This window comes from Bombina bombina, chromosome 3 (genome assembly GCF_027579735.1).
Source record: "Bombina bombina isolate aBomBom1 chromosome 3, aBomBom1.pri, whole genome shotgun sequence".
Lineage (NCBI taxonomy): Eukaryota > Metazoa > Chordata > Amphibia > Anura > Bombinatoridae > Bombina > Bombina bombina.
The window spans coordinates 550,725,229-550,868,582 of NC_069501.1; the positions used below are offsets into that span (position 1 = coordinate 550,725,229).

The following is a 143,354-nucleotide window of genomic DNA, read 5'->3' on the forward strand; positions in this document are numbered from 1 at the left end:
TCCACTGCTGCTGTCACAAGTCCTGAAGAGTATTGGAAAACTTCAGTTGGGAGAACAGTTTGCAGGCTAAGCTGCATATGAGGTATGTTCAGTCTATATTTTTCTAGACAGACTGTGTTAAATCTAGAAAAGGCTGGCAATATCCCCATGAGGGAAGGGTAAGCTGTATTCAGATACTTTAATAGGAATTTCAGCTTGCTTGAAGGGCTCATTAGTTACTGGTGAAACTGTTAGGAAAAAACATTTTATATTTTGATGCATTTATTACGTTTTTTGAAGGGACTAAAGGGGTCATTGTGGCTTGGTTTTGAGTTTTGTAACTCACATGGTTAATTAAGAGACACTCTGGTATTTTGGGGCCTATTTTCGCGCCTCAGTTGCGCAGTTTTCTTTCCTCTGAGACATATCACTGCTTCTCCTGTTGTTTCTGCTGTGTTTGAGGGTTGTTAAAGACATTTTTTCCCCCACAAATCGTTCTGAAGGGCAGGTAGGAGCCACAGCAGAGCTGTGGCATGGTGCTGAAAGTCTTTTTTACTGGTTTTAACGTTTTTTCAATCCGTTTTTGCCATTAAAGGGTTAATTGTTTATTTGCATAGCTGTGCAAAGTTACTAAGCCTTTATAATGCTACTGTAAAAATTTCTTTAAGTTTACTGCTTTTTTACACTGTTTTGCAGAACTGGTGCAGCTTTTTTTCTCTTAAAGGCACAGTACTGTTTTATTTCTAAGTGTTTTTTACTTTGATTACAGTGTTTTCCAAGCTTGCTCGTTACATTACTAGCCTGTTTAACATGTCTGACACCCCCTCTTAGAATGTGTCCCAATTGTACTGATATATCTATAAACTATAAAGAACATATAGCACTTAAAAATAGAGCAATAGATGATTCTCAGTCAGAAGTAAATGAGGGTTCGCCATCTAGCTCTCCCCAAGTGTCACAACCAGTAACGCCCGCACAAGTGACGCCAAGTACCTCTAGTGCGTCAAATTCTTTTACTTTACAAGACATGGCCACAGTTATGAATACAACCCTCACAGAGGTTTTATCTAAACTGCCTGGTTTACAAGGAAAGCGGGACAGCTCTGGGTTTAGAAAAATGCTGAGTCATCTGACGCTTTAGTAGCCGTATCTGATATGCCCTCACAATGCTCTGAAGTAGGGGTGAGGGATTTGTTATCTGAGGGAGAAATTTCTGATTCAGGAAAGACGCTTCCTCAGACAGATTCTAATCGTCATATTAAGCTTGAACACCTCCGCTTATTGCTCAGGGAGGTATTAGCGACTCTAGATGATTGTGACCCTATAGTGGTTCCAGAGAAATTGTGTAAAATGGATAAATACTTAGAGGTTCCTGTTTATACTGATGTTTTTCCAGTTCCTAAGAGGATTGTGAATATTATTACTAAGGAGTGGGATAGACCAGGTATTCCGTTCTCTCCCCCTCCTGTTTTTAAGAAAATGTTTCCCATATCTGACACCATGCGGGACTTGTGGCAGACAGTCCCTAAGGTGGAGGGAGCTATTTCTACTCTGTCTAAGCATACAACTATACCTATTGAAGACAGTTGTGCTTTCAAAGATCCTATGGATAAAAAAATAGAGGGTCTTCTGAAGAAAATTTTTGTTCATCAGGGTTTTTCTCTTCAACCTATTACGTGCATTGTTCCTGTAACTACTGCAGCTGCTTTCTGGTTTGAGGCTCTAGAAGAGGCTCTTCAGATGGAGACTCCATTAGAGGAGATTATGGACAGAATCAAGGTCCTTAAGTTGGCTAATTCTTTTATTACAGATGCCGCTTTTCAACTGGCTAAATTAGCGACGAAGAATTCAGGTTTTGCCATTTTAGCACGCAGGGCGTTATGGCTTAAGTCCTGGTCTGCTGATGTGTCATTGAAATCTAAACTTTTGAACATCCCTTTCAAAGGAAAGACCCGGGCCTGAACTGAAAGAGATTATTTCAGACATCACTGGAGGGAAAGGTCATGCCCTTCCTCAGGATAGATCTAATAAGATGAAGATAAAAAAAAAAAAAAATTTTGTTCCTTTCGGGAACTTCAAGAGTGGTTCCGTTTCGGCTTCCTCTGCTGCAAAGCAAGAGGGCAATTTTGCCCAATCCAAGTCAGTCTGGAGACCTAACCAGGCTTGGAACAAGGGTAAACAGGCCAAGAAGCCTGCAGCTGCCTCTAAGACAGCATGAAGGGGTAGCCCCCGATCCGGGACCGGATCTAGTAGGGGGCAGACTCTCTCTCTTCGCTCAGGCTTGGGCAAGAGATGTTCACAATCCCTGAACTTTAGAAATTGTGTCCCAGGGATATCTTCTGGAATTCAAAGACTCCCTTCCACGGGGGAGATTTCATATTTCTCGATTGTCTGTAAACCAGACAAAGAGAGAGGCGTTCTTACGCTGTGTAGAAGATCTGCTTACCATGGGGGTGATCCACCCAGTTCCAAAAGAGGAACAGGGACTAGGGTTCTACTCAAACCTGTTTGTGGTTCCCAAAAAAGAGGGAACTTTCAGACCAATCTTGGATCTCAAAATTCTAAACAAGTTCCTCAGGGTTCCATCATTCAAGATGGAAACCATTCGGACTATTCTGCCTCTGATCCAGGAAGGTCAATATATGACTACCGTGGACTTAAAGGATGCGTATCTACACATCCCTGTTCACAGAAATCATCATCAATTTCTCAGATTTGCCTTTCTAAACAGGCGTTACCAGTTTGTGGCTCTTCCCTTCGGGTTAGCCACGGCTCCAAGAATTTTCACAAAGGTGCTAGGGTCCCTTCTGGCAGTTCTACGACCTCGGGGCATAGCAGTGGCGCTTTATCTAGACAACATCTTAATTCAGGCGTCGACTTTTCAGCTAGCCAAGTCTCACACGGACATCGTGTTGGCTTTTCTGAGATCTCACGGCTGGAAGGTGAACATAAAAAAGAGTTCTCTCTTCCCTCTCACAAGAGTTTCCTTTCTGGGGACTCTGATAGATTCGGAAGAAATGAAAATATTTCTGATGGAAGTCAGAAAATCAAAACTCTTAACCACTTGCCGAACTCTTCATTCCATTCCTTGGCCATCTGTGGCTCAGTGTATGGAGGTAATCAGACTCATGGTAGCGGCAATGGACATAGTTCCTTTTGCCCGCCTACACCTCAGACCACTGCGACTATGCATGCTCAAACAGTGGAATGGGGATTATGCAGATTTATCTCCTCAACTGCATCTGGACCAGGAGACCAGAGATTCTCTTCTCTGGTGGTTGTCTCAGGACCACCTGTCTCAGGGAATGTACTTCCACAGACCAGAGTGGCTCATTGTAACGACAGATGCCAGCCTGCTAGGCCGGGGTGCAGTCTGGAACTCCCTGAAAGCACAGGGCTTATGGTCTCGGGAGGAATCTCTTTTTCCAATAAACATCCTAGAACTGAGAGCGATATTCAAGGCACTTCAGGCATAGCCTCAGCTTGCTGCAGCCAAATTCATCAGGTTTCAGTCGGACAACATCACGACTGTAGCTTATATCAATCATCAAGGAGGAACAAGGAGTTCTCTAGCGATGATGGAGGTAACCAAGATAATCCAATGGGCAGAGGATCACTCTTGCCATCTCTCAGCAATCCACATTCCAGGAGTAGAGAACTGGGAGGCGGATTTTCTAAGTCGTCAGACTTTTCATCCGGGGGAGTGGGAACTCCATCCGGAGGTATTTGCTTAGCTGATTCAGCTATGGGGCACACCAGAATTGGATCTGATGGCGTCACATCAGAATGTCAAACTTCCTCGTTACGGGTCCAGGTCCCGGGATCCCAAGGCGGTACTGATAGATGCTCTAGCAGTACCTTGGTCCTTCAATCTGGTCTACGTATTTCCACCGCTTCCTCTCCTTCCACGTCTGGTTGCCAGAATCAAGCAGGAGAGAGCTTCAGTGATTCTGATAGCACCTGCGTGGCCACGCAGGACTTGGTATGCAGACCTAGTGGGCATGTCCTCGGTTCCACTGTGGACCCTGCCAATGAGGCGGGACCTTCTAATCCAAGGTCCGTTCTCACATCCAAATCTAGTTTCTCTGCGTCTGACTGCTTGGAGATTGAACGCCTAGTTCTATCAAAGCGTGGGTTCTCTGAGTCGGTCATTGATACCCGGATTCAGACTAGAAAGCCTGTCACCAGGAAGATCTATCATAAGATTGGCGCAAATATCTTTATTGGTGTGAATCCATAGGTTACTCATGGAGTAAGATTAGGATTCCTAGAATATTGTCTTTTCTCCAAGAGGGTTTGGAGAAGGGATTATCAGCTAGTTCTCTAAAAGGACAAATATCTGCGTTGTCTATTCTACTACACAAACGTCTGGCAGATGTCCCAGACGTTCAAACTTTTAGTCAGACTTTGGTCAAAATTAAGCCTGTATTTAAGCCTGCTGCTCCGCCTTGGAGCCTAAACTTAGTCCTTAGAGTTCTTCAAGGGGTTCCGTTTAAACCTATGCATTCCATAGATATTAAATTTCTATCTTGGAAAGTTTTGTTCTTAGTTGCTATCTCTTCGGCTCGAAGAGTTTCTGAGCCATCTGCTTTACAGTGTGATTCCCCTTATCTTATTTTCCATTCAGATAAGGTGGTTTTGCTTACCAAACCTGGTTTTCTTCCTAAGGTTGTTTCTAATAAGAATATCAATCAAGAGATTGTTGTTCCTTCTCTGTGTCCTAATCCTTCATCAAAGAAGGAACGTCTGTTGCACAATCTTGATGTGGTTCGTGCATTAAAGTTCTACTTACAAGCAACCAAAGAATTCGGTCAAACATCTTCATTGTTTGTTGTTTATTCTGGTAAGCGGAGAGGCCAAAAGGTTACGGCTACCTCTCTTTCCTTTTGGCTGAAAAGCATCATCCGTTTGGCCTATGAGACTGCTGGACAGCAGCCTCCTGAAAGAATTACTGCTCATTCTACTAGAGCTGTGGCTTCCACATGGGCTTTTAAAAATGAGGCTTCTGTTGAACAGATTTGTAAGGCGGCGACTTGGTCTTCGCTTCATACTTTTTCCAAATTTGATACTTTTGCTTCTTCGGAGGCTATTTTTGGGAGAAAGGTTCTACAAGCAGTGGTGCCTTCCGTTTAAGGTCCCTGTCTTGTCCCTCCCTTCATCCGTGTCCTAAAGCTTTGGTATTGGTATCCCACAAGTAAGGATGAATCCGTGGACTCGATACATCTTACAAGAGAAAACATAATTTATGTAAGAACTTACCTGATAAATTCATTTCTTTCATATTAGCAAGAGTCCATGAGCTAGTGACGTATGGGATATACATTCCTACCAGGAGGGGCAAAGTTTCCCAAACCTCAAAATGCCTATAAATACACCCCTCACCACACCCACAATTCAGTTTAACGAATAGCCAAGAAGTGGGGTGATAAAAAAGTGCGAAAGCATATAAAATAAGGAATTGGAATAATTGTGCTTTATACAAAATCATAACCACCACAAAAAAAGGGCGGGCCTCATGGACTCTTGCTAATATGAAAGAAATGAATTTATCAGGTAAGTTCTTACATAAATTATGTTTTCTTTCATGTAATTAGCAAGAGTCCATGAGCTAGTGACGTATGGGATAATGACTACCCAAGAAGTGGATCTTTCCACACAAGAGTCACTAGAGAGGGAGGGATAAAATAAAGACAGCCAATTCCTGCTGAAAATAATCCACACCCAAAATAAAGTTTAACAAAAAACATAAGCAGAAGATTCAAACTGAAACCGCTGCCTGAAGTACTTTTCTACCAAAAACTGCTTCAGAAGAAGAAAATACATCAAAATGGTAGAATTTAGTAAAAGTATGCAAAGAGGACCAAGTTGCTGCTTTGCAGATCTGGTCAACCGAAGCTTCATTCCTAAACGCCCAGGAAGTAGAAACTGACCTAGTAGAATGAGCTGTAATTCTCTGAGGCGGAGTTTTACCCGACTCAACATAGGCAAGATGAATTAAAGATTTCAACCAAGATGCCAAAGAAATGGCAGAAGCTTTCTGGCCTTTTCTAGAACCGGAAAAGATAACAAATAGACTAGAAGTCTTACGAAAAGATTTCGTAGCTTCAACATAATATTTCAAAGCTCTAACAACATCCAAAGAATGCAACGATTTCTCCTTAGAATTCTTAGGATTAGGACATAATGAAGGAACCACAATTTCTCTACTAATGTTGTTGGAATTCACAACTTTAGGTAAAAATTCAAAAGAAGTTCGCAACACCGCCTTATCCTGATGAAAAATCAGAAAAGGAGACTCACAAGAAAGAGCAGATAATTCAGAAACTCTTCTGGCAGAAGAGATGGCCAAAAGGAACAAAACTTTCCAAGAAAGTAATTTAATGTCCAATGAATGCATAGGTTCAAACGGATGAGCTTGAAGAGCTCCCAGAACCAAATTCAAACTCCAAGGAGGAGAAATTGACTTAATGACAGGTTTTATACGAACCAAAGCTTGTACAAAACAATGAATATCAGGAAGAATAGCAATCTTTCTGTGAAAAAGAACAGAAAGAGCAGAGATTTGTCCTTTCAAAGAACTTGCGGACAAACCCTTATCTAAACCATCCTGAAGGAACTGTAAAATTCTCGGTATTCTAAAAGAATGCCAGGAAAAATGATGAGAAAGACACCAAGAAATATAAGTCTTCCAGACTCTATAATATATCTCTCGAGATACAGATTTACGAGCCTGTAACATAGTATTAATCACAGAGTCAGAGAAACCTCTTTGACCAAGAATCAAGCGTTCAATCTCCATACCTTTAAATTTAAGGATTTCAGATCCTGATGGAAAAAAGGACCTTGTGACAGAAGGTCTGGTCTTAACGGAAGAGTCCACGGTTGGCAAGAGGCCATCCGGACAAGATCCGCATACCAAAACCTGTGAGGCCATGCCGGAGCTACCAGCAGAACAAACGAGCATTCCTTCAGAATCTTGGAGATTACTCTTGGAAGAAGAACTAGAGGCGGAAAGATATAGGCAGGATGATACTTCCAAGGAAGTGATAATGCATCCACTGCCTCCGCCTGAGGATCCCGGGATCTGGACAGATACCTGGGAAGTTTCTTGTTTAGATGGGACGCCATCAGATCTATTTCTGGAAGTTCCCACATTTGAACAATCTGAAGAAATACATCTGGGTGAAGAGACCATTCGCCCGGATGCAACGTTTGGCGACTGAGATAATCCGCTTCCCAATTGTCTATACCTGGGATATGAACCGCAGAGATTAGACAGGAGCTGGATTCCGCCCAAACCAAAATTCGAGATACTTCTTTCATAGCCAGAGGACTGTGAGTCCCTCCTTGATGATTGATGTATGCCACAGTTGTGACATTGTCTGTCTGAAAACAAATGAACGATTCTCTCTTCAGAAGAGGCCAAAACTGAAGAGCTCTGAAAATTGCACGGAGTTCCAAAATATTGATCGGTAAACTCACCTCCTGAGATTCCCAAACTCCTTGTGCCGTCAGAGATCCCCACACAGCTCCCCAACCTGTGAGACTTGCATCTGTTGAAATTACAGTCCAGGTCGGAAGCACAAAAGAAGCCCCCTGAATTAAACGATGGTGATCTGTCCACCATGTTAGAGAGTGTCGAACAATCGGTTTTAAAGATATTAATTGAGATATCTTCGTGTAATCCTTGCACCATTGCTTCAGCATACAGAGCTGAAGAGGTCGCATGTGAAAACGAGCAAAGGGGATCGCGTCCGATGCAGCAGTCATAAGACCTAGAATTTCCATGCATAAGGCTACCGAAGGGAATGATTGTGACTGAAGGTTTCGACAAGCTGTAATCAACTTTAGACGTCTCTTGTCTGTTAAAGACAGAGTCATGGACACTGAATCTGTTACGGTTACCCTTAGTCTCGCTGAGAGATGGACCGCTTAGTAGCCTGGATCCCTATTGCTAAAGAGGGGAGAAGCTGCTTTCCATAGTATTCTATATGAGTCTCGCAAATATAGAATAATCTCCCTTAGCTGTAGTACAGCTAGGATACCCTTCTGCCCACAAAAACGAGTCAACGCTGCGATTGAGGGTCAAACAAGAACTCAGGACTGGGATGCCCAGCCTGCTTTTTATTAAGGTTACATGCACACAGGGCACTCCCAGGGGGAGAGGGGGGGAAGCACAAAATCCCCCATCACACATTTAGATAGAGAGCACTGTCCTTTGACAGGCCACAATAGGATTACAGTACTTAAGATAACAAGTTTACAAGTTCATCTTATCAATTAGCAGTCTGGCTCCGGAGGTGATTAGACAATGGGATTGGTTATCTCTAAACTTAGAGCTGAAGCCAGCAAATGTGTATTTAGGCAATAGTTTCTAAAAGCTGAAAAAAGTTAACTCTTTATGAAATGATACTTGTTACGGTTTTCTTGGAGCCCTTCTTAGGCGCTGGCTTGCTGGTTCAGGCATTGCTGCTGGGAAATAAGCTCTTCACAACAAAATAACTAATGCTTCTGTAACAGTGCTCCCTTTCTGTGGAACACTCTGGCAGACACGGTCTGCCCCCTTTTCGGGGCAGACTAAGGCTGTCCAGACCGCTGGTTATGCGGGGCTGAGGTCGGTTTGTCTGGACAACCCGTCGGCGTTGCCATTCTGTTTCCCAGGTCTGTAAGTAATGGTGAAATTGAAGGGTTGCAACGATAAGCTCCAACGTAATAGCCTGCCGTTATCTCCAGAGACCCGGTTCAGCCACACCAACGGGTTATGGTCGGTGACCAGAGTGAACTCCTGCCCATATAAATAGGGAGTCAATTTCTTTAATGCCCACACCAAAGCCAAACACTCCTTTTCGACCGCTGCATAGCTGACTTCGCGGGGCAGGAGCTTCCGGCTGATGTAGGCAACTGGATGCTCCCCTCCATCTTCGCCTACTTGGCTGAGGACGGCTCCCAGCCCAAACATGGAAGCATCTGTATGGACGATAAAACGTTTGTTAAGGGCTGGGGCCGCCAAGACAGGAGCGTTAATTAGAGCATTTTTGAGAGCCTGGAAAGCCGTTTCACAGTGGGGAGACCACAGGACCTGTCGAGGTAAGTTCTTCTTGGTCAAGTCAGTCAGGGGTTTGGCAAGTGTGCTGTAGTCTGGTACGAACCGTCTATAGTACCCTGCCGTGCCCAGGAAGGCTAGGACCTGAGTCTTAGTGATGGGGGTGGGCCAATTGGCGACAGCTTCTATCTTGGCCGGCTCTGGTCGCTGCTTTCCACACCCCACCCGGTGACCCAGGTACTGTACCTCGGCCATCCCAAAGTGACATTTTTCTGGCTTCAGAGTCAGGCCAGCAACCCGGATCTGATCCAGAACCATTCCTACATGAGCTAAGTGGTCCTCCCAGGACTCACTGTGGATCGCTATGTCGTCCAGGTAGGCGCAAGCAAAACTCTGGAAGCCATCCAGGAGCCTATCCACCAAGCGCTGGAATGTAGCTGGGGCATTCTTCATCCCAAACGGCATTACCCTAAACTGATATAAGCCGAATGGGGTGACGAATGCCGACTTGGGGATAGCCTCCGGGGCCAGGGGAATCTGCCAGTAACCTTTGCAGAGGTCAATAGTGGTCAGGTAATTTCCCCTGGCTATACGATCGAGTAGCTCGTCTACCCTGGGCATAGGGTAAGCGTCCGTCACGGTTTTTTCATTGAGCCTCCGATAGTCTATGCAGAACCGGGTGGTCCCATCTTTCTTGGGCACCAAGACAACTGGGGAGGCCCAGGGACTATCGGAGGGCTCAATTACCCTGAGCTGGAGCATCTCATCGATCTCCTTCTTCATTCCTGTCCTAACTGCTTCGGGGATTCGGTACGGAGCCTGGCGCAAGGGAGCTTGTCCCGGAGTATCTACCTGGTGGGTGGTTAAAGTAGTGTACCCTGGCTTCGGGGAGAAGGTGAGGTGTTTGGACTGGAGGAGTTGGCTGAGCTGCTCCCTTTCAGTGGGGCTAAGTCGGTCTCCTATCTGAACCTGAGCCACTATTCCGGTGGGGAGACTCTTTTCTAATAGGTCTGGAATGGGTAGACTGTCTGGGTCTTCCTGAGGGGAACAACATACGGCCGTCACGTTCTCTGGTCGCTCAAAATATTCCTTGAGCATGTTTACATGGAATGTCTTTCTAAGATTGTTGTCATGGCAGCTAGCTATCACATAAGTGGTGTCTCCCCTTTTCTCTACGATCTGGTAGGGACCCTGCCAGGACGCCTGCAATTTGTCTGTCTTCACTGGCTTAAGTACTAGCACCTTTTGTCCTATGGTGAAGATTCTCTTTCGGGCCCCACGATCGTACCATACTTTCTGTCTTCTCTGGGCCAACTGGAGATTAGCCCGCACGGATTTGGCTAATTGCTCCATTCGGTCCCTGAGTTCCAGCACGTATGGCACAATGGGGACACCGTCAGCCTCCATCTCTCCCTCCCAGTGCTCCCGGATCAGGTTGAGGGGTCCCCGTACCTTTCTTCCGTAGAGCAACTCGAAGGGAGAGAACCCTGTCGTTTCCTGGGGCACCTCCCGATAAGCAAATAGGAGGTGCGGCAGGAAGCGTTCCCAGTCTCGGTATTCCTGAGTGAACGTCTTGAGCATTTGCTTGAGGGTCCCATTGAACCTCTCACACAGCCCGTTCGTCTGGGGGTGGTATGGGGAGCTCAGGAGGGACTTAATTTTGCAAACCTGCCAGAGTTGTTGGGTCAATTCAGCTGTAAATTGGGTGCCTCGGTCGGATAGGATTTCTTTTGGAAATCCTACCCGGGAGAACACCTGTACTAGTGCATTCGCTACCGTATCCGCTTGTATGTTGGATAGGGCGACAGCCTCTGGGTACCTGGTAGCGTAGTCCACTACGGTAAGAATGTAGCGCTTACCGGAGGGACTAGGGGTAGCCAGTGGTCCCACTAGGTCAATAGCAACCCGGCTGAAGGGTTCCTCTACAATGGGCATATTTACTAGATGGGCTTTAGGGTGATCGCCTCGCCTTCCTACTCGTTGACACACATCGCAGGTGTTACAGTAAGTTCTAACGTCAGCGTGCACCCCTGGCCAAAAGAACGTGTGAGTAATGCGGTGTAGGGTACGGGTTACGGCTAGGTGGCCTGCTAAGGGGATGTCCTGGCCTATTTTGAGGATTTCTTGACGGTATTTGTGGGGCACTACCAGCTGTCGCCTACGCTGTCCCCTTTTCTCTGTCCAGCGGTATAGTTTCCCTTTTTCCCATAAGAATGTTTCGTTATCTGCCCCGCCCCCTCCGGTCTCTGCTCGTTCCCGGTACTTTTGTAAGGTCGGGTCAGTCTTAGACTCTGCCTCGAAAGCATCTGGGGTGTCCCAGGGTATGGGGCCTAACCTGTCAGGCAAGGTCGGGGTAGGTCTTACCTGTGTCTCCCGCACTGGTGAGAGCTCTCGCTCCGTCCGGGCTTGGGCCCGTGTAGTCACTGGGTCCGCCTCGTTGTTGCATACTGGAGCATAGGCAGAAGTCATGGGGCCCAAATCGTTGCCCAGTAGTACTTCGGCAGGTAAATTATCCATTAGGCCCACGTTCACAGCCCCCTTTCCCGCTCCCCAATCAAGATGCACTTTAGCTGTTGGAATTTTGTACACATCCCCCCCCGCCACTCTAACGGCCACAGTCTGTCCGGATCGCTTGTGCTCTGGCACCAAATGACTCTGTACCAGCGTGATAGTAGCCCCTGTGTCTCGCAATCCCTCGGTAGATCGCCCCTCGAGCCATACCCTCTGCCGATGGTGCTGGCGGTTATCTGAGGCAGCATATACAGGGTCTGCCTCGTGAAGCGGCCCCACATATCCCTCCATAGGGGCCTCTTGGTTAACACAGAGGGCCCGGGCCGGACGATAGGACCCAGAGGGGTAATTGTAATTCCTGGGTGTCTGGTGCGTATTAAGGGGGCAGCTAGCCATGAAATGCCCTGGTTGCTTGCATCGGTGGCAAGTCGGTCTGGGACGCTCAGAGCTGTTATTGGGTGGTCCTGAGTGTCGGACGGGCCCTGTGGGCACTGGGGCTCGAAATTCAGCACGAGGGGGTGCACGGTAAACCTCTCTGGGTTCGACCCGTGCTGGAGCTCGGTAGTTCATGGGTTCGTGAAGACGGGAGTCATAATGTTCATCGGCCAATTTGGCTGCTTCTTCTAAGGTAGAAGGCCGCCTGTCTAGCAGCCATTCCTTCCCTTGCTGTTCCATGCCATTATAAAAATGTTCTAAGAGAAACAATTGTAAAATTTCCTCACCAGTCACCGCTTTACTTCCGCTCAGCCAGTGATTTGCCGCTCTCCGCATTCGGTGCGCCCATTCCATATGGGTATCGTTAGGCTTCTTTTTCATGCCCCGAAACTGTCGGCGATATGTGTCCGGAGTTACAGCGTACCGTCGCAACAGTGTCTCCTTAACTAGCTCATACTGTGTCACTTCCTCAGCACCCAGAGTACGAAAGGCTTCCAGGGCTCGCCCGGATAGTTTCCCAGACAATATCGTGGGCCACTCTCTGTTGGGAATCTGGTGCAGGGCACATTGCCTTTCGAAGTCCGACAAATATTCATCAATCCCTGTCTCGCTCTCTAGGAAGGGTCGAAATGCTGCATAGGGTATCTTGGGCCTCCCAGCATTTTCGACAGGGATGATTACCTGCGGGGCTTCAGCATTGCGGTGTGCATTCGCTAGGTTGAGTTCGTGGGCTCGAGTCTCTCGTATATCCTCATCCGCCTCCGCCATCAACTGCTGTACCAATTCCATGGAGGGGTTCGGCCCGTATAATGAGAGCCTTTCCCGAACAATCCTGGTTTTTTCGTCACTAATCGTGGTCGGTGTTTCCGCCATTGTGAAGCTCTGATCCAGTTCGGTCAATTCTGTGATCAGCTCTCTCCTCGGCCGGTTGCTGGCGTACCCCCCTCTGCTTTCAAGTAAATCCTTTAGGGTTGTACGCTTCAATTTTTCGTAAGCGCTCTCCATCCGTTCTGTACCTCTCCTAGGAAATCCAGGAAAATCCCGCCGCTGCCGCCAAATGTTACGGTTACCCTTAGTCTCGCTGAGAGATGGACCGCTTAGTAGCCTGGATCCCTATTGCTAAAGAGGGGAGAAGCTGCTTTCCATAGTATTCTATATGAGTCTCGCAAATATAGAATAATCTCCCTTAGCTGTAGTACAGCTAGGATACCCTTCTGCCCACAAAAACGAGTCAACGCTGCGATTGAGGGTCAAACAAGAACTCAGGACTGGGATGCCCAGCCTGCTTTTTATTAAGGTTACATGCACACAGGGCACTCCCAGGGGGAGAGGGGGGGAAGCACAAAATCCCCCATCACACATTTAGATAGAGAGCACTGTCCTTTGACAGGCCACAATAGGATTACAGTACTTAAGATAACAAGTTTACAAGTTCATCTTATCAATTAGCAGTCTGGCTCCGGAGGTGATTAGACAATGGGATTGGTTATCTCTAAACTTAGAGCTGAAGCCAGCAAATGTGTATTTAGGCAATAGTTTCTAAAAGCTGAAAAAAGTTAACTCTTTATGAAATGATACTTGTTACGGTTTTCTTGGAGCCCTTCTTAGGCGCTGGCTTGCTGGTTCAGGCATTGCTGCTGGGAAATAAGCTCTTCACAACAAAATAACTAATGCTTCTGTAACAGAATCCATCTGGAAACCCAGAAAGGTTACCCTTGTCTGAGGAATCAAAGAACTTTTTGGTAAATTGATCCTCCAACCATGATCTTGAAGAAACAACACAAGTCGATTTGTATGAGATTCTGCTAAATGTAAAGACTGAGCAAGTACCAAGATATCATCCAAATAAGGAAATACCACAATACCCTGTTCTCTGATTACAGACAGCAGGGCACTGAGAACCTTTGTAAAAATTCTTGGAGCTGTAGCTAGGCCAAACGGCAGAGCCACAAACTGGTAATGCTTGTCCAGAAACGAGAATCTCAGGAACTGATAATGATCTGGATGAATCGGAATATGCAGATATGCATCCTGTAAATCTATTGTGGACATATAATTCCCTTGCTGAACAAAAGGTAAGATAGTCCTTACAGTTACCATCTTGAACGTTGGTATCCTTACATAACGATTCAATATTTTTAGATCCAGAACTGGTCTGAAAGAATTTTCCTTCTTTGGTACAATGAAGAGATTTGAATAAAACCCCATCCCCTGTTCCGGAACTGGAACTGGCATAATTACTCCAGTCAACTCTAGATCTGAAACACATTTCAGAAATGCTTGAGCTTTTACTGGATTTACTGGGACACAGGAAAGAAAAAATCTCTTTGCAGGAGGTCTCAACTTGAAACAAATTCTGTACCCTTCTGAAACAATGCTCTGAATCCAAAGATTGTGAACAGAATTGATCCAAATTTCCTTGAAAAAACGTAACCTGCCCCCTACCAGCTGAGCTGGAATGAGGGCCGCACCTTCATGTGGACTTAGAAGCAGGCTTTGCCTTTCTAGCTGGCTTGGATTTATTCCAGACTGGAGATGGTCTCCAAACTGAAACTGCTCCTGAGGATGAAGGATCAGGCTTTTGTTCTTTGTTGAAACGAAAGGAACGAAAACGATTATTAGCCCTGTTTTTACCTTTAGATTTTTTATCCTGTGGTAAAAAAGTTCCTTTCCCACCAGTAACAGTTGAAATAATGGAATCCAACTGAGAACCAAATAATTTGTTACCCTGGAAAGAAATGGAAAGTAAAGTTGATTTAGAAGCCATATCAGCATTCCAAGTTTTAAGCCATAAAGCTCTTCTAGCTAAAATAGCTAGAGACATAAACCTGACATCAACTCTGATAATATCAAAAATGGCATCACAGATAAAATTATTAGCATGTTGAAGAAGAATAATAATATCATGAGAATCACGATGTGTTACTTGTTGCGCTAAAGTTTCCAACCAAAAAGTTGAAGCTGCAGCAACATCAGCCAAAGATATAGCAGGTCTAAGAAGATTACCTGAACACAGATAAGCTTTTCTTAGAAAGGACTCAATTTTCCTATCTAGAGGATCCTTAAACGAAGTACCATCTGACGTAGGAATAGTAGTACGTTTAGCAAGGGTAGAAATAGCCCCATCAACTTTAGGGATCTTGTCCCAAAATTCTAATCTGTCAGACGGCACAGGATATAATTGCTTAAAACGTTTAGAAGGAGTAAATGAATTACCCAAATTATCCCATTCTTTGGAAATTACTGCAGAAATAGCATCAGGGACAGGAAAAACTTCTGGAATAACTACAGGAGTTTTAAAAACCTTATTTAAACGTTTAGATTTAGTATCAAGAGGACCAGAATCCTCTATTTCTAAAGCAATTAGGACTTCTTTAAGTAAAGAACGAATAAATTCCATTTTAAATAAATATGAAGATTTATCAGCATCAACCTCTGAGACAGAATCCTCTGAACCAGAGGAATCATCAGAATCAGAATGATGATGTTCAGTTAAAAATTCATCTGTAGGGAGAGAAGTTTTAAAAGATTTTTTACGTTTACTAGAAGGAGAAATAACAGACATAGCCTTCTTTATGGATTCAGAAACAAAATCTCTTATATTATCAGGAACATTCTGCACCTTAGATGTTGAAGGAACTGCAACAGGCAATGGTACTTTACTAAAGGAAATATTATCTGCTTTAACAAGTTTGTCATGACAATCAATACAAACAACAGCTGGAGGAATAGCTACCAAAAGTTTACAGCAGATACACTTAGCTTTGGTAGATTCAGCACTTGACAGCGATTTTCCTGTAGTATCTTCTGACTCAGATGCAACGTGAGACATCTTGCAATATGTAAGAGAAAAAACAACATATAAAGCAAAATTGATCAAATTCCTTAAATGACAGTTTCAGGAATGGGAAAAAATGCCAAAGAACAAGCTTCTAGCAACCAGAAGCAATAAAAAATGAGACTTAAATAATGTGGAGACAAAAGTGACGCCCATATTTTTTCGCGCCAAATAAGACGCCCACATTATTTGGCGCCTAAATGCTTTTTGGCGCCAAAAATGACGCCACATCCGGAACGCCGACATTTTTGGCGCAAAATAATGTCAAAAAATGACGCAACTTCCGGCAACACGTATGACGCCGGAAACGGAAATAGAATTTTTGCGCCAAAAAAATCCGCGCCAAGAATGACGCAATAAAATGAAGCATTTTCAGCCCCCGCGAGCCTAACAGCCCACAGGGAAAAAATCAAATTTTAAGGTAAGAAAAAATGTTAAATTAAAATGCATTATCCCAAATATGAAACTGACTGTCTGAAAATAAGGAAAGTTGAACATTCTGAGTCAAGGCAAATAAATGTTTGAATACATATATTTAGAACTTTATAAACAAAGTGCCCAACCATAGCTAGGAGTGTCACAGAAAATAAGACTTACTTACCCCAGGACACTCATCTACATATAGTAGATAGCCAAACCAGTACTGAAACGAGAATCAGTAGAGGTAATGGTATATATAAGAGTATATCGTCGATCTGAAAAGGGAGGTAAGAGATGAATCTCTACGACCGATAACAGAGAACCTATGAAATAGACCCCTTAGAAGGAGATCACTGCATTCAAATAGGCAATACTCTCCTCACATCCCTCTGACATTCACTGCACGCTGAGAGGAAATCCGGGCTCCAACTTGCTGCGGAGCGCATATCAACGTAGAATCTAGCACAAACTTACTTCACCACCTCCATTGGAGGCAAAGTTTGTAAAACTGAATTGTGGGTGTGGTGAGGGGTGTATTTATAGGCATTTTGAGGTTTGGGAAACTTTGCCCCTCCTGGTAGGAATGTATATCCCATACGTCACTAGCTCATGGACTCTTGCTAATTACATGAAAGAAACATAATTTATGCTTACCTGATAACTGTATTTCTCTTGTGATGTATCGAGTCCACGGCCCGCCCTGTTTATTACGACAGGCATATATATTTTTATTTTTTAAACTTTCAGTCACCACTGCACCCTATGGTTTCTCCTTTTTCTTCCTAGCCTTCGGTCAAATGACTGGGGGGTGGAGCTAAGGGGGGAGCTATATAGACAGCTCTGCTTTGGGTGCTCTCTCTGCCACTTCCTGTAGGGAAGGAGAATATCCCACAAGTAAGGATGAATCCGTGGACTCGATACATCACAAGAGAAATAAATTTATCAGGTAAGCATAAATTATGTTTTTATCAGATTAATTTGTTCATCTCTGGTTGATAAGATGAAGTTTTTAGGAATACCTCTCCTTCTTCTTATGTGTTCTTGTTCCTGTAGATGGTTTATGGTATTGCAAGGGGAAAATGTTTGATCTATCTCAGATGTGTTTTGAGGTTTTGCAGTTCTATCATGATTCTATTGCGACTGGTCATGGAGGTATTACAATTTTTTTATTTGATTGCCCACACATTTTGGTGTCCACAAGTTTGTCGTGTCTTGTAATTCCTGTGAAACACTCCTTTTCTTCCCCTGCTGATTCCTGGGAGTCCTTGGGATTGTGTTTCGATGGACTTTATTGTTGATCTCCCTCCTTCTGATGGCAATGACACAATTTTGGTAGCTGTGGACCACTTTATTCTTCCTCTGGTATTATAATCTGCCAGTACTACAGCTAATTTGTAAGGAAGATTTATTTTCCTTTGCATGGTCTTCCTCAGGATGTATTATCAGGCAAAGATTCCCAGTTCCTCTGCAGATTTTGTAACTATTTCTTCTCCAGTCTTACCCTTTGAAGGTTTATGTCTTCTAGGTACCTTGCTCAGACTAATATATTTGCACTTATTTTCAAGATAACTGGTTACGTTTACTTCATGCTGCTGAATTTGGCACTGATAATCAGATGCATTATGATGTTTCAGATTTTTGCCACACGTTTCCATCCTACTGTTTTTCCTGGTCTTCCTGTTTCACCTTTCTCAGATTTGAATCAGAGGTTGTATCTTCTCGCTAAGAATTATAAAATTTTTACAGAAGATTCTGCTCATTGCTCAACAACATCAAAAGTTTTTTTGCAGATAAGTCTCATTCTCCTGCTCTTTCTTTTCTGACACATGCATCTACTGTACATATCGCTACACTCTTAAAGAGGACATTTTTAGGATTAAAGTATTCTGAACATACTCGGATAATGTATCCATTTAGGAAAGAATGGTACTATCACCAAAATTAGAATACAAGTGTTCACATATCTTACACTTTATGACAAATATTGTTTGTAAACTGAGTATGGAGCAAGCTTATTCAGTTATGTAATTACCTAGGGTTGCATGGAAATTAACAATTATATGGAGACATAGTTTGGGGTTATCATAACAGTTATATTGTGTTTGATTCTGGGGATGTTATATTCATTGTGTAAATTGATCAACATCTGTAACTGGAGTTTGTTGACATGACATGAACTAAGGGGAGTGAAATGCAAATGCAAATGTTTTCCAATACCAAGAATTGATGGGAGGTATTTACATGCATGTGCATTATAGAGGTTTAATACGCTATAAATGTATATAAAGTTTACTGCTGCAATAGATCATTTTTTTTAATTTTTTTTTAAAAGCTTTATTGAAGTAAACAATTATACAAGACCCCACTAGGAGGGAGCATAAAACATACATCACATAAAAAAAAAATACAATACAGTGGCGTTATAACAACAAAAAAAATGTTATACACTTCTATGTGATAAAATCTCACTCTACGTTGCAGCGAGAGCGAGACAGTACAAGGTAAATAATTTTCCAAATGGAAAGAAATTTTTGTAAGAACGATAAATTTTAATCTACAAATCCAGATGTTATTGTCTTAGATATTGAAGGGGAGAAAGGAAAAAAGTAGAAAGTAAGGGATGTGGGATGGGGTTCAGAGAGTAATGGGAAGGGGACGTGGCAAAGGGGTGAAGGGAAAAAAAAAAAAGGGGGGGGGGGAAGGAGGGAGCCCACGATAGCTTCAAGTCTATTGCTCATTATTTCCTATAGATTAGATAGTACCATGCCAGTACGCTTTTATCAGCTCATATGTTTCTAGCTTGTGAATTTTCAGGTAATGGTATCTTTCCATGAGAAGAATCTCTTCTACTTGATTAAACCACTCCTCCAGAACAGGAGGGTCAATCGTTTTCCACTTTTTGGGTATTAATCTCTTTGCACTTGTGATCAAAATTAGTAATAGAGCTAAATGTGCCTGACTATGTACCTTTGGTAAATCCAGGAAAAGCAGAATCTCAGGCATGTGTGGAATAGTAACACCCAGAATCTTAGAGATCCTATCCAGGACCCCCGACCAGAATGGTTGTAGCCGTGGACAGGACCACCAGATATGTAAGAGTGTGCCATGCTCCCCACAACCTCTCCAGCACATCGGACTCAGAGAAGGGAATATTTTGTGTAGCCTGTGGGGCGTCAGGTACCATCTGCTCATAAATTTTATATGAGACTCTTGTATAGTCGAGGACACAGAGGACCTTTTAGTATGACCAAATGCCTTCATCCAAGATTCAAACTCTATGTCGGTACCAAGGTCCTTCGACCAACCAACCACATACGATGGTAGTGATTCAGCTTCCCGTACTGTCAGTAGCTTGTATAATAAAGAGATCAGGTGTCTCGGGACCCCGCCTCCCACACAGAGATTTTCAAAAGGAGTAATCCCCCTAACCAGGTCTTGTTTGTGTTTATGTTTAGATATGTAGTTCACTAGTTGGTTATAGTGCAACCAGGAATTAAATATGAAGGGCTGCCAGTCCTTCAATTTATCCTGAGAGACAATCCTGCCTCCTTCGACCACTCCACAGACAGACCCCCTATGTAATGGATAAGGTTTAATTCTACGGAAGCCTAGCATATGGTATGGGATCTCAGGGTTTTCAAAGATAGGTGTAAGTGGGGAGTGCCTAGAGGAGATGTTGGAAGAAGTTGCTATTGTAGCGTCCCAGATATGCAATGTTTCCTCTATTAGATGGTATTTAGAGATAGTCTTAGGTCGTTTTTGGGGCGGTAACCATGCTAGTATACCCATGTTATTCAGTCTGAAGATTTGTCTGTCCAGCAAGATCCATGCCTTATGTTCTATGTTTTGTGACCATTCTACTACCCTCTGTAGTCCCACTGCCTGTTTGTATGAGGATAAATCCGGTAAGCCCAACCCGCCTCTGATTCTCGGAAGGTACATGGTGCGTCTGGGCACCCTAGGTTTGGTGTTAGCCCAAACAAATTGGTTTATCAGGTTTTGTAACTGAGAGATATAGCCCTTGGGGAGTGCTATAGGTAAGGTCTGAAATAGGTACAGTATTCGCGGTAAGATATTCATCTTGACCACACCTATTCTCCCCAGCCATGAAATGTATTTGTTTTTCCAAGAGGAGAGGTCAGATGCAATGTCATTTTTAAGGGGGATGTAGTTGTGTTTATAAAGGTCGGTTGGGTCTGGTGTTAGATAGATCCCTAGGTATTTCAATTTGTTCTTTGCGATGGAGAGATTATAGTCTTTTTGTATGGAGTGGATTAGGTCTGGACTAGTGTTTATGTTTAGCAACTCCGATTTATGAAGGTTGAGAGAGAAATTCGAGACCTTACCATATTCTCTAAGTTCCTTGAGTAGTTCAGGAATAGATTCTTTCACATTGGTTAGTGTGTAGAGAACGTCATCAGCATATAATGCCTGTTTATATTCCGTTCCTTCCACATCAATTCCTGCTATATTATGGTTTAATCTAACCTTGTGGGCCAGGACCTCGATGGAGAGGGCAAAAAGTAGGGGAGACAGGGGACAGCCCTGTCTGGTCCCATTTTTTATGTCAAATGGCTTCGATAGTGTTCTATTAATTCTAATTCTGGCATTAGGGTTGGAGTATAGTGCAAAGATGGTGTTTATAAACGCTTTCCCCATGCCCATTTTTTCCAGCACGCGACGCAGAAAAGGCCAACTCACCCTGTCAAAGGCCCTCTCTGCGTCAGTGGAGAAGAGCACTAAGGGAATGTGAGAGGCTCTGGCATGGGAGATCAACTGTGTGACCTTGACCGTGTTGTCCCTGGCCTCCCGGCCAGGGACAAACCCAACCTGATCATTGCAGATTAAGCTTGGCAAGTATTTGTTAAGTCTAAGTGCTAGAATCTTAGCCAATAACTTCATGTCAGAGTTAATTAGGGAGATGGGTCTGAAATGACCTGGGGTGTCAGCAGTTTTCCCCGGTTTGGGGAGAACCGTGATGTGGGCTTCTAGTAAGATACAAGATAGATTAGGGCGATCCCTAAGCTCGTTAAAAAGGGCTAGAATCGGGCCTGCTAGTATGTCCTTAAATTTTTTATAGTATACAGAAGAAAATCCATCAGGGCCCGGGCTTTTGCCATTCGGGCAGCTCTTTATAGCATTGAATAGTTCCTCTGTTGTTATTGGGGCGTCTAAGAGTTCTGCGTCCTCTCTGGACAGCTGGGGAAGATCAAGATTGTTCAGATAAGAGTCTATAATCGATTCATGTGGGCCATCCATGTCATCCTGGGAATCATGGACTATGTTATCCTGGATATTATACAGAGAGTGATAGTATCCATGAAACTCGTCAGCGTTTTTTGTAAATCACTGATGATGAGAGGGTTGTTTAATATAGTATCGTCTAATCTCCAGACTTGGCTTATGATCGGGATATCCGGCCATAACACCGCACATGAAACTGGGGCGTGGTCTGACCATGTGATGTGTCCTATGGTGCTCTGATGCGTGATTGACCACACGCATCAGTGTATATGTAATCGATCCTGGAGTAACTATTGTGTGGTATGGAGTAAAATGAGTAGTCTCTTGAGGTGGGGTGAAGCGAGCGCCAGATGTCGTGTAGTGCTGTATGTTTAAGGGTTTCATTAACCCGACTAATTGTGTTGGAAGGTGTACACGTGACTCCTCGTGAGGTGTCCAGCACAGGATCCGCGACCAGATTTAAGTCCCCAGCTAGATAAGTGATCCCCCTAGAGTGTTCCAGTAAGAGGTCAGAAACTGTATTTATAAAGGATTCTTGTCCATGATTGGGAGAATATATAGAGGCTAGTGTGATATAGTGCCCAAAGAGGGTCCCTACCAGTATTAGGAAACGTCCGTCAGGGTCCTTCTCGATGTGTGTCAATATAAATGGTATTGATCTGTGGAAGAGTATGCCCACCCCCCCTTTTTTACTCTGGCCCGAGGCGAAGTATGCTAAGGGAAATGAAGAATTATGCCATTTGGGCTCCCTGCCTTTTTTGTAGTGCGTCTCTTGAACCAAGATTATGTGGCTCCCCAATTTACCCAGTTCTTTAAATGCTATGGATCGTTTTCCTGGATTATTTAGGCCCTTCGCATTAATAGTGGTAATATTAACAGAGTGATCCTTAAATTTACTAGACTTAAGATGTGCAGCCATCATGGGGGGGAAGGGAAAAAAAAAAAAAAAGAGAGGAGGGGATAGGTTAGGGGGTAGGATTTAGTAGGTAAACTGGAGGAAGGGGGGAAAAGTAAAAGAACGATATCAGAAGATAATACTCAAAAGGCAATGAAACAAGCAAGATTAGAGTAGTGTAAAGTATAAAATTTAGTATAGAAGTGTTCTTACAATTACCTTCTAAAAGGGGAAAAGCCCCTATGCTGATGTAGGTTATACAAACAATAGTGATTTATGTAGCACCTGATATGTATGATCTATTTGGTTTGGCGACAATGATAAATCAAGAACCTGGAGACAGTATATACATAAATGTTGGAAGATTTAACTTTCAATAGATGGTAATCTATAATATTCTATGCGTTAACTTAAACATAATTAAATGCCATCTACTCTGAATGGAAGCGAATAAACCATTTTAAATATAACCCTCCACAGGTGAGGGAGTGAAATAAACCCCCTAATTCAAACTGTCCCAGCTGCCTTCGACCCATAGAATCATGGTTATTGTAAGCCTGGGGGAAATCATTTCAGTGGTATTAAATCTTAGCTAAACTGATCTGAAAAAATTGTAAAACATAAATTGTATTTCAGTGAATAACATATATCACATGCAAACAAACGTAACAGAATGAATTATGCTATTAGCCATTGCTCCATAAGCACCCCTCAATATCCCCAGTGGGGGCAATGATATCGGCTGGTAATGGAGGGATTGCAATCTGGAGCAATTGACCTATGGTACCTTTACTTTTAGCAAAGCAAAACAATAACATTCAGTGCGTAGCTGTAAAATCTGCAGTCAGTAAAATTGAGATTATGGCAGCCTGAAGCAACTGATCTATGGAACTTTAGCTTCAACACAATAAAACAGGAACTTTTAGTACTTTAATGTGTAAACTGCAGATAGTAAACTTTAAACCCGGACATTCTAGAACATCCAACTTGTGTAACCTCCACTTTAGTGTATCAAAACAGAAACATTTAGTACATTAATGTTTAAGCTTCAGTCAATAAACATGAGTCCAGGAGTCCTGCCACAGTCCAGCAAAGGGCCAGCTAGGAGACTCTTAAAATAAACATAAAGGCAGTACAGTACATTACCCTTGCGCCTCTTCTGATAAACTGGTACTTGGTCGGCTCTGTGGAGGTGTTCCAGCACCTCGCATGGGTCTGCTAGAATCCCTAGGTTGGAGAGATAAGGATTCAAAAAAGACCTTTTCGTCCATTCCTGGTCTGTATATGGCTGTTTTGTTGTTATTGGAAGCTATAATAGACACGGGAAACCCCCATCTGTATTGAATCCTATAGTCCCTCAGTACGGCGGTGATGTGGCCCAGATCTCTGCGCTTCTGCAAAGTTAATGGTGATAAATCAGAGAAGATTTGTATCTCCTCGCCCACGTGGGTGATGGGGTGTTTTTTGCGGGCGCCCTGCAGGATCTCTTCTTTGTCCTTATAACTAAGGAACCTAACAATAATGTCCCTTGGAGGGGCTTTATTGGGGGGTTTGGGTCTGAGGGCCCTATGAGCTCTCTCAATTGGAACATCAGGAGATGAGGGGGAGTCTTTTATAATCCTAAACAGCGCTTGGAGGTATCCCTCTATGTTCTGTGGGGCTACAGACTCCGTGACACCCCGAAAGCGCAAGTTGTTCCTGCGGCCTCTATTATCTATATCCTCAAGTTTATCATTGAGATATTGTAAATTGTCCGTATGATTTTGTATATCCATGGTATGCTGTTTCAGAGTAGAAGTTGATTCAGTGGATGTTGCTTCTACAGATAGAACTCTCGTCTCCAGGGCTGAAATGTCTCTCCTCAAATCTCCAAACAAGCTTCTCATTTCAGTAAGCACACCTTGTATGTCTGCTTTAGAGGACAGGTGCAATATATCCTCTTTCGTGATGAATGGAGGATGAGAAGTGTTGCTATTCTCCGCTGTTACTCCCTGGTTGTCATGCAGGTCAGCCATAGCTCTTTCTGTGACCTCTCTATGTGGTTCAATAGGTTTCAGGTATTGGCTCATGGGTTTTTTGGTGCCTGATTTCTCACCCTTCTGTGATTTCTTAATAGGCATGCCCTGACAGTTATGGGGATGAGCTCAGTGGAACCAGATATATTGATGCAGGAGTAGAATACAACACTACAGGCTTTAGAACTGGTATATTCTAGGAAAGTCCTCTTCCAGCCTGCTAGAGGAAAAACACTGACCAGCAGCTACTGTTTGCTTGTGCACGGGTTGAAAGTTTAGTTGTTGTGTTTAGGCCCAAACAATCAAAGCACTCTCTCCTCTAACTCCGGTTACACTTTAAACATTAGAACCCAGATCTGCTGTGGCTGGTAAAGAGATATGGGCCAGGATTCAGTCGTGTTTGGGAGATGTGCTGCAGTTGAAATACAAGAGGACCTTTACAATAAGGGTAGCGTGCGTGGCTGATATGAGTTTTTCCTGTTAGATAACCCCTGTGTTCCCCCCACTGCAGTTCAGATATGAGTGAACCCCTCCGGTGAACTATTAATTAGAGTCTTTGAAAGTCCAAGTGGACCGGTGATAGGAGTGGTTATAAATGTGTGCACAAAACAGCTTACCGGAGCCTAAGTCTTCCGAAGCCCATCTGCAGATGCCCAGCGCAGGTTGATCCTGACCGCAAGTGACTTGGTCTTAGTGGCTATGCAATTCGTGGGCCACGTGGGAGGGCTGCGGCGCTACAGCGCTCCTCGCTTCGTTTTCGGCCTAAGGTGAGCACTGCGTCTTCTGCCAAGCCTAGGTCTCCGGCGCTCTCAGGTCCGTGTATTAGGACCCCGGTACCCAATCGGTCATCTAACTTGTGTCGGTGGCTCTCCGATAGCCGAACCCTTGTCTCCGCTATCACTTGGTGAGGTAGTAGGCCCAGCACTAGGGCTCCATGTGGGTCTCAGGTATAATTATGACGGCCGCTCCACAGACAAGAGTATTTTCTCCTTCATTATAAGAGTGATAACCCTTCAGTCACGGATGTTTATCGCCAAGTTATCCAAAGGTTTTAGGTGCTAAATAGCTAATTTATCAGCTTAGGTTGCAGGAGCCCTACTAGTGTGCGACCATCTCCCTGCGTGGTCAGGCTCCGCCTCTAGATCATTTATTTTTACCTGATGAAACGGTTATTATAAACCAACAAACGTGTTGTGCTAAAAAAAATTGAGACTTTTTAATAAATAATTGTTTTTAGATTTTACAGCATTTGTAAGATCGTCCTTTCTCCATTTTGGAGTCATTCTGTTTGGATATCAGACATATATTTTTATTATATTTTGGCATGATATAGATCTGAGAGATCAGTGTGTAAGCAATGGCATTACAATATGGGGAAGGTGTGGAAGAGAGCTTGTTGGATGGCTTCTAAAGGGGCAATATAATAGTGTTTTGAAAAGTGTGAATGCGTGAATTTTTATGTGAATACATTATTTACAGAATGGGGGCACAACATTTTTATTAATGTTTTCGGACTAATTTTACATAGCCAGGTGGATTTGAAGATGTGCTGCATGGATCATTGGGACCTTTTGGTGGACATCTGAAAATTAAAGATATTCTAATGGACATAGATATTTCAAGTATTTAAGTCTTGATTGCCTTTGACTCTCATTAATACATATGAATAGTCCATGACACGTGTTGTAGAGAACTCTGTTTTTTGCCTGCTGTCAGGTTTTGTGAATAAATGCTGTGATATGGATAGTTCTGTGTTGGAGGGGGGATGCGCTAAGGTTAGCACTGCAGAGACTTGTTCTCCTATCCATCCTCATTCAGATTTTGGAACCTGCACCAAGAATATTGTTATTTGTACTCTCAATATCAGAAATAACCCTGTAGCTCTCTTGGTGCCAAACCTGCACAGGAAGTGTTAAAAGGCTCCTGATATCATTTGTCTGTGCTTGGTTATTTTCTTAAAAAGACCCATGCAATTATATTTCTGTTTTTACCTCAATGTTATGACCCCTGCTTAGTATTTGAACTACGTTCTTGGCATTATCCCTAGTGTTCTACGAATTTGGGACTGATTGCTCTGTTACTGACTTCTGGCTATTGTTACCTGGATTATTCGTTTGCTGACTCCTGCTACTTTGTCTAGATACTGCTGGATATCCTGATATTTGACCTTGGCCTGTCTCCTGACTACTCTCCTGCCTATATCCTGGACATTGACGAGTTCCTGCTCCTCTAAGATTATGGCCTGGTCCTGACCAGTGTTTCCTCTAAGCCCAGTTTTGTGAGCGGCCCAGCAGTGAAACAGTTTATAAGGGAACCACGCCTTGCAGTCTGCATTGTGTAGTGTTTGCTAATTGCTCTAATTAACATTTTCACTGCTGGGCTGCTCACAAAACTGGCCTGCAAGGGAAAACTGGTCCTGACTACTACTTATGGTTCATCTTATGCTATATGGGTTCCAGCTACAAACAGTTAGTGAGGTAGTAAACACATGGGACTGGAAAAGGTTGGATTTCAGAATAGTTAGGCTTTTGGAATATTTGCATCTGTTAAATGGGACAGTATGGAGAGAGAACGGATAAACAACAATATCTTATGTCATTTAGGCAATATTTACATGTATTATACAGTTTATACATGCAACCTAAAGGTAGTTTAATATCATTTTTAATACTTTTGTATACATAGTACCCAAAGAAAGATAGTATAGTACTGTAATCTAAATGGTAATATTTGTTGTTTTAAATCAATTTAGACTACTATTTTCATTTTAGAACACAAAAAAACAAACCAGAGATATAGGCAGAGAAGATTGTGACATACAGGTGGGGAAAATAGTCATTTTTGATCATTTTATTTTTAAAAAAATATTAATTAAAAAGTTTGGATTTCAGAATAATTTAAGAAATTGGAATTCCGGATTTTGGGTTTTGTACCTGTACTCCATTTTATGCCTTGTTATACCACTGTGGGACTTGCAATCTGCATCACAGGACAGTAGTTTATCTTTATTTTGTAAAGCATGTTAATTTACAATATTTTATTTGCCTTTAACTGAAAAAAAATATTGCAAAAGAAAAAAAGAAAACACAGGATTATTTATTGGTAACTAAAAATATCTGATCCAAAAAGCTTTTATGTGTAAAGATTATAAGAAAGAAAGAGGTCACCTGCGCTAAAATCTAGGATATGGGAATTTATATCTTACCAAAGGAAAAGAATTCAGGTATTTGTAGAAATTTCCCAAGTGATAATGCTTATAAGTAATATGAATTTGGTCAAACTTGGTATAAGTTTAGCGTGCTGCCTCTATATTGAAACAGAGTACCCCTAACTCTGTAAAAAAGTGTATAGAAAGAGAAGATTCAATATGAAGGTAGAGGCGCTCAGCTATATAATATACACTGTAAATATGAGTACATAAAATGTTTTTTAGTAGTCTTTTTGGTGAAATTCTTCACAGTTGTTGGAATCAAGTAAGAAATTTCTGCTTACCAGCTGTTACCTCAATCATATGAGGTAAGGAATGCGCCCAGTTTTAAAGGTGATTCACTGTAATGGACCTTCTGTGTCCTGGTGTTGTTCCTGGAAAATTGTTGTTGAAATCTGTCCCTCCGTTAGGATTCTTGATCTTATAAGAATGAAGATCCTGGACTCTCTTTAGGTAGAGGGATGTAGACTGTAACCCGTCTGTTATATCTCTCTTCAATGGTGGTAGGAATACATTATCCTTTTTGCACGATCCTTAGGAAGATGTGCCCTTGGGTGGTGAGAATCTCCGTCTCCTCAGGATGTAGTAATTTCCTCAGCTCACCAGAGTAAGTCCTGTGTAAAAAGTTACACTTCAGCAGGTGTTCTGTGGGGGTTTTAACTGATGAAAAACAAGTTGTAACAATGCATGGGCAGAGCTGCTATTAGCTTTGGTCGTGGAATAAGCAGTATGTGCAGAAGGTTGATTAAGCAGTGTAACCAGCAATCTCTGCGATGCAGCACATTCACAGGATTTTCTGTGAAAAGATTAGTTGGTCTAAAGAGATGGCTTCTAAATAGTGATGTCGCGAATAGTTCGCCGGCGAATAGTTCCCGACGAACATAGCTTGTTCGCGTTCGCCGCGGCGGGCGAACATATGCGATGTTCGGTCTGCCCCCTATTCATCATCATTGAGTAAACTTTGACCCTGTACCTCACAGTCAGCAGACACATTCCAGCCAATCAGCGGCAGACCCTCCCTCCCAGACCCTCCCACCTCCTGGACAGCATTCATTTTAGATTCACTCGGAAGCTGTATTCTTATTGAGAGGAGGGACAGTGTAGCTGCTGCTGATTTAATAGGGAAATCGAAAGCTAGGCAAGTGTATTCAGTGTCCACTACAGTCCTGAAGGACTCATCTGATCTCTGCTGTAAGGACAGCACCCCAAAAAGCCCTTTTTAGGGCTAGAACATCAGTCTGCTTTTTTTTTTTTCCCCCCTGTGTAATCTAATTGCAGTTGCCTGCCTGCCAGCGTGTGTGTCAGGCTCACAGCGTATACTGTGCCCACTTGCCCAGTGCCACCACTCATATCTGGTGTAACAGTAGTGTACATTTAAAAAAAACAACACTTGGGGGGCGGAGTCTAGCCACGCTGGAAGATGGCTGCTAGTTACGAGGGCTCCTATCTTCCACACCGACTATAAGCGTTTTTAGATGGCAACAAACACTTATTTCCCTTCCTCTCCTGCTGTCAGGATTTTGGCATGTGATTCTATACCTTTAAGAGTTTCTAACCAATAGTTGTATCACGCCCCTTATAAAACACCTGTTCACACCTAGAACCTTGCTTAGTATTTTGTGAACTTCCTGTAGTCACTCACGCCTAAGCTGGAGCTAATCTTTGTTTCCTCTCAATTCCAGTCTGTTTTACTTCTGGATTCACTTGTCTGTTTGTGTGTGCTAAAGGAATCTCTAACCAGCTATTCTTTTCACAGACTGTCACCCTCTGCAACAGATACATTAAGTGTCTCAGAACCGCAACTCATCAGAGCAGTCAAGTAACTTTCAGACCAGAAAACTTCTAACCGAATTCTCAGGATTTTATTCACCAAGGTATCCCTTGCTTTACCTCTATTGCAACCATCTCATCTCTGCTTAATCTCATTCTGCAGCTCTCCCTCTCGGCATCTACTGCTTGCAGTGTGACATCACACGCTGAACTCTAACTCGAGCGGTCTCTCTGCTGAGTCACCTCCCCCACTGCCTTCAGTGCCGTAAGGAGCTGCCGTTTACACCGGACTGCACATTTACCTCCTGAGTAAGTTACTATTTCCTAATTATACCAGGACTGATTTAGCTTTATCTAAAACTGAACCTGCATTTACCTTTGCTCTGCAGCAACTGTTTCTTTTGATATTATATGCATTACTACCAAGTCAGAGACTGTTTACTTTCAATTATGAAGTATCACATTTCTTATTAACTCTCCTTGTCTACTAATACTACCTGCTTAAAAGTCTGCTGCAACTACCAGTTTTGTCTGCAGAATCTGTGGCTTGCTTTAACTGCTGACAAGAAACTAAACATTCCACTGACTGTTAAAGAAACAGTGCAGTGTATTCCTACCTTAAATCTTATCTAAAAAATACACTAATTTAAAGGTGGCACTTGCTGTAGTGCACACTCTAGAGTTTGGTGTGACAAACCACATATTTTTAGTATAAGATTTGCTCCTCATTAATTACTCCATAATCCTAAAAAGTATTAGGATTATTACACCTGCAGAGGGGATTCCGCCTGGGGCCCTCCTCTGCGGCCGACACACGCAGCCTGATACTACGAGCACGATGGAGGCCTCCCTGAGTCCACCAACAAAGGATAGAGTATAAACGCCCTCACGGAAGGTAGCGACCCAACTTGATCGGCAGCAGCAAAGAAGTAAAGGAGAGAGCTGATCCGCAACTTCTACTTACATCAGGGGTGCCATTACGCAGACTACTATAGGCCTCATTGCAAACATTGGAGGGCTATACATTAGCTGCGCACATCTACCAACTTGAGCCGAGACCAGGTAAATTGCCAGAGTTCTTAGCTAACAGCGGATATCAGCACTGATACGGGCAAGCTACCTATCTCACACTCCACGCACCTGCAGAAAGAGTCCCGCCTGGGGCCCAATCCCACGTCACATACCCGAGGCCTACCTGCCTCTGCCAAAAAGGACAGTTTGCAAACGCCACCGCGGACAGAGGTGGCCCATCAGGACTGACTATGGCAGAGACTTGAGAGAAGGAGCTTGACTCAGTTGCTGTGCAGCTCAGAGGCGCCACTGCACAGAACGATCAAGGCCTCATCGCTTACAACCACAGCACTTCTCCATATAGAAGCTGGGATCAAAAGAGCTACCGGAGGTGAGTTAGCTATAAAGCAATATTGGTATCCGGCTCAGGTTAGATTGTGTGGTGGCTTACCCCTGGGGAACCAATGTTACAGGGAGCTTAATAGTAATACCGGGCCCACTCTGTAATTGTGCCCTATAGGCTCTAACTAAGAGATATAATTTTACTAGTCCTGCACAAAAGGTCTAAAACTTTGCATACTGAGTCTGCTTGTTCACTCAAAGATAAGACCTCTTCGCCGAAAGCTCCCTCTTGCACAGAAATCTGATTCCCTCATTGAAAAATTATTAAACCCACACCTGATATCATAACAGACTTTCTTACCTAAGGTGCCTTAAAAGCTTTTTCATATACAACAGACCCTGGCCTTTTCTGCCTGTTGCCCTCCTGAATTCTCATCACAAGCAGACTCCCACTGATAAACTAACTTAATATACCTACTTGGGTGAGTGTGTAATGCCGTGTAAAAGACAGCATAAAGGAGATAAACCCAATCCACAAAGCCGCTAAGCCAATTTTTAAAGCCTAGAGAAACACAGTCTCCCCTTGGCCCTGAGACAGTCATGGAAATGCAGGCCCCTGCAACTAACCCCTCTCTGCTGATCACACCCGACATGAGCTCCTTTCTCACAAAAAAAGATATCTCACACCTGTCATCAAAAGACGACATCAAAGTTGTCCTACACGAAATGAGGACCTTATTCGGTGATTTAAGAAAGGATCTAGGAGCCATGGAAAAAGAGTAATCTCTCTAGAAAATGCACAAGAAGCCACTGCGACTGAAGTCCAATCTAACTCCTCTAACATCCAAGACCAAGGACTCAAATTGCAATCATTAGCTGAAAAATTAGAAGACCTGGAAAACAGGACTAGACAAAACAATCTCAGAATCAGGGGAGTTTCTGAAAACGTCTTCCCCCCAGCAATTGAAGATTACCTCTAAGCACTATTTAGGGTTATTAAAGAGAATCCATCAGCTGAAGACATACAGATAGAACGAGCACATCGGGCCTTACGCCCCAAGCACCCACCCAAAGCCCCCCTGAGGGACATAATAGTGAAGTTCCTTAAATATAAGAATAAGGAAGATCTCCTTCGCTGTGCTAGAGAGAAGCACCCTATCCTACATATAGGTGAAGAAATCCAACTATTCACTGACCTGTCTCCGACCACCCTTCAAAAGAGAAGAGACTTATCTCACATTACTTCTTTCCTGAAAAAGCATAAAGTTTCATACAGATGGGGCTTTCCGGTCTCACTGATAGCATCAGCTAACAACAAAAAAGCGATCTTTAGACTGGGTACAGACCCCAACCAATTCTACAAAGAGCTGGCCTTAATGCCTTTCAATGAATCGGAAGAACCAACAACAGCTTACAGAGGACATACAGTAAGCACAGACCGGTTGGACAATAGCTCTACCTCAAGTTGACATTAATCATTTTGTCTCTCTTGCCCCTCTAACGAGGACACGTTTGCAGAGATGAGCCACCATGAGCGTTTCTAGTACCCCGGACCTGTCTCCCACCACCCTTCAAAAGAGAAGAGACTTATCTCACATTACTTCTTTCCTGAAAAAGCATAAAGTTTCATACAGATGGGGCTTTCCGGTCTCACTGATAGCATCAGCTAACAACAAAAAAGCGATCTTTAGACCGGGTACAGACCCCAACCAATTCTACAAAGAGCTGGCCTTAATGCCTTTCAATGAAGCGGAAGAACCAACAACAGCTTACAGAGGACATACAGTAAGCACAGACTGGTTGGACAATAGCTCTACCTCAAGTTGACATGAATCATTTTGTCTCTCTTGCCCCTCTAACGAGGACACGTTTGCAGAGATGAGCCACCATGAGAGTTTCTAGTACCCCGGACGCTGAGATGAGAAAGTAAGTGTCTGGAAAGAAGCAGCGGGCTTTTGGCGGCACACAAGACTTTGATTATTTTTACCCCTGCTCTAACGGTTAAAAAGTTGTTTGTTAATATAAGACAGTACCTTTGTATTTTACTCAACACAACAATGTTTATGCCTGTATCTATGTCTTATCTGTTACCAATGTGATACCCTCCGGATAACGGAGCATACCTAACTAATTACATTTCTTTTGGCAGATATATGTTCTTTTATCAAACTAGCCTAATTTTAGGTTATTACCCCTGTGACCTGGGCACTTCCCCCCCCCACCCCCCCCCCCCCCAACCCCCCCCACCCCAACACCCTACCCTTCCCTTACCTCACCTTTCCCCCCTCCTAACCACTTCTATCCCCTTGTCCTTAAGGTCCCATTTGTAGCCTCCCCCTTGATACCCTAATCCACAGATATATAACTAGAGTAACCCTCACTTCTCTTTGTCAATCACCCATTGAGGATAAATGTTATGTAGGGATTGGCTGCCTTATATAGTATAGGGGTGGTATGTAATAGATTACTGCTATGTTTCATTTCAGGTACCTGCCTCCCAATTGGAGGGGCAGATTAAAATTACCCATTGTTATTAGCTGTTGGTTTATACATATGTTTATGTACATTATAATGTTTATGGTTTATCAATGCGTAACTAAGGGTGAATTGTGAGATATTCTTCCCGACTCTGGATTCATCTAACTTGACATCTTTCTCATAACGTATATCTGCTCACCTCTTTGCATAACTAATCCCCCTACTTATACCTAAACACATGAGCGTCCCCTGAAGCCCGCCCATTCCTCTCCCCTTCAGACCTTTTTCTTTCCCCTTACCCCCCCACCACCTCTCCCTCTCCCCCCCACCCTCTATTCCCTTACCCCCTTCTTCCCCCTTTTAAACCCCCCCCAACCCCCTTGCCATCAAAATACTCCTTTTTAAAATCACTTCCTCCACATAGTCGTTAGTGGGGATACTTCCCCACTGTAACCTTTGTTTAATTTTCTTCACACCTACTTAGGTCTCTCCCGAAGACCTCTGAGAAGCACTAGTTCTACACATTGTTCTCTAATTCCCCATGATTCTTCCTTTCCCCACTAATTCTTCTTTTCCCTACACCTTCTACTTACGCTTTAGTACCCCCCTTCTCTATCTTTTTTTTTTTTCCCCAACATGCCTAATAATCACAGTAGATTTCAGGAAACGCCAAAGGACTCAACAACCCGGGTAAAAGGTCTATTGCACTTAGGGAATTAAATAAATTAAAAAGCTAAATTATAATGTTGCAAGAAACCGACTTTCAGAAGGGAAGGGAACCACACTGGTCACCCATGCACTTTACGACATCCATCTTTGCTTTGGGCCCAAATAAAAAGGGGGGTGTGGGTATACTCATCCATAAATCACTACCCATCCAAACAACCTTCACCTATAAAGACCCAGAGGGTCGTTTTGTCCTCTTAATAGGTACACTATTTGGCCAATCTCTTACGTTACTGAATGTATATGCCCCTAACCAGGCTCAGAATACATTTTTAAAAAAAGTTTCCAACCTACTTCTCGACCATGCTAAGGGGGTGACCTTTCTAGCTTGGGATTTTAACATCTTATTGGACCCAGGTTTAGACTCCTCAAGAGGAACAACTAATGTCCCCAAATTAGTCCTGAAATCAGTAAAGAACTCTCTGTCCAACCTTGACCTGCATGACACATGGAGATCGCTACATGCAAACGTAAAAGACTACACGTTTTATTCCCCTCCACACAATTGCTATACACGGATTGATTATATTATGACAGATTCCCACGGTCTTTCCCTCACTCACCAAAGTGAAATAGGCAATATAACATGGTCAGACCACGCCCCGGTAACATGCTCCATATTATGGCCAGACCTACCAATCATTAACAAATCCTGGAGAATAGATGACACACTACTAGACAACCCTTCCATTTTGGAAGAGGCAGAAAAGTCTCTCACTGAATATTTTGTAATTAACGAAAGCACATCCTCTTCCTCTCAAATGGAGTGGGAGGCTCATAAAGCGGTGATTCGTGGTCTTTTCATTAAACATAGTGCGAGACTGGCTAAAAAAAATAAGCTATCTATCTATTTTTGACAGAATTAATTCACTAGAAAGGGCACACAAACAAGACCTAGCTAATGAAACTCTCAAACTGAATTTGCTTGCTGCTAGAACAGAGTTAAAGCAATTCCTCATAAAAATGCACCAGCGCAATGCGCTATATCTTAAACAGTACTATTATGAAGGGGCAATAAACCTGGGAAGATTCTTGCAAGATCTCTTCGCAGGAAACAACTCTCGACATATATTCATTCTATCAAAACTAAAGACGGTACCTCAGTATCTAGCAGCAAACTCATAGCTTCCACTTTCAGAGATTACTACAAATCTCTGTATAATATAGAGGATTTGACTAACTTAGCAAACATACACACTGAACCCGAAGCTTTCAAAGGCCACATGGACAACTACTTCAAGGATATTAATCTCCCCTCCCTAGATGAGAAGGCGAAATCTCATCTAGCATCCCCTATCACAGTAGAGGAAGTACAGATAGCCATCCAGGACATGCCTTCTGGCAAAAGCCCTGGCCCAGATGGCTTTACCCCCAGATACTATAAAATGCTTAATAAAATGCTCTCACCCCACCTAATTAGGCTTTTTAATACTTTAAGAGATTCCCCTACCCTGTCGGGCCCACTTTTAGAGGCTCACATCACTGTCATCCCTAAGCCTGGGAAACCAGCTACACGATCAGAGAATTTCAGGCCTATTTCACTCATAAACACTGATATGAAAATACTGGCTAAAGTCCTCGCCAACAGGCTTAATAAATATCTACCAAATCTAATTGCCACAGACCAAGTTGGCTTTATACCGGGAAGGGAAGCCCGCGACAACACTGTTAAAATATTGCAGTTGATAAACTATGCCAAAGTCACAAATACCCCCTTCGCTCTGTTCGCAACAAATGCAGAGAAGGCCTTCGACAGAGTTCGGTGGGCCTTCCTGCGTAGGACTATGATAGAACTGGGTATCCCCCCGCCCTTTCTGAACATATCCATGGCCTTATATTCCTCCCCTAACGCTAAAATTAGGATAAACTGTACACTCTCAGAGTCATTCAAAATGAATAATGGAACCAGACAGGGCTGCCCCTTATCCCCTTTGCTCTTTGCCATGTCCATGGAGGTTCTCGCCCAAAAAGTTAGAAATAATAAAGAAATAACCGGTTTGGTGGTGGGAGATGTGGAGCACAAACAGGCCCTCTACACCGATGATGCACTATTCTCATTAACAAATGCTGAATCTTCTATCCCTGCTCTCCTGGAAGAAATTAGAAAGTATAGCAAGGTCTCAAACTTTCAACTAAACATTACAAAATCAGAACTCCTTAACATTAATGTTAGTCCAACCCATATACAGCACTTAAGTAACAATTTCAACATCCCCATTGCCCAACATAAACTAAAGTATCTAGGGATTTATTTAACCCCCTCCTCTCAAGATTTATATAAGCTAAACTACCTTAACATAAAAAACGAGATAGTCAGAGATTTATCATCCTGGAAAAACAAAAAATTGTCATGGCTTGGAAGGATTGGGGTCTTTAAGATGAACGTGCTCCCCGCATCTTGTATTTGTTCCAAATATTACCTATCCCGCTCCCGGAAAGTTACATAACCCAAGTACAGAAAGCTTTTGAACAATACATATGGGATAGTACTAGACCTAGAATCCCAAGAAAAACAATGTATTTACCCAGGGATAACTGGGGATTGGGGGTCCCATGCTTACAAAACTACAAAAACGCAGTAGCACTACAACACATAGTTGAATGGGCACACAACTCCAACGACAGAGCCTGGATTCACATTGATAGGCATATCTTCAAAATAAATAATATGGCGACGGTAGCCTGGAGCCCGCATTCAAAGAGGCCTAAACTAATTAATAACTACCATGTCACTGCTGGAATACTCTCAGAATTGGACAAAGTTTTATCGACTAGCACCCATATCTCCTCAACCTTTGCCCCACTTACACCCATCCTGGAACACACCAACCTCCCATACTATCGGCTGGGATTCACAGCACTTCAACCTTATAGCCTTAGGACAGGTTCCGTACACTTTATATCAGACGAGGGTAGACTAAAGACTCAAGGGGAACTAGAAGAAGCACATGGGGGGATCTTCTCCTCGTGGCTTCATTATCACCAACTGATACACTTCCTCTCCCATCACAAGCACAAAGAGGACTTTGGAAGGAAGCTTACGGCCTTAGAATCGCTTTGTACTTCACCTACAGCCCCCACACATCTCATTTCTAAGCTTTACAAAATAGTATCTGGAGGCGACTCACTAAATCTCCCTTCTTATACACACGCCTGGAATAGAGACTTGGGCTGTGAGATTGATGAAGATGCTTGGCCCAAGGCCTTTCGTTTGATTAAAAGGTCCTCAGTCTCGGCCACAATTCAAGAAATACATGTAAAACTTTTGTATAGATGGTACTTAACCTCTTCACGCCTACACAAAATCTTTCCTGTGCTAAATAATACTTGCTGGAGAGGGTGTGGAGAGGAAGGCTCTCTCCTTCATGTTTGGTGGTCATGCCCCATGTTGAGGGGTTTCTGGACATCCATTTTGTCGGAGATATCCGAGATCCTAGGTACCTTGATATGTCCTAGTCCAAACACAATTCTGCTTCTTGACCTCCCCAAACTAGCTGGAGTGGGAAAACAGCCATTATTATTATTATTAATCATGCTTACAGCAGCTAAAAAACTTATACCAAAACACTGTAAAAGTCAAACAATCCCATCCATAGATGAGTAGAAAGCGACGGTCTCTGACCTTCTCGCTCTCGAGAGATACCATTACTTCAAAACACATACACTAGAGATACACGAGATGATGCTTGCACTCTGGCAAAAAACTATATAGTTATAGTTTCCACTCTACCTTGAATTATTCCCTCAAAGGTAAATGGGTTGGATATGAGGATTGTACTTTGAATTTAGATCAATTTGTTTTTTTCTTTTTTCTCTCTCTCTCTCTCTCTCTCTCTCTCTCTCTCTCTCCCCCCTCTATCCCTCTCTCCTATTCTCCCTCTTTCTTATTCTGCTCTCTTTCTTTAACCATTGTTAAGTTTGAAAATTGTTTCAAAAGGTCTAATTTATCCTTGTCAAATATTTGAAAAATATGTAAAACATACTAAGCTTCATGAGACAATCTATCGCTGACTCCAACGCTAGTTTATAGCCCATAATCTCTCATGTATTCTTATGTCCTTTTGGAATGGTACACTTTGTTTGCTTATGTATAAACTTGGTGAACTTGATTCAATAACTTCACAATTCAATGTGTAAAGTTTTATCACGTTCTTCTATATGTTTGTTTGAATATGCAACCTTGTTATCATTCTCAATATCTTAATAAAGATTTATAAAAAAAAAAAAAAAAAAAACTTTTTTGACTGTGAAATAATAGCAGACAGCTGCCAGTACCCAAGATGGCCGCCAAAAAGGCAGATGGGGAGGGTTAGAGAGCTGTTTTGGGGGGATCAGGGGGTCTGATGTGTCAGGTGGGAGGCTGATCTCTACACTAAAGCTAAAATTAACCCTGCAAGCTCTCTACAAACTACCTAATTAACCCCTTCACTGCTAGCCATAATACACGTGTGATGCGCAGCAGCATTTAGCGGCCTTCTAATTACCAGAAAGCAACGCCAAAGTCATATATGTCTGCTATTTCTGAACAAAGGGGATCCCAGAGAAGCATTTACAACCATTTGTGTCATAATTGCACAAGCTGTTTGTAAATAATTTCAGTGAGAAACCTAAAATTGCGAAAAAATTTAAGTTTTTTTTAAATTTGATCGCATTTGGCGGTGAAATGGTGGCATTAAATATACCAAAATGGGCCTAGATCAATACTTTGGGTTGTCTACTACACTACACTTAAGCTAAAATTAACTCTACAAGCTCCCTACATGCTCCCTAATTAACCCCTTCACTGCTGGGCATAAAACATGTGTTGTGCGCAGTGGCATTTAGCAGCCTTCTAATTACCAAAAACCAACGCCAAAGCCATATAAGTCTGCTATTTCTGAACAAAGGGGATCCCAGAAAAGCATTTACAACCATTTATGCCATAATTGCATAAGTTGTTTGTAAATAATTTCTGTGAGAAACCTAAAGTTTGTGAAAAAGTGAACATTTTTTTTTTATTTGATCGCATTTGGCGGTGAAATGGTGGCATGAAATATACCAAAATGGGCCTAGATCAATACTTTGGGTTGTCTACTACACTACACTTAAGCTAAAATTAACTCTACAAGCTCCCTACATGCTCCCTAATTAACCCCTTCACTGCTGGGCATAAAACATGTGTTGTGCGCAGTGGCATTTGGGATGTCTTCTAAAAAAATATATATACATGTCAAGGGATATTCAGGTATTCCTGACAGATATCAGGGTTCCAATGTAACTGCTATTTTAAACCACTTTTTTCAAAATGAGCGCTAAAGTGCTTCTTGTATTTATTTCCCTATAACTTGCAAAAAAAAGCAAAGAACATGTTAACATTGGGTAATTCTAAACTCAGGACAAAATTTAGAAACTATTTAGCATGGTTGTTTTTGGTGGTTGTAGATGTGTAACAGATTTTGGGGGTCAAAGTTAGAAAAAGTGTGTTTTTTCCTCATATTTTATAATGTTAGGTGATTTATGCCCTTTATGGATTAAAACCAGACTCTGCATCATATGTAATTTTCCATGGGAGTTTTGCCATGGATCCCCCTCCGGCATGCCACAGTCCAGGTGTTAGTCACCTTGAAACAACTTTTCCATCACCAGAAAGAGTCCCTGTGTGTTTTAAAATTCGCCTGCCTATTGAAGTCTATGGCGGTTCGCCGGGTTCGCCAGTTCGCGAACATTTGCGGAAGTTCGTGTTTGCTGTCCGCGAACGAAAAATTTTATGTTCGCGACATCACTACTTCTAAATGGTAGGCTGCAGTGAGGCATAAAACTGTCCCCTTTTAATGTTGTATTGTAAATGTAACTGTTTCCAGAAAATTGTCATAGATGTCCCACATAAATAAAATAATGGTCTAGCATCCAGAAAAGCCTGCTTACCCTGAAATGTGTTTACCCTCAAACTATGCTCAGAGGAAATTATTTATAACAATCCTTCAGCCTTTTAAATTCCCTCGCAAGATTGTAGAAAAACACTAGGGGCATTTCCTACATTTCTGGATGACATAAGGATTTAAATGCCCTATCCTCCTGTGTCTTGCTGAAACATTAAACATAACAGTCATAGAACTGACTGAACTATAACCAATAACGATTTATTTAAATAAATACAGGACACCAAAGTGTGGGAAAAGACCCGTAAGTCGAGTTTATTGCAGAACACGGAGAACCGTCTGGAAGCAAACAATCAAACTACACCGGGTGGTGGCAATCTAACTAGGAGTGTAAGCAACCTCTGTTTGGAAGATTTACCGCGCTCGTGAATGCCAACCACAAGCGGAGCTCAGCTGCACGCAGATAGACTTAGGAAGTTCCCAGCAACTCAATTGGGGGAGGGACTTCCAGGCAGGCACCTGGGGACTTCGCCCTACCCCTTGCACAGCCACCACTCTACCTCCTGATGGCAGACCAGGGCATGGACCAACCACCACAAGAGATAGCCCAACAGGTAAAGTGTAATAAAATAGCCTGCCTCAAATTACATATGAACAGGTCAATGCCCCTCTTGGTGAGGTGCACACCCTCCCTCCTGTAGAGGCTCTCCTCAGCCATTAAGATGTTCCCATGCTCTACAACAAAACCTATCTGGGACAGGCAAATCCTGACATCCCTGTTTAGCTTCTTTCTGAGCTTGAAGGCTGCCCTGTGGGATTGCATATGCCTCCACTCAATCTTAGGGATGTTGTTCAACCACGCTATCCTAACATTGGGGACCCATGTGCGAAATGTACGTAGATCTGACTGGATTACTGTACTGAGCTGCTTGCACGGTAGGAGCCCCATATAATTGCCACAGGCATGAATGATAAGCACGTGAGGCATCTCCCACTGCCGCAACGCTTCCTGCAGCAATTCAGGAAGACCTGCCCACTGCAACCCCCTGCGCCCCAACCATATGACAGTGTCCCAAAAAGAGGGAAATCCTAGCTGGCATTCGTCTGGTCTGGCTATCGCCCTCAGCACTGCCTAATGGATGTAGGAATGTCCCATGATCTACACCCTCAGTGGACCTGCTCCCTGTCCTGAAAAGAAACAAGAGTTAACAAAAGAACAGCGCTAGGCAAAGCATTACAATTACACTATCAATGGCCTAACATACAACAGATATCTCTGAGATTTCCAACGCCCCAGAGAGCGGATGCAGTCTGACGACCATCCTAACCCTGCAGCTGTGGTAGCCGCTCCAACCCTGAATGAGTAAGGTGCAATGACCTTAGGGTCAAGCCCCGCCCGAGTCCTGCGGGAACCAGGAATCCCAAGGGGCTCATCGGATGCACATCCATGTAGGCCCCCACTAAGCTGACTGGGCACCAAGCCGTGCCCGGATGGGTTGGTGGCGAAATTCACGCTCCTTTGCCCTCCTGATCGGTCTTAGATCTGGGCACGAAAAGAAGTATGGCTTTGTTGCCGACACGTACATGGGCAGCGAGAAGACCACCCGGTTTATTTTTAGAAAGGGGTACTAATTCTCCCACCCTAAAGGCACCATGAAAAGCAAGCCCAAATGCAGAGTCAAATAGTGCGGCTTCAAAATCTGAAGAACACACCACCTGTAAGACATGGCATAGGCTGGCCTGCTTATCGACTGTAACCGGCTCCCTGATGTCAGGTGTCCGAGGAACCATACGCCCCAATCCCCTCATCACCTGTTTGATCAAAAAGGTTCTGGAAGCATCACCAAGGCCATACATCTTACAAAAGAAGGACACTGCAGCCAGTTGTGAGTTGACCGCTCCCTTAGACACCCCTTTACCTTAAAGCTCGGCAATCCAGTCTAGTAGACACCACTGTTCACGAGCACAGGAGACACGCTAATGGGAATCACAGAGAGCAAACCATTCTGCTTAATGCTTGACATAAGTGTTCCATGTAGAAGGAACCAGCGAGGATCTGATCATTGGTATCAAGGCTCTACATCCAGCGCCACCTGCCATAAAAAGTTGGGGCAAGGACTACCATCAAAACTTGCCCCTGGTACTAGGCCATAAAAGGCTTCCCACTGAAAGTGGGATATTGCATTTGCAATTTTGTTCTGGACCCCTGGGACGTGCCTCACACGGAAAACAATGTTCAAGTGCAGACACCTCAAGACCAGCAATCTCAGGTACCTTACCACTACCGGAGATCCTGACATGAGCTTGTTGATTGCAAATACCACGTTCATATTGTCGGTCCAGAATACTACCTCCTGATCCCGGAGCTGTTGGCCCCAGATCTTGAGGGCCACCGCAATAGGAAAAAGCTCTAGCAGCAAAGGTTTCTTACCAGCCCACGATCAATCCATGACTGAGGCCATGACCTGGCACTCCATTGACAATGAAGAAAAGCACCGTACCCGTGGGAGCCGGCAGCATCTGAACAGCTGGAGAGCGCTGTTGGAAGATACCCCCTTCCTACACATGCAAATACCATTGAAATGAAGAAGTAATCGCTCCCACACCTCAAGGTCCTTGACCATTTCTGAGGTGACACAAAACTTTTAGGCAGAATGAGCCCCACTTATCTGGCGCTATAGTCGTCTAAGGAAAACCTTCCCCATAAGGATGACTCCCCCAGCGAAGTCCTTGATGGATGTGTGTTACTTCGCTTTCATGGATCTGACCGCCACCAACCACCCATGAGATGAACGAATGAAGGGTGAATAGGAAGGAGCCAGAAGGCCGATTCCACATTAAGCTTAGCTAGGAGGGCGCCCTGACCAGCCCTCCTCACTATGGAAAGTGCCTCATCAAAGCTAAGCCCCGGGTCTATCGTCTCATTGACAGACCAACCCTTGGGAAAAGAGAGATGCTGAATGAGTCTGAACTTACCCAGTTTTTTCTTGGGGACAACACCCAAAGGAGACACAACTAACCCCCGGAATTAGGAGCCAGCCATTTCTCAATTGTGGCTACACTCAATAGGGTAACCACCTTTTCCAGCAATATGGGATCTAGGCCTGGTGTTTTCACCCTGCCGTTCTCGAGAGCAACCAAGCTCCTGACTTCTGCTACACTCTGTGCCAGGATGTCCTCTGCCGAAATATCTGCAGACGTGCCGGAAAGCACAGGCCGATCTCTTATCGCTTGCTAATCTTGGAATCACCAGCAGACCCACGTGAGACACCATTGGGACCACTAGAAAGGTCTACCCACAGTAGGCATGGGGGAAGACTGCCATGGCCCTACTTTGTTTTTCTGGGCCCAGCTGCGCCCACAAGCGCATATCCAAGTTAAGCAGAGGGTTACCCACCTTTTTCCTCCGGAACACAATATCATATTCCATCCAGGCACCTTCCCTATATCTTGCCTGCATGGTGTCAATGGCATCCTGATATTTAAGGATGGCTAAGGCCTGGTTCCAGATACCTCACCGGTAACAGGAAGCGTACACCCAAAATCATTTCTGCCACTCGTCATGCGTATAAGGCTGTTTGAATTTTATAGAACCAGTGCCATCTTCTGCCATTTCTTTTTGGCAATATTCCTCAGCAGAGATTTCAAATATGTGGACATATTTTCCCTCCTGAATTCGTTTTACCACCTTAGATTTAAGGTGGTCATGCAAGCTAAACGAGGGCCATGAATACGTGTCCCCATGCACCGCTGATTTGTTTCTGCCCAGTAAATACGACCCTGGTACCCTGCCAGTGTGGGAGGTGTCGGCAACGGAACATGGGATTCTATTTGTGGCAAAGAAAAGCTCTTGACCTTTCTCTCATCCATCAACCACGTCATCATCCTATACATATGTATAGGGATCTGTTGCTCTCTGACCCAGATTCATCCGAGGATGAACTAAACCCTCTCAGCCCAGACCTGACCAAGAAGTTGACCCCACAAGCCGGGATCATCAGATGCCGATGTTGGAGGAGTGAGGAGAAGTGGTGGAAGCAAGTGCCATCTTGTCTGTCTCCCTCGCCGTATCAGCCGCAGAACTAGCTCCTCTGGTTCGGAGACCCTCTAAAAAGAACCTACTCACCTATTTGGACCGGCCTGACTCCCGGATATAGCTCATGGACAAACATCAAGGATTCAGAGGCAAAACGGCTTGAGTTACTGGCCCAAATCTGTTGTGGCTGCCAAGTGAGAGCAACATACCACAGGCCCAATCATAACCACAAACTCCTAAGCTGTAACCGGAGGTCTGATTATCAGGGAACTTTCCTGTGAGTGTTTTTTTTTTTTCATTTCTCTCTCTTTGTGGGGAACTTAAATAAAATAAAAGGGGCTTAGAAATAAATGAGAGACTGCTAAACAATATACCCATGTGGTTAAGCGCTGTGATTGCACTGACAAAGCGCAATAAAACTACTGGGTCTCCCAACTCTGCATATTTAATCGCTCATAACATCATTAGCTATTGACTGACTCATCATGCTCTCCTTAAAGACATATACCACTCAGAGAAAGGGATCTTTCTACATATCAGAGTGTGATAACATTTTACACCCTTATAAGGAGCTCCAAGGGTAAAGTCACTTGGATAAAGCACGTTTTACAAAGAAACTCCGAGGGGATGGCAGCTAGGGAAGGGAACAAGTCTAATAAGCAACACAAAGAACCAAACAAGACCCCATCGGTTTCTTCTTTCTTTCATACACAAGACCAATCTGCGGCAAACATATCCCATTCCCTGAAAACTTGCTCATCAGAGACACAGTTAGACATGGCTGAGAATCAACAGGACTCACTGATGAACATCCAAACTCAGAAAGCAAGTTTACCATGCAAATCAGATATCGAATCCTTAAAAGCTTTCATCAAAGAAGAAATCAGAGATTTGAAAAAAGACCTAAACGAATTTGGCTCCAGAATAGACTAACTGGAGGAAGGACAAGACAACCTAAACTACCTAGTAAGCTCCAATACTCAGCAACTGTCTATCCAGGACCAGGGATAGGCAAGTTGTCCGTACACGGACACTGGTGTCCGTGACTTGCTTTTGCAGTGTCCGCCACAACCTTAGTATATCTTTTCTTTCTGATTAAATAATAGGAAGAAAAAAATATGTAGTGTGAATAAAGTTAGTGGCTTGTCAAGAGACTGCTAGCGATATTGGGTGATACTGGCACATGCGTATAGCCAGACAAGGGCTGGTTATATGGTCAGTGGTATCTGCATCAGTATAATAACACCCAGCTCTATACAAAGACACAGTAGTGATACTGGCACATGCATATAACCAGACAAGGGCTTGTTATAGGGTCAGTGGTATCTGCATCAGTATAACAACACCCAGCACTATATAATGACACAGTAGTGACACTGGCTCATGGGTATAGCCAGAGGAGGGCTGGTTATAGGATCAGCAGTATCTGCATCAGTATAACAACACCCAGCACTATATAATGACACAGTAGTGACACTGGCTCATGGGTATAGCCAGAGGAGGTCTGGTTATAGGATCAGTGGTATCTGCATCAGTATAATAACACCAAGCACAATAAAATAATGTTGTGACGAATCAAACCTTCTCAGCATCACAATAGAGGGGTGTGGGCATGAAGGGGTTAATGGCACACAGCTCTGGTTCCCTTATCCTTGCCACTCTGCAAAAGGACCTTAAAAGAGACACCATATTAGCCCCCAAATCTTGTCCACACTGCTCTAATTAACCATTTCCCTGCTGCCACCACCAAAACTTTTAAATTAAAGGGGAGTTTTGGGGAACCCCTAAAAACTCACACTATTTAATACTTAGGTAACATGCCTTTAACCTTGTCTCAACAGGAGTGTGAATTCAGATATTAGAGCCCAAAATGAGATTTTCTATGCGTTTAATAACAAAAGTATCAATACAGGTTACACACTGCAAAATTATAAAGACATTCAAAATAACATACAAATGCAAAGCTACAGTTCTTTAAAAAGAAAATGGGACATGAAAACAATTACACACAATATCTTACGTATTACCAAGTTCCTTTAGATATGTGGAGAGCTGCCATTCTAGATGTTTAGTGGTTTGGTCCCAAGAGCAGTTCTGACTTAAAAGTCTCTCTCTTGCAAACTTGAACCAATTTTTCTTTGTCTTGTCAAAGACAACACCCGGGTTATAATTTACAATGAGAGCAACCAATACAAAGGAAGTCTTAGCTCTCACTATCAGCCTCCAAGGGAAGGAGCGTCTGCAATTCTACACACAGTTACACTACTAAGGAGGGGGGTTTCAGCTTACAGCTTTTCTGAAAGCAGTTTTCACACACACAGGAAAAAGCAATTCACATTAAACTTTTCCAAGCTGAGAACACAATACCACCTCTGCGGGGTAGCCAATCCAGGTATTAACTACTCCACATGATTGTATCATGACACTTCCCCTTTTAAAATGGTGGAAATAGGGGGTCAGCCCACGCTGATCCCCTATGTCAACCTAAATACTAGCCTTTCCTCGTTCATAAGACCAGATCTGCTCTTTCTGCACACTCTCTGCATTCATTTTCCCCCTGTAACAATTAGCATCAGCTGAAACAATTTCTCTCGCAGAAGACATTTCCTTGCAGGATATCACACACTCGCTCTCACTCATAAAGGGATCTAGCACTCCCTCAGGGTAACTCACTAGGGGACTAAGATAAATTCTTGCTATGCTTAAGCCAGATACTCCACTGTTCACATCTACCCCAGTATGCTCTGTAGGAGTAGCCGGTTCATTAGTCACTGCAGCTACATCTCCCTCCCCCTCTTCTTCACATTCCTGTAGGGGAGGTCCACAGCCACACCAGGGTCCCATCTTGTTTTACTCTCTGTAACAGGGCAGGATGTACTCTGACCCCTACACCAGCCATGCCATTCACTCCTCCTTGCATATGCAATGCTGGTTCTAGCACAGAAGGGTATACACACTTAGTCTGCCCTTCTGCCCAGCCCTGCTGCTCTCTCACATTCCCACACACTGCATCAGGCATCCCATTGTCACAATCAATGGCATTATAACACTTTTCACTGGCACAATACAGTACTGGTACAGGTTCAGGTAAATCATCATTAACCCTAGGCTCTCCCTCCCAGCGCCCAGGTTCAATAGAAGTAACATTGTCACAAACATTTTCAATACATCCCTCTTCATCAGAACAAGACATTACTGGTGCACACAAAGGCAGAGCTGCATTAACCCTCAGCCCCCCCCCTCCCAGCAATCATGTTCAAGGGAATCATTCTTTGGTGGGATACCTCCAGCTCTGGTACAGCTAGCAATGTGTCCATCCCCAGCCTCCCCTCTGGGTCCCACAAAGTTTCACACAGTACCTCAGTTGGTGCAGGGCCCTCTACTGGCCCTTCCAGGTTGCAGGTGTTGTCTTCTGGGGCGTACTAACAAAGCATCCGGCCCACATCATCCCCCAGCAAAACAACAGGGATATCCACAGAAATCCCCACCTCCTGCAAACCTTTTCCCACACCCCAATCCAGGGGCACACATGCCGCAGGGCACTCCCCGCAAACTTCATCATTATCCACAGTCTCTCCTGGGATAATATCCTCTGCCACTTCAGGGCACACCAAGCAATATCCAGCCCCAGTGTCCTGAAGTCTCATGGTCACACAGTCTCCCTCTGTGACACTCTGCAGATTACCTGCTGACCCACCCACAAACAAAGCTGCTGCAGGTTTCCCTGTTGTATTCCCACCTGCAGTTGAGGTTTCTCCTTGGTAGGGCAGGCAAAACTCAGGTGCCCAAACTCATGGCACCAAATGCATGGGCGGGTATACCCCTTGCCCAATGCAACTTCTGCCCCCTTGATGGGAGATGTTCCAGGGGAAGGTACTTCTGTAGAATCGGTTGTCAGTTGCTGGCACATTCCCTCCCTCCAGGGAGGTGATACAGCTTGCACAGTGGAACACTTGGCTACTGGGGCTTCGTTGTTAGTGCTGTCTGTAGCCCCTGCTGCTGAATCAGGTTCCATTCCCAGGAGCACTCTTCTGGCCAACGGGCTCACTGTCTGGCAAATATATTGCAAAAATTCTGGGTACAGGAGAGGTGCCTCGGTTATGATAAACTTAAACACCTCTAGTACATGTCTCCGCTGGGTATCCCTTATAGCTATTTCGTGCTCTCTTTTTCTCTCAGCAGCTTCTCTCTCTCTTTTTCTCTCATCAGCCTCTCTCTTTCTCTCTCTCTTCTTTTCTTTCTCTTTCTGCAGCCTCCCTCTTTCTCTCAGCTGCTTCTTGTAACTTGAGGATCAATTCCATTCTCAGTTTAGGATCAGCATCCCCCAAGTACCTGAGTGCTGTTTGTAGCTCAGACTCCTTTTCACTCACAGGGGTAACAGCAGTAGGTAACAGTACTTGGGCTACAGGAGGGTCAACAGTGTTGGGTACCAGGTCTTGAGTTACAGCTTCCACAGTAACCCTTTCTGTGACTGTTTCAAACTCTGTTGTGAGGCCCTCTGCCTCCAGCAATTTCAGTATCAGCTGTTCTTTCTCTTTGCCAAGAATAGTAATTCCTCTTTTCTTGCAAAGAAACTCCAGAGACCATTCAGGCATTCTCCTATATTCTTCCATACTGAGCATAACAACAAACAACAAGAGGAAGGGAAAAAGAATTGCTTCTTTGCACAGTATGTCTCTCTAATTAGGCACAGTATGTCTCTCTAATAAGTTCTGTCTTTGGGAAATTACACAAAAACATGTAATTTCTTTTAGTACTATACAAATAGCACTAAAAAACTCTAAATATCCCACCACTGCCAGCCAGTTTATGACGAATCAAACCTTCTCAGCATCACAATAGAGGGGTGTGGGCATGAACGGGTTAATGGCACACAGCTCTGGTTCCCTTATCCTTGCTCCAAAATCTTCATCCAACCCAAGCGGGGGCTGGCGATCCATCATCCGGTGGCTGAAGAGGTCCAGAAGAGGCCCCAAAGTCTTCATCCAATCCGGGAAGAAGAGTAGATCCGGACCGGCAATCATCATCTTCCAAGCGGCATCTTCTATCTTCATCCGATGAGGACCGGCTCCATCCTGAAGACCTCCACCGCGGACCCATCTTCATCCGGAGACGTCGAACTGAAGAATGACGGTTCCTTTAAGGGACATCATCCAAGATGGCGTCCCTCGAATTCCGATTGGCTGATAGGATTCTATCAGCCAATCGGAATTAAGGTAGGAATATTCTGATTGGCTAATGGAATCAGCCAATCAGAATCAAGTTCAATCCGATTGGCTGATCCAATCAGCCAATCAGATTGAGCTCGCATTCTATTGGCTGTTCCGATCAGCCAATAGAATGCGAGCTCAATCTGATTGGCTGATTGGATCAGCCAATCGGATTGATCTTGATTCTGATTGGCTGATTCCATCAGCCAATCAGAATATTCCTACCTTAATTCCGATTGGCTGATAGAATCCTATCAGCCAATCGGAATTCGAGGGACGCCATCTTGGATGACGTCCCTTAAAGGAACCGTCATTCTTCAGTTGGACATCGCCGGATGAAGATGGGTCCGCGGTGGAGGTCTTCAGGATGGAGCCGGTCCTCATCGGATGAAGATAAGAATTTGGAGCCAGGACCGATCGGTGATACCCGGTGAGGTGAAGACAAGGTAGGATGATCTTCAGGGGCTTAGTGTTATGTTTATTTAAGGGGGGTTTGGGATAGATTAGGGGTATGTGGGTGGTGGGTTGTAATGTTGGGGGGGGGGTATTGTATGTGTTTTTTTTTACAGGCAAAAGAGCTGAACTTCTTGGGGCATGCCCCGCAAAGGGCCCTGTTCAGGGCTGGTAAGGTAAAAGAGCTTTGAACTTTAGTAATTTAGAATAGGGTAGGGCATTTTTTATTTTGGGGGTCTTTGTTATTTTATTAGGGGGCTTAGAGTAGGTGTAATTAGTTTAAAATTGTTGTAATATTTTTCTTATGTTTGTAATTATTTTTTTATTTTTTGTAACTTAGTTCTTTTTTATTTTTTGTACTTTAGTTAGTTTATTTCATTGTAGTTATTTGTAGGTATTGTATTTAATTAATGTATTGATAGTGTAGTGTTAGGTTTAATTGTAGGTAATTGTAGGTATTTTATTTAATTAATTTAATGATAGTATAGTGTTAGGTTTAATTGTAACTTAGGTTAGGATTTATTTTACAGGTAATTTTGTAATTATTTTAACTATTTTAGCTATTAAATAGTTCTTAACTATTTAATAGCTATTGTACCTGGTTAAAATAAATACAAAGTTACCTGTAAAATAAATATTAATCCTAAAATAGCTATAATATAATTATAATTTATATTGTAGATATATTAAGATTTATTTTACAGGTAAGTATTTAGCTTTAAATAGGAATAATTTATTTAATAAGAGTTAATTAATTTCGTTTTAAATTATATTTAAGTTAGGGGGGTGTTAGTGTTAGGGTTAGACTTAGCTTTAGGGGTTAATACATTTATTAGAATAGCGGTGAGCTCCGGTCGGCAGATTAGGGGTTAATAATTGAAGTTAGGTGTCGGCGATGTTAGGGAGGGCAGATTAGGGGTTAATACTATTTATTATAGGGTTAGTGAGGCGGATTAGGGGTTAATAACTTTATTATGATAGCGGTGCGGTCCGCTCGGCAGATTAGGGGTTAATAAGTGTAGGTAGGTGGAGGCGACGTTGTGGGGGGCAGATTAGGGGTTAATAAATATAATATAGGGGTCGGCGGTGTTAGGGGCAGCAGATTAGGGGTACATAAGGATAATGTAAGTAGCGGCGGTTTACGGAGCGGCAGATTAGGGGTTAAAAGGTTAAAAATAATATGCAGGGGTCAGCGATAGCGGGGGCGGCAGATTAGGGGTTAATAAGTGTAAGGCTAGGGGTGTTTAGACTCGGGGTACATGTTAGGGTGTTAGGTGCAGACGTAGGAAGTGTTTCCCCATAGCAAACAATGGGGCTGCGTTAGGAGCTGAACGCGGCTTTTTTTGCAGGTGTAAGGTTTTATTTCAGCTCAAACAGCCCCATTGTTTCCTATGGGGGAATCGTGCACGAGCACGTTTTTGAGGCTGGCCGCTTGCGTAAGCAACTCTGGTATCGAGAGTTGAAGCTGCGTTAAAAATGCTCTACGCTCCTTTTTTGGAGCCTAACGCAGCCTTTTTGTGGACTCTCAATACCAGAGTTATTTTTATGGTGCGGCCAGAAAAAAGCCGGCGTTAGCTACGCGGGTCCTTACCAACAAAACTCTAAATCTAGCCGTTTATTTTTTTACAGGTTTTATACTTGCAGGTTGTTTTGTATACATTGACGATTTTGCATTTGAAAATTGTTGTATTTTCTCAGCAGGTTATATAATTATTAATTGTTATAGTTCAAGTGTTTTATAGATACGGAATTTTCTTCTTCCTCCGTAAGAATTTTTCATACATGGCATTTTAACTGTGCTACTTTTATAATAGTTGGTAACGTTGCCGGAAAAGCTCAAGGTCCTAATTGCTCTACCCTTCTCACTCGCTTAGCTCTCTCCACTAGGTCTCAGAATAAGTGCAGAACCCAATTACACTTAGAATGTGCTTCTCTCTCACATTTAGATAATGACTGATGATCCCCTGACAATCAAACTTGTGTCTCATAATGTCAAAGCTCAAATGTGACATAATTTTCTTACAAGAGACCCATTTTAAGAGAGGGCGGGAACCCATACAATCACTCTGCAAATTCGTGCAGGTTTATCTAGCATCTCACAATACCAAACACAAGGGGATAGGCATACTTATCAAGAAGAACATCCCTTTCCAGATGTCTTATATACATAGAGATAAAGAGGGTAGACTAATTATTATAACTGGCTTACTCTATAATAAGACCATAACTCTTGCCAACATTTATGCTCCAAATAGTTACTCCCCTCAGGTTTTTCATCACATAAGTTATACAATACTTGAACGTACAAAGGCAGTTTAATTATAGGTGGGGATTTCAACCTAGCTCTAGATACGAAATTAGACTGTTCCTCAGGATTCTCTTAAGTCCCTCAAAAAAAAAAACATTAAAATTAGTGAAATCCACAATAGCTAAGTTAGCGGTCCATGATGCCTGGAGACTTCACCACCCGTATACAAAAGACTTTACTTTTTATTCTCACCCCCACCAAACCTATTCTAGGATTGACTATTTACTAATAGATGTCACCAGCTTAGCTCTGGTCAAACTAACAAATATATCCCCCATAACGTGGTCGGATCATGCTATGATCAACTGCACCCTCCAGTGGCCTACCTCACAGGTACAGGTTAAAACCTGGAAATTGGATGAAACCTTACTGAAAGATCCACTTGCCTGTATCCAGATTGCCAAAGTTGTAGAGGACTATTTTAAACTAAATTCCACCCCAGAAGTAGAATCCCATCATATTTGGGAAGCACATGAGTGTGTGATTAAGGGAGAAATAATAGCTATTAAAGCAGCTAAAAATAATCAAAGAACCCATTTCCTTAAAACATTGCTAGAAGACTTAGACAAATTACAAGAAACTCACAAAAGATTTCCTAAAAACCACTCTCTTATGGAAAGTATACAGTTTACAGCCCTTTTCTTTAAAAAATCTATTATAAGGGTACTAACAAACAGGGTGAACTTTTGGCCAGATTACTACGACAAAGGACTAACAAACATTACATTATGACAATCAAAGACAAGGGGAAAACCTGGTCTTCCTCAAGAGACATTGCTGACAAATTTAGGACATAATTTGAAAAATTATACACTTTACAGCAGAATTGTCCCTTGCCTAACCAAAACGACATTACCAACTACCTCTCACAACTAAAATTATCCTCCGTCACCAACAATAAAAAAGCAGATTTAGAATCACCTCTCACCATTAAAGAGATACAATAAGCTAATGTCATCTCTCCCCACAGGGAAAGCCCCAGGCTCAGATGGATTTGGTAATGCTTACTACTCAACATTTAAAAATATTCTTGTCCCCCATCTTCTTTCCTACTTTCAAGATATAGACAATAATAAATATTTCTCTCCTTGCCTTACAAGCTCATATAACAGTGATACTAAAGCCAAATAAATCCATAGATCAAATCCCTAATTACCAATTACCGGCCAATCTCTCTCCTAAATTCCGACGTTAAGATCTATGCAAAGGTATTGGCGAATAGACTGAACTCGGTTCTCCCCTTCCTGATACATCAAGATCAGGTTGGCTTTATTTCCAATAGGGAGGCTAAAGATAACACTGTGCATAATTTACATTTATTCTGGAACGCTAAGAAAAGTGAAATACCAACAGTATGGCTTTCAACCAACATGGAGAAAGCCTTTGATTGAGTCAATTGGCTATTTTTAAGATTAACCCTACAGACATTCGGATTCAGGCAGAACATGTTACATAGAATATTTGCTCTGTATGACTCTCCCAGCGCTCGCATCTTTCTTAATGGTATATTATCACCACCTTTCACCATCTCAAACAGTACTCGCCAAGGTTGCCCCTTGTCCCCTCTGTTATTTGTTTGCTTATTAGAGGCCACTAAAATTAGAAATAACTAACACATGGCAGGCTTAGTACTAGGCGACAAGGAGTACAAGCTATCCCTGTTCGTGGACGATGTCCTTTTAAGGCTCACCAGTCCTGACAAATCAATTCCCCCCCTTAGTAGAGGAACTGGAAACTTTCAACACACTCACAGACTTTACAATTAACCATACTAAGTCAGAGATTCTCGGTCTCTCACTCTCCCCCCAGTTAGAATCCCGGATAAAAAATAATTGCCCATTCAGATGGTGCGGGGACTCTTTGAGGTACCTTAGCATATATTTGACAGACGATCTAGACTGAACCTTTAAGTTAAACTACATTCCGATACAGACAGCTTTAGCTCGCGACTTATCCTCCTGGGGTTCCAAACATCTTTCTTGGATTGGTAGGATTAACACCATTAAAATGAACTCCTTTCCCAGATTTTTATGCATATTACAAACCATCCCTATCCCTCTACCTCACAGATACACTGCACAGGTTCAACAATTATTTAACTCTTTTATTTGGAAAGGAAAGTAACCCAGAATTAATAGACAATCCATGATGTGCCCAAGAGAACAGGGTAGCCTAGGGGTCCCTAATATACTCCTAATAGACTCCTACAGAACGGTGATATTTCTTCAACGGGTACTAGACTGGAGAATCCATAGAGCACAGAAAAGATGGATTGAGTTAGAGGAAAGTTTAAATCCGGGAATAAATCTGCCCGCTATATGCTGGCACCCAAATTTTGACAAAATAGTTAAATCCATTGCCAATCCCCTCACTAGAGAAACCGCACGTCTCTGGGGCTTAGCAAACAGACAACATCTGTATATCTCCTCCAGACCATCTCCTTTGACCTCCCTAACCTATGACAATGAATTTTCTCTGTCTTTTTTGGGACTACAACCTAATCCTAGGGACCCATCTATAGAAGTAGACATATATCAACTAACTGATGAAGTACATTTACATACGCAAGCTCGTCTTAAAGAGAAGGGGTTTTTATGGGCTCAGAACTGGTTTAATTATAGAAGAATCCACCACTACATCACAACACATAAACACAGCAATAATGTGCCGAGACCTCTTACAAATTTAGAGAAATTATTTACATCAAAAACACCCACAAAACACACACTAACCAAAATACATAGCATCCTAGTCCCCCCTAGAATCATGAGAAAGGGAGTTAGGGGTCAAATTCTTCCGCAGACAGCCTCCAATATATTTTGAAACACAAAATCGTCCTCTTCCTCAGCGTTTATACTGGAGCTAAATTATAAAATAATTAATCACTGGTATCTTACCCTGTGGTGGTGATGTTGCAATTTGAATCAACTCTGGAGGGATATATTAGGTGAAATTGAAGATTCGCTGCAAACCTCAATCCCACTAGACCCGCTGATAATGTTGCTCAACAATCTCTTAATGCTAAGAACTGAAAATCGAACATCCCCCCACCCTGTCCATGTGGAGACAAAGTCACTGAACTACTTGAACTAGAAGAATTTAGTGCATATAAATACGACAGAATTGATTCCTTCATGCTTTCCCAAGCTATTTGAGAGCAACATCTAAAGCAGGGACAAGAATACTCTACCTTGCAACCTTAGTGCCGTCTCCCCACTCACTGTAAGTTCTCCCCGCACTCATATCATAATAACAACCTCACTGTACTTGCTCTGACACTCTCTCCACAGAGATCATCCTACTTATACAGGAAATTTAAAACTACACACACGCAAGAGACTATGAAAGAGTTAATCCTCAGCAATCTCACAAACAAAACAACCAGCTGCAAAAAAAATGTAATAGTTTGTTAAAGTTTATTTTGATTTCACAAAAATTGAGAATTCATTGTTATGTTACGAAATATGTAATGATTCAATAAGTATTGATGTTTTGAATTTCGCAAAGGTGACTTATAATACCAACAGTTTCTCAATAAAAAGAATTTGGAATAAAATATATAAACATTTCCTTTTAATAACAGATTGCACATTATTCTTTATGCACAAAAGATAATGCAGCCTGCTCTGTCAATTGTGCGCTACTTGTAATGCTTCTGAAGGATGCAACATGTAGGTTTAACTTTTTTCTTTTATTAAGAGATTTTTTTAATATAGTTATATGTGTGGAATATTTTCTTTTGCTAAGTTTTTTATTTCTATACTTTATTTTGTAAAAGGGACATGAAACCCACATTTTTTCCTTCATGATTCAGTTAGAGCATGCAGCTTTAATCAACTTCTAATTTACTTCTATTATCTAATTTGTTTCATTCTCTTGGTATCCTTTCTTGAAAAGCATACCTAGGTAAGCTCAGGAGCTGCTGATTGGTGGCTGCACATATATACCAACCTCATGTTATAGGCTCACCCGTGTGCTTTGCTATTTCTTCAACAAAAGATACAAATAGAATGAAGAAAATTAGATAATAGACTTTGTTGGAAAGTTGTTTGCATGTTCCATTTGAAAATCAGGTGTGCTAGCTGGAGGCGCTGGTTCAGCTTAGTGCAAACTTGTATTAGTCGTTGGTGTCTTCCTTTCCTTCCTCGGTTGTATAACTCTAGGTGTAAAATAGTGGTGCTGAAATATCAGGCAATACACCATACAAAGGTGAATATCTACTCACAGTGTATATTGCAGGTTACCGGCTCCTTCCCAATATGGAAAGACAATATCACAGATTCAGTAAAAAAGTGTGTCTTTAATTGGCTCAACGTGTTTCAACGGTCCCAGCCATCTTTCTCAAGTGCAATAAAAGTGCTTTACAAACCAACGCTTGCTATACAACCGAGGAAAGAAAGGAAGACACCAACGACTAATACAAGTTTGCACTAAGCTGAACCAGCGCCTCCAGCTAGCACACCTGATCTATTCACACAGACCTTGGGAGAGACTGTGGGACGGCTGCGGTTCACCAGAAGGGGAAAGTATTAACACATATTATACACCTGTTTGCATGCATATCCATTTGAAACATGAAAGAAAATTTTTGGGTTTTATATCCCTTTAAATTTTTGACGGCTAAATAAATTTTGTTTGAGCTCTTCGACAGTTTGGTACGGCATTTCTTCTTAAATATATAATATCCGATGACAGTGTAGGAGACTAATAAACCCGAATGCTTTAATACTATTACTTCAAGAAAAATGCATACCTCCAGTTGTCTAGTAATGCAAACATCTATATTTAAAAAAGATTTAATACCGCTATCATATAAACAACAATGAAAGCAAAATTATGACAGGGAAATAAATAAGAACCGCACATGGGGATTTTCTTTCAAACTAAATCATTGTACCATACAATTTTAAAAACCTATACAGATTGTATGAAAGAATTCATCCATAACATTTAAGTGTACGAGTTCAAATACCTGCTGTGTCAAACTGCAACTAAGCATTAGAATCCTGCTGGATCTTTTTAGTGCTATTTTATAAAAGTTGAGAACAATATTAAAGGTGCATAGTCAGTAAGAAATGTACTTATATTTGAAAATAGTAGTTGTATTAATATGCAATTATTTCAGCTTTTGGTTGAAACATGAACACTGCAGATTTGTTCATGCATTACAGCATGTTAGGCAACCGACCAGAATCAACTAAAGTTTTAGCAGATTAAAATATAACGAAAAAAAAAGATAAAAAAAAAAAGATTTTTAAATGCTTATATACTTTGAAGATAATTTCTCAGCTGTTTTCAAAGCATTATACATTTCTTTTAAACTCTGATATTTATCCCCCCCACAAAAAAAAAAAAAATATATATATATATATATATATATATATATATATACACACACACTATCTATATATAACACTTTATTAAATATGAATATTGCATAAATATGATTTTACATGTTTTCAGCTACTTAAAGGGACAGTGTACACCTTAGTCATCTTAAAGTCTTACCTTAGAATTTAGATTAAGGGGGATATCTATCAAGCCGTCAACTTTGAATTCGACGGCATCAATACACTCGCCTAACATCGCCTAACATGCGGCGGCGGACCTGAATACGATCTCCATATTTATTAAAAAAGCCAGCAAAAAGCTGCGCACCAAGTACGGGGCGATGAGCATTGATCTCACGTCTATTCGTTTTTTTACCAACTTTATTTATACCCTGTCACTAAACGCCGCCACTATACTAAAATGTTTAACCCCTATCCCGCTGCTCCTGGACCCCGCCGCCACAAAATAAAGTTATTAACCCCTATTCCGCTGCTCCCGGACCCCGCCGCAACCTGAATAAAGTTATTAACCCCTATTTAGCCGCTCCCGGAACCCGTCGCCACTAACTAAACCTATTAACCCCAAAACCGTCAGCCCCCACATTGCCCGCTAACTTTAAATTAAAATTACAACATCCCTATCTTAAAATAAATTTAAACTTACCTGTAGAATTAAAATAAACTATTTTTAAACTATTAATTAACATACCCTAACTATTATACTACATTTAAATTAAACTACCAATTAAACACCTAATCTAATAGCCCTATCAAAATAAAAAAGCCCCCCCCCCAAAAAAAAACTAGCCTACAATAAACTACCAATGGCCCTTAAAAGGGCCTTTGTGGGGCATTGCCCCAAAGAAATCAGCTCTTTTACCTGTAAAAAAAAAAATACAAACACCCCCCAACAGTAAAAATAAAGTAAAATAACCTAAGCTCCCCGTTGCCCTGAAAAGGCATTTAGCTCTTTTACTGCCCAGACCTACTCTAAAAATAAAACTCACCCAAAAAACCCTTAAATAAACCTAACACTAACCCCCGACGATCCACTTACAGCTCTTGATGTCCCGCTTGAAGGATCCATCCAGCCGGCAAGAAGTCTTCACCTGGACGGCAAGAAGTCTTTGAAGTCTTCATCCGGGCGGCCTCTTCCATTTTCATCCAGCCGGCGAAGTCTTCATCCAGACGGCATCTTCTATCTTCATCCATCTGGCGCGGAGTGGGTCCGTCCTGAAGACATCCGGCGCGGAGCTCCTCTTCAATACGGTCGCCGCCGTAAACTGGAACTTGAATGCAAGTGACGTCATCCAAGATGGCATCCCTTGCATTCCTATTGGCTGAAAGGTTCCAATCAGTCAATAGGATTAGAGCTGCTAAAATCCTACTGGCTGTTCCATTCAGCCAATAGGATTTGAGCAGCTCTCATCCTATTAGATGTTCCAATCAGCCAATAGGATTGAGCTCTCAAATCCTATTGGCTGATTGGAATAGCCAATAGGATTTTAGCAGCTCTAATCCTATTGGCTGATTGGAACCTTTCAGCAGGAGGAGGCCAAGGGGACCCATCTTGGTTGACGTCGCTTGCATTCAAGTTCCAGTTTACAGTGGCGACCGTATTGAAGAGGAGCTCCGTCATCTTGGTTGACGTCGCTTGCATTCAAGTTCCAGTTTATAGCAGCGACCGTATTGAAGAGGAGCTCCGCGATGGATGTCTTCAGGATGGACCCATTCTGTGCCGGATGGATGAAGATAGAAGATGCCGTCTGGATGAAGGCTTCGTCGGCTGGATAAAGATGGAAGAGGCCGCCATATGAAGACTTCTTGTTGCCCGGATTAAAGACTTCTTGCCGGCTGGATGGATCCTTCAAGCTTAGGTTTTTTTAGGTAGGGTTTTTATTTGGGGGGGTTGGTTGTGGGGGTGGTGGATCTTACTGTTTGGGGGTGTTTTTATTTTTTTTTACAGGTAAAAGAGCTGATTTATTTGGGGCAATGCCCCACAAAAGGCCCTTTTAAGGGCCATTGGTAGTTTATTGTAGGCTAGGGTTTTTTTTATTTGCGGGGGGCTTTTTCATTTTGATAGGGCTATTAGATTAGGTGTAATTCTTTTTTATTTTTGATAATGTATTTTTTTTTCCGTAATTTAGTGTTTTTTATTTTTTGTAATTAGGTTTAATAGTATATTTAAATAATTTGAGTAGGGTTAGGCTTTTTTAATATGTCATTTATTTAATTTAATTGCTAGTTTAATTTAATTGTAGTATAATAGTTAGGGTAGGTTAATTAATAGTTTAAAAATAGTTTATTTTAATTCTACAGGTAAGTTTAAATTTATTTTAAGATAGGGATGTGGTAATTTTAATTTAAAGTTAGCGGGTTGTTAGGTTTAGGGGTTAATAGCTTAATTTAGTTTATGGTGATGTGGCGGGCTGGCGGTTTAGGGGTTAATAGGTTTAGTTAGTGGTAGTGATGTGGGAGGCCAGAGGTCTGGGGGTTAATACATTTATTTAGTGGCTGCGGGGTCTGGGAGCGGCAGGATAGGGGTTAATATTTTATTTAGGTGGCAGCGGGGCAGCAGAATAGGGGTTAAGAGCATTATGTAGGTGGCAGCGATGTCGGGGCAGCAGATTAGGGGGGTTTAGACTCTGGGCTTATGTTAGGGTGTTAGGTGTAAACCTAACTGGTTTTCTACCATAGAGATCAATGGGATATCTGGCGGCATCGAACATACGCTTTCGCTGCTTCCAGACTCCCATTGATTCCTATGGCATCTGCGGCCTCCAGGGTGGCGGATTGAAAACCAGGTACGCTGGACCGGAATAGCCGCGAGCGTACCTGTTAACTATTTGATAACTTTTAAAAAGTGTCAAATAGTGCCGAATGTGTGTTCGAAACATCTGTAATGACGTAAGCATTGGTCTGTGTCAGATTGAGACAGATTGAGACAGATTGAGACAGATTTCAAATTTAGCCGGTCTGTAGGCTTTGATAACTAGGTCAAGCTCGCAACAATTACGCTGCAGAATTCTAGCATATTTGCGGTTGTAGGCTTGATAGATATCCCCCTAAGTTGCAAATAGCCTCCTGCTATTGTGTGTGGTGGCAACCAGGTGAGGAGTACAAAGACAAGTGTATATTGCCTACAGTCAAGCATGGTGGTGGGAGTGTCATGGTCTGAGCCTGCATGAGTGCTGCAGGCACTGTGGAGCTACAGTTTATTGAGGGAACCATGAATGCCAACATGTACTTTGACATACCGAAGCAGAGCATGATCCCCTCCCTTTGGAGACTGGGCCGCAGGGCAGTATTCCAGCATGATAACAACCCCAAACACACCTCCAAGTCGACCACTGCCTTTCTAAAGAAGCTGAGTTTAAAGGTGATGGACTGGCCAAGCATGTCTCCAGACCTAAATCCTACTGAGCAACTGTGGGGCATCCTCAAACAGAAGGTGGGGGAGCGCAAGGTCTGTGGCAACCCTTCTGAGCAACTGTGAATATTGCATAAATATGATTTTACATGTTTTCATCTACTTAAAGGGACAGTATACACCTTAGTCATCTTAAAGTCTTACTTTAGAATTTAGATTAAGGGGGATATCTATCAAGCCGTCAACTTTCTTGAATTCGACGGCACCAATACACTCGCCTAACATGCGGCGGCGGACCTGAATACGATCTCCATATTTATTAAAAAAGCCAGCAAAAAGCTGTGCACCAAGTACGGGGCGATGAGCATTGATCTCACGTCTATTCGGCTTTTTACCAACTTTATTTATACCCTGTCACTAAACGCAGCCACTATACTAAAATGTTTAACCCCTATCCCGCTGCTCCCGGACCCCGCTGCCACAAAATAAAGTTATTAACCCCTATTCCGCTGCTCCCGGACCCCGCCGCAACCTGAATAAAGTTATTAACCCCTATTTAGCCGCTCCCGTACCCCGTTGCCACTAACTAAACCTATTAACCCCTAAACCTCCAGCCCCCCACATCGCCATAAACTAAATTAAGCTATTAACCTTTAAACCTAACAACCCGCTAACTTTAAATTAAAATTACAACATCCCTATCTTAAAATAAATTTAAACTTACCTGTAGAATTAAAATAAACAATTTTTAAACTATTAATTAACGTACCCTAACTATTATACTACATTTAAATTAAACTACCAAGTAAACACCTAATCTAATAGCCCTATCAAAATAAAAAAGCCACCCCCCCAAAAAAAAAAACTAGCCTACAATAAACTACCAATGGCCCTTAAAAGGGCCTTTGTGGGGCATTGCCCCAAAGAAATCAGCTCTTTTACCTGTAAAAAAAATACAAACACTCCCCAACAGTAAAACCCACCACCCCCACAACCACCCCCCCAAATAAAAACCCTATCTAAAATAACCTAAGCTCCCCGTTGCCCTGAAAAGGCATTTAGCTCTTTTACTGCCCAGACTCTACTCTAAAAATAAAACCCACCCAAAAAACACTTAAATAAACCTAACAATAACCCCCGACCATCCACTTACAGTTCTTGAAGTCCTGCTTGAAGGATCCATCCAGCCGGCAAGAAGTCTTCACCTGGACGGCAAGAAGTCTTCGAAATCTTCATCCGGGCGGCCTCTTCCATCTTCATCCAGCCGGCAAAGTCTTCATCCAGACGGCATCTTCTATCTTCATCCATCCGGAGCGGAGTGGGTCCATCCTGAAGACATCCGGCGTGGAGCTCCTCTTCAATACGGTCGCCGCCGTAAACTGGAACTTGAATGCAAGTGACGTCATCCAAGATGGCATCCCTTGCATTCCTATTGGCTGAAAGGTTCCAATCAGCCAATAGGATTAGAGCTGCTAAATTCCTACTGGCTGTTCCAATCAGCCAATAGGATTTGAGCAGCTCTCATCCTATTAGATGTTCCAATCAGCCAATAGGATTGAGCTCTCATCCTATTGGCTGATTGGAACAGCCAATAGGATGAGAGCTGCTCAAATCCTATTGGCTATTCCATTCAGCCAATAGGATTTTAGCAGCTCTAATCCTATTGGCTGATTTGAAGCTCTAATCCTATTGGCTGATTGGAACCTTTCAGCAGGAGGAGGCCAAGGGGACCCATCTTGGTTGACGTCGCTTGCATTCAAGTTCCAGTTTACAGTGGTGACCGTATTGAAGAGGAGCTCCGTCATCTTGGTTGACGTCGCATGCATTCAAGTTCCAGTTTACAGCAGCGACCGTATTGAGAGGAGCTCCGTGCCGGATGTCTTCAGGATGGACCCACTCTGTGCCGGATGGATGAAGATAGAAGATGCCGTCTGGATGAAGACTTCGCCGGCTGGATGAAGATGGAAGAGGCCGCCAGATGAAGACTTCTTGCCGCCCGGATTAAAGACTTCTTGCCGGGTGGATGGATCCTTCAAGCTTAGGTTTTTTTAGGTTGGGTTTTTATTTGGGGGGGTTGGTTGTGGGGGTGGTGGGTCTCACTGTTGGGGGGTGTTTGTATTTTTATTTACAGGTAAAAGAGCTGATTTATTTGGGGCATTTCCCCACAAAAGGCTCTTTTAAGGGCCATTGGTAGTTTATTGTAGGCTAGGGGTTTTTTTTATTTTGGGGGGTCTTTTTCATTTTGATAGGGCTATTAGATTAGGTGTAATTCTTTTTTATTTTTGATAATGTATTTTTTTTTCCATAATTTAGTGTTTTTTATTTTTTGTAACTTAGCGTTTATTAATTTGTAATTAGGTTTAATAGTATATTTAAATAATTTGAGTAGGGTTAGGCTTTTTTAATATGTAATTTAGTTTATTTAATTGCTAGTTTAATTTAATTGTAGTATAATAGTTAGGGTAGGTTAATTATTAGTTTAAAAATAGTTTATTTTAATTCTACAGGTAAGTTTAAATTAAATTAAAATTACCACATCCCTATCTTAAAATAAAAGTTAGCGGGTTGTTTAGGGGTTAATAGCTTAATTTAGTTTATGGCGATGTGGGGGGCTGGCCGGTTTAGGGATTAATAGGTTTAGTTAGTGGTAGTGATGTGGGAGGCCAGAGGTTTGGGGGTTAATACATTTATTTAGTGGCTGCGGGGTCTGGGAGCGGCAGGATAGGGGTTAATACATTTATTTAGGTGGGAGCAGGGTCCGGGAGCAGCAGAATAGGGGTTAATAACATTATGTAGGTGGCAGCAGATTAGGGGTGTTTAGACTCTGGGCTTATGTTAGGGTGTTAGGTGTAAACCTAACTGATTTTCTACCATAGAAATCAATGGGATATCTGGCAGCATCGAACATAAGCTTTTTGCTGCTTCCAGACTCCCTATGGCATCTGCGGCCTCCAGGGTGGCGGATTGAAAACCAGGTACGCTGGGCCGGAATAGCTACGAGCGTACCTGTTAACTATTTGATAACTTTTAAAAAGTGTTAAATAGTGCCGAATGTGTGTTCGAAACATCTGTAATGACGTAAGCATCGGTCTGTGTCAGATTGAGACAGATTTCAAATTTAGCCGGTCTGTAGTCTTTAATAACTAGGTCAAGCTCGCAACAATTATGCTGCAGAATTCTAGCATATTTGCGGTTATAGGCTGAATAGATATCCCCCTAAGTTGCAAATAGCCTCCTGCACCCTTTCTATATCATGCAGCAGGAACAGTAAAACAGTTATTTTAAAATGAATATTGTTTCTGGCCATTTTGAAATGGCTTCCAAGCTCAACCCACTGATGACATCATGATCTGGGCTGCAGCCTGCATATGGCTTCCAATCACAAAAGGCTCACTAGTTGGATTCAACAGACTGTCAATGCTATTCAGCAGAGTGCCTAGATAGCAGCCCACATCGAAATGCCATCAGTGGGCGGAGCTTGGCAGCCATTTCAAAGTGGACAGAAACAATATTCATTTTAAATTAACTTTTTTTACCATTCCTGCTGCATGATATAGAAAGGGTGCAGGTGGCTATTTGCAGCGTAAGACTTTAAGATGACTAAAGTGTAGACTGTCCCTTTAACTGTAAAGGGCTCCAATAAACATATATTTATGTCTCTATACAGTATCTTACAAAAGTGAGTACACCCCTCACATTTTTGTAAATATTTTATTATATCTTTTCATGTGACAACACTGAAGAAATTACACTTTGCTACAATGTAAGTGGAAATGTCCAAATTGGGCCCAATTAGCCATTTTCCCTCCCTGGTGTCATGTGACTCATTATTGTTAAAATGTTTGAGGTATGAATGGGAAGCAGGTGTGTTAAATTTGGTGTTATCGCTCTCACACTCTCTCATACTGGTCACTGGAAGTTCAACATGGCACCTCATGGCAAAGAACTCTCTGAGGATCTGAAAAAAAGAATTGTTGCTCTACATAAAGATGGCCTAGGCTATAAGAAGATTGCCAAGACCCTTAAACTGAGCTGCAGCACGGTGGGTAAGACCATACAGCAGTTTCACAGGACAGGTTCCACTCAGAACAGGCCACGCCATGGTCGACCAAAGAAGTTGAGTGCACTTGCTCAGTGTCACATCCAGAGGTTGTCTTTGGGAAATAGAACTATGAGTGCTGCCAGCATTGCTGCAGAGGTTGAAGGAGTGGGGGGTCAGCCTGTCAGTGCTCAGACCATACGCCGCACACTGCATCAAATTGGTCTGCATGGCTGTCTTCCCAGAAGGAAGCCTCTTCTAAAGATGATGCCCAAGAAAGCCTGCAAACAGTTTGCTGAAGACAAGCAGACTAAGGACATGGATTACTGGAACCATGTCCTGTGGTCTGATGAGACCAAGATAAACTTATTTGGTTCAGATGGTGTCAAGTGTGTGTGGTGGCAACCAGGGGAGGAGTACAAAGACAAGTGTATCTTGCCTACAGTCAAGCATGGTGGTGGGAGTGTCATGGTCTGGGTGCTGCAGGCACTGGGGAGCTACAGTTTATTGAGGGAACCATGAATGTCAACATGTACTGTGACATACCGAAGCAGAGCATGATCCCCTCCCTTTGGAGACTGGGCCGCAGGGCAGTATTCCAGCATGATAACGACCCCAAAAACACCTCCAAGACGACTGGCCAAGCATGTCTCCAGACCTAAACCCTATTGAGCAACTGTGGGGCATCCTCAAACGGAAGGTGGGGGAGCGCAAGGTCTGTGGCAACCTGCGAAGCTCTGGTGAACCTTATGAACTCCTTAAGGGAGTGCTGGAAAATAATGGTGGCCACACAAAATATTGACACTTTGGGCCCAATTTGGACATTTCCACTTAGGGGTGTACTCACTTTTGTTGCCAATGGTTTAGACATTAATGGCTTTGTGTTGAGTTATTTTGAGGGGACAGCAAATTTACACTGTTATACAGGCTGTACACTCACTACTTTACATTGTAGCAAAGTGTCATTTCTTTAGTGTTGTCACATGAAAAGATATAATAAAATATTTACAAAAATGTGAGGGGTGTACTCACTTTTATGAGATACTGTATGTGTACAAATGTATTTATGTGTTTAAATGTGTATATATGACTGTGAATACATTTATACACATATAAATACATATGTACACACATAAAAATATATATATGCACACACACACATATTTAGACATGTATATGTATCTCAATGTTAAAATCCTTTGCCTGGTTTTTTTTAACTCCTGAGACCTCATATCTTTGAGCCCTTATAACTTTTTTTGTGCAATATTTTTTTTTCAAATAATGTTTATTGGATGGTGTTATTATGAGTGTACTTTGTAATGTATTTTTTTGTGTTTTGTGCTAAACAGTTAACCAGCACTCTGAGGTCGCTTTAACCTGACGTATGCTAACTTCAATTGCGTTCAAGCAATCGCGTTTACTTTCAACTTATAATACAAGCAATAAACTGATGTGCACAAACACTTGTGCTTGTGCATAACTGTTACGTGCCACTTGTATTCTGGCTCTTTATATTACAGTCTCAATGTGTTTCTTGTCAATTTAAGATAACACAAAATGGTGTGCATCAATTCATCATTTATCATCATTTCTGTTTCTAGAATTTGGTTTCCAATCCTAATGTGAACCTAAAAATACAAAGGACCTGCAGACAAAAATGTACTTTGAATTTGTGTATCTCTACATATCTTCCCCATAGACTCTTGGATTTATTATTCTTATTCTTATTCTTTATTTATAAAGCGCCAACAGATTCCGCAGCGCTGCCCATGGGTACAAGGATTAAAAGTACAATGGAGAAACAATACAATAAAAGACAAAATTTTACAGACAAATACAGGGGGGGAATTGAGGGCCCTTACAATCTAGATAGCTTATTTTATACCTTTTTTTTAGCTCTAACTTTGGGATACATATTGTATTACATTTAATTAAGTACTTCCTTTTGTTCTTTTTATTATTTATTAGTTTTAAATAGTATTTTTTTTTTTTTTTTTTTTAAATCCTAAACTGGGGAGTTATATTTATCTCCAAACCACATTTCAGTCACGCCTTATAAATTCACACACAAAATGTTTTTTTCTTCCAAATATCTCACAATCAGCTTAAAGAGATGGTAAACTATGCTGACATCAAACTAGTGATCGTATGTATAATTTAAAAATAATGTGACTTCATTCATGAAAAGCTGTTAATCGATCGTTATTTTTAAATTTTTAACATTAAAATGCCGAAGTTTCACATACCTTCCCCCTCCCGTACAACAGCCACCATTGATTTATTCGTGTCACGTTTTTTTTATACCAATGACAGTCCAGGCCAGTTGGCGACACTCCTCTAAGCAAACACACCCTTCGTTACATATGCGCATGCGCTAAATATTGGATTACTGTCTGACAGAGCGATGTCATGAAATTGTGCGCATGGGCAAGCTTTATTTATTTCAATCTGGAACATTGTATTGAGGATATCTTCGGTGGCTTTATTGTATATACGGCAAGTTCATTTTTTATTTTTCTAATAGTGCGGCAATTAGCAGCAATTAGCACTTATAAAATTAACCAGCGATCAAATCTCTGGTTAATTTGATAAATGTCCACCAAATACCCCCAAAATCATTTGTGATATACTTTATTAAACATAAAGATAGAGAATTAAGAGAATAATGGCGCCGTATGTAATTGAAACCCAGCAGGCACAACTTTTGAGAAGCTCCTTAGATATGCTCTTTCTATATTTCTTCCGCTCCTTAGCTCTTAGTTGAGAACTTGAGATACCATTAAGGGCTCCATTTATCATTGCAATTCTCCTACATTTACGCCTATAAATACGCCGGCGTAAATTCTCTCCTATGTATTAAAACAAAATACGACCAAAAAAACTGATTTTCGACCGAAAAATCCGACCACTCTATTCTATCTCGCCAAGGCGCACATGTGCGCCGATTGAAGCTTAAAACAGCGCTTTTTCGGTCGTATTTTCATCAAATCGACTAACAGATCGCCAAATTTCATATTTATCACTATTTTGCACCATGGGAGAACCTAATATTCTCCTACAATTACGCCCTCCAAAGTTCTCCATATCCACTGAGGAGAACATTTCATTTACTTCATTTTTTGTGAGAGAGAAGATGGAATATTTTCTGCTGTTGGCTGCTATTTCTTTGGCAAGGGGCAGTGAAAATCGTCTTGATGATGGTAATATGCCCATACGGAGACGCCAAAGAGTGCCTAGAGTTTTTTTACCCCGGTGTGGACTACAGGCATTGTCTGATAAGGAGATAAAGCAAAGATTTCGTATAAATAGGGAGAGTATTATTAATCTTTACTCTCTGATCCAAAATGACATAGACCCTAGGACAAGAAGAACAAGGGCGATACCTGGACTTTTAAAATTATTAGCAGTTTTGCATTTCTTGTCAACTGGTTCATTTCAGGCAGTCTCTAGTGCTGTGGTGGGCATTAGCCAGCCTTCATTTTGCAGGCATCTAAGAATTGTTTTAAAAGCAGTTTTGAAACATCTGAAGAAGTTTATTTTTGTACCCAGGAATGTGCAAGAATGGCACACAGTTAAGGCATCTTTTTATCAAGTAGATGGTATGCCTAATGTTCTTGGTGCAATTGATTGCACACACATAGCTTTAAGACCACCAGCTTTAAGGGAGGAGCAATACAGGAATAGAAAAAGCTTCCATTCACTGAATGTTCAGGCTGTTTGTGATGCCAAATTTGGGCTGTGCGTTCAGGATTTCCAGGTTCCTGCCACGATTACCATATCCTCAAACAATCAGCATTATTTACATCGTTTGAACGTGGAGACATGCTCCATGGTTGGCTATTGGGTGAGTTTAACTTCATATTTTTTGTTGTTATTGTTTTTATGTTTAATTTTGGTTTTCAACTTTGAAGGACATAGATTTTTAGTTAGATGTATATACACTTTAGACCTTTTTTTTTGTGAAAATTAATTTTATGATCTTTTCATTTATGTTATTATTTATTTCATTAATTTCTGTATTGCTAAAAGTGCATATAGATTGTTATTCCAATGTAATAATTCTTTTAATTTTTTTATTTGTAGGTGATAGTGGTTATCCGTGTAGGCCTTGGCTTCTGACACCAGTACCATCGCCCCATACACGTGCAGAGATCAAATTCAACGAGTCACACCGTAGTACAAGAAGTGCTATCGAGAGAACCTTCGGTGTGTTGAAGATGAGATTTCGTGTGTTGGACAGGTCAGGGGGAGACTTGCAATACTCACCAGAGAAGTGCAATGACATTATTTTAGTATGCTGCATGTTACATAATATTGCAATATCTCAAGTTAACGAAGATGATTTGTGTCTTGAGGATCAACCAGATGACATCTATGTCCCCCAACAAATATTAAACAGGCACACTACTAGGGCCGGTGTTCAAAATCGTATGGAAATTATTGAGAGATATTTTTCATGTAAGTAATTTTTTTTTTTTTGGGTGGGGGTGGGGCAAAGAATTAGTATTATATTTCTGGATTGCTAATTATCTTTTAACATTGTATTACAGAAACCACGGATAACACAGGAGTTTTTTGAAAATTGGACAATAACAATCATCACTACTGTTATATAATCAGACAGATGAAAAAAAAAAGTTGTGTTTATTTGTTAATAAAAAAAAAAAATTTTTCTTCTTTTAATAAAATTTTTTTGAACAAACAAACAGCCTTAATTCTTTTTTGTATTTTAAATAACATTTTTATTGTAATAACAAAAACTTGAATACTGAAACATGTAACATTTTTTCTAAAATAACTTAAACTGTAACCAAATTCTAGTGTTTAACTTTTCAACATGAAAAAAAATTGGAACATTAAAGTGCAAAAACAAGAAATATTAATAATTAATTATTGAGTCGGAAATCTTCGATTCAAAATTTCTAATTTCTTTTTGGAATAATCCCTCTTAAATTCTGAATCAGCTTTTAAAATTGCATTTCTTTCTTCTTGTAATCTGATCAGTTCTTTAAAAAATGCACTTTGCTCATTCCTGAACCCCAATGCCATGTCTGTGAGGTTTTGGATATCATTTACCCTGCCTGTGACATCTTCTGGGTTTATCAATTGTTCTGGTCTTTCATCTTCTTCAGAGTCATTGACCATGATATTCTGAGGAGTTTCTAGATTTGGTGGTGTTGGTCCCTCTGATGTTTGTCCCTCAACCTGAGTCTCATCCTCATCTTCTGGACATACCGAATCCTCAACCAGAGGTTCCAAATTGATTTCAACCTGATCTTCTGTATGACATGGAAAATATGTATTATTAATAGGTTACATTCTTAAAAAAACAAAAAATTAACATGACAATTAAATTAGAAGACAACCTACCCTCGAATAATAATATAGAATTGTCCTGCATCGATTGTAGTAAAGCACGAACACCTACAACAACATAAAAATAATATTAGAATATCAACTGCATCGATTTATACAATCAAAATATACATTAGACTACAAGTTATCATCAGTGCTCATCTGGTTTTTAATTATTATTAAAATATATAACAACTATTGTTTGTTTTTTACAAATAACTTACTCTCCCCTTCTTCTCTTTGTACTGTGGATGTGGAGGGTTCTTGGTCTTGTGAGGTGAATTCATTTTCCAAAGGTTGATCCTCTTGTGCATCAATCTCCTCTTCCTGACGTCCCTCATCTTCTTGCTCTAAATAATATAAATATACTTGTATTAAATTTCAATAATTATAGATAAAAACACAATTTCAAATATTTAGATCGATTTCGATAGACAATAGATAGTTATAACACTGACTAGATTACTTTTATTATAGTTCATGTCTCCATTTTCTCCATAATCCTTATCTGACAAATAAAAATGTAAACTAATCACAATTTTAATATCCAATAGCAGAAATCTACAAAATTAAAGAGATAGTGAGCATATCTACATATACTTTCCATAAAGGAATATCTATTGAATCGAAATAATTACATAATAGATTTCAATAATAAAGATATATAGTTTTTCATTCTCTTTTTTTAAATCATGAACAACAAAATTTGGGTGTCGTTTACATTTAACTTACCTCTAAAATCCATAGTGTCTGCTGGGACATCCAGGCCAACCACAACGGCATCACCCATCCGTGCATAAAGCATCTGTTCAAAGTCCGTTAATTCGGCCCTATATCCAGGGCCTCCACCGGTTCCTTTGGCAGATTGCTTTTCCCTGCAAACCTTTTTCTTTATGTTTTTTCTAATATCAGTTACTCTCTTCCGACAAGCCCGCACATCCTTAGGAAAACTTCCTTCAGCTGAAACAGATCTACTGATTTGTGTCCAAATTGTTCTCTTTCTCTGTGGGTTTACAGTTCTTGCTTGGTACCCAATGATTTCATCGTAGTGTTCAATAACAGCTTCGACCAAAATACAATTCTGCCGATGAGTGAACATGATACTTCTACCGCTTTTGGTCTTTCCAGCTTAGGAAGATGCCATTGTAAAAATGTGATACAATAGAGCGCAAAAAATAACTAAAGTGTTGATACAAACTAAATAAAGTTTTCTTTTATAACGGTTTCCAAAAAAGTATCTAAATGTAGTTGATGAAAATGGGCGTATACTGTCTGATGTTCTGGAAAGATATGTCGCAGTTTATTTTTCATATGGAATACCTGGATTTCCATTTTTGTTTTTAATAACAATTTTACATGTAAATAAAGATAATTTTGTTATGAATAACAATATTAAATTTAAATATCATTACATTGTTATATGTATCTTTAATTTTATTTCACCTTATCAACGGATACATGTAACATTTGTTAATGTTGCCCAAAAAATAGTGCTGTTGTGGCGCAGTTCTATACAATGTTTCATTGTTATTAAAATGGATAAAAAAAAACATCAAGTTGTATACTAAAATACGATTCTTGATAATATTTTACAAAATATGTATCCAAATTGAGTGCTATTTGTAAAAATAGGTATTAGCTTACAAAATTGCGCATTTAAAAAAAAAAAATTAGTCCCGTCAGTGAGTAGAGATTGAATAATATTTAGAAAATGCCACGATCCAAGAAGTTCTCTATTGGAGAATTATTGATTATTTCTTACACTATGGATAAATATTTTCCAAAAAAAAGGAAAGGGATTTTCACTTTGGACCAGGACACAAGAAACCGAATTCTCTGTGAAATGGTGCGAAGAGTAAGGAGAGTCTCTGGGCAAAAACGAACGAGGAAACAATGTCTGAAAAGATATAACGACTTGTACCGGAGGCAATCTAAAATGCGCACTTTGATAAAGAGTTATCTTAAAAAATGTAAGCAATATAGATATAAATATAGTTTAATTATATAATCTTAAGTATTAAAAATGTATAGTTTTTAATTGGAATATTTTCAATAAGATAAACAAGTTAAACAATAATAGGATTAAAAGATTACCATTGCCTGCAGATAAGTGTGAATGAATCAAGTTTTTATAGGATTTTCAGACAAATTTTTTGTGTGTTTGGATTTTTAAGAATATATTTTCACAAATTTTGTATTTTATATTTTTTAATAGTCAAAAGAAGAAGAGCTCCAAGGTACCTTCTTCCCATTGATACCAATTCTAGTTCTGAAGGGGAATCAGACCCATTGCCCACAGTTTTTATGGATAAAGATAGGACTCAAGACACAGGTATAAAAAATGTAACTGTAATGTCGAGAAAAAAAAAAAATTCAAAGACAGGTATTAAAGTAAATTTATCTTTTAACTATTTTTTTTTATAATGCTAATAATAAATAATAGCACTCCAAATAATAATGCAATGGATGAGCAAGGAAAAGAAGATATCGATAACATTGAAGGTAATCTAAAAAAAAATTCTTTGAGATTTCTTTAACATATATATTTTATAAATATAAATTTATTTGTAATAATAATTTTAGGACATGTAGAGCCTACAGAGTCAGAAGAACATTTGGAACAAGATGAAGAACATTTGGAACAAGAGGACGAGGAGGGCCATGAAGAAGATGAGGTTCATCAAGGAACATCAGGTGATTTTTTATTTTTTTATGTTGATATATCCATTCTAAAAACATTATATTTATATATATATATATATATATATATATATATATATATATCTATATATATATCTATATATATATATATATATATATAAAACAATTGATATGTATGCATATATATATATATATATATATATATATATATACATATATATATATATATCAATTTTATTAATATGTGTATATATTTTTTTTAAAAACAGAAATATATATATATATATATATATATATAAAAACACAAACACATATTTTTTTTATATATATATATATATATATATATATATATATATATATATATATATATATATATATATATAGATAGATCAATATATATATAGATAGATAGATAGATATATGTAATATATATATATCGACAGATAGATATATGTATATAGATAAAAAAAGACAGATGTAAATATAGAAATAAAATTAATTGAAAGATAACATAGATAGAGAGAAAAATATTGTGTAAGATAGATATATTTTAAAATTACATTATCAATACATTGTAATCAAAATTTTGTTTTTTGAAGAAACTCAACAAAATTTAATAAACTTAGAGGTACACGATGAAGACTCTCAGTCACCTCAATATTATAACTGGGGTAAGTGTTATAGCATTTATGAATAAATATATGTTATTGCTGTTGGTAATTCCATTGACAGATATTTTTTTTACTCTCATGTCTATAAATGCTATTCAAAATAATCAAAATATATATATATTTTTTATTTTTTAGTTCCGGATGATGAAAAAATTGTAATAAGCAAAAAAGAGCTCCTTGAAGTCCTGCTTAAAGCTGAAACTGGACTGATAAGCAGTTACTCAGCAGTCAGGAAAATGAGGCTGAAATATGAAAACATGTAACTTTTTCATTTATGTGTTATTAAAAAATTTATGAATGTGCTGGCAACATTTTTTTTTATTTTATGTTATATACAGAATAAATGCATATATTATTTAACAAATATAAACAATTGTCGTTATTGTGTAATATATATTGAAACATCTTATCAATGAATTGAAACATCTTATCAATGAAAGTGTAAGATTAGGTCAATGTAAGACGTTAATTTGAAAAGAATAATAGTAGTGAAATGTCTAGAGGGGTTGTGTAAAGTAGGTAGAGAAAAACAAATTAGTTGGTAAAGATAAAAGACGTGTTGAAAATCAAAAGGAATAATAGTTAAAGGTCTGCATGGGGTGTCTAAAATAGCTAAACAAAAGACAAAAAAACAAGACTTTGTAAGACATGTGCTAAAATAACGTAGAATAATAGTAAAAGGTCTGTATGGGGTGTCTAAAGTAGATAAACCAAAAAATAAGGACTTTGTAATATGTGAGACGTGTTAAAATAAAGTGGAATAATAGTATGGGCTCCATTTATCATGATAAACGGAGGCCTAAAAGGTCTGTATGGGGTGTGTAATGTAGAGAAACCAAAACACATGACTTTGTAATAAGTAAGACATGTGTTAAAAATAACGTTGAATAGTAGAAAAAGGTCTGCATGCGGTGTGTTAAGTAGATAAACCAAAAAAAATTACTTTGTAATATGGAAGCCATCTGTTAAAAATAACGTGGAATAGTAGTAAAAGGTTATGGTTTGTAAAAAAAACACAAAAAGAATAATAATATAGAAATTTGTTCAATTCATATTACAAATATAAATGTTTCTATAACCTTAAATTACAACAATTATAACATTAATAAAAAGAATGGCTATATCCAGTAATAAAAAAGGAAAATACCAAAAATATGCGCTTTTTTACGATGATGGAATGGTAAATATAGTCGAGATTTATCATTAACACGCCGCATCTCGACTTTGGAAAAAAGCGGTATAATACGACCAGTTTTTTGATAAATATTGGCGCACAAGTGCGCCTCACAGAGGGCGAGCTGCGGAGAACTTCTTGGAGAACTGAAAGTCGGATTTCTCCAAACAATGATAAATGGAGCCCTAAGTGTATTCCTGATCCCTAATATAAGTTGTCTGTTTCTCCAGAGGATTTCTGTTAGCACTGTTTTATGCTGGAAAATCGATATGAAAACTTTGTGTATTGCAGCAAAGTGGCTAATAATTATTGGTAGTTACCTGGCTAATGAAGGTTCTCCTGTCTTTTTTCTTAAGATATGACCACCTAGAGCATAACCTTTGGTATAATGCCCATAATTATATATATAAAAAAATGAATTATTTAAAATAGTATGAGTCCTTTGCCAGGTAGGTAGAGAATAAGTTTGATTATGTGGCTGTGGTAGTAGTTATTTAGGTATTTTTGGCTTTTTGGTGTGTGAAAAAGCACAATACAACCACTCCATCTGATAATGAAAAAACATTTCTATAATAGTTGAGAGTTAGGTGTTAATTAAAAGATTGAAAAAACAGATAATTTATCGCTGCCCTAAGAATAATGCTATACAATTAAGCCACAGTAAAAGGATTATCCCAGGTGAATCCGAAATACAGACACAAAACAAAGTATAGAGCTTTAGTGTAGTTGTACGTGTGTGCAATTTCTGTCCGAGGACTGGATTCTGATTTGCTTATCAGTTGAAGAAGAAGGCAGCTACGTAATGGTGGGGGGAGTTCAGCATCCATATTTACCGGGTATTAGAGTAGTTAGCGACGCTGATTAGGACAGAAGCAAGGCGGCAAGGCAGGAGGGGTATAGTGTAGGCGGACCTCCATTTTTTTATTTTTAATATCAAAACATGTTAAAGTAAGTGTTGACTGTCCCTTTAAAGCTAAATACTTACCTGTAAAATAAACCCTAATATAGCTACATTATAATGAATAATTATATTGTAGCTATTTTGGGATTTATATTTATTTTACAGGCAACTTTGTATTTATTTAAACTAGGTACAATAGCTATTAAATAGTTATTTACTATTTAATAGCTACCTAGTTAAAATAATTACAAAATTACCTGTAAAATAAATCCTAACCTAAGTTACAATTAAACCTAACACTACACTATCAATAAATAAATTTAATCAATTAACTACAAGTACCTACAACTACCTACAATTAAATAAACTAAACTAAATTACAAAAACAAACAAACACTAAATTACAAAAAATAAAAAAAGATTACAAGAATTTTAAGCTAATTACACCTACTCTAAGCCCCCTAATAAAATAACAAAAGCCCCCCAAATTAAAAAATGTCCCTACCCTAATCTAAATTAAAAAAGTTAACAGCTCTATTACCAGCCCTTAAAAGGGCTTTTTGCGGGGCATGCCCCAAAGAAATCAGCTCTTTTGCCTGTAAAAAAAAACACAATACCACCCCCAACATTACAACCCACCGCCCACATACCCCTACTCTAACCCAAACCCCCCTTAAATAAACTTAACACTACCCCCATGAAGATCTCCCTACCTTGAGTCGTGTTCACCGATGGACCAAAAGAGGACATCCGGAGCGGCAGAAGTCTTCATCCTATCCGGGCAGAAGAGGACATCCGGACCGGTAGACCTCTTCATCCAAGCGGCATCTTCTATCTTCATCCATCCGGAGCGGAGCCATCTTCTTCCAGCCGACGCGGATCCATCCTTCTTCCACTACGTCTACTCGCCGAATGAAGGTTCCTTTAAATGACGTCATCCAAGATGGCGTCCCTCGAATTCCAATTGGCTGATAGGATTCTATCAGCCAATCGGAATTAAGGTAGGAAAAATCTGATTGGCTGATTGAATTAGCCAATCAGATTCAAGTTCAATCGGATTGGCTGATCCAATCAGCCAGTCAGATTGAGCTTGCATTCTATTGGCAGTTCCGATCAGCCAATCGGAATTCGAGGGACGCCATCTTGGATGACGTCATTTAAAGGAACCTTCATTCGGCGAGTAGGCGTCGTGGAAGAAGGATGGATCCGCGTTGGCTGGAAGAAGATTGCTCCGCTCCGCTCCGGATGGATGAAGATAGAAGATGCCGTTTGGATGAAGATGTCTACCGGTCTGGATGTCCTCTTCTGCCCGGATAGGATGAAGACTTCTGCCACTCTGGATGTCCTCTTTTGGTCCATCGGTGCCCGGCTGGGTGAACACGACTCAAGGTAGGGAGATCTTCAGGGGGGTAGTGTTAGGTTTATTTAAGGGGGGTTTGGGTTAGAGTAGGGGTATGTGGGTGGTGGGTTGTAATGTTGGGGGGTGGTATTGTGTTTTTTTTTACAGGCAAAAGAGCTGATTTCTTTGGGGCATGCCCTGCAAAAAGCCATTTTAAGGGCTGGTAATAGAGCTGTTAACTTTTTTAATTTAGATTAGGGTAGGGAAATTTTTTATTTTGGGGGGCTTTGTTATTTTATTAGGGGGCTTAGAGTAGGTGTAATTAGCTTAAAATTCTTGTAATCTTTGTTATTTTTTGTAATTTAGTGGGGGTTTTTTTTGTAATTTAGTTTAGTTCATTTAATTGTAGGTAATTGTAGGTACTTGTAGTTAATTGATTTAATTTATTTATTGATAGTGTAGTGTTAGGTTTAATTGTAACTTAGGTTAGGATTTATTTTACAGGTAATTTTGTAATTATTTTAACTAGGTAGCTATTAAATAGTAAATAACTATTTAATAGCTATTGTACCTATATTAAATAAATACAAAGTTGCCTGTAAAATAAATATAAATCCTAAAATAGCTACAATATAATTATTCGTTATATTGTAGCTATATTAGGGTTTATTTTACAGGTAAGTATTTAGTTTTAATTTGGAAGACTTTAGTTAATAATATTTAATTTATTTCGTTAGATTAAAATTATATTTAATTTAGGGGTGTGTTTAGGGTTAGGGTTAGACTTAGCTTTAGGGGTTAATACATTTATTATAGTAGCGGCGAGGTCCGGTCGGCAGATTAGGGGTTAATACTTGAAGTTAGGTGGCGGCGATGTTAGGGAGGGCAGATTAGGGGTTAATACTATTTTTTTATAAGGTTTGCGAGGCGGGAGTGCGGCGGTTTAGGGTTTAATAACTTTATTAGAGTAGCGGCGAGGTCCGGTCGGCAGATTTGTTGTTAATAAGTGTAGGTAAGGTAGCGGCGACGTTGGGGGGGGGGCAGATTAGGGGTTAATAAATATAATATAGGGGTCGGCGATGTTAGGGGCAGCAGATTTGGGGTTCATAGGGATAATGTAGGTGGCGTCGGTGTGCGGTCGGCAGATTAGGGGTTAAAAATATTTACTATAGTGGCAGCGATGTGGGGGGGCCTCGGTTTAGGGGTACATAGATAGTTTATGGGTGTTTGTGTACTTTATAGCACAGTAGTTAAGAGCTTTACAAACCGGCGTTAGCCCAGAAAGCTCTTAACTACTGACTTTTTTCTGCGGCTGGAGTCTCGTCGGTAGAGGCTCTACCGCTCACTTCAGCCAAGACTCTAAATACCAGCGTTAGGCAGATCCCATTGAAAAGATAGGATATGCAATTGTCGTAAGGGGATCTGCGGTATGGAAAAGTCACGGCTTGAAAGTGAGCGTTAGAACCTTTCCTGCCTGACTCTAAATACCAGCGGCCGGCCAAAACCAGCGTTAGGACCCCTTAACGCTGCTTTTGACGGCTAACGCAGAACTCTAAATCTAGCCGAAAGTTACATACAGACACTTACACACATACTTAAATACAGACACCCATAAACACACCATACACAAACACAGATACATATATACACACAAGCATTCAGGCACACACAGATACCCATAAACACAAACGTGTACACACACAAATACAAACACAGATACTGTTAGCAAACATTAGAAAACATTCTCAGGTGAGGATATCTGGCCAGTTAGTGAGATTTGAGGACTGGATGTGAGAAATTCTGATATAAAGCATCTCACAGCAAAAGTACCAGCTAAACTGTATAGTACTGTGAAAAAGTGTCAAAGAGACAGGTGCCATATAAAGGGTCACAGTGAAATATCACAAAAACATAAGTTGTCTAGGTGACAAGTTAGACCAAGAAATTACTTCCCTCACCATTTTTTTGTGTGCGTTGTAAGTAACATAATATTTAAAGAACTGTGTGTTACTCTGTTTATATTTGTTGCTCTAATATTTTCAAAGATTAACAACATTTGTTTCAATAAAATTGGATTTGATTTTATACAACTATTGATTTAGCCCACATTTACATATACTGTACAGGCCATAACAAGTCTATATAAATAATTGCATATAAGTTGAAATGGTCTAACGTTACCAATGATCAGCAGGGTATACATCAGGAACATGGAAAAATCTATGCTTGTATTACATTTTTCCCCAGTGATTTTCTCCCAAATGGGATGTATTTCTAGCTGCTGGTAATGATTCTGGTAATAAGCGGATACTTTCTCAGTATGGTGATCTCAGATGCCGTCTCATATTTCCTTGTGATTGTTCTTTAGCTACCTCTAATTGTGATAACTCCCTGATCACCTTTCTTCTTGACAGTCTATTGCACTGGTATATTAATAATAAATTAAACATTTGGGGATGTAATTACTTTACCTGTCCACAAGATGTCACTGTGGTAATTATCACTATTGTGTGTTTCAAGGTCCTGGTATTTTATGATTACCAAAGATACATAAGGTTAATGATATGACACAGAAAAATGATTTTAACAAACACCAGATGATTACACATTGTGCAATACTAGTTGTGTGATTGAAATATATTGATAAATATATTTCAATCACATAACTAGTATTGCACAATGTGTAATACAGCAAAATACCACAATGGCAATGAAACAGCAGCACATGTAGAAAATATCTTCAGTTTATTATAAAGAGACACGTATCACAACATATCATGTGATTAATGGGTGACTCCTGAAACGTGATGTCATATGTGTCTCTTGATAATAAACTGAAGATATTTTCTACATGTGCTGCTATTTCATTGCTATCGTGGAAGTGGTGTGGGTGGCGATCCCCTTACAGCGTGCACTGTGTCAAAGGTGTGCTGGACTCTACCTTTGAATTGTAATACAGCAAATAACTATACTTATGTAATTATTTGCAAATTAAAGGCTCCGACATTAACACAATACTTCTAAAATACAGCCATTACAATACAATAGAATAAAAACATGTTCTATTGAGATTATATATAATATACATACAAGAGGAATTGCCTGGTATTTCGGCGCTGGACTGATCGTAATAGGCGGGATCAGACTGATATACTACAGGAAAGTTCTACTCTGTGAAAGGCATTACTGGGCTTAAAAGCTGCACACAGGTGGTAAATTGCCATAGAACAGGCTAAAAATGGTATTGAGCTGGTTGTTCGTTCCTGTGACTGCACTTCTCTCTGTATATATATATATACATATATATATATATATATATCCAAAGTAGAAATGGCTGCAGCACACCAGATGAAGTTTAAAACATTTTTATTACAAGCATACCATATTTATATATATACATTACCATATTTATTTATATATATATATATATATATATATATATATATATATAAAAATACACACACAAACACACATACAAAGTCAAATAAATATAGAGCAAATTATAAGAAATTGGATAAACAACAAAGGTGGAGTCCAACGGTGCTTTTACAGTGAGCAAGGAAACAGGTGTGCCGACTTTTCTCATGAATATTTCAGTACATATATTATTCATTGTAGTTCTCATATTTTTAAGCAAGGCAGGGGAGCCTAGCCCCCTGGGGAAAAATGCTTGTGATGACAGAAATGAACAGGAGAAATAAACCCCAGTCAGTACACCAGCACTGTCTCATCCAGGAAAGAAGAAGGCAGGATTTTGCATTATTACCTAGTAAATACTTAGCTGTTTTACCTAGAGTAGAACCTGACCTTCACAGTCTAGTGGGGAATACAATGCCAAAAACTATCCACAATAATTGGAACCTGTCCAGGTAAGTTCTTCAGCATCCTATATTGTGTAGTGTCCTTTATGGTGATGTGTAATAAACAGCCTTTGAAAGTCAACTGTGACAAATTGAAATAACTAGATATATTCACAGATATTTGTGTGTTGAACTGTTTCTTTAATAAATCCGGTGGCGAAAATAACCGCAGCCATTTTCAGAATTCGTTTAGTGAAAAAAAAATGTTCCTAAAAAATGTTTTAATTAGATCTTCATGAACCTTTATGTCACAATATTTTCTATGGCTGATAACAGGGGCATGTTTGGGCCTAAATAGGAGGTGCATTAAGGGCAGGTAGCACTTTTCTATGGCATGATGTCTTTTTGACACCTATGCTATTCAAATGCTTAATTTCGTTATTTTAATATATATATGAATGGTTCCTGGCTGCCTGGTGGGGTTGTACAAAACCTCAACACTGCTTCTCTGGTCTCCATTTATATGAATTATATGGGGGACACCAATTTCCTAGTCTTTAGAGCAGCACAAAAACTATATACATCACTGTCCGTCTGTGACAATTGTGCTGCAAAGCAGTTACACAAACCTGTGTCATATAAAACTAATAAGGTTATTGAGACAAAATGTTATTCAGGAAGCTAAAGAGGGAGGGATATTTGTTAAAGAAAAAAATTGCGTTTAAGTTAGCCAACTCAGCCATGTTTTTTTGGACAGTTATGAGTTACACATGCTACAGGGTGGGCATAAAGAAACATGCATTGTGCCCCATGACAGTACTTTTCATGTTCCTCCCTGCACACCCTGTAGCATGTGTAACTCATAACTGCCAAGGAAAACATGGCCAAGGTGGCAACCCTATTATATCTTGAAATCTGAAGGTTTTTTCTTCTGTGGTAGCTGATAGATGTAAAAATAGTTTTTGTGTAAACATTGTACTTTGTCCCATGCTCCCTAGAGAGGCCAAAATGCAAAATCTGTAGCCTAGGTTTTTAAAAAGTCTGTTTTGCAGCATTTGCAGAATTAGCTTTTTGGCTTCCTAGGGAGTGTGGGACAAGTCCAATTTTACTTAAAAGCAAGAGGATATTATATCCCTGTAACAACCATGTATATATATATATATTTTATTATTTCTTTGAGACCATTATTATTGAGGTTTATTCTATTTCTTTAGAATAGCTGTATCTTATTTATTTATTTGCTTGTTAGTTTTGGAAGCCATTATAATCTGTTAGAAAAAACCCAGCAGTTATGTTTTTGTTTTCCAGTAGGTTTGAATTCCTTTAACTGCACTAATATTTAGCACTGAGATAAATTAACATCCATATTCTAATTCACCAGAAAAATCTATTTCATGAACCTTGAATTCTTGGGCCTGTGGTGCTGTATGCTCTGACACCACTGCCACAAAATGGCTGCCTCCTGCCAGTGATGAATGCAAGCAGCAATGGAGACAGACTGTATGAGAACAGACAACCCGCCCCAGAGTTTCAGGATCTAGAAGATGTAATAAGTTGTTATAAGTAATTCTTCACTAAGTTATATTTAGGTTAGATTTCTGATGTGAGAAATTTTCTTCAACCCCAAAAGTGGTTTTAAAAAAAAAAATGTTTGTGGACCCCTTAAAGTATCGTGGGTTGTGCTGTGTGGCTAAGTCAGCACTGTATATTATAGCCCAGATTACGAGTGGAGCTCTATCTTAAAGTGCTCCCATAATGGCTTGGTAATGCTACTGTGAGCTCATGGTTAAACTTTGCGCTAATCACAATTAACCAGAGATCAGACCTCTTCTTAAATATAAAAAGTTGCCCCAATTGCCCCCAAAATAAAGAGGTCAGTTCTTTAAAATAAAAAATAAATATGAGCATCTTTTTTAAAAATAAAAATAAATAACTGCAAGAAGCAGTAATAAAGGGTGGGGGTGTTTACATGGAGGTCAATGGGGTCCTGTGTTTTCTCTATAACTAGATATGTATATGCTTATATACATATATATATATATATATATATATATATATATGTGTGTGTGTGTGTGTTTATATGTGTATATACACATATAAACACGTAAATATATATGTATATAAGCATATACATATATATTTATTTATTGCTGCCTACCGCTTGCCCGAATTGCCCCCTGCAATAGGTTGTTTGCCATGACTGCCAGCATGAAAACGAGGCTCCCATTAGAGCCTATGGAAGCGCACTCTTGTGAGTGTTTGGCTTGTGGCAATGTGGATGCGAGGTCGTGTTCGCATTGCTCTGTACTTGAAATACCAGAGCACATTTACGTGCGATGGTATTACTGGAGCGCAAATATTGGGCTCACATAAGGGCAATATTGCGCTCCACTCGTATTCTGGCCCTAAGTGTGCCAGTACATGAAGGAACAGATGGGGACAAGTTTCATGGTTCCCATCCATACAAGGTTAAAAACAAATATTTGTACAACTCCTGATATGTGATGTATCAATTAAATTGTAAATATAATTTAATTTACAATGGTAGACCTAAATAACATTTAAAATATACTTTTCTAAACATAGTGGGCCTGCCTTATATACTAACTTACAGATGCGAAAGGTTCTCAACTAGAGAAACCTGCCCGGCTAGCGGCCAGCAGTTCTCATTACATAAGGATTTCCTTGCGCAGCTCCTCCCTTTGCTCAGGAACGGAATGTCAGTCACCCAGAATGAAAGAGTCGTATGACCACTGCTTTTTAACTTGCAGTAAGCAGGCTTATATGATGCCACTGCAGTTGTGGTTTTTAGCATATTTTAAAATGTAAGTGTGGAAGTATATTATTATTGTGGTTATTATTTATTTGTAGAGTGCCAACAAATTCTACAGTGCTTTATTTGTATCATTCTTTAGCCTCCCCAGTGTTGGTTCTATGTAGGTAGATGATGGTGCAAATTCCCCCCCCCCATATTTCTCTTTGCACTCTCATTGGGCAGAGAAGCTAAATAAGCTTGACTAACATAGTTTCAACTCCAACTTTTGTTTGAAAATTACTGCGCCACTGTGCATCTTTCCATAGGAACGAACCATTGATCCTTGTTCACAATTTAAAAAAAAAAAAAGCAAATGGGTCTATTACCATATTGGAATTTTTTTTTTTGCAGATAGCACCGTTTTAAGCACTTAGCTCTTAACCAGCATGATTAAGAGCTAGATACTTGAAACTTGCTTTGTATGTGACCGTGTTGCAATTAAATAAAGGTCTTTTTAATCTTTTAAGTGCTGCTGGTGTGATGGCTACCTTACTACAGCATGCACTCAGAGGCGTAACTAGAAACCACAGGGCCCAGGTGCAAGAATCTAAGAAGGGCCCCCCACCCAAAAAAAATTTGAGTTTGATATATATCTTTTTTTTATTTTAACATTTAACACATAAAAAAAAAATTGATTCAGATTACATGTCTGCAAAAGGGGGTATCCTGTGCGGATAGTCTGTGAGATGGTCTTACCCCCTATTACTGTATATAATGACACTGTTTAACCCACCAGTACTGTATATAGTGAGTTAGTGACACAGTCTGTAATTTGCCGGTGAGATGGCTGGCCTGACCCTTCCCGCCCCAGTAATTTATATAGTGACCACAGTAGTCTGTGACAAGGTCCAGCCCCCCCATACTGTATATAGTAGTACTGCAGGCAAACAGAGGAGGAAAGGGATTTGGAAGTAGTATATATTCAAGGCCCATATATAGAGATGGCAGAAGCTCTGTTTATTCCAAGAAAATTGTTTTTGACAAGAGGTCACAATTTAAGGTTGGAGGAAAGGAGATTTAATCTCCTGCAACAGAAACGTTTTTTCATTGTAAGAGCAATAAAATTGTGGAACTCATTACCAAAGGAGGTAGTGAATGCCAATATCCTAGATACATTTTAAAAAAAATTGGATAAATTTCTGTCTATAAACAAAATTCATAGATATGTTTGCTAGTATTAAATGGGTCACCTTTTAGTGGATTTGTATAAGTTGAACTCGATGGACTTCGGTCTTTTTTTCAACCTCATCTACTATGTCACTATGTTACTGTCAGGGTTTTTTCCCTGCTTTGTTTGCCATGTGCTGCTGGCAGCCATTTTACTCACCTCTCTTGCTGACTCTGGTGCATAGTCTGTGATGTTGCTCATTTCAGCATGCTTTTTTATGGTCAGACTGCTATACATCATTCGTGTGAGACAGGTAGCAATCTCAGAATTGTGATGTAATCACTTATTATTTAAAGGGCCTCTGTTCAGTATGCTTTGCCCTTGCGTTGTCTCAGACCTGTTTGTGAGTGCCTGTGTTCCTGTTCCTGTGTATTACTTGGCTGTCTGATGTCCCTCCTGCTTCCTGATCCCTGGCTTGTTCCTGACTCTGCTGTTCTCCTTGTTCCTGATTCCGGCTTGACTGACTACTCGCTTTGGCTCCTGACTCGGCTCGTCTGACTACCAGCTCTGGTTTTGACTCCTGACTTGTTATTTGACTTGTGGACTTTTTATTATTTTTTGTTATTAATAAAGGTGTGATTATTTTTGCACTTCTCGTCTCAGTCTGATTCCTGGCACCCTGACAGTTACTATGTTACTATGCAGTGATTTGGCTCCTTGGCTGCCCATTTGCACTGAGCCATGCTTTTTATGGTGATATGGTGACCCTAGATCCCTACTACCACCACAGCCAGTACTATATGTAGTGTGTGACTGTGAAGTGATACAGTCTGTGAGATGGTCCGGCCCTGATACTCCCCTAAAACACTCAGCCTCACCAGTTACGGACATTGCTCTACTGACCACCTGAAACCTGTCCAGTCCACAACTCCAGTTACTGGTTCAATCTAATCAGCCTGGCAGCCTGCCACCATGCCACTCAGCCTCACACGGACTCTAGCTGCCCTCCTGGCTCAGCTGTCTCTGCTCATCACTCGTCTCTCAAACTGGCTGACTACATGTGCAGTTACGAACCGATTGAGCAGACTACACGTGCAGTCAGTAAGGAGCGAAGTCAATTTGTGTGCGGCGCACCAACCGCCAAAGCCAATCACAGTCAGTCATGCTCAGAGTCAGGGATCATGATGGAAATGAACTAAGTTCCAGGCGCGGCACGGCCAATGTGTAAAACAGAAACACTAAGCCCTGTAGTCAGAGACACTAGTGAAGCATCACGTCACACTCACATGATATCAGTGCAAGCAGTGGCAGGTCAACTTTTTTATTGAAAAAAAAAAAAGTTGAATTTTTTTTGTTCTTTTATGAAGCTGCCCCCCCCTCGGGGGCCGGGTCACAGTTGCAACCTCTGCACCCTCGGTAGTTCCGCTCCCTGCATGCACTGCTTGGGAGCAGCTGTGTTCCTTAACTGGATTTGTTAAATAGCCAAATCTACATCTGCATATCCCAATAGCATGGCTTCAATCTCTCATTTTTAACTTAAATAATTGTTATTGAACTTTTAGGACATATAAAATATATTTAGTTCATATTCAAACTAAAATAGAGAGCTAAACAGTGACTATATATTTGCACTTAAAAATAAAAAATAGGAGTTGCAAGATAAATGATATTACAACGTAAATAATGTCAGAATTACTAAAAGGAGGATATATACATATATCCATGTACATATGAGATGTTATATGTATAAATTGACTAGGTTGAAGAATTAAATATTGAGTCTGCCCCCTTTGACATTGTAGAATAGCCTGCTGTTCCGCTGAAAACATGTACATAAAACAGAACGTATCTCAAATAAAATTCTACCATGGAACAGTAGTCCAATATTCCTGACCGACAATCATAGAGCTTCTCCAATGCTAATGTGTCTGAAACTATATTGTTGCATTCTGAAAGTCTAGGCTCATCTGTTTCCAGTGATTAGGGATGATGTGAAATACTTTAGTTCTGTACAAATCGTTACTATGTAAAGACTTGCTAACCTTTTTCCAATCCTTCAAGTTCCATCATGTTCATTTCTTCATCTATTTTTCCATTAAAGTAGTTGACCATATATCAAACTACATCCAGGTAATTCAGTGAGATTTCATTAATTACTTTTATGCAGGGCTTTAATTTCCTTGTTGACTGCTTCTTTTCTTTTAGTAACTCCAGAAAGAGGAAATTTGTGAAATTCCTAATAGGAAGAGGGTTCACATGTTGATTCTGAACTTGCAATATAGGGAGGTTACAGAGATGGCACTTCCATTTTCTCTCAGGGTGGTCTATGATCTGGTTCTGATATATATTTTTTTCTTTATTATTTTTACCGATTTTAAAAAACAAACATATACATATTTTGCATATAAAGGGCTAGATTACGAGTGGGGTACAAATGTTTGCATGCGAGTGATAAGGGGTTTATCACAGGGTTTTGAGCTTGTCGGGCTTACAGCTGGTATTATGAGTTGAAAGTAATCGTGATCACTAGAGTGCAATCACGATTTATGCTATGCAACTTGATAGCTCTACTTAAAGGGACAGTCAAGTCCAATTTTTTTTTCATTTTTTTTTTTGCAGATAGCACCGTTTTAAGCACTTAGCTCTTAACCAGCATGATTAAGAGCTAGATACTTGAAACTTGCTTTGTATGTGACCGTGTTGCAATTAAATAAAGGTCTTTTTAATCTTTTAAGTGCGGCTGGTGTGATGGCTACCTTACTACAGCATGCACTCAGAGGCGTAACTAGAAACCACAGGGCCCAGGTGCAAGAATCTAAGAAGGGCCCCCCACCCAAAAAAAATTTGAGTTTGATATATATCTTTTTTTTATTTTAACATTTAACACATAAAAAAAAATTTGATTCAGATTACATGTCTGCAAAAGGGGGTATCCTGTGCGGATAGTCTGTGAGATGGTCTTACCCCCTATTACTGTATATAATGACACTGTTTAACCCACCAGTACTGTATATAGTGAGTTAGTGACACAGTCTGTAATTTGCCGGTGAGATGGCTGGCCTGACCCTTCCCGCCCCAGTAATTTATATAGTGACCACAGTAGTCTGTGACAAGGTCCAGCCCCCCCATACTGTATATAGTAGTACTGCAGGCAAACAGAGGAGGAAAGGGATTTGGAAGTAGTATATATTCAAGGCCCATATATAGAGATGGCAGAAGCTCTGTTTATTCCAAGAAAATTGTTTTTGACAAGAGGTCACAATTTAAGGTTGGAGGAAAGGAGATTTAATCTCCTGCAACAGAAACGTTTTTTCATTGTAAGAGCAATAAAATTGTGGAACTCATTACCAAAGGAGGTAGTGAATGCCAATATCCTAGATACATTTTAAAAAAAATTGGATAAATTTCTGTCTATAAACAAAATTCATAGATATGTTTGCTAGTATTAAATGGGTCACCTTTTAGTGGATTTGTATAAGTTGAACTCGATGGACTTCGGTCTTTTTTTCAACCTCATCTACTATGTCACTATGTTACTGTCAGGGTTTTTTCCCTGCTTTGTTTGCCATGTGCTGCTGGCAGCCATTTTACTCACCTCTCTTGCTGACTCTGGTGCATAGTCTGTGATGTTGCTCATTTCAGCATGCTTTTTTATGGTCAGACTGCTATACATCATTCGTGTGAGACAGGTAGCAATCTCAGAATTGTGATGTAATCACTTATTATTTAAAGGGCCTCTGTTCAGTATGCTTTGCCCTTGCGTTGTCTCAGACCTGTTTGTGAGTGCCTGTGTTCCTGTTCCTGTGTATTACTTGGCTGTCTGATGTCCCTCCTGCTTCCTGATCCCTGGCTTGTTCCTGACTCTGCTGTTCTCCTTGTTCCTGATTCCGGCTTGACTGACTACTCGCTTTGGCTCCTGACTCGGCTCGTCTGACTACCAGCTCTGGTTTTGACTCCTGACTTGTTATTTGACTTGTGGACTTTTTATTATTTTTTGTTATTAATAAAGGTGTGATTATTTTTGCACTTCTCGTCTCAGTCTGATTCCTGGCACCCTGACAGTTACTATGTTACTATGCAGTGATTTGGCTCCTTGGCTGCCCATTTGCACTGAGCCATGCTTTTTATGGTGATATGGTGACCCTAGATCCCTACTACCACCACAGCCAGTACTATATGTAGTGTGTGACTGTGAAGTGATACAGTCTGTGAGATGGTCCGGCCCTGATACTCCCCTAAAACACTCAGCCTCACCAGTTACGGACATTGCTCTACTGACCACCTGAAACCTGTCCAGTCCACAACTCCAGTTACTGGTTCAATCTAATCAGCCTGGCAGCCTGCCACCATGCCACTCAGCCTCACACGGACTCTAGCTGCCCTCCTGGCTCAGCTGTCTCTGCTCATCACTCGTCTCTCAAACTGGCTGACTACATGTGCAGTTACGAACCGATTGAGCAGACTACACGTGCAGTCAGTAAGGAGCGAAGTCAATTTGTGTGCGGCGCACCAACCGCCAAAGCCAATCACAGTCAGTCATGCTCAGAGTCAGGGATCATGATGGAAATGAACTAAGTTCCAGGCGCGGCACGGCCAATGTGTAAAACAGAAACACTAAGCCCTGTAGTCAGAGACACTAGTGAAGCATCACGTCACACTCACATGATATCAGTGCAAGCAGTGGCAGGTCAACTTTTTTATTGAAAAAAAAAAAAGTTGAATTTTTTTTGTTCTTTTATGAAGCTGCCCCCCCCTCGGGGGCCGGGTCACAGTTGCAACCTCTGCACCCTCGGTAGTTCCGCTCCCTGCATGCACTGCTTGGGAGCAGCTGTGTTCCTTAACTGGATTTGTTAAATAGCCAAATCTACATCTGCATATCCCAATAGCATGGCTTCAATCTCTCATTTTTAACTTAAATAATTGTTATTGAACTTTTAGGACATATAAAATATATTTAGTTCATATTCAAACTAAAATAGAGAGCTAAACAGTGACTATATATTTGCACTTAAAAATAAAAAATAGGAGTTGCAAGATAAATGATATTACAACGTAAATAATGTCAGAATTACTAAAAGGAGGATATATACATATATCCATGTACATATGAGATGTTATATGTATAAATTGACTAGGTTGAAGAATTAAATATTGAGTCTGCCCCCTTTGACATTGTAGAATAGCCTGCTGTTCCGCTGAAAACATGTACATAAAACAGAACGTATCTCAAATAAAATTCTACCATGGAACAGTAGTCCAATATTCCTGACCGACAATCATAGAGCTTCTCCAATGCTAATGTGTCTGAAACTATATTGTTGCATTCTGAAAGTCTAGGCTCATCTGTTTCCAGTGATTAGGGATGATGTGAAATACTTTAGTTCTGTACAAATCGTTACTATGTAAAGACTTGCTAACCTTTTTCCAATCCTTCAAGTTCCATCATGTTCATTTCTTCATCTATTTTTCCATTAAAGTAGTTGACCATATATCAAACTACATCCAGGTAATTCAGTGAGATTTCATTAATTACTTTTATGCAGGGCTTTAATTTCCTTGTTGACTGCTTCTTTTCTTTTAGTAACTCCAGAAAGAGGAAATTTGTGAAATTCCTAATAGGAAGAGGGTTCACATGTTGATTCTGAACTTGCAATATAGGGAGGTTACAGAGATGGCACTTCCATTTTCTCTCAGGGTGGTCTATGATCTGGTTCTGATATATATTTTTTTCTTTATTATTTTTACCGATTTTAAAAAACAAACATATACATATTTTGCATATAAAGGGCTAGATTACGAGTGGGGTACAAATGTTTGCATGCGAGTGATAAGGGGTTTATCACAGGGTTTTGAGCTTGTCGGGCTTACAGCTGGTATTATGAGTTGAAAGTAATCGTGATCACTAGAGTGCAATCACGATTTATGCTATGCAACTTGATAGCTCTACTTAAAGGGACAGTCAAGTCCAATTTTTTTTTCATTTTTTTTTTTGCAGATAGCACCGTTTTAAGCACTTAGCTCTTAACCAGCATGATTAAGAGCTAGATACTTGAAACTTGCTTTGTATGTGACCGTGTTGCAATTAAATAAAGGTCTTTTTAATCTTTTAAGTGCGGCTGGTGTGATGGCTACCTTACTACAGCATGCACTCAGAGGCGTAACTAGAAACCACAGGGCCCAGGTGCAAGAATCTAAGAAGGGCCCCCCACCCAAAAAAAATTTGAGTTTGATATATATCTTTTTTTTATTTTAACATTTAACACATAAAAAAAAATTTGATTCAGATTACATGTCTGCAAAAGGGGGTATCCTGTGCGGATAGTCTGTGAGATGGTCTTACCCCCTATTACTGTATATAATGACACTGTTTAACCCACCAGTACTGTATATAGTGAGTTAGTGACACAGTCTGTAATTTGCCGGTGAGATGGCTGGCCTGACCCTTCCCGCCCCAGTAATTTATATAGTGACCACAGTAGTCTGTGACAAGGTCCAGCCCCCCCATACTGTATATAGTAGTACTGCAGGCAAACAGAGGAGGAAAGGGATTTGGAAGTAGTATATATTCAAGGCCCATATATAGAGATGGCAGAAGCTCTGTTTATTCCAAGAAAATTGTTTTTGACAAGAGGTCACAATTTAAGGTTGGAGGAAAGGAGATTTAATCTCCTGCAACAGAAACGTTTTTTCATTGTAAGAGCAATAAAATTGTGGAACTCATTACCAAAGGAGGTAGTGAATGCCAATATCCTAGATACATTTTAAAAAAAATTGGATAAATTTCTGTCTATAAACAAAATTCATAGATATGTTTGCTAGTATTAAATGGGTCACCTTTTAGTGGATTTGTATAAGTTGAACTCGATGGACTTCGGTCTTTTTTTCAACCTCATCTACTATGTCACTATGTTACTGTCAGGGTTTTTTCCCTGCTTTGTTTGCCATGTGCTGCTGGCAGCCATTTTACTCACCTCTCTTGCTGACTCTGGTGCATAGTCTGTGATGTTGCTCATTTCAGCATGCTTTTTTATGGTCAGACTGCTATACATCATTCGTGTGAGACAGGTAGCAATCTCAGAATTGTGATGTAATCACTTATTATTTAAAGGGCCTCTGTTCAGTATGCTTTGCCCTTGCGTTGTCTCAGACCTGTTTGTGAGTGCCTGTGTTCCTGTTCCTGTGTATTACTTGGCTGTCTGATGTCCCTCCTGCTTCCTGATCCCTGGCTTGTTCCTGACTCTGCTGTTCTCCTTGTTCCTGATTCCGGCTTGACTGACTACTCGCTTTGGCTCCTGACTCGGCTCGTCTGACTACCAGCTCTGGTTTTGACTCCTGACTTGTTATTTGACTTGTGGACTTTTTATTATTTTTTGTTATTAATAAAGGTGTGATTATTTTTGCACTTCTCGTCTCAGTCTGATTCCTGGCACCCTGACAGTTACTATGTTACTATGCAGTGATTTGGCTCCTTGGCTGCCCATTTGCACTGAGCCATGCTTTTTATGGTGATATGGTGACCCTAGATCCCTACTACCACCACAGCCAGTACTATATGTAGTGTGTGACTGTGAAGTGATACAGTCTGTGAGATGGTCCGGCCCTGATACTCCCCTAAAACACTCAGCCTCACCAGTTACGGACATTGCTCTACTGACCACCTGAAACCTGTCCAGTCCACAACTCCAGTTACTGGTTCAATCTAATCAGCCTGGCAGCCTGCCACCATGCCACTCAGCCTCACACGGACTCTAGCTGCCCTCCTGGCTCAGCTGTCTCTGCTCATCACTCGTCTCTCAAACTGGCTGACTACATGTGCAGTTACGAACCGATTGAGCAGACTACACGTGCAGTCAGTAAGGAGCGAAGTCAATTTGTGTGCGGCGCACCAACCGCCAAAGCCAATCACAGTCAGTCATGCTCAGAGTCAGGGATCATGATGGAAATGAACTAAGTTCCAGGCGCGGCACGGCCAATGTGTAAAACAGAAACACTAAGCCCTGTAGTCAGAGACACTAGTGAAGCATCACGTCACACTCACATGATATCAGTGCAAGCAGTGGCAGGTCAACTTTTTTATTGAAAAAAAAAAAAGTTGAATTTTTTTTGTTCTTTTATGAAGCTGCCCCCCCCTCGGGGGCCGGGTCACAGTTGCAACCTCTGCACCCTCGGTAGTTCCGCTCCCTGCATGCACTGCTTGGGAGCAGCTGTGTTCCTTAACTGGATTTGTTAAATAGCCAAATCTACATCTGCATATCCCAATAGCATGGCTTCAATCTCTCATTTTTAACTTAAATAATTGTTATTGAACTTTTAGGACATATAAAATATATTTAGTTCATATTCAAACTAAAATAGAGAGCTAAACAGTGACTATATATTTGCACTTAAAAATAAAAAATAGGAGTTGCAAGATAAATGATATTACAACGTAAATAATGTCAGAATTACTAAAAGGAGGATATATACATATATCCATGTACATATGAGATGTTATATGTATAAATTGACTAGGTTGAAGAATTAAATATTGAGTCTGCCCCCTTTGACATTGTAGAATAGCCTGCTGTTCCGCTGAAAACATGTACATAAAACAGAACGTATCTCAAATAAAATTCTACCATGGAACAGTAGTCCAATATTCCTGACCGACAATCATAGAGCTTCTCCAATGCTAATGTGTCTGAAACTATATTGTTGCATTCTGAAAGTCTAGGCTCATCTGTTTCCAGTGATTAGGGATGATGTGAAATACTCTTGTTCTGTACAAATCGTTACTATGTAAAGACTTGCTAACCTTTTTCCAATCCTTCAAGTTCCATCATGTTCATTTCTTCATCTATTTTTCCATTAAAGTAGTTGACCATATATCAAACTACATCCAGGTAATTCAGTGAGATTTCATTAATTACTTTTATGCAGGGCTTTAATTTCCTTGTTGACTGCTTCTTTTCTTTTAGTAACTCCAGAAAGAGGAAATTTGTGAAATTCCTAATAGGAAGAGGGTTCACATGTTGATTCTGAACTTGCAATATAGGGAGGTTACAGAGATGGCACTTCCATTTTCTCTCAGGGTGGTCTATGATCTGGTTCTGATATATATTTTTTTCTTTATTATTTTTACCGATTTTAAAAAACAAACATATACATATTTTGCATATAAAGGGCTAGATTACGAGTGGGGTACAAATGTTTGCATGCGAGTGATAAGGGGTTTATCACAGGGTTTTGAGCTTGTCGGGCTTACAGCTGGTATTATGAGTTGAAAGTAATCGTGATCACTAGAGTGCAATCACGATTTATGCTATGCAACTTGATAGCTCTACTTAAAGGGACAGTCAAGTCCAATTTTTTTTCATTTTTCAAATAGGGCATGTAATTTTAAACAACTTTCCAATTTACTTTTATCAACAATTTTGCTTTGTTCTCTTGGTATTCTAGTTGAAAGCTAAACCTAGGAAGGCACATCTGGTCAGAACCTTAAAGTTAAAGGGACAGTCTACTCCAGAACTGTTATTGTTTAGAAAGATAGATCATTGCTGTATTAACCATTCCCCAGTTTTGCATAACCAACACTTATATTAATATTCTTTTTACCTCTGTGATTACTGTGTATCTAAGCACTGGTTTTAGTCAATCAGTGCTGACTCATAAGTAACTCCACGGGCATGAGCACAATGTTATCTATATGGCACACATGAACTAACACCCTCTAGATGCGAAAAACTGTCAAATGCATTCAAAAAAGAGGTGGCCTTTAAGGTCTTAGAAAGTAGCATATCAAGGTCTTAGAAAGTAGCATATGAGCCTACCTACATTTACCTTTTAACTAAGAATACCAAGAGAACAAAGCAAATTTTATGATAAAAGTAAATAGGAAAGTTTAAAATTGCAAGCCCTATCTGATTCATGAAAGTTTAATATTTACTAGACTGTCCCTTTAAGTTCAAGCATTTGTGACAATATAGAGGACTTGTGAGTTCTATAGAATACCTGGCTCCAATTTTTATTATCTATTGCTATGCCAAACTCTGTGTGCCAATATGTTATAAATCAAGGAAGAGTAACCCCCACAGAGAGTACCCAAAAGGCACCTGGATAGAGCTAATGTCCCTTTCAATGGCATCTCTGAGAGAAACCATGGTTCGAGCATTTTTAGTGTACGAAAAAAATCTGCTTTGTAGGGAGAAGTTGTGATTAGGTGATACAACTGTGCATATTTTAACCAATGTGAAAAAACTCCTCCAGCTACATCACTCAACTCAAGTCTGGATTTTAGCCTACCATTGTTAGATAACTAATTATGGGGCCAAATGTAAATGCTTTAAGTACTGTGGTCAGGATGTACCTGGACCTCAGGAATAATATAGTGCAATGCAGCAATGCAAAAAATGTACAGGTTCAGCTATATAATGGGCACACTAGTCTGAAGTGTAGGATACAGTTTGTCAAGAAGACAACAATGTTAAGGATCTGTGAATGTGCCCCTGTTCTGTCACAGGGGACAAGAATACTTAAATTCCAAGATAGCGCCACCCAGTGTGAAGATGCACAGCTACACTAACTGGCATTTTGAAGGGTAAAATAAGAGAACAGCTTTGAAGAGCTGTAGGCACAGAGGAAATAAATAGCATGGTGAGTAGTAACTATGCCATGTGGTTGTACTAGCGGTTTAATGTCCCTTTAAATAAGACTATATTGATTTTTAAGTGTGAGCAGCAAATACACTTCTGTTGGTCATCTCTGTACTTTGTCCTGTTACTTATGTTTCCGCATTGTTCCCAGAATGTTGTGAAAGGAAATCGATTCCAGAGGTTATTGATTGATACCATGAGCCACCTGAGGGACTACCAGTAGAATCTAACATATATCATACAGAAGAACCTTTACATCTACAGATTGTATGCTAAATATTTATTTTAATTTATAAATATTTTAGGGGCAAATGCAATAGTTTCTCTTTCCATGAATAAATAAATAAAATAATAAGTCAATCTACCATTTTAATATTATTCTTTATTTTAGAGTTCATATGATGTGCAAATAGGGTTAAAGGGATACTAAACCCAAATGTTTTCTTTCATGATTCAGCTAGAGCAAACAATTTTAACCAGTTTTCTAATTTACTCCTATTATTAATTTTTCTTCATTGTCTTGCTATCTTTATTTGAAAGCAGGAATCTAAGCTTAGGAGTCAGTCCATTTTTGGTTCAGAACCTGGGGAGCGCTTGCTGATTGGTGGATAAATGTAGCCACCAATCAGCAAGCACTACCCAGGGTACTGAACTAAAAATGGACCTGCTCGTAAACTTAGATTCCTGCTTTTTCAAATAAAGATAGCAAGAGAATGAAGAAAAATTGATAATAGGAGTAAATTAGAAAACTTCTTAAAATTGTATGCTCTATCTGAATCATGAAAGAAAAGATTTGGGTTTAGTATCCCTTTAACATTTTGTTGTGCTTGCATGGAAGCAGACTAATATAAGTAAGATAAGGTGTCTAAATTATGTTGCTTTCTTTCTTACTTTTTATTTTTTATTTAAATATGCTAGAGTCAAATCTGCAAGAATGGCCACAGACAGGAAGATATATCCAGAGCTCTTGGTGGGGAACAGAGGAAACACTTCTGCAACTGTGCAAAACAAGCATGCTTCTTCTGCAACGAGAAGGCTCCTCACTTACCTCCAGATCTGCAGACCCGTCAATCTTTGCATGCGCCAAGAGTTTGCTGAATGTAAAATGCAAGTGTCCAGAGAACCCAGAATTAGACAGGACATCTCCTATTCCTGCAGTGACCAAGGTCTCGTGGTGCATGGTATCCCCTACAGACAACCAAACCAGCAAGAGCAAACATTGGAGCGGAAACAGATCCATGTGTTCCTACCATATGGTCAGCACACTTGCAGAGAGAGTACACCTGAAGAAGATGAAGTCTGTTTTCAGCTCAAATCCCTGACCTTTCAGGAGAGCTCAGGGTGAAATTGAGGTGCATATAAAAAAATCTCCCAAAACCAGAGAATCAAACTGCACTCTCATCTTATAAAAGATCCAACTTGTAAATGCACAGAAAAATTAGTTCAGTTGTTAGTCTCAGGGATTTTTTTTTAATATATAAGACTGTTATTTTATTTTATAAAGTTAAACAACCTTGCATATACTCAAGAACATTTGATATAGTGTAATAAAATAATTTACTATCATAAAGATTTTCTAATTATTTAATAAGTGAAATTTCCCACCTTAAGCACTACAGAATCTGTAGGCACTCTGCAAATAAATGAGAATTGATAATAATAATCATAATAATAATCATCTCAATCTTTAAAGGGACATTAGTATGTCAGTTTCAACATAATTTTAAACATCTTTAAAGGACTAGTCATCACAGTAGATTTGCATAATCAACAAATGCAAGATAACAAGACAATGCAATAGCACTTAGTCTGAACTTCAAATGAGTAGTAGATTTTGTTTCCTACAATTTTAAAAGTTATGTCTTTTTCCACTCCCCCTGTACCATGTGACAGCCATCAGCCAATCACAAATGCATACACGTACCATGTGACAGCCATCAGCCATTCACAAATGCATACACACTTATTCTTGCACATGCTCAGTAGGAGCTGGTGACTCAAAAAGTTTAAATATAAAAAGACTGTGCACATTTAGTTAATGGAAGTAAATTGGAAAGTTGTTTAAAATGGCATGCTCTATCTGAATAATGAAAGTTTAATTTTGATTGAGTGTCCATTTAAAGGGATATGAAACCCAAAATTTTTATATTGTGATTAAGACAGACCATACCATTTTAAACACGTTTCCAGTTTACTTCTATGATCAAATTTGCTTTATTCCCATTATATTCTACGTTGAAGAGAAACCTAGGTAGGCATCTAGAGCACTACAGGAAATAGTGCTGCCATCTAGTGCTCTTGCAAATTGATAACATTCTTGCAAAACTGCTGCCATATAGTGCTTCAGAAATGGGCATTGATGCTGCTTCCGACCCACTCCGCTTCAGTTCCTCCTGTAGCGGAATTTAAGAAACAGTGGTCCTAAGACCGCTGCTCCTTAACTAGTCCGCCACCTCTGGCGAACAGCAATCAGCCCGATCAAATACGATCAGGTTGATTGACACCCCCTGCTAGCGGCTGATTGGCCGCGAATCTGCAGGGGCGGTATTGCACCAGCAGTTCACCAGAACTACTGGTGCAATGATAAATGCAGACAGAGTATGCTGTCGACATTTATCAATGTGTGGCAGACATGATTCGCTATAGCGCATCATGTCTGTCCACACAATGATAAATGTACCCCTTGGGGTAGATTTATCATAGTGCGAGCGGACATGATACGATGTAGCGTATCATGTCCGATACACATCGATAAATGTAGACAGCATACGCTGTCTGCATTTATCATTGCACCAGCAGTTCTTTAAACTGCTGGTGCAATGCCGCCCCCCTGCAGATTCACTGCCATTCGGCCACTAGCAGGAGGTGTCAATTAACCCAATCATATTCGATAAGGTTGATTTCTGTCCGCGGCCTCAGAGCAGGCGGACAATTTTTGGAATAAACACAAAACAGAAGGGCGCCTCATGTGTAGATCAAAAATGCCACCAGCAAAAAAAATCCATAGATGCCAAATGGGTACTCACATGTAGCAATAGCTATTGCTATAGATGCCTGATGAAACAGCGATTTTTTAGAAGACGAGAAACGCAGTGTATACAGGGAGCTATATATCTATGCCCCCTCTACTTATTGCTTGATGTTTTTAATGTGATTTTGAAAATAAACCATTTTTAACAAAAGCTAAGTGCAAGTGCCTTATTATCTGTTGGAACTGCATCCTGGGGCCTACTGTTCTTGGAACTCGCATCCTGTTTTCCAGTCTGAAGCCAGGACAAGGGTTAGCTGATACACCCTGAGTTATCAGCCTGCAACTACCAGCACATAAGGGTGCTATTGCTACATGTGAGTACCCATTTGGCATCTATGGATGATTTTTTGCTGGTGGCATTTTTGATCTACACATGAGGCGCCCCTCTGTTTTGTGTTTATTTCTAGTGCCTGATCTGGATTGATCTGAGAGGAGGAGAGCAGCCGTCCATCCTATGCCTTCTGTTTGGATACCACACATGTTTGTGGACAGTGCATAGCACTACCCCTCCTTTTTGGGACTTTTTATTAATCTACTATTATTATCAATTTTGTATCTGATTGCATTATATATGATATTGTGATGCTGTATACCCAACTGCTGTATCTTTATTACAGCTTGTTTGTTTTATAGGCTTCAGTCCACTGTTCTGTTTTTTGTTAGAGAGCGCCCCCTCTCATTCCTGGTTGTATTTGGACAAGTTTTGGAGCAGCAGTCTTTAGACCGCTGCTACATAACTTCTGTTTCCGGTGAGCCTATTTTTCAACAAGATACTAAGGCCTAGATTTGGAGTTTGGCGGTAGCCGTGAAAACCAGCGTTAGAGGCTCCTAACGCTGGTTTTAGGCTACCGCCGGTATTTGGAGTCAGTCAAAAAAGGGTCTAACGCTCACTTTTCAGCCACGACTTTTCCATACCGCAGATCCCCTTACGTCAATTGCATATCCTATCTTTTCAATGGGATCTTTCTAACTCCGGTATTTAGAGTCGTTTTTGAAGTGAGCGTTAGAATTCTAATGACAAAACTCCAGCCGCAGAAAAAAGTCAGTAGTTAAGAGCTTTCTGGGCTAACGGCGGCTTATAAAGCTCTTAACTACTGTGCTCTAAAGTACACTAACACCCATAAACTACCTATGTACCCCTAAACCGAGGCCCCCCACATCGCCGACACTCAATTACATTTTTTAACCCCTAATCTGCCGACCGCCACCTACGTTATACTTATGTACCCCTAATCTGCTGCCCCTAACACCGCCGACCCCTATATTATATTTATTAACCCCTAACCTGCCCCCCACAACGTCGCCGCCAGCTACCTACAATAATTAACCCCTAATCTGCCGACCGCTACCTACGTTATACTTATTTACCCCTAATCTGCTGCCGCTAACACCGCCGACCCCTATATTATATTTATTAACCCCTTATCTGCCCACCACAACGTCGCCTCCACCTGCCTACACTTATTAACCCCTAATCTGCCGAGCGGACCGCACCGCTATTATAATAAAGTTATTAACCCCTAATCCGCCTCACTAACCCTATAATAAATAGTATTAACCCCTAATCTGCCCTCCCTAACATCGCCGACACCTAACTTCAAATCTTAACCCCTAATCTGCCGACTGGAGCTCACCGCTATTCTAATAAATTTATTAACCCCTAAAGCTAAGTCTAACCCTAACACTAACACCCCCCTAAGTTAAATATAATTTAAATCTAACGAAATTAATTAACTCTTATTAAATAAATTATTCCTATTTAAAGCTAAATACTTACCTGTAAAATAAATCCTAATATAGCTACAATATAAATTATAATTATATTATAGCTATTTTAGGATTTATATTTATTTTACAGGTAACTTTGTATTTATTTTAACCAGGTACCATAGCTAAAATAGTTAAAATAATTACAAAATTACCTGTAAAATAAATCCTAACCTAAGTTACAATTAAACCTAACACTACACTATCAATAAATTAATTAAATAAAATACCTACAATTACCTACAATTAAACCTAACACTACACTATCAATACATTAATTAAATACAATATCTACAAATAAATACAATGAAATAAACTAACTAAAGTACAAAAAATAAAAAAGAACTAAGTTACAAAAAATAAAAAAATATTTACAAACATCAGAAAAATATTACAACAATTTTAAACTAATTACACCTACTCTAAGCCCCCTAATAAAATAACAAAGACCCCCAAAATAAAAAAATGCTGTATCCTATTATAAATTACTAAAGTTCAAAGCTCTTTTACCTTACCAGCCCTGAACAGGGCCCATTGCGGGGCATGCCCCAAAGAATTCAGCTCTTTTGCCTGTAAAAAAAAACATACAATACCCCCCCCCAACATTACAACCCACCACCCACATACCCCTAATCTAACCCAAACCCCCCTTAAATAAACCTAACACTAAGCCCCTGAAGATCTTCCTACCTTATCTTCACCATACCAGGTTCACCGATCGATCCAGAAGAGCTCCTCCGATGTCCTGATCCAAGCCCAAGCAGGGAGCTGAAGATGTCCATGATCCGGCTGAAGTCTTCATCCAAGCGGGAGCTGAAGAGGTCCATGATCCGGCTGAAGTCTTCATCCAAGCGGGAGCTGAAGAGGTCCATGATCCGGCTGAAGTCATCATCCAAGCGGGAGCTGAAGAGGTCCATGATCCGGCTGAAGTCTTCTATCAACGGCATCTTCAATCTTCTTTCTTCCGGATCCATCTTGTAGACCTCTGACGCGGAACATCCTGCTGGCCCGACGGACTACCGACGAATGAAGGCTCCTTTAAGGGACGTCATCCAAGATGGCATCCCTCGAATTCCGATTGGCTGATAGAATCCTATCAGCCAATCGGAATTAAGGTAGGAAAATTCTGCTTGGCTGATGGAATCAGCCAATCAGAATCAAGTTCAATCCGATTGGCCGATCCGATCAGCCAATCAGATTGAGCTCGCATTCTATTGGCTGATCGGATCAGCCAATCGGATTGAACTTGATTCTGATTGGCTGATTCCATCAGCCAATCAGAATTTTCCTACCTTAATTCCGATTGGCTGATAGAATCCTATCAGCCAATCGGAATTCGAGGGATGCCATCTTGGATGACGTCCCTTAAAGGAGCCTTCATTCGTCGGTAGTCCGTTGGGCCAGCAGGATGTTCCGCGTCGGAGGTCTACAAGATGGATCCGGAAGAAAGAAGATTGAAGATGCCGTTGATAGAAGACTTCAGCCGGATCATGGACCTCTTCAGCTCCCGCTTGGATGATGACTTCAGCCGGATCATGGACCTCTTCAGCTCCCGCTTGGATGAAGACTTCAGCCGGATCATGGACATCTTCAGCCCCCTGCTTGGGCTTGGATCAGGACATCGGAGGAGCTCTTCTGGATCAATCGGTGAACCTGGTATGGTGAAGATAAGGTTGGAAGATTTTCAGGGGCTTAGTGTTAGGTTTATTTAAGGGGGGTTTGGGTTAGATTAGGGGTATGTGGGTGGTGGGTTGTAATGTTGGGGGGGGGGTATTGTATGTTTTTTTTTACTGGCAAAAGAGCTGAATTCTTTGGGGCATGCCCCGCAAAGGGCCCTGTTCAGGGCTGGTAAGGTAAAAGAGCTTTGAACTTTAGTAATTTAGAATAGGGTAGGGCATTTTTTTTATTTTGGGGGTCTTTGTTATTTTATTAGGGGGCTTAGAGTAGGTGTAATTAGTTTAAAATTGTAATATTTTTCTGATGTTTGTAAATATTTTTTTATTTTTTCTAACTTAGTTCTTTTTTATTTTTTGTACTTTAGTTAGTTTATTTCATTGTATTTATTTGTAGATATTGTATTTAATTAATGTATTGATAGTGTAGTGTTAGGTTTAATTGTAGGTAATTGTAGGTATTTTATTTAATTAATTTATTGATAGTGTAGTGTTAGGTTTAATTGTAACTTAGGTTAGGATTTATTTTACAAGTAATTTGGTAATTATTTTAACTATTTTAGCTATTGTACCTGGTTAAAATAAATACAAAGTTACCTGTAAAATAAATATAAATCCTAAAATAGCTATAATATCATTATAATTTATATTGTAGCTATATTAGGATTTATTTTACAGGTAAGTATTTAGCTTTAAATAGGAATAATTTATTTAATAAGAGTTAATTAATTTCGTTAGATTTAAATTATATTTAACTTAGGGGGGGTGTTAGTGTTAGGGTTAGACTTAGCTTTAGGGGGTTAATACATTTATTAGAATAGCGGTGAGCTCCAGTCGGCAGATTAGGGGTTAATGTTTGAAGTTAGGTGTCAGCGATGTTAGGGAGGGCAGATTAGGGGTTAATACTATTTATTATAGGGTTAGTGAGGCGGATTAGGGGTTAATAACTTTATTATAATAGAGGTGCGGTCCGCTCGGCAGATTAGGGGTTAATAAGTGTAGGCGACGTTGTGGGGGGCAGATTAGGGGTTAATAAATATAATATAGGGGTCGGCGGTGTTAGGGACAACAGTTAGGGGTACATATCGATAATGTAAGTAGCGGCGGTTTACGGAGCGGCAGATTAGGGGTTAATAATAATATGCAGGGGTCAGCGATAGCGGGGGCGGCAGATTAGGGGTTAATAAGTGTAAGGTTAGGGGTGTTTAGACTCGGGGTACATGTTAGAGTGTTAGGTGCAGACGTAGGAAGTGTTTCCCCATAGCAAACAATGGGGCTGCGTTAGGAGTTGAACGCGGCTTTTTTGCAGGTGTTAGGGTTTTTTTCAGCTCAAACAGCCCCATTGTTTCCTATGGGGGAATCGTGCACGAGCATGTTTTTTAGGCTGGCCGCGTCCGTAAGCAACTCTGGTATCGAGAGTTGCAGTGGCGTTAAATATGCTCTACGCTCCTTTTTTGGAGCCTAACACAGCCATTCTGTGGACTCTCAATACCAGAGTTATTTTAAAGGTGCGGCCAGAAAAAAGCCAGCGTTAGCTACGCGGGTCGTTACCGACAAAACTCTAAATCTAGCCGTAAGAGAACAAAGAAAATTTGATAACAAAAGAAAATTAGAAAGTTATTTAAAACTTCATGCATTATCTGAATCATGAACGAAAAATTTTGAGTTTCATATCCCTTTAATTTAACCTTTTTCTTATAATTTTTTTTAACATAATTAAACAATGCTATTTCAAAAGCATGATAGAAAATGTATAATTTGTATTTACTTGTAAAGAAACAATCTAGAGTAAAAATAAATTGTTCCTATTGTTAGGGCATTACATTTTTAAGCAAATTTCCATTATTTCTTATGGGACCACCAGCGTTTTTGAGGATATTCCAGTTCCAGTCCACTACCAAATTGATAACCACAATAGTGTGGCTTTACTCTGTATTAAATTATTTGCGTTGATAGACTTTGGCGGTATCTAATCCATCAGATTTCTGCAGGACTATAGGACTATTTCAACAGCCTTGTATTTTTTAAGATATGATTTTCAATGTTAACATTTATACTTATGCTCAGTTTCCATGTTCATTTACTGGTTAAAGGAATACTAAATCCACATTTTTTTCTTTCATGATTCATGCAATTTTTACCAACTTTCAAATTTACTTCTATTATAATTTTTTTCTTCGTTCTCTTGGTATCTTTATTTGAAAAATCAAAAATAAAAGCTTTGGATGGAGCCGGCCCATTCAGAGCCTGGGTTGCGCTTGCTGATTGGATGGCTAAATGTAGCTCACAATCAGCAAATCCTATGCAGGGTACTGAACCAAAAATAGGCCAGCTCCAAAGCTTTCATTCCTGCTTTTTCAAATAAAGATACCAAGAGAACGAAGAAAAAATGATAATAGAAGTAAATTAGAAAGTTGCTTAAAATTGGCTGCTCTATCTGAATCATGAAAGAAAATATTTGGGTTTATTGTCCCTTTAATACAAAAATACATAGCTCGATGCATAGCTCAAATCATTGTTTTAAATAATGTAACTTGTGCATAACTTGAAGTAAATTATTGTCAACATTAAACTTTAATGATTCAGATAGAGAAAGCAATTTTAAAAGAATAAAAATCAATTTACTTCTGTTTTCAAATGTACTTTATTTTCTGGGATTCTTTGTATGTTTAGATATATTTAGGATTGTATATTTGTCTTGAGAATTATAGGGAAGCAGTGTTTGCAACAGTGTAAAACATTTTGGACTAGATTACGAGTGGAGCGCTATTTAGTTCTTTCGCTCGCTCATTAACTGCACTAAAAATAAGAGTTTTGTGAGCACCTGGTTGCGCTACAGCGCTAACCCGATGCACACAAAAAGCAAACTTAAATATCACGCACACAATAAAATAATCCCCAAATAAGTCAATGGAGCAAAAAAAGTGGAAAACACCTTACTTGCATGTAAACCCGATCACATATTCTAAAGTGCACTAACCTGACATGAAAATATGAATATTTCCCATTCCGAAATTCTTCACATAGCAGAGTATGTTCTATTTATTCATAAATATATTTTGATTCTCCCCCGTTCTCAGATCATGTGAGACCCCAAAAACGTTTATCATTAAAAAGTTTGTAAACGGAGAGTGCAGTTCTTTGGAATTTGCTGTGAATACTTATTTTTGAATTGCACCCCAGCAGCTGCGTAATCTATGAAAGTGAGTGCTGGATCCCACAATGGGTGTTTATATATATATATATATATATATATATATATATATATATATATATATATATATATACAAAATATGGAAGGGAACTGCACTCCAAGACCGGATCAGGTACACATCCTGTGACTCAGTAACATCCAGCCCTGGGTGCTAAATAGCACTCCAAAAAAGCTGTGATGTCACCAGAGCCACAGGCAGTTAACCCCAGTCCGGAATGGGTGCAAGAAACAAGGGAGATTACAAATAAAAAGTAATACAACACATAGAAACACCCAGCACTCACCAGCTAGCTCACAGCTAAGATAAAATCACAACTGGAAAGGTTAGTCACCGCATCTGGCCAAATGGGAAAGCTCAGGCACCACGTCAAGGTCCTTTCCATTGCCTGAGTCCCTAACACAGCCACACCATCATGCGAGCTCACAAAGCCAAACAAACTGAGAACAAAGAAGGGGTGCACAGGTGGCTGTAATCACCCATAGAAAATACAAAATATGGAAGGGAACTGCACTCCAAGACCGGACCAGGTACACATCCAGTGACTCAGTAACATCCAGCCCTGGGTGCTAAATAGCACTCCAAAAAAGCTGTGATGTCACCAGAGGCACAGGCAGTTAACCCCAGTCCGGAATGGGTGCAAGAAACAAGGGAGTGCAGTTCCCTTCCATGTTTTGTATTTTCTATGGGTGATTACAGCCACCTGTGCACCCCTTCTTTGTTCTCAGTTTGTTTGGCTTTGTGAGCTCGCATGATGGTGTGGCTGTGTTAGGGACTCAGGCAATGGAAAGGACCTTGACGTGGTGCCTGAGCTTTCCCATTTGGCCAGATGCGGTGACTAACCTTTCCAGTTGTGATTTTATCTTAGCTGTGAGCTAGCTGGTGAGTGCTGGGTGTTTCTATGTGTTGTATTACTTTTTATTTGTAATCTCCCTTGTTTCTTGCACCCATTCCGGACTGGGGTTAACTGCCTGTGGCTCCGGTGACATCACAACTTTTTTGGAGTGCTATTTAGCACCCAGGGCTGGATGTTACTGAGTCACAGGATGTGTACTTGATCCGGTCTTGGAGTGCAGTTCCCTTCCATATTTTGTATTTTCTATGGGTGATTACAGCCACCTGTGCACCCCTTCTTTGTTCTCAGTTTGTTTGGCTTTGTGAGCTCGCATGATGGTGTGGCTGTGTTAGGGACTCAGGCAATGGAAAAGACCTTGACATGGTGCCTGAGCTTTCCCATTTGGCCAGATGCGGTGACTAAACTTTCCAGTTGTGATTTTATCTTAGCTGTGAGCTAGCTGGTGAGTGCTGGGTGTTTCTATGTGTTGTATTACTTTTTATTTGTAATCTCCCTTGTTTCTTGCACCCATTCCGGACTGGGGTTAACTGCCTGTGGCTCTAGTGACATCACAGCTTTTTTGGAGTGCTATTTAGCACCCCAGGGCTGGATGTTACTGAGTCACAGGATGTGTACCTGATCCGGTCTTGGAGTGCAGTTCCCTTCCATATTTTGTATTTTCTATGGGTGATTACAGCCACCTGTGCACCCCTTCTTTGTTCTCAGTTTGTTTGGCTTTGTGAGCTCGCATGATGGTGTGGCTGTGTTAGGGACTCAGGCAATGGAAAGGACCTTGACGTGGTGCCTGAGCTTTCCCATTTAGCCAGATGCGGTGACTAACCTTTCCAGTTGTGATTTTATCTTAGCTGTGAGCTAGCTGGTGAGTGCTGGGTGTTTCTATGTGTTATATATATATATATATATATATATATATATATATATATATCCAGTTCAAAAGGGGGAGGGTATGCAAGATGCACAACAAAATAAATCATCTATAGATGTAGTCACAGCCAAAAATAAGTGACCAACTGCCCCAAGAAAGAGCTGCCCCATAAGCAGAAAGTGCACCAGTTGTGTATATAGAGGGTATAAAGATAATGCAAAATGAATTACCAACAGTTCCAGAGATATACATACAAGTATTGGAAAGCAGAGTCCTCACCAGAGTCGAAAGCCAAGAGCTCTAATGGGAGGCTACTATTATCAAGCTGAACTTCTCCAAACAACCTCACCCTCACCAGCGGGATCTGGGATCCAAAAGCAGCCACACCATCATGCGAGCTCACAAAGCCAAACAAACTGAGAACAAAGAAGGGGTGCACAGGTGGCTGTAATCACCCATAGAAAATACAAAATATGGAAGGGAACTGCACTCCAAGACCGGACCAGGTACACATCCAGTGACTCAGTAACATCCAGCCCTGGGTGCTAAATAGCACTCCAAAAAAGCTGTGATGTCACCAGAGGCACAGGCAGTTAACCCCAGTCCGGAATGGGTGCAAGAAACAAGGGAGTGCAGTTCCCTTCCATATTTTGTATTTTCTATGGGTGATTACAGCCACCTGTGCACCCCTTCTTTGTTCTCAGTTTGTTTGGCTTTGTGAGCTCGCATGATGGTGTGGCTGTGTTAGGGACTCAGGCAATGGAAAGGACCTTGACGTGGTGCCTGAGCTTTCCCATTTGGCCAGATGCGGTGACTAAACTTTCCAATTATGATTTTATCTTAGCTGTGAACTAGCTGGTGAGTGCTGGGTGTTTCTATGTGTTGTATTACTTTTTATTTGTAATCTCCCTTGTTTCTTGCACCCATTCCGGACTGGGGTTAACTGCCTGTGGCTCCGGTGACATCACAGCTTTTTTGGAGTGCTATTTAGCACCCAGGGCTGGATGTTACTGAGTCACAGGATGTGTACTTGATCCGGTCTTGGAGTGCAGTTCCCTTCCATATTTTGTATTTTCTATGGGTGATTACAGCCACCTCTGCACCCCTTCTTTGTTCTCAGTTTGTTTGGCTTTGTGAGCTCGCATGATGGTGTGGCTGTGTTAGGGACTCAGGCAATGGAAAAGACCTTGACATGGTGCCTGAGCTTTCCCATTTGGCCAGATGCAGTGACTAACCTTTCCAGTTGTGATTTTATCTTAGCTGTGAGCTAGCTGGTGAGTGCTGGGTGTTTCTATGTGTTGTATTACTTTTTATTTGTAATCTACCTTGTTTCTTGCACCCATTCCGGACTGGGGTTAACTGCCTGTGCCTCTGGTGACATCACAGCTTTTTTGGAGTGCTATTTAGCACCCAGGGCTGGATGTTACTGAGTCACAGGATGTGTACCTGATCCGGTCTTGGAGTGCAGTTCCCTTCCATATTTTGTATTTTGTATGGGTGATTACAGCCACCTGTGCACCCCTTCTTTTTTCTCAGTTTGTTTGGCTTTGTGAGCTCGCATGATGGTGTGGCTGTGTTAGGGACTCAGGCAATGGAAAGGACCTTGACGTGGTGACTGAGCTTTCCCATTTGGCCAGATGCGGTGACTAACCTTTCCAGTTGTGATTTTATCTTAGCAGTGAGCTAGCTGGTGAGTGCTGGGTGTTTCTATGTGTTATATATATATATATATATATATATATATATAACCAGTTCAAAAGGGGGAGGGTATGCAAGATGCACAACAAAATAAATCATCTATAGATGTAGTCACAGCCAAAAATAAGTGACCAACTGCCCCAAGAAAGAGCTGCCCCATAAGCAGAAAGTGCACCAGTTGTATATAGAGGGTATAAAGATAATGCAAAATGAATTACCAACAGTTCCAGAGATATACATACAAGTATTGGAAAGCAGAGTCCTCACCAGAGTCGAAAGCCAAGAGCTCTAATGGGAGGCTACTATTATCAAGCTGAACTTCTCCAAACAACCTCACCCTCACCAGCGGGATCTGGGATCCAAAAGCAGCCACACCATCATGCGAGCTCACAAAGCCAAACAAACTGAGAACAAAGAAGGGGTGCACAGGTGGCTGTAATCACCCATAGAAAATACAAAATATGGAAGGGAACTGCACTCCAAGACCGGACCAGGTACACATCCAGTGACTCAGTAACATCCAGCCCTGGGTGCTAAATAGCACTCCAAAAAAGCTGTGATGTCACCAGAGGCACAGGCAGTTAACCCCAGTCCGGAATGGGTGCAAGAAACAAGGGAGTGCAGTTCCCTTCCATATTTTGTATTTTCTATGGGTGATTACAGCCACCTGTGCACCCCTTCTTTGTTCTCAGTTTGTTTGGCTTTGTGAGCTCGCATGATGGTGTGGCTGTGTTAGGGACTCAGGCAATGGAAAGGACCTTGACGTGGTGCCTGAGCTTTCCCATTTGGCCAGATGCGGTGACTAAACTTTCCAGTTATGATTTTATCTTAGCTGTGAACTAGCTGGTGAGTGCTGGGTGTTTCTATGTGTTGTATTACTTTTTATTTGTAATCTCCCTTGTTTCTTGCACCCATTCCGGACTGGGGTTAACTGCCTGTGGCTCCGGTGACATCACAGCTTTTTTGGAGTGCTATTTAGCACCCAGGGCTGGATGTTACTGAGTCACAGGATGTGTACTTGATCCGGTCTTGGAGTGCAGTTCCCTTCCATATTTTGTATTTTCTATGGGTGATTACAGCCACCTCTGCACCCCTTCTTTGTTCTCAGTTTGTTTGGCTTTGTGAGCTCGCATGATGGTGTGGCTGTGTTAGGGACTCAGGCAATGGAAAAGACCTTGACATGGTGCCTGAGCTTTCCCATTTGGCCAGATGCAGTGACTAACCTTTCCAGTTGTGATTTTATCTTAGCTGTGAGCTAGCTGGTGAGTGCTGGGTGTTTCTATGTGTTGTATTACTTTTTATTTGTAATCTACCTTGTTTCTTGCACCCATTCCGGACTGGGGTTAACTGCCTGTGCCTCTGGTGACATCACAGCTTTTTTGGAGTGCTATTTAGCACCCAGGGCTGGATGTTACTGAGTCACAGGATGTGTACCTGATCCGGTCTTGGAGTGCAGTTCCCTTCCATATTTTGTATTTTGTATGGGTGATTACAGCCACCTGTGCACCCCTTCTTTTTTCTCAGTTTGTTTGGCTTTGTGAGCTTGCATGATGGTGTGGCTGTGTTAGGGACTCAGGCAATGGAAAGGACCTTGACGTGGTGCCTGAGCTTTCCCATTTGGCCAGATGCGGTGACTAACCTTTCCAGTTGTGATTTTATCTTAGCTGTGAGCTAGCTGGTGAGTGCTGGGTGTTTCTATGTGTTATATATATATATATATATATATAACAAGTTCAAAAGGGGGAGGGTATGCAAGATGCACAACAAAATAAATCATCTATAGATGTAGTCACAGCCAAAAATAAGTGACCAACTGCCCCAAGAAAGAGCTGCCCCATAAGCAGAAAGTGCACCAGTTGTATATAGAGGGTATAAAGATAATGCAAAATGAATTACCAACAGTTCCAGAGATATACATACAAGTATTGGAAAGCAGAGTCCTCACCAGAGTCGAAAGCCAAGAGCTCTAATGGGAGGCTACTATTATCAAGCTGAACTTCTCCAAACAACCTCACCCTCACCAGCGGGATCTGGGATCCAAAAGCAGCCACACCATCATGCGAGCTCACAAAGCCAAACAAACTGAGAACAAAGAAGGGGTGCACAGGTGGCTGTAATCACCCATAGAAAATACAAAATATGGAAGGGAACTGCACTCCAAGACCGGACCAGGTACACATCCAGTGACTCAGTAACATCCAGCCCTGGGTGCTAAATAGCACTCCAAAAAAGCTGTGATGTCACCAGAGGCACAGGCAGTTAACCCCAGTCCGGAATGGGTGCAAGAAACAAGGGAGTGCAGTTCCCTTCCATATTTTGTATTTTCTATGGGTGATTACAGCCACCTGTGCACCCCTTCTTTGTTCTCAGTTTGTTTGGCTTTGTGAGCTCGCATGATGGTGTGGCTGTGTTAGGGACTCAGGCAATGGAAAGGACCTTGACATGGTGCCTGAGCTTTCCCATTTGGCCAGATGCGGTGACTAAACTTTCCAGTTATGATTTTATCTTAGCTGTGAACTAGCTGGTGAGTGCTGGGTGTTTCTATGTGTTGTATTACTTTTTATTTGTAATCTCCCTTGTTTCTTGCACCCATTCGGGACTGGGGTTAACTGCCTGTGCCTCTGGTGACATCACAGCTTTTTTGGAGTGCTATTTAGCACCCAGGGCTGGATGTTACTGAGTCACAGGATGTGTACCTGATCCGGTCTTGGAGTGCAGTTCCCTTCCATATTTTGTATTTTGTATGGGTGATTACAGCCACCTGTGCACCCCTTCTTTGTTCTCAGTTTGTTTGGCTTTGTGAGCTCGCATGATGGTGTGGCTGTGTTAGGGACTCAGGCAATGGAAAGGACCTTGACGTGGTGCCTGAGCTTTCCCATTTGGCCAGATGCGGTGACTAACCTGATTTTATCTTAGCTGTGAGCTAGCTGGTGAGTGCTGGGTGTTTCTATGTGTTATATATATATATATATATATATATATATATATATATAACAAGTTCAAAAGGGGGAGGGTATGCAAGATGCACAACAAAATAAATCATCTATAGATGTAGTCACAGCCAAAAATAAGTGACCAACTGCCCCAAGAAAGAGCTGCCCCATAAGCAGAAAGTGCACCAGTTGTATATAGAGGGTATAAAGATAATGCAAAATGAATTACCAACAGTTCCAGAGATATACATACAAGTATTGGAAAGCAGAGTCCTCACCAGAGTCGAAAGCCAAGAGCTCTATTGGGAGGCTACTATTATCAAGCTGAACTTCTCCAAACAACCTCACCCTCACCAGCGGGATCTGGGATCCAAAAGCAGCCTGTGCCTTACAGCATGTAGCTGTGCCCCACTCACCGCTCTAGGTGCAATTGGCTGAATTCCATGTTCCTTGCGGATGATTTTCTGTACTCTTTAGACGACCGTGAATAGCGGCATCTTCCTCCTCTGTGTGGGTGTTGCCCAACCAAGTGATTTGCTCTTCTAATGAGCTACTTCAATTCACTGTGCTTGTGAACGGATGTGGGACGCTGTCATGGTATATGTGAGGTTAATAAATATATATATTTTAATCATATATCTCAAGATTAATAAATCTGTATTTTTGATCAGATATTTCACTTATCAGAAAAAAAAAAAGATTCATTCCTCTCAGACAAACTGACTTCAATCATGTTCAGCTCTCCCCCCATTTAGTATGCAGACAGGATGTCTCCAAAGGCTTGATCATAACATTTGAAGCCCCCTCCTGCTGTGTAAAAGGCAGCACTTTGATACATAGAACAGGACACAGGCAAATATATGGATTTCCTCCAAGGGAAATGCCGATCCGTCTGAAGAAATGTGAGAGATACAAACATTCTTCAAAGGAGCTGAAAATTGACAGCTGCCTGTTAAGTGTGTGGCTGATAACATCAGAATACACGTAACACAGACATTGTGTCTGGGGTTAGAATAACATAGAGAAGACACATGGCTTACATTATGATTTCCAAACAACTGTATATATTTTAATGGATATGAGATGTATGTATATATATATATATATATATATATATATATATATATATATGTATGTGTATATATATGTGTATATTTTGAAAGCATGAATATCTTAGCCTCTGTGTGTTTAAGAACATGAATAGATGTTTGTGGACCTAAAAGTAAATGATTAATAATACTTAATTTTATTTCAAATGGACCATAGACATATGAAATGCTTGGATCCCTTCTAATAATTTTTTTTTATTGCAGACAACCATTGGTCATGAGCATCAATCTATGCACTTAGAAAGAGATGGAATGCCTGCATGAAATGAAATATCATATCATATAAACATGCAATAAATGTTTATAAAGTTTTAAATACATCTCTTAAAATATAGTGAGATGAAGATATGGAAGTCACTTTGATGTGATATGACTATGAAATATAAATTTTCTGTTAGGCTAAATGAAATATAAATTATTTTAATATAATGCTAGATGTATTTGATGTTTCATATCAAAATGATCAGAAAATTCATTAAGATATAACTTATCCAAAACAAATATTATGAATAGCTGTTGCAGTAAATTATGATAAAATGAATAACCATTTAATAGAAATACTGATTTAAGCTGGTTCAAATGTTGCTATGTATGTTTGTAATGATGCCACCCAGTGTTGCCATGAGAGAACTACAGCCAGAAAGCCTTTTGACTGTTGGGAATGAGATATTCCGGTTAATCCAATGAAAAAGGGACAAGGCCGTGGGCGTTTCCAATATTCACCAATGACTGATAAATAATCAAAAAGGGGAGGGGTGAGATCAGATGATTAAAACCCCAGCATAGAGGCTAAGAAAGAAGGTTGTGTTGACTGATCCAGAAAGGAGTAACTGCTGCAGTTATTAATCAAAAGCACACACCTACCATTGGACTCCATATGCTTTACCCCAATTTTGAATTTCTGAGGTGAATTGGATCTGTTGCAAAACATTGGAAACTGGATTGCTGTTTATTTGGTGATGTATATAAAAGTTTTATTATAAGATAAGTCATATGCAAAGCCTTTACAGTTAATAGATTTAAAGAGCAGATTATACTTTTAAACTGTATGCCATTGTTTCAGATAGCTCTTAGCCTGTCTATGTGTATGCAAGCATTTAAAATAAGCATTTATTATTACTGTATGTGGCAAAGTCAAATAAATAAATTGTATTTTAAATTGGTAATCCCAGCCTAGATATTATTTAAATTTGTATTTGGTAGACTAAGTGATTTATCTGTGAAAGTTCTGGTGTTTTAAGTCAATATTGTATTAGGATAAATTGCAGTTAAATAGCAGAACATATATATTATCCTACTGTTTTATAAACACTGTTTAGAATTGTATTGCTTGGATGTTAAAAGACTTGTATATAAAGCTGGTTTCTTAAGATAAGCGTGTAGGAATTTTGCATAGCATATTTAAATAGTTTTCAAGCACCAATAATATTATTTAGTTTCCTTTTATTGCAAATATATTTCAATATGTTCATGGATATTAACTAAATAAAAGAATTCAGGTATTTATATTAATTGTATGGTCTAGTAGATGCATGGTTGATTAGGGTTGCTATTTTTTTTTATATTGTGTTTGTAACCCTGCCATAAACTGATATATTATTTGGATAGCACTACTAAGATTCTTATAAATATACTGACAACGCTATGGCGGCAAAATTTGCCCCATCTTACGCCAACCTGTTTATGGGTTGGTGGGAGCTGCCCCACATCTATAAAGACAGAAACATATTTAAGGAGAATATAATTTTTATAAGAGGTTTATAGATTACCTTTTGTTTGTATGGCAGGGGTCTGATGCTCAGCTAGAAGATTTTGTGAATAGTTTGAATGATAACCAGGTGGGCCTTAAATTCACTTTTGAAAAACAGGAAAGACAGATTAGTTATTTGGATCTCACTCTTATAGCAGGAGATAATGGTATGATCAAGTGTGATATTTATAGGAAACCAATAACCAGAAACACACTTCTCCATGCCAAGAGTTGCCACCTGAAACACGTGCCATTTGCAGTGGCTGGTCAGGGTAAAAAGAAACTGTACTGAGGATAAGACTTATAGGGAACAAAGCAACAATATGAAACTAAGACTAAAACAGAGAGGCTATCCACAACACATATTCGATAGGGCCCTGTTACGGTACCAACTGTGTACCAAGGGTTAACCCCAGATGAACAATGTCCTGCATAGACAATCAGCAATTCACAACCCAGCCAGTTTCAGGTTTAAACAGAATATCTGCTTTATTTGAAGGCAGCACACAGATTTATACACCCTGGCTTCAGGTTACAAAGGGCATTGGTTTAACAGTAAGGCAAACATATGAACAATGCATCAAACAATTGTCTATTCACAGGTAAAACAGATTAACATATTAAGTTAATTAACTAGGGAAGAACGTTTACTCAGACAATCTGATGTTGGGCAGTCTAGTTAACATAATCACACAATGACACAATCAGTTTACCCAGACAGACTCCTGAGACACAATCAGATCTTAAACATACATAGAATACATCTTATTACAGAATATAGGAACAGTTCTTATTAGCTATAAAGTCTTTTATGCCCACTTTGCTTATAGAGTCACAATTGCTCCCACAAGGGGCACTCACACCCTGTACCCATCCTGTATTTATGGATACAGGGTGACATAGACATAAGACAGAGGTATGAAAGTACATGGGGTGTCCAGCATATTTCCATGCAGTCTCTGGGTATCCTTAAGCCCATGTACCTCCAGCCCAAAGAATGTTCCATAACAGGCCCTCCAATGTACAGTGGCGAGATTGGTTTTGTCACATCTCTCCCCTTTTCCAAACAGACTAACAGGGTATCTGACCTCCTGCCGGTCAGTGCCCTGGTTAGTCCAGCAACCCACCCATAAAACACAATTAGTAGTACAGCCCACCCACAATAAATGGTTACTACACCTGAGTACGGGGAAAACTTGTCCATGTCCAGGTGCCTCACCACAGCTGTGTGGGGGACTGGTACGCTGAATTGGTGGGTTGCGAGGTGGGCAGAGACCAGCTGTACTCTGCCCGGGTGCCAGCACTACCATGGAAGTAGCCTGGTGGGAGCCTGGTTGCTGGAGGGGAAGACCGACTGTCTCCCCTTCGGATACATAGCTGTGCTGCTGGAGGGGGAGACCAATCGTCTCCCCTTTGGCTAAACAGCCGTGTTGCTGGGGGACAGGACCATCAAACTCCTCTCCCTCTGGTTTGTCATGCTCGGCTGTCCAGGGTATATACTGTGGCATATACCACCAGAGCGCCTGGTAGGCATGTCAGTTTGCTGGGACAATCCATCTGTATTCCCGTTATGAGAGAGAATTCCTGTCCATACAAACAAGGGTTCAAATTCCTCAGTGCCCAGACCAGGGCCAAACAGTCCTTCAAAATCCCATCAGCTTCTTTACGAGTTTTCTGTACCTGCTCTTTATAGGTATCCACAATCCCTTCATACTGACATAGGGTGCCCTTGAGTTGCTGCACCTCACTATGAGCCAGCGTCAGCTTCTCCTCCAGTGTCACTAAGTTTGTCTTTAATGTTTCATGTTCCACTCTCAAGCTGGTGTTTTCTGCAGTTTGTCGGTGCAGCTTGTCTAGCAGAGATTCCTGTTCTAAACGTGCTTTTTCCTCTGCGCTCCTCTTCTCCTTCATCAGCGCATTGTAACGGGACCTCCACATATCAATAGCGGATAGAGATTTACTGAGCTCAGCGTCCTGGGGCTTAGCAGCAGGTGGGTCAGTCTCTGCTGCACGGATCTGGGCACGGGTAGTCACAGAGTTAACATCAGCGGGACCCATAGGAGCGTAGGCAGAAACAAGGGGGGCCAAGTCATTTCCAAGAAGAACATCAGCAGGTAAGTCCTTCTTGACCCCCACATTCACAGGTCTAGCGCCCACTCCCCAATCCAAATGTACCCTGGCAACAGGTAGGCTGAACACATCGCCCCCTGCTACCCTCACAGCCACAGTGTCTCCAGTGTACTGTTTCTCAGACACCAAGTTCTTTTGAAGCAAGGTCATGGTAGCACCAGTATCCCGTAGACCACTGACCTTCTTCCCATTCACTTTAACCAGTTGCCGGTTATTCCGGTGGGCAGCTTGCACAAGGTCTGCCTCATGTAGGATGCTCCAGCATTCTTGCGCCTCTACATAGCGGGCCGCAGGCTGAGGATTACGTGGGATTCCGCCGGCGGGTCTTCTCCAGGACTGCGCTTGGTTCGCTGCGTTTAGGGGACACTCTGGTCTTTTGTGCCCTAGTTGCTTACATCTAAAGCACCGAATAGGTTGTGAGTAGCCCCGCGAATTGAACAGGGCTCTCTGAGGGTAGTTCGTGGCCGGAGGCCGTGTGGTATAGCGGTGCGCCGGGGTTTGGTAACTGGCAGCTGCTGGGGTGACTGGGGGTCTGTACTCCACTCTAGCAGGGGGCTTAGTGGTAGCAATGTCCAGTTTGCGGGCATCCGTATACTCATCTGCCAAGCGAGCCGCTTCCTGCAGGGTGGAGGGTTTACGGTCCCGAACCCACTCTCGAACTCCTGCGGGTAATTTGTCGAAGCAATGTTCCAACAGGAATAGCTGCAGCACCTCTTCCCCAGATATGGCTTGGCACCCCGCTATCCAGTGAGCTGCTGTGCGGTGCACCTTACATGCCCACTCAAGGTAGGAATCTCCAGCTAATTTAACAGTGTCTCTGAACCGTCTCCGGTATGCCTCCGGTGTAACCGCATACCTGGAGAGCAGAGCCTCTTTTACAGTATTATAATCCCTGACTTCCTCATCTGGAATGGCCCGAAAAGCCTCTCTGGCCCGGCCGGATAATTTTCCAGATAATATCGTGACCCAGTCCTCTGCGGGTACCTTGTGTAGTGCACATTGCCTCTCAAAATCCGCAAGGTACCCATCAATCTCTCCTTCTGTTTCCAGGAAGTTTTCAAAAGCTGCAAAATTTACTTTTCTCTTTTCCATCTTAGTCAGTATTGTAATAATCCCCCTCTTCCTGAGGTTACTGGCTTGTGTAGTTGCTCTTCTGGGCGATAAGGTTCATTCCGTCACTGCCACCAATGTTACGGTACCAACTGTGTACCAAGGGTTAACCCCAGATGAACAATGTCCTGCATAGACAATCAGCAATTCACAACCCAGCCAGTTTCAGGTTTAAACAGAATATCTGCTTTATTTGAAGGCAGCACACAGATTTATACACCCTGGCTTCAGGTTACAAAGGGCATTGGTTTAACAGTAAGGCAAACATATGAACAATGCATCAAACAATTGTCTATTCACAGGTAAAACAGATTAACATATTAAGTTAATTAACTAGGGAAGAACGTTTACTCAGACAATCTGATGTTGGGCAGTCTAGTTAACATAATCACACAATGACACAATCAGTTTACCCAGACAGACTCCTGAGACACAATCAGATCTTAAACATACATAGAATACATCTTATTACAGAATATAGGAACAGTTCTTATTAGCTATAAAGTCTTTTATGCCCACTTTGCTTATAGAGTCACAATTGCTCCCACAAGGGGCACTCACACCCTGTACCCATCCTGTATTTATGGATACAGGGTGACATAGACATAAGACAGAGGTATGAAAGTACATGGGGTGTCCAGCATATTTCCATGCAGTCTCTGGGTATCCTTAAGCCCATGTACCTCCAGCCCAAAGAATGTTCCATAACAGGCCCTCCAATGTACAGTGGCGAGATTGGTTTTGTCACAGGCCCAAAGACAGGTCAACCAGCTAGACAGAGAGACTCTATTGGCTGACTCAAATGGTAATTGAAAAAGATCACAAGAAAAACAGTAACACAGTGAAGAGTACAATATGGTCTGCAAAAATTGTCAAAAAACACTTTAACATGTTAGCAGCAGATGACAAATTGATTGATTGTGTCAACAAATGCCTTGGTTGCTCATACAGAAGGAGTAAAACATTGGGCAAGTATTTGGCCCCATCAGATTTGCCTTCTATGACACCACAGATTCGTAGTTCTTGGCTTTTGCATAGGGGCATGTACAGATGTGGTAGGCCTAGGTGCAGACCTTGTGAATTTAGCATTTTTTCTTAGAAATTCTGCTCTGAGGTCACTAGAGAGAGGAATTTAAAATTGTGTCTTGTCTCAACTGTACATCTTCCTATGCCATTTTCTTGATTACTTGCACTGAATGTCACCTACAATATGTAGGACTTACTACAAATTATGTCAATACTAGGATAAGTAATCACCTATCTACTATTAAAATTAGTGAAGCCACAACCCCATTGGTTAGATACTTTACACACAAAACATCACAAAAGAAACTTAACCTTCAGATGGCAAGTCATAGAATTGGTTAACAATCCTCCTAGAGGGGAGGACAGAGACAGGCTATTGGGAAAGAGAGAAATGTACTGGGTGTTTAGACTTAAAATTTGGGTCCCTCTAGGTCTCAACTCTGAATATGACCTTTTTAATTATTGGAAATAATTTACTAATCATTGGTAATTATTTATGTGTAAAATTATATGCACCTTACATATGCACCCTCGATGTTTAAATTAGAAATGTTGCTTACTATTGCCTAATATATCCAGATATGCTCTATTTTGATGTACTTTGGTACTTATGTATGTATATATATATATATATATATATATATATATATATATTTATATATAATATGGACAATTATTGTATTGTATTCCCATTGGGATTAGACTGTCTTATCCCTAAGCTTAGCTTTATAAAAGGTTTATAGGTTTAGGTGTTCCGGTTTGGGTTAAACTTGATATACGGAACACATAATATTTTACTTCCAGGACTGTGATGAGTGGTATAATAGATGTTTCCATTATCTGTTACATATATATTCCCTGTGTATCCTTTCTTTACAAGTGTTTTAGCAGTCGATACAATTATATATATAGTTCCTAAATACCAGACGGTAGATTTTGTATATATGATTGGATATGTCCTACTCTGGAGATTAATTTCAGTTCCCTGTTAAAAAAATTGAAATATGATAAATGAGATAATGACAATTTCTAGATATTAATATAGAATATGTGCACCTGTGACACACAGGAGGTTTGTGCACACGTGAATAGAAAGTAATGTTAAGTCGCTTAGAAGCTCAGGAGAGGGGTTTTGGCAATAGTACTACCCAGTCTCATAACACTACAGCCCTTTAAGACTTTAGATTTTAGGTTTAGACTTAATTTATTTATACATGTAATCTGTTGTGAGCTATAGTGTGAAACAATCAATCAGGCTCCCCATCTCACACACTAGGCAATAGGAATAATGATAATAAGTACTGTGTTTCTTTAAGACACACACTGCAGTCAGGTGTTGTTTTTATTCACCAATGAAAATGGTATGAGCTTTTCAAAAGACAGCCACATGTGTATAGTTTTAGCTATGATAACCACACACAACCAAAACATGTCAGCTTTATATTTTATGTGACTGTGTGTGCACTGTTTATCTTTGGACCTCCGCTTATTTTATCCAGTATGGAATACCAATAAAGTTTGGAATTTGTATTTACTTTGCCTCTAGAATGAACTATTTTCTTTAAAATGGCACCATGGTATGCAAACCTCTTCACGGCTGATTTAAAACAGAGATTCCTAGCTACTCACCCTCCCAAACCCTTCAAACCTTTCGCTACCTCGATGATATTTTCATCATATGGACAGAAGGAGAAAAAAACCTAGAACATTTTCATAAATCATTTAATCTATTTCATGCATCAATCAAGCTTAAAATGGACTTTTCTAGAAACTGTGTCAGCTTCCTGGATAAAACAATATCCATCACAAATGGCAAATAACACTCATCTGTATACAGGAAACCAACAGATAGATGCAGCTACCTCCACAGCTCCAGCTCCCACCCCAATCACATTAAAAAATCCATAATCTACAGTCAGGCCACCAGATATCACAGAATTTGATCAGACACCAAGGACCGTGACAAACACCTCATCACACTATCCCAATCATTAAGAGAAAAAGGTTACAAAACAAAGGTTATAAACAAACTAATTAACTCTACCCTTAATACTCCACATGAACACTTGCTACAATACAGGGAGAAGAAAAACATATTGCGTATCCCAATAGTAGTCAAATATAACCCTGCTGTAGAAGGAATACGAAAAATCATAAAAGACTTACAGCCACTACTCTTAGAGGATCCCACACTCAAAAAAATATTTCCAAAACCCCCTATACTGGCACTCAGACAACCACCCAACCTAAAACAGAAACTGGTCCACAGAAAGCTACCCCTTGATAAAAAGAACACCCAGATTGGAACCAAGCGCTGCAACAAAGCTCTCTGCAAACTATGTCAACACATTTGTGAAAGCAGCACAGCTAATCACAAGAGTAAATCCTATAACATTAAAGGGGCATATTCATATATATCTGCAAATGTGGTATACATGATACATTGCACTGCATGTGAAGTGGGATGTTTATTGGAGAAACAAGCCAAAAACTGCACCTTCGGATGAACTTACACAGACACTGAATCAAAAACCACTGTGAAACAAAATACTGCACCCCTGTTGGTCACCATTTCTCCCAACCTGACCATTCCATCCAAAACCTTTAAAAGCAAGATTCTCAGAGGCAACTTCAAAAACACCATGGAAAGAAAAACCTTTGAAATGAAAATGATACTGTACTTCAACTTGCTAAATTCTGGACTAAATGTGGACTCTGGTTTCTTAACCCATTATCAACATTTTTTGTAATGTACTTTCATATACCGTAGTCAATTACATTGTATATTCCACACTCTCTATGCATAGGTATGCAGGTAAGTCTATGCCCACACATTTGTCTTTATTATTATTCCCCTTTTCCTTTCTCCTTTTTTGACTATCTTATATTCCCCTGTATACCTTATTTCTCATCTTTATTCATATTGATTCTAAGTTGATATATAACTTTATGTCAGTATATGCTTTGTGTATAACCATATATTTCCCCTGCCTGTTATCTTTTACGGACACTGTTTGCCTGTCTCCTACACCCCCATCATGATTTTTACGACACCCCCTCCTCCCCCTGCATTCAGACATCTGTAACACTTTCTGTCTTTTTAGCCTGTGTTTCAAGATATAGGCCTCTAGTTATGAAAGTCTGGCGGACCTGATCCGCCAGTGCGGAGCTTGATACATATGCCCCATAATCTGTAAATTCCATCAAATTGGTCAGTAATGCTTCAGACTTGAAAAAGGAAGACATTCTTCCAAAAGCTTGTCATCTTATAAGGTAAGTGTACTTTGTAATGTATTTTTATGTGCTTTGTGCAACTTTTTAGTTTTGGGAAACAGTTAACCAGAGCCCAGTGTGCGTTAACTTCTATTGTGCTTAAGCAATCGCATTTACTTTCAACTTGTAATACGCGCACTACTCCCGACAAGCGCAAACAGGTGCAATAAATCCAATATCGCTTGCGCGCAACCATTAGAGCGCCACTCGTAATCTGGCCCTTTATTTATTACACTTCAGTGTTATCATGCCTCATATACTTGTAGTTACAGGAGTTACAGAAGCTTTTGTCTCTAAAAGAGCTAACACACAACTAAATGTAAAATGAGTTATGCACTCTCAAAAAACAACAAGGGACCATTGACTTGTAATAAAATGAATTAATACAAAAATTGGACAGTATAAGAGTGGTGAGGAATCATGCAAATTAGGCCTCTGGTACTAACAGAAAAAGTTTACCTGTCCCAGCTGAGTTCCAATCTGTTGTACTGGTGCCTAGACAGAAATCATGCAAAATCTTTGGGGGCTTTTTTTTAGCATTATTTTGCTATGTATATGTATTTCCTTCACATATAAAAGAACCTTGTATAGCTAGCAAGGTAACATTTTCATTTATAAAATTATTTGAGAGACCTAGCAGCGCTGACGAGACTTCTTAGATCATCTCACTAGAGCGGAGAACTTTAGATCATCCAGCCCCTAGTGATAATAAAGTTTATCTGTTTGTGCAGCAAATCAACTCTCCAGCAGGCCTAAAATATGTAAAGACTTGTAGAAACTGTTTACCTTGGTCCCTTTTAGTTACATGAACTCACCAACACCACCTCTTCTACTGAGCTCCAACACCCAGATACTGCTCTTTTGAGCATGATATTATAGCTAAAGTTCATTCAAGTCATAATAGGAGCAGCTGGACAGCAGCACAAATCTGCATACCAACACCCAGACCAGTAGAGGAGCAGCTGTACAAGGTGCAATAAAACATAGAAGTCACAACAAAGTGTAGGTCACACACTGTAGGTTCAGCATCAGAGTGTTATCTAAAGTTGTCACAGGTTGGAGCAGCAAATGGGCAAGTGGGTGCCTAAGGCAGAAGTATATTACACAGTGTATATAGATTCAGATTGTTGTATAAAATTGTTTCATATTGGAGCATCAGCAACAGTACAAATAGACAGGCAACAACCAGTGCAGCAGGACATGGTCTAAAATATTATATTGGTCAAGAAAGTTACAGCAAGGCGTGGGCGTCACACAGTGTGTACAGCGTAAGAGTGTTTTCTAAACCATCACAATTTGGAGCAGCATTGCGCATGGGTTTGCAGGCATCCAGGGCAGCAGAGGAGCAGAAAGGCAGGGTGGTATACGTCAACAAAATCACAGCAAGGTAGGAGCCTAATAACATGAATATAGTGTCAGACTGTGATCTTAAATCCTCAAAAGTTGGAGCAGCATCATCAGTATGAATAGGCAGGAAACCAGGGCAGAGGAGATGCAACAGGACATGGTGGTATATGCCAATAAAGTTGCAGCAATGAGTGGGCCTCAAACAATAAACAGTGTTGGTAGTATTTGCCCACTACCCTCCCTATTTATTCTTCCTCAAAATATAAAATTAGAATGCCGAGCTTTGGAAGATTATATTTTAAATTGGAAATCTAAACCACTAGATGTGGGGGGAGAAGTGACTTCTGTGTATTTAGGATTTTTCTGGTTACTGAGAAAACCTTCTAGCTTTGAATCCTGGTAGAGGAGGAAGAATGAAGAGAAAGACCCTAAATGCTCTTCTGATCACAGTAAATGAAGAGATTGCAACTTGGCATCAGTATATGTTCTGAAATGTAAGCTTTTACTATTTCTACTAAAAAACACTGTCGCTCCAGTATGTTTGACATTGTGCCAATGTTTGCATCTAGCTGAAGTTAGTGGAGAAAGTGTAGCAGAACTACTGCTGTAGGCAGTTTGCCCTAATGGTTAACAGTACTCACTTTCTCCTTGCCTCAGCATGTCCTCTTGGTCTGCATCTTGTGCACCTCATGGATTAAGTTGATCCATTAGATGTTGTAGGGTGTGGCACCTGTCTAACAGCTTGCCCTTTACCTGTGTGTCATATTTTGTTGCCAGCATCAGCTGCAATCATTTATCTAAACTTGAAAGCCCTCACCATGTTTGCCCCTCCCCCCTGTTGCTAATCACCATCCCATTTCCACCATAGCACAGAACGCTGCATAGCTGTTTGAGGTATGGGTCTAATGCATCATCTATCTATGTAACATAAATGAATTATAACCTAGTAATGGAAGGTTTCTTAGTGGAGATGCTGGGTTGCCACTAGTGAGAGACATAAAAACATACAGTATTGTGATCTAGGGGCACACCAGATGTCTGTGGTGATGTGCTGTCTTGAAGCCTTTTCTAACTCTCACTTCACCACCTTCACAAATGAACAGTACATGGATGGAACAATGTTTCTGTTGAAGATGGTTCAAGAGGACATGGGGTACTGGGGGCTAAAGCATATAGCAGCTTTTTAAGGGTTCACTTTATATCACCAAAAAAGAAGCACCTCCAAAAGCAGTCAGCTGTCCAATCAGGTTTGTTATAGTTTGTAATTTGCTTGGACAGGCCCCTTGAATAGAATCTACCAAATTCCTCAAAGGTTGTGTGATGGCTAACTCCCTGCCCAGATGCTCTGGTTGGTACTGCTATTTTTGTGCTATGACAGTTGAACTGAAGCTTTGACTGTCACTTGTGACAATTGCATCAATTTCCAGTCTAACTAACGCCTAGATTTAGAGTTTGGCGTTAGCCGTCAAAACCAGCGTTAGAGGCTCCTAACGCTGGTTTTGGGCTACCGCTGGTATTTAGAGTCGTGTAGGTAAGGGTCTACCGCTCACTTTCCAGCCGTGACTTTTCCATACCGCAGATCCCCCTATGCCATTTGCGTATCCTATCTTTTCAATGGGATCTTTCTAACGCCGGTATTTAGAGTCTTGGCTGAAGTGAGCGTTAGAAATCTAACGACAAAACTCCAGCCGCAGAGAAAAGCCAGGAGTTAAGAGCTTTCTGGGCTAACGCCGGTTCATAAAGCTCTTAACTACTGTGCTCTAAAGTACACTAACACCCATAAACTACCTATGCACCCCTAAACCGCGCCCCCCCACATCGCCGCCACTCTATTAAATTTTTTTAACCCCTAATCTGCCGACCGCACACCGCCGCCACCTATGTTATACTTATGTACCCCTAATCTGCTGCCCCTAACACCGCCGACCCCTACATAATATTTATTAACCCCTAATCTGCCCCCCCCCCAACGTCGCTGCTACCTTACCTACAATTATTAACCCCTAATCTGCCGACCGGACCTCACCGCTACTCTATTAAATTTATTAACCCCTAAAGCTAAGTCTAACCCTAACACTAACACCCCCTAAGTTAAATATAATTTTTATCTAACTAAATAAATTAACTCTTATTAAATAAATTAATCCTAATTAAAGCTAAATACTTACCTGTAAAATAAACCCTAATATAGCTACAATATAAATTATAATTATATTGTAGCTATTTTAGGATTTATATTTATTTTACAGGCAACTTTGTATTTATTTTAACCAGGTACAATAGCTATTAAATAGTTAATAACTATTTAATAGCTACCTAGTTAAAATAATTACAAAATTACCTTTAAAATAAATCCTAACCTAAGTTACAATTAAACCTAACACTACACTATCAATAAATTAATTAAATAAAATACCTACAATTATCTACAATTAAACCTAACACTACACTATCAATAAATTAATTACATAAAATACCTACAAATAAATACAAATAAATAAACTAACTAAAGTACAAAACATAAAAACAGCTAAGTTACAAAAAATAATAAAATAATTTACAAACATTAGAAAAATATTACAACAATTTTAAGCTAATTACACCTACTCTAAGCCCCTAATAAAATAACAAAGCCCCCCAAAATAAAAAAATGCCCTACCCTATTCTAAAATACAAATAGGAAAGCTCTTTTACCTTACCAGCCCTGAACAGGGCCCTTTGCGGGGCATGCCCCAAGAAGTTCAGCTCTTTTGCCTGTAAAAAAAAACATACAATACCCCCCCCCAACATTACAACCCACCACCCACATACCCCTAATCTAACCCAAACCCCCCTTAAATAAACCTAACACTAAGCCCCTGAAGATCATCCTACCTTATCTTCACCACGCCGGGTATCACCGATCGGTCCAGAGGAGGCTCCGAAATCTTCATCCAAGCCCAAGCGGGGGCTGAAGACATCCATCATCAGGCTGAAGAAGTCCATCATCGGGCTGAAGTCTTGATCCAAGCGGGGGCTGAAGACATCCATCATCCGGCTGAAGAGGTCCATCATCGGGCTGAAGTCTTCTATCAAGCGGCATCTTCAATCTTCTTTCTTCAGGAGCCATCTTCTTCCAGCCGACGCGGATCCATCCTCTTCTACCGACGCCTACTCGCCGAATGATGGTTCCTTTAAATGACGTCATCCAAGATGGCGTCCCTCAAATTCCGATTGGCTGATAGGATTCTATCAGCCAATCGGAATTAAGGTAGGAAAATTCTGATTGGCTGATGGAATCAGCCAATCAGATTCAAGTTCAATCCGATTGGCTGATTGGATCAGCCAATCGGATTGAACTTGAATCTGATTGGCTGATTCCATCAGCCAATCAGAATTTTCCTACCTTAATTCCGATTGGCTGATAGAATCCTATCAGCCAATCGGAATTCGAGGGACGCCATCTTGGATGATGTCCCTTAAAGGAACCATCATTCGTCGGGAAGTCGGCGGCCAGAATGGATGTTCCGCGTCGGCGGGATGAAGATGGATCCGGAAGAAAGAAGATTGAAGATGCCGCTTGATAGAAGACTTCAGCCGGATCATGGACCTCTTCAGCCCCCGCTTGGGCCAAGACTTCAGCCGGATCATGGACCTCTTCAGCCCCGCTTGGATCAAGACTTCAGCCAGATCATGGACCTCTTCAGCCCCCGCTTGGGCCAAGACTTCAGCCGGATCATGGACATCTTCAGCCCCCGCTTGGGCTTGGATGAAGACTTCGGAGCCTGGACGGATCGGTGATACCCGGCGTGGTGAAGACAAGGTAGGGAGATCTTCAGGGGCTTAGTGTTAGGTTTATTTAAGGGGGGTTTGGATTAGATTAGGGGTATGTGGGTGGTGGGTTGTAATGTTGGGGGGGTATTGTATGTTTTTTTTTACAGGCAAAAGAGCAGAATTCTTTGGGGCATGCCCCGCAAAAGGCCCTTTTAAGGGCTGGTAAGGTAAAAGAGCTTTTCAATTTTAATTTTAGAATATGGTAGGGCATTTTTTATTTTGGGGGGCTTTGTTATTTTATTAGGGGGCTTAGAGTAGGTGTAATTATCTTAAAATTGTAATATTTTTCTGATGTTTGTAAATTATTTTTTTATTTTTTGTAACTTAGTTCTTTTTTTATTTTTTGTACTTTAGTTAGTGTATTTATTTGTATTTATTTGTAGGTATTTGTATTTAATCTATTTATTGATAGTGTAGTGTTAGGTTTAATTGTAGATAATTGTAGGTATTTTATTTAATTAATTTATTGATAGTGTAGTGTTAGGTTTAATTTAAGGTTAGGATTTATTTTACATGTAATTTTGTAATTATTTTAACTAGGTATCTATTAAATAGTTCTTAACTATTTAATAGCTATTGTACCTCGTTAAAATAAATACAAAGTTGCCTGTAAAATAAATATTAATCCTAAAATAGCTACAATATAATTATTATTTATATTGTAGCTATATTAGGGTTTATTTTACAGGTAAGTATTTAGCTTTAAATAGGAATAATTTATTTAATAAGAGTTAATTTATTTCGTTAGATTTAAATTATATTTATCTTAGGGGGGTGTTAGGGTTCGGGTTAGAGTTAGCGGTGAGGTCCGGTCGTCAGATTAGGGGTTAATTATTGTAGGTAGCTGGTGGCGACGTTGTGGGGGGCAGATTAGGGGTTAATAAATATAATATAGGGGTCGGCGGTGTTAGGGGCAGCAGATTAGGGGTACATAGGTATAATGTAGGTTGCGGCGGTGTACGGAGCGGCAGATTAGGGGTTAAAAAAATATGCAGGTGTCAGCGATAGCGGGGGCGGCAGATTAGGGGTTAATAAGTGTAAGGTTAGGGGTGTTTAGACTCGGGGTTCATGTTAGAGTGTTAGGTGCAGACTTAGGAAGTGTTTCCCCATAGGAAACAATGGGGCTGCGTTAGGAGCTGAACGCTGCTTTTTTTGCAGGTGTTAGGTTTTTTTTCAGCTCAAACTGCCCCATTGTTTCCTATGGGGGAATCGTGCACGAGCACGTTTTTGAAGCTGGCCGCGTCCGTAAGCACCGCTGGTATTGAGAGTTGCAGTGGCGGTAAATTATGCTCTACGCTCCCTTTTTGGAGCCTAACGCAGCCATTCTGTGAACTCTAAATACCAGCGGTATTTAAAAGGTGCGGGGAAAAAAAAAACAGCGTTAGCTACGCGGGTCATTACCGACAAAACTCTAAATCTAGCCGTAATATTGTCCTAGTTCAACTCCTTTCTTCACTTAAATCTTGCCATGCATCCATTCTCAACACACAAAATGTTCCCACACCTTGCCACAGTGCAGCTGCTGCAGCCATAACTGACAATACCTGTGGTATCAGTGCAGGAAGGCCAGTGGCTTTGACGTTGGCACTTGTGACATTTGTAAGGGATGGAACTATCTCAGAGCTTAAAAGAACAGTCTACTTAAAAATGTGTATTGCTTAAAAAGATACGGCTAGATTTAGAGTTTTGTCGGTAACGACCCGAAAAGCTAACGCTGGCTTTTTTCTGGCCGCACAATAAAAATAACTCTGGTATTGAGAGTCCACATAAAGGTTGCGTTAGGCTCCAAAAAAGGAGCGTAGAGCATATTTAACGCAACTTCAACTCTCGATACCAGAGTTGCTTACACAAGCGGCCAGCCTCAAAAACGTGCTCGTGCACGATTCCCCCATAGGAAACAATGGGGCTGTTTGAGCTGAAAAAAAACCTAACACCTGCAAAAAAGCCGCGTTCAGCTCCTAACGCAGCCCCATTGTTTGCTATGCGGAAACCCTTCCTACGTCTGCACCTAACACTCTAACATGTACCCCGAGTCTAAACACCCCTAACCTTACACTTATTAACCCCTAATCGGCCGCTCCCGCTATCGCTGACCCCTGCATATTATTATTAACCCCTAATCTGCCGCTCCGTAAACCGCCGCTACTTACATTATCCCTATGTACCCCTAATCGGCCCCCCACAACGTCGCCTCCACCTGCCTACACTTATTAACCCCTAATCTGCCGACCGGACCTGAGCGCTACTGTAATAAAGTTATTAACCCCTAATCCGCCTCACTAACCCTATAATAAATAGTATTAACCCCTAATCTGCCCTCCCTAACATCGCCGACACCTAACTTCAATTATTAACCCCTAATCTGCCGACTGGAGCTCACCGCTATTCTAATAAATGTATTAACCCCTAAAGCTAAGTCTAACCCTAACACTAACACCCCCCTAAATTAAATATAATTTACATCTAACAAAATTAATTATCTCTTATTAAATAAATTATTCCTATTTAAAGCTAAATACTTACCTGTAAAATAAATCCTAATATAGCTACACTATAAATTATAATTATATTATAGCTATTTTAGGATTAATATTTATTTTACAGGTAACTTTGTAATTATTTTAACCAGGTACAATAGCTATTAAATAGTTAATAACTATGTAATAGTTACCTAATTAAAATAATAACAAAATTACCTGTAAAATAAATCCTAACCTAAGTTACAATTAAACCTAACACTACACTATCAATAAATTAATTAAATAAAATACCTACAATTACCTACAATTAAACCTAACACTACACTATCAATAAATAAACTAAATACAATACCTACAAATAACTACAATGAAATAAACTAACTAAAGTACAAAAAATAAAAAAGAACTAAGTTACAAAAAATAAAAAAATATTTACAAACATAAGAAAAATATTTACAAACATAAGAAAAATATTACAACAATTTTAAACTAATTACACCTACTCTAAGCCCCCTAATAAAATAACAAAGCCCCCCAAAATAAAAAAATGCCCTACCCTATTCTAAATTACTAAAGTTCAAAGCTCTTTTACCTTACCAGCCCTGAACAGGGCCCTTTGCGGGGCATGCCCCAAGAAGTTCAGCTCTTTTGCCTGTAAAAAAAACCATACAATACCCCCCCCCAACATTACAACCCACCACCCACATACCCCTAATCTAACCCAAACCCCCCTTAAATAAACCTAACACTAAGCCCCTGAAGATCATCCTACCTTGTCTTCACCATACCAGGTTCACCGATCCGTCCTGGCTCCAAAATCTTCATCCAACCCAAGCGGGGGCTGGCGATCCATCTTCCGGCGGCTGAAGAGGTCCAGAAGAGGCTCCAAAGTCTTCATCCTATCCGGGAAGAAGAGTAGATCCGGACCGGCAACCATCATCTTCCAAGCGGCATCTTCTATCTTCATCCGATGAGGACCGGCTCCATCCTGAAGACCTCCACCGCGGACCCATCTTCATCCGGCGACGTCCAACTGAAGAATGACGGTTCCTTTAAGGGACGTCGTCCAAGATGGTGTCCCTCGAATTCCGATTGGCTGATAGGATTCTATCAGCCAATCGGAATTAAGGTAGGAATATTCTGAAACGCTGATGAAATCAGCCAATCAGAATCAAGTTCAATCCGATTGGCTGATCCAATCAGCCAATCAGATTGAGCTTGCATTCTATTGGCTGTTACGATCAGCCAATAGAATGCGAGCTCAATCTGATTGGCTGATTCAATCAGCCAATCAGATTTTTCCTACCTTAATTCCGATTGGCTGATAGAATCCTATCAGCCAATCGGAATTCGAGGGACGCCATCTTGGATGACGTCCCTTAAAGGAACCGTCATTCTTCAGTTGGACGTTGCCGGATGAAATGGGTCCGCGGTGGAGGTCTTCAGGATGGAGCCGGTCCTCATCGGATGAAGCTAGAAGATGCCGCTTGGAAGATGATGGTTGCCGGTCCGGATCTACTCTTCTTCCCGGATAGGATGAAGACTTTGGAGCCTCTTCTGGACCTCTTCAGCTGCCGGAAGATGGATCGCCAGCCCCCGCTTGGGTTGGATGAAGATTTTGGAGCCAGGACGGATCGGTGAACCTGGTATGGTGAAGACAAGGTAGGATGATCTTCAGGGGCTTAGTGTTAGGTTTATTTAAGGGGGGTTTGGGTTAGATTAGGGGTATGTGGGTGGTGGGTTGTAATGTTTGGGGGGGGTATTGTATGTTTTTTTTTACAGGCAAAAGAGCTGAACTTCTTGGGGCATGCCCCGCAAAGGGCCCTGTTCAGGGCTGGTAAGGTAAAAGAGCTTTGAACTTTAGTAATTTAGAATAGGATAGGGCATTTTTTTATTTTGGGGGTCTTTGTTATTGTATTAGGGGGCTTAGAGTAGGTGTAATTAGTTTAAAATTGCTGTAATATTTTTCTTATGTTTGTAAATATTTTTTTATTTTTTGTAACTTAGTTCTTTTTTATTTTTTGTACTTTAGTTAGTTTATTTCATTGTAGTTATTTGTAGGTATTGCATTTAATTTATTTATTGATAGTGTAGTGTTAGGTTTAATTGTAACTTAGGTTAGGATTTATTTTACAGGTAAATTTGTAAGTATTTTAACTATTTTAGCTATTAAATAGTTCTTAACTATTTAATAGCTATTGTACCTGGTTAAAATAAATACAAAGTTACCTGTAAAATAAATATTAATCCTAAAATAGCTATAATATAAATATAATTTATGTTGTAGCTATATTAGGATTTATTTTACAGGTAAGTATTTAGCTTTAAATAGGAATAATTTATTTAATAAGAGTTAATTAATTTCGTTAGATTAAAATTATATTTAATTTAGGGGGGTGTTAGTGTTAGGGTTAGACTTAGCTTTAGGGGTTAATACATTTATTAGAATAGCTGGCGGCGACGTTGTGGGGGGCAGATTAGTGGTTAATAAATATAATATAGGGGTCGGCGGTGTTAGGGGCAGCAGATTAGGGGTACATAAGGATAACGTAGGTGGCGGTCGGCAGATTAGGGGTTAAAAAAATTTAATTGAGTTGCAGCAATGTGGGGGGACCTCGGTTTAGGGGTACATAGGTAGTTTATGGGTGTTAGTGTACTTTAGAGTACAGTAGTTAAGAGCTTTATGAACCGGCGTTAGCCCAGAAAGCTCTTAACTACTGACTTTTTTCTGCAGCTGGAGTTTTGTTGTTAGAATTCTAACGCTCACTTCAGACACGACTCTAAATCCGGAGTTAGAAAAATCCCATTGAAAAGATAGGATACGCAATTTACGTAAGGGGATCTGCGGTATGGAAAAGTTGCGGCTGAAAAGTGAGCGTTAGACCCTTTTTTGAGTGACTCCAAATACCGGAGGTAGCCTAAAACCAGCGTTAGGAGCCTCTAACGCTGGTTTTCACGGCTACCGCCAAACTCCAAATCTAGGCCATAGATAATTATTTATTTCCCATTCCCCAGTTTTTTTTACCTCTGTGATTACCTTGTATCTAAGCCTCTGTCGACTGCCCCCTTATTTCAGTTCCTTTGACAGACTTGCATTTTAGTCAATCAGTGCTGACTCATAAATAATTCCATGGGAGTGAGCACAATGTTATCTATATATCTACAGTATATACACATAAACTAGCACTGTCTAGCTGTGAAAAACTGTCAAAATGCACTGAGATAAGAATCTATAGCGGAAGAAAGGAAGGCGCCAATAGGGTGATAACGCTACACACCAAATAGAACCTGGAAAGGGTAAGAACAATACTCACAAATGAAGCGGCACTATAACGTGCCTGGAAACGCAGACCGGGTGACACACCTTCCTCTCTGTGTTCCGAGATTCAGTACACTAACAAGAGGAAATCAGGTGGCAGTAGGCAGGATATACAACAGTCGAAATTAGCAACAGTCCAAAGTAGGAAAAAGGGGAGATCAGACTCCAGCAGGATATATATAAAACAAGTTTATTAAAAATTTTTAAAATAAAGCAACGCGTTTCTCGGCTACACAGAGCCGTTTCATCAAGCTATAATACATGTTCTAACAAGCCTGCTGCTTAAATACTTCTCTAACCAATCCAATTGCATCTAGATCTACACACCCCTAACAGAGCAGCTTGCGTCTCAATCGCTAATCAACAGCTGACATACATGATCATTAAAAGAGTAAATTTACGCTCTACTTACACTATGTATTAATAACCAAACAATAACATTATCTATTAAAGCTACCAAAAAGAACCATTGTTGATATTTGGTTACTTTGTTCGATTTTTCAATTTCATTCTCATAAATGATGGTTTGTAATATTATGATATATCATACATTTGAATAAAAGATTATAAAAAGTTATGAAAACTTATACTATATGTTAAAAACCAAATAATAACACTATCTCTTAAAACTACCGCAAGGACCGTTACTGATAATTGGTTGCCTTATTTAATTTTTCATTTGCATTCTCATAGATGAAGTATTGTGATATCATAATGTGTCATACATTTCAATACATTTCCATAGAAAGAAAAGTATAAACATCTAAACTTACAGAACAATATTCTCATATGTACAGGCTAAGTATCAATTTAATACTACAGTATTTCTAAATAATATTGAATCCATGATCTGACGATTAAGCTCATTCAATTCAAAATATATATATATAATACAGTACGTGTAATTACATAGATGAATTGTTTTTAGACCATTAAAAAATAATAACTAAAATTTATATTAGATTTTTAAAGAGCAATTTTAAAATATCTTAAAGAGAAAGACCCCAGGTCTAAAGGAATAAATTAACGGCTATTGGTTATTCATATTGGTGAATATGTTACGGTACTTGATCAAACTTACTACCACATCAGTGGTCTAAGTTGAATGCCCATTCCAAAATGGCATGACATACTGAATTGGCTATTCTGTGCCGGTCTCTAAATGAAAATGTGCATAATTCATGTAATACATAAAAATGCCAAAAAAACGGTGATACTTGAAATATACACAGAAATAACACTGAACTAATCTTGAAAAGCTGCAAGATCAATGTTCAAATTAAGACCTATACCTGTATTTAAGCAGCAGGCTTGTTAGAACATGTATTATAGCCTGATGAAACGGCTCTGTGTAGCCGAGAAATGCGTTGCTTTATTTTAAAACATTTTAATAAACTTGTTTTATATATATCCTGCTGGAGTCTGATCTCCCCTCTTTCCTACTTTGGACTGTTGCTAATTTCAAGTGACCGGAGTTGTATATCCTGCTTACTGCCACCTGATTTCCTCTTGTTAGTGTACTGAATCTCGGAACACAGAGAGGAAGGTGTGTCACCACACTAGGATCCTGATTGGTCAAACCTAGTACGTTCCGGACCGTGGATTTGCTGCTGCCTTTGCTGGTCTTCCGGGCGACACTGAGGTCCCGGTCTGCGTTTCCAGGCACGTTATAGTGCCGCTTCGTTTGTGAGTATTGTTCTTACCCTTTCCAAGTTCTATTTGGTGTGTAGCGTTATCACCCTATTGGCGCCTTCCTTTCTTCCACTATAGATACTTCCTTCGCCCCTTCACGCTTTGGAAGAGCCGCCTTCGATTGGATGCTTTGGACCCACATCGACCATTCCATCTCCGAGCGCACCTCCTTCAAGAGCTTCCACTCTGAATTTGTTTCCATACTGAGATAAGAAGTTGCCTTCGGGGGAAAAAAGAAATTAGCATGTGTGCCTACTTAGGTTTAACTTTCAACAAAGAATACCAAGAGAACAAAGCAAATTTGATGATAAAAGCAAATTGGAAAGTTGTTTAAAATGGTATGCCCTATCTTAATCATGAAAGCTACATTTTGACTATACTGTCCCTTTCAGTAGCAAACATACTACTGATAATGTGTTGTGGTGAAGGTTTTTATATTTATAATTATATAGTTCTATAATGATGGGGTTGTTTGCATGCAAATTTTACTTAAAATGTTTTTATCTATCTGTTAAGACATTATAAATTATTTAATGATTTCAAGACATTTAAAAATCTATGATTGCATTGGAATTGGTATTTAGTAGTTCATTTGAGCCACATAGGCCACATAGGCCACATAGATATTATTGAACAGGATAGATAATTGAAGAGTTTAAAACAGTGTCCTTTCAAAACCTGTTGGATCCATGGCAATTGAATGGACATAGAACCCAAAATGTTTCATGATTTAATTTTAGACTATACAATTTAAAATATTTCAGATTTACTTCTATTATCAATTTGACTTCATTCTTTTGGTATCCTTTGTTGAAAAGCAGGAAGGTAGGTTTAGAAGTGTGCACATGTCTGGAACACCATATGGCAGCAGTTTTGCATTCACTGCTGCCATCTAGTGTTTAAAAGCATTCTTGCAAAACTGCTGCCATATCGTTGTCCAGATGTGCTGCCTAGCAAGATATTTTCTTCAGCAAAAATAGAATGAGAACAAAGTGACAAAAGTAGTACATTGGAAGCTCTATTGAAAATTGCATGCTCTATCTGAGTCATGAATGAAACATTTTGGGTTTCATGTCTTTTTAAGGATTGTGGTGCACAGCGGCTGGATGATCCTTGCAGAAGTGAATGTGTAAGGGTTGATGGTTTCAAGCCGTGTTTATATTTATCAAAACAAACATAAATATTTAAATATATTAAAATAAGATGACAAGTAGAAAACAGTAAAATGTGTCTGTTATGAGGATAAATGATAGGATGTTAGAATTTGAAGACTAGTTGTGGTTTAAGCTAGGAGAAGACAATAATGGCTGCTTGTTAATGAGCTCCAGAGACAACATCAAATAATGACCAAATTTGGAACTAATAAAGGCTGCCTTAGCTTCCCCTTGTTTGCAGCTTTCAACACCTATGACTAGACAGGTGACACATGGGGCATATTTATCAAGCTCCGTATTGAGCTTCAAGCCCTGTGTTTCTGGCGAGCCTTCAGGCTCGCCACAAACACCAGTTATGAAGCAGCGGTCTAAAGACCGCTGCTCCATAACCTGTCCGCCTGCTCTGAGGAGGCGGACAGAGATCGCCCCAATTCAACCCGATCGGATACGATCGGGTTGATTGACATCCCCCTGCTAGCGGATGATTGTCCGTGAATCTGCAGGGGGCGGCGTTACGCCAGCAGTTCACAAGAGCTGCTGTTGCAATGCTTAATGTGGAGAGCGTATTGCTCTCTGCATTCAGCGAGGTCTGTCGGACATGATCCACAATGTCGGATCATGTCCGATAGGCCTTGCATAAATAGGCCCCATAGAAGTTTAGCTATGACTGGATGGTGGATCCCACTCCCATACAGCCCCAAAACCTCACTGCCACCAGCAAGATAGGTGAGACTGGCGTGCTCATAACCTTCTGCAATGTAAACAGATGTCTCTACTGAAAGGACGAGAGTGTCCTGGCACCCAGCTCCTGCACCACCAGTGTTGACAGATGGTGCAGCAGATTATTGGTGCCTTTTTTCCTAAGCACTCTTCACAGCACCGCGGCTCACCTCTCAAAGTTTTACAGGTAAAGACCGTTTAATTTTCTTTCTGCATTAAAGGGACAGTTCACCCCAATATTTTCTCCCATTTAAATTGTCCCCCATAATCCATTTTACCTGCTGGAGTGTATTAAATTGTTTACAAGTATCTCCTTTACCCCTATATTAGCATTTGAAATAACTGATTTAGCCTGTGGTATCCCCACCTATAGTAAAAGTTTAAAAGTCTATGCTATTGATAAGCCTAAGTAAACACAGCCAGCAGAAGAAATTACGCTCCCCGTGGGGTGCGGGATAGTTAAGTAATAAAATATTAATTTTCTATTGTTCTCTCTAAGTATTGAGCTTTGTATTACAAACAGATATAAGATAAGGAAGCAAGTATGTGTACAAATAGTGATAACATAATGAGATATGATATTACTAAAAAACCAGCTAATTAATATACAGAAATAAACCTGAAAATACATTTTCTCATACATTTTCTACTCTGCCGCTGGTATAACAAGTAATTGAAAATACATTAATATATAAACAATTTTACAGTGTGTTGTCCCTTTAAGTTGACTTGGATACTACTTGTCTGCCTCTACAAGTCTATAATAATGAATCCTAATACCTAGTTGAGTAACAATCATAAAACCTTTATAACAGATACATTTAAAATTTGTTTGGATACATTTCTGTCTAGAAACAAAATTAATGGATATGATTGCTTGAGTTAAATGGGTCACCTTTTAGTGGGATTATTTAAGCTTAAAGTGACACTGAAACCCAAATTTTTTCTTTTATGATTCAGATAGAGCATGCAATTTTAAAGGGACAGTAAACCTAGAAAATAATGTTATATAATTCTGCACATAGTGCAGAATTATATAACATTATATTAGTGCTAGCTTTATGTATAATATTGCCGGTGAAATTTTTATTAAAAAAGAGGGTTTTTCAGACCCATCCTCTGAGCTCTACTGAGCGGGTCTGGTTTTCCCTCTGAGCGCATCTGGGCAGCTGTCTAGTCACAGCCCGGCCCGATCGCGCCATTACACTCAATGTAGTTCGCTCCCGCTGTCAGGGAAAACCAGACCCGCTCAGTAGAGCACAGAGGGCTGGTCTGAAAAACCCTCTTTTTTAATAAAAATTTCACTGGCAATATTATGTTACATAAAGCTAGCACTAATATAATGTTATATAATTCTGCACTATGTGCAGAATTATATAACATTATTTTCAGGTTTACTGGCCCTTTAAGCAACTTTCTAATTTACTACTATTATCAATTTTTCTTCGTTCTCTTGCTATCTTTATTTAAAAAAGAAGGCATATAAGCTAAGGAGCAAGCCAATTTTTGGTTCAGACCTTGGACAGCACTTGTTTATTGGTGGGTGAATTTATCCACCAATCAGCAAGAACAACGCAGGTTGTTCACCAAAAATGGGCCGGCATCTAAACTTGCATTCTTGCTTTTCAAATAAATATACCAAGAGAATGAAGAAAATTTGATAATAGGAGTAAATTAGAAAGTTGCTTAAAATTGCATGCTCTATCTGAATCACAAAACAAAAAAATTGTGTTTAGTGTCCCTTTAACTGGAACTTTTTGTAAGTATTTTATATTTGTATAGGTTGAACTCGATGGACTTCGGTCTTTTTTCAACCTCATCTACTATGTTACTATGTAACAGGGAGTACCACCACTTTATTTAATTTGCTGCCTTACAACAAGATCCCTCTCAAGATAATGTGTTGATAGACACAACAGTAAAGCAGCACATAACATACCATGTACATATATGCTTAGGGTTCCAAAGTGCAACCTGAGTCTTACCCAGACTAGTCGCTACTTACTTCCATAAATAACATATATGTCTGTAAAACTGCCTGTATGTGAATATCTATCAACAACTGATGCAAACACCTAACTACAGTAATCTTACTTATCTTAATAGTAATCTATGGGGGGACAGATAAATGGTTCTATAGGCTAGCAGCTGGTGGAAACCTACATACAAGTAAAGATAATGATTCCCACAAAACAGATAGAGCTAGGTTACAAGTGGTGCAATAACGTTTGTGCACGAGCAATAATGGAATGTAACGGGTGCATTAATTTAACTGTAATTTAAAGGGACACTGAACCCAATTTTTTTCTTTTGTGATTCAGATAGAGCATGAAATTTTAAGCAACTTTCTAATTTACTCCTATTATCAAATTTTCTTCATTTTCTTGGTATCTTTATTTGAAATGCAAGAATTTAAGTTTAGATGCCGGCCCATTTTTGGTGAACAACCTGGGTTGTTCTTGCTGATTGGTGAATAAATTCATCCACCAATAAAAAAAGTGCTGTCCGTGCCTGAACCAAAAAAGAAGCTTAGATGCCTTCTTTTTCAAATAAAGATAGCAAGTGAACGAAGAAAAATTTATAATAGGAGTAAATTAGAAAGTTGGTTAAAATTGCATGCTCTATCTGAATCACGAAAGAAAAAAATTTGAGTTCAGTGTCCCTTTAATGTGAAGGGTTATGGATAAAATAAAAGTTATATATACTGTATATGTTTGTGTCTAAATAATAATATTTTATTGTGTATTTACTGTAAACATTTAACATTCTAATGTTATTCACATACAAAAAAATTTTACTTTTATTTTAAATAAATATTTCTATATATATATATATATATACTTCCTGTGCAGCAGTTGCTGGATGAGGAAGTACATACCAAGACTTCATACTCCAAGAGGCGGCGAGCACATCAACATACGTATCCTGGGAGATAACTATTGGAAGAATTAAATCTCTACATACTAAATGAAACCATAGAAGCATACACTGGTATTTCGGATTAACCAACTACAAAGAACTGAGTACCCCTTCCAGTGCAGCAACTTACCTCATGTGATTGAGGTAAATTCTGGTAAGGGAATTCACTGCATTTACAGATCATCAAATGGATCTTCTATGACATTTTGTTTATATCTAAGAAATATTGGTCTCTCACATCACTGATATTGTATACATATACACATCAACCGCATAGTATTCTGTTTATATAAGGACTTGAGAGCGCTGTTAACCCCTTGTACATTCATATATGTATATATACCTATACCTATATATCTATTCCTATAGATATATAGGTAAAGATATATATTTTACATGAACATCATCAAAAAAATTCTATGTGAAGAACATTGGAATGTAAAATATGCGTAACATCCTTCAGCTTCAGCTCTTTAGGTCTAACGTGGTGTCAAGTTAGAGCACATTAGTTATATAAGTATTAAATAATAAAAATATGAATAATAATTAATAATATATATATTCTATGGATTAACACACCTTAATATAACTCATGACGGGTTAGCGCACATGAATAATTAGTGTACTCCTGCCGCCTTTATGTGTGTAATTGTATTTATTAAATATAAAATATTGAAAAATATTAATAATTAATGTACATTTTTTTTATAGCTGTGCTAAAAAATTATGATATGTGTATATATATATATATATATATATATATATATATATATATTACAGTATCTATAATAATTAATAATTTGTATTAATATTGTTTAATATTTACATAACGTGCCTTAGGATAACTAATTCTTCATGTGCTCTAATGCGACACCTCGTTAGACCGAATGTGCGCAACCTGAAGTGTGTTACCCATATTTTACAATCCAATGTTCTTCACATATATCATTATATATATCTATACCTATTTATCTATAGGAATACATATATGTATATAGCTATAGGTATATACAGATATATATAGAAATATCTATTTAAATAAAAAATAAAAAATTTCTGTATGTGAAGAACATTGGAATGTTAAATATTAATAACTCATGTCAGGTTAGCGTGGGGGCAATAATTGTTTGTTTTTTTTCTTCTGCACTCTTCATTGAAGTATAAGGGGAGATTAGCGCGGTCACGATATCCGAAGTCCTTTAGTTATCATGCACCAGGTTTTGCTTGTGTTGTGCACAAATTGTAATACACACGCTAATACACGCAAAAAAGATTTCTTCTGGTGGTGTTAACAGTTGAGCGAAAGAGCTAAGTAGTGCCATGGTATAGTAACAGAAAAAAAGTATATTAACAACGCAAATGAAATGAATATGAACTCAGCAATAGCAAAATAAGTGTAGTAATAAACTTATATGTCATAATAATGCAAGTGTGATTATACCATTGGCAAATCTATCACCTAATAAAAGAATAATGCAATGAAAACTGCAAATTTTATATACTTAGATTATGCAATACAAAATAATATAGTATTTGTAATGATTCTATAAAAATACCAAACAAAAGAATAAAAGCACAAATGTCTGTGTTAAGCAGTTTGGAGGTAATAATGTGTAATTAGAACACATCCCTTGGTTTAGTGGAAAGGTGTCTTTTACACTATGGGCCAAATTTATCATTGAATACGACTGCAAGCTCGCATGGGTAAACTTGCAGCCAAGACCAAGTCATCAGACCGCTGCTTCTTAACCCACTTCGCCACCTGTTCTGTTGCGTATCTCAATCTCCCTGGATTTTTCCGACTGGGGAGAGTGAAAGCCCATGCTTGCGCGCGATTGGCTGTGTGCAAGCAGGGGGCGGCATTGCACACTAGCCGTGGTGTGCAATTATAAATACGGGGAAGCGATGCCGTGCGGACTGCGGACATTTGGTCGAAGATGTACACCTTTGTCCGCCAGACATTGATAAACCTGGCCCTATGTGTTTTGCATTTACAAATATACTAGGAACAATTACTGCATTATAAAGAAATTGTTATAATTAGCAAAATATAACATATGGATAATCTTTATACAATTTAGCTATGCCAAGTAAAATGATACTCTAAGAAAATGCTATTGTATAACTTGATGTCCTTGTTTAGTGATAGTGTTGGTCACTCCTGCTATTTTCCCAGAAAAAAAAAAAACCTCTTGCACCTGTTTGATTTTATCTAGTGTAATAAATTATAAATCATAATTCTAATCTTGGAAAACCAGTACCATGGACTCCCTATCACTTTCATGAGAAAAGGTTAATTGGAGTAAATTATTTTGTAATGATAACATTTTTGTTACCAGTGAAATAAGAAAAATAAAATACATTTAACTCCTAATGCTACAGTACATGTATGAGTTTAATAACGTATGAATATATATAATGTAATTATAAATAAATCAATTTGTTTGCATTTTTGTACTCCCAGAATATCCAGACACTGGCCTCCATTACATATGCAGCGTCGCCTGCAAAATCCTCCGCCGCCAGTTTTTACGCGATTTTGGTATTACATATACAGCGTAGTATACAAGTTACGTGCGTATATTTCACCCGCCGCTCGCAATTATTACTCCCATAGGCTAACATGGAACAGCCAATAGAATGCGAGGTCAATCCTATTGGCTAATTGGATCAGCAAATCGGATTGAACTTCAATCCTATTGGCTGATTGCATCAGCCAATAGGATTTTTCCTACCTTAATTCCGATTGGCTGATAGAATTCTATCAGCCAATTGGAATTGAAGGGACGCCATTTTGGATGACGTCATTTAAAGGAACCTTCATTCTTCAGTTGGACGTCGAACGAAGAGGATGCTCCGCGTCTGATGTCTTCAAGATGGAGCCGCTCCTCGTCGGATGGAAGAAGATGGAAGATTTAAATAGGCATATTGCCTTGTGGGGGGTTGTCGGTCTAGGGGTTAATACATTTAATATTAGTAATGAGAGGGGGGGATTGCGGATATAGGGGTTTTACGTGTCGGGCTTATTTTTGGGAGGCGTGTTAGACTTTTACGGGAGATTTGTTATTTTCTTTACTTTTCTTAGGCGCCGACAGTTTCTAAAGTGCCGTAAGTCACTGGCGACTCCAGAAATTTGTATTTACGCTCATTTCTGGACATCGCTAGTTTATCCGGCATACGGCACTTTATGAACTGCCGGCGGGGTTTATGTAATACCCCGAGGTGTGAGGTGAAATTACGGGCGGCGCAGGTTCCCATGCTTGCGCCGAAACCTGCGCCGTATATTTGATCGCGCCCACTATCTTTTATCTATAACTATTCAGGAGGACTGCATATTTCTATCTGAATTAACAGGCAGACACTTGCCCTTTCTCCTCAGTTGTGTATAACCAAATATATCAATCTCAGGATCTGCTCAGAGCAGGATTGTTTAAACCACAACAACATACCTGTGCTTTCTATCTGTCTACCATAGCCATGACTCCAAGAAAGCTATCCAAACAGAAAAAAAACAACCATATCCCATACATCTTCTGTACCATGTTTCAATGGTTTATTTAAGATTGTGGAAACAGTATTACCTTCGTCTATCTCTGCCAACTCATCTCTTAAAGGAATACTGAACCAAATTTTTTTTCTTTTATGATTCAGATAGAGCATGCGATTTTAAGCAACTTTCTAATTAATCCTATTACCAATTTTCTTCATTCTCTTGGTATTTTTATTTGAAAAAGCAGGAATGTAAGCTTATGAGCCCATCTTTGGTTCAGCACCTGGTTAGCGCTTGCTGATTGATGGCTAAATGCAGCCACCAATCAACAAGCACTATCCAGGGTGCTGAACCAAAAATGATCCGGCTCGTAAGCTTTACATTCCTGCTTTTTCAAATAAAGATACGAAGAGAACGAAAAAAAATGATAATAGAAGTAAATTAAAAAGAACAAAATTGAGTTCAGTATCCCTTTAATAGGTCAGGATCACTGGAATCAGAAGATGAGATGGAACACACATTATAGAAATGATATCAGTGTCTAAGTCCCTGCTAGACTCTCTTCCATTAAAACATTTCAACCCCCACTGTATAAAAGAAAATATCTTTAACATATCTAACAAAGTTTAATCCTATGAGGAAGGAGCAGAGGTGCAAGTTTAACAAGCTGATATTTCTTTGACTTAGCAAAAAGTAAAATTTCAAGATGAAACCATATTGCAATCAAAGGATAAATGTGAAGACCTCAAAAGTCAGAGAATTCGTTCTGGAAGCAAATCAAATTTCCTACCTGCTAAACATATTCTACCATCTAAAGGTTTCCACTGATGACCCTCATCTAGGTCTAGAGAGCACACAGAGCACTGAGATCTTGACCAGTAGGTAAGGCTTCACCAAGAGTTGTCATAGTAAAATTGTTTAGTCAGGCAACAAACCCTGTTTACATTCAACAACCACTTTATTTCTTTGCAGATTAGACCTTCTGTACCTTTCCAATGCTGAAATGAATTCCA

At 40.2% G+C, this 143,354-nt stretch overlaps 1 long non-coding RNA gene across 2 annotated transcripts; it reads left to right on the forward strand.

The window, feature by feature from the left end:
* The first annotated feature begins 26,027 nt into the window (after nt 1–26,027).
* LOC128653652 (uncharacterized) lies at nt 26,028–96,544 on the forward strand. 2 transcript variants are annotated; one of them, XR_008401376.1, is made up of 2 exons: nt 26,028–29,667; nt 95,893–96,544. It is a non-coding gene; the product is annotated as an uncharacterized LOC128653652 (long non-coding RNA). The 2 variants fall into 2 exon arrangements; XR_008401377.1 differs by lacking the exon at nt 95,893–96,544 and adding an exon at nt 30,112–32,783.
* Nucleotides 96,545–143,354: the final 46,810 nt, after the last annotated feature.